Genomic DNA, 144179 nt, shown 5'->3' with positions numbered 1-144179 from the left:
CATTACCACGATTGGCATATATATCGTCTCAGACAGTCAGGCAGCCATGAAATCCCTAGAGAAGGTATTTCTGAGTACAACAACCGCCCTCGACTGTTGTAGATGTCTCAACGAGATGGCTGGGCCACAGAGATATTCCGGAGAATTGTAAAGTGGACGAGCTTGTGAGACTAGGAATTACCCGACACATTCCAGTGATACTACATTCTGTGGGTATGCCTCTAGCGACATGTAAGCTAAGTTTTCAGGACCAGGCCCGAAGGACAACGAATGATAGATGGTCACAAAGAGGGGGCTGTGAGCATTCCAAAACTATGTGACCTAATCTAGACTTGAAGAGGTCTACCGCATTGCTGTCATTGACTTGAACAGATGTCTCAGTCATTGTGTCCGTCATGACAGGTCACTGTCTAGTCGGAAATCATGCTGACAGACTAAAGGTTGCTTGCAACGACTTTTGCAGAAGCTGTGAGGACATCGATGAAAAAGAGACTATAGAACACCTTCTGTCTGTGTGTGTCCCGCACTAGCAGTCAGAAGGAGTTCCACCTAAGGTTCACATTTCTTTGAGAACCTGTCTGATTTAGAGGATATGAACATTCGCAAAATCGCTTTAAAAAGCCCAATTTTAAAGCGATCTGGATGGTGTAACGGTAGAAAGTAGAAGGCGTCTTCCTTCTTCGGTTCCTGTGGTATCATAATGAAGCTGCCATCTTGAATCTTGACTTCTTGTGCCACTAGGGGGCGCAATTCTTATCCGATTTGAATGAAATTTTCCACGAAGTATTCTGTTATGATTTCCAACAACTGTGCTATGTATGGTTCAAATCGGTCCACAATCTGACATAGCTGTCATATAAACCGATCTGGGGACTTGACTTCTTGAGCTCTTAGAGGGCGCAATTCTTATCCGATTTGGCTTAAATTTTGCATGACGTATTTTATTCTTCCTTTCAACAACTGTGCACAAGGTTCAAATCGGTTCATGACCTGATATGGCTGCAATATAAACCGATCTGGGATCTTGACTTCTTGAGACTCTAGAGGTCGCAATTATTAACCGATTTGCCTGAAATTTTGTACGACGGATCCTCTCATTACCATCAACATACGTGTTTATTATGGTCTGAATCGGTCTATAGCCTGATACAGCTCCCATATAAATCGTTCTCTCTATTTTATTGTACTTCTTGAGCCCCTAAAGGGCGCAATTCTTATTCGAATTGGGTAACATTTTACACCGGTCGCCAACATATAATTTAATTGTGGTACGAACCAGACCATATCTTAATATCGCTCTAAGAGCAGAACAAATCTTTCCTTTTATCCTTTTTTTTTGCCTAAGAAGAGATGCCTGGAAAAAGAACTCGACAAATGCGATCCAGGGTTTATAAGATTCAGCCCGGCCAAACTTAGCACGCTTTTACTTGTTTTTTTCAAATTTTTACGGTACAATGAATGAGCAATAAAATATTCTCTAAATTTATTGTTGATGTTTTTGTTTTGTTTCAGTTAAGTTTTTCCATACAAACTTAAAAACAGAATTTATGTTTTTTTTTTCAGATATCTCTTTCATCCACTAGTTTTCGTTATATTTCATGGTACTGATGACATATCATCCGTTGTGGTATTCGCCTGAGTATACCTATGCCAAAAACTGTAATAAAAAGTTCAAACAAGAAAGGATAACCATTATTCATTGTAGTCAAGTGTAGGATACCTTCTATAAATGAGTTTAACCTGTTCTTCAGCATATTCCAAACATTTGTCTTCAACACAAACAATTTAAAAATCAATGGAGCCTCAATGGACAAGAAAATATATTTCGATATCATATAGTAAGCCAGATTGCTCATATAGAGGAAAACAAAGAATATAATTCTGGGTATGCCCATCATGAAAAATATACTCAATATGGTTTTAGCACTGAAATTATAGAAACGATGATGAAGGTTATGTGGCATAGTTCTATCTATAATGCACTTACGTTCGAAAAATGTTATTTTGTTCCGATCTAACAGTGGAGACATTGTAACGAATAATGCATATTTGAAATGACATTATAATGAATATGAAAAAATTCAAGAATAATATGATGACAACAGGACCAAATGACCATATACTGCCTGTAATAAATAAATAAGCATACGAAAAACTTATAAATAAAATGAAATATTTTTCACCAAAGCAAACATTTCTAAAATAAATTTAATAAACAAATATTTTCTATACAGTTACTGCATGGTAAATTAACTTACTCAGCGTCAACATATACAGTATGTAGAAGATTATCGGCACACTCCAAACATAAATGGCATACATTTTATAACGTTTGTTATCGCACCTTAGAGAATTTTCCGGACCCAATTCTCTGAAAGTTATCCAGATTTCGAAACCAATCACACTCATGCACAAAAATGTGGCCATAAAAAAGTAGGAAGATATAAAACCTTATAGAGAAAGATGTGTTGTTGAATAAGATAGGAAAACTGAAAGGTATTTTTGGAATAATTATCGCTTAAGCATTTGAATACTCACCCACTGCAATGGATAGCAGTTTCAATCCATCGTAATATTCCCAAATAATATGAACGCATGTTATCATACAACTATGGGCCAGAACTAGAGAGGTCAGATACCAAATGAAAAGTTTCAATCGCATATTATCACGCAACTCCTTTATGACCAAATATATGCATATAGTTGACAAAAGGAGTAACACCGATAGCACTAAGCCTTAATGAGAGAAAATTAGAGATTTTCAATATTAATTGTAATAAAGAATTATAATAAATGTTTTTTTATAAAAGTATTCAAACACATAGTTCAAAACAAGTAAGAACGTGAGAAGTTCGGCCGGGCCGAATCCTATTTATACTCTCCACCATGGATCGTATTCGTCGAATTCTTTGCGCGGTATCTCTTTTTAGGTAAACAAGGAATAATGGATAACAATTGTTATGCTATTGGAGATATATCAAATTATAGTCCTATTCGGACCATAAGTGAATTGAATGTTAAGATCATAGTAGAAGTCATTGTGTAATATTTCAGTTCATTTGGATAAGAATTGCGCCTTGTAGGGGATCAAGAAGCAAAATCGGGAGATAGGTTTATATGGGAGCTATATCAGGCCATAGATCGATTAAGACTGTATGGAACATGTATGTTGAAGGTCATAGTCGAAGCCGTTGTACAAAATTTCAGCAAGAATTGCGGCCTTTAGAGGCTTAAGAAGTCAAGATCCAAGATCGGTTTATATGGCACCTATATCAGGTTATGGACCGACTTCATACTTAGCACAGTTATTGAAAGTCACGACAAAACGCTTTGTGCCAAATTTCAGCCAAATCGGATAAGAATTGCGTCCTCTAGTGGTTCAAGATGTCAAGTCCCAAGATTGGTTTATATGACAGTTATATCAGGCTATTTTAACCATACTAAGCACATTTGTTGGAAGTCACAACAAAACACTTCATGCATAATTTCAACCAAAATGGGATAAGAATTGCGCCCCCTAGTGGTTCAAGAAGTCCAGATCCATGACCGGTTTATATGGAAGCTATATCAGGTTATGAACCATATTTAGCACAGTCATTGGAAGTCATAACAAAACATTTCATGTAAAATTTCAGCCAAATAGGATAAGAATTGCGGCCTCTAGAGGCTTAAGAAGCCAAGACCGAAGATCGAGCGCCTAGCTTTACGCCTTTGAAAGTTAGCGTGCTTTCAGCAGACAGGCGAACGGACATGGCTAGATCAAATAAAAAAGGATTTAAATTCAGCCGGCCGAACTTTGGATACCCACCACCTCGGGTATATAGGTAAACCACCTTTGGTCAAAATCCGGTGAAAAATGCATACCTTATGTCATACCATAGATCAGTTGTGTATAGCAAAATATTGATCTAGTTACTAAAGCTATTACTAAAAATAAACCGAACTGAACCATATACGACACGGATGTCGATAAACCTAACATAAGCCACTGTGGCAAATTTCAGTGAAATCGGATTATAAATGCGCCTTTTATGGGGCCAAAACTTTAAATCGAGATATCGGCCTGTATGGCAGCTATATTCAAATCTGGGCCGATCCGTGCCAAATTAAAAAAGGACGTCGTAGGGCCTACCACTACTCAATGTCCCAAATTTAGGAGACATCGGACAATAAATGCGCCTTTTATGGGCTCAAAAGCTTAAATCGAGAGATCGGTCTATATGGCAGCTATATCCAAATCCGGACCGATCTGAACCAAAATGAAGAAGGATGTCGAAGGGCCTAACACAACTCAATGTCCCGAATTTTGGCAAAATCAGACAATAAATGCGTCTTTTATGGTCCCAAAACCTTAAATCGAGAGATCGGTCTATATGGCAGCTATATTCAAATCTGAACCGATCTGAGCCAAATTGAAGAATAATGTCGAAGGGCCTAACACAACTCATTGTCCCAAATTGCGGTGACATCGGACAATAAATGAGCCTTTTATGGGCCCAAAACCTTAAATCGAGAGATCGGTCTATATGCCACCCATATATTTAAATGTGGACCGATCTGGGCCAAATTGAAGAAGGATGTCGAAGGGCCTAACACAACTCACTGTCCCAAAGTTTGGCAAAACTGGATAATAAATGCGCCTTTTATGCGCCTAAAACCCTTCATCGGCGGATAGGTCAATATAGGGGCTATATCAATAAATAGTCCGATATAGTCCATCTTTGAACTTAACCTGGTTATAGGCAAAAAAAGAATCTGTGCAGAGTTCCAGCTCAATATCTCTATTTTTTAAGATTGTAGTGTGATTTCAACAGACAGACGGACGGACATGGCTAGATCGTCTTAGATTTTTACGCTGATCAAGAATATGACGTGTTGCAAACGGAATAACAAAGTGAATATACCCCAGTCCTTGGTTGGTGGCTATAATAGGGCAAATAGATCTGGCTCATTTGATCTATCTCTTTGAGCAAAAAGTGCTCATAATAATCGAATGAATGATTAGACTAGAAGAACAAGTATCATATGATTGAAACCTCAGCATACTTCCCTCCCGTTTGATCGGTCGGTATGTGAAATAAAAGCAATAATTCTCTTTTTCATCGCTGTTATTCCCCTTACTTATGCCGGCTACATTTGTGAGTTATTTAGCAGTGTAAAACTTTAGTATTTAGTTGCAATCTCTGCGGCACGCCATGCGGACTTGCCAATAAAAATGAAGTCTCATATCATTGTACCTTCCACCATAGGATGGGGGTATACTAATTTCGTCATTCTGCTTGTAAATCCTCGAAATATTCCTCTGAGACACCATAAAGTATATATATTCTTGATCGTCGTGATATTTTAAGTCGATCTAGCCATGTCCGTCCGTCTCTCTGTCGAAAGCACGCTTACTTTCGAACGAGTAAAAGCTAGCCGCTTGACTTGTTATTAGTGAAGGTCGGTTGGTATTGTAAATGGGCCATGTCGGTCCATGTTTTGATATAGCTGCCGGATCTTGGATCTTGACTTCTTGAGTCACTAGAGGGCGCAATTCTCACCCTATATGGCTGAAATTTTGCATGAGATGGTTTTTTATGACTTCCGACAACTGTGCTAAGTATGATTTAAATCGGTCCATGTCCTGATATAGCTGCCATATAAACCGATCTTGAATTTTGACATCTTGAGCCACTAGAGAGCACAATTCTTATCCGATTTGGCTGAAATTTTGCAAAAAGTGTTTTGTTATGACTTCCAACAGTTGTGCCAAATATGACTTTAAATGGTTCATAACCTGATATTGCTGCCATATAAACCGACCTGGGATCTTGACTTCTTGAGCCTCTAGAGGGAGCAATTATTATCCGATTTGGCTGAAATTTTGCAAGAAGAGTTTTGTTATGACTTCCAACAGTTGTGCCAAATATGGTTTTAATTGATCCATAACCTGATATAGCTGCCATTTAAACCGATCTGGGACCTTGACTCCTTGAGCCTCTAGAGGTCGCAATTATTATCCGATATGGCTGACTTCTCTCATAACCTTCAACATACGTGTCAATTATGATCTGAATTGGTCTAAAGCCTGATACAGCTCCCATATAAACCGATCTCCCGGGAAAAGGACTAGTTTTCTTTTATCATATGTTTGCCTAAAAAGAGATATCGGGAAAAAACTAGACAAATGTGATCCATGGTGGAGATTATATAATATTCGGCCCGGCCGAACTTAGCACGCTTTTACTTATTGAGATTAAAATCATTAATCAGCAATTATTTTAACGAGAGAAATATCCCCGCAGTTTGTCAAGGTTTCTTAATGCATCTTAGACCACATATTTAGCTCTACTCCTAGTTCTAGAAAAGTCCTGATAAAGACACATCGAAACTTACCATCTCTCTGTCACCTACAAAGTTTACCAAACTTACCAGAAATTATTACATATCTCGAATAGCTATACCAAGTGTATTCAGTAGCGCAATTTAGCGGCACCAAATCGTAATGATGAGTTTTATTATTATACTGTTCTGTAAAACAGTAATCGGGAATGTGTGATGGATCCTAAAAATAGAAAAAGGCATTAGAGAAATGATTTTTAGAACATCCTTTCAATAATGACAAGACTATTAACCTAGTCATTCCGTCTTTACCGTCATGAAATGCCATATCGATCTAGCCATGTCTGTACATCTATCGAAATCACCATAGCATTCCATTAATGAGAGAGTCAGTCCCCATATCTTTGCCAAATTCTTGTGGGTTGTTTATCCCTCTTCTGTTTTAAAAGAATTTTAAAGACAATATAGGAATTTTTGGAAGTATTCTTCTTCTTGTGTCAGTCTACTTCGCTTCTATTCTATTCTAAAAGAACTTGTGTTAGACCTCAAAATTCGCTTTCCTTTTCAAGACAATATAGGATTTTTTGGAAGTATTCTTCTTCTTGTGTCAGTCTACTTCGCTTGTCTTCTTTGTTAAGTTCTGTATTGCAAAAATTAAGCATAGTTTGTTGATTCCTTGTGTCTTTATCCAAATCCTCGTAGACTCTTACTTTGACTATGAGATCTATTGGATTTTTCCAGTTAAGATGAATACATCAATTTTTGCTCATTGGTTATCCACATGAAGCATGATTATTCTTCAAGTGAATCTGTAGGTTATCCATTTATTGTAATCTAAATATTGTTGTTGAGGTTCCTCTTCCCAATGTTAAGATATTTGAATGCACAATATGTGATCATAGCTTAAAGATGCAACTACTTGATTTAGAATTAAGCCATGAGCTTATTCGCAATTTAGACCTATGTTCCATTTTTTGTCTGGGTGTACCCACAGGAACTACAATGATTTCTCTAACAGAATCCAACTGTTTGACAGATAGCTTATTTACGTAGTGAGGACGCAACGTAGATTAAAGTATTTATTGCTTCTAATTATAATATTTCCCCATTTTAGAGCTACTTTGAACATATTCTAATTCTATGCAAATTGCAAATTTTGCCCATGAACATTCTACTAAGGAATAGGAGCAAACTTCTCACATATCAATGAGTGCAGTCCGATTCAAGTTTTAAGCTCAATGCCTCCTTTTTATAGCCGAGTCCGAACGGAGTGCCGCAGTGCGACACCTCTTTGGAGCATTAGGAGGGGAAAACCACCGTTGAAAATATTTATACCCTCCACCATAGGATGGGGGTATACTAATTTCGTTATTCTGTTTGTAACTCCTTCAAATATTCGTCTAAGACACCATAAAGTATATAAATTCTTGAACGTTTTGACATTTTAAGTCGATCTAGCCATGACCGTCCATCTATCCGTCCGTCTACCTGTCGAAAGCACGCTAACTTCCGAAGGAGTAAAGCTAGCCACTTAAAATTTTTGCACAAATACTTCTTATCAGTGTAGGTCGTTTGGGATTGTAAATGGGCCATATCGGGCCATGTTTTGATATAGCTGCCATATAAACCGATCTTGGATCTTGATCTCTTGAGTCATTAGAGGGCGCAATTCGCACCCGATTTGGCTGAAAATTTGCATGAGGTGTTTTGTTTTGTTTTCGAATAACTGTGGTAAGTGTTATTCAAATCGGTCCATAACCTGATATAGCTGTCTTATGAACTGATCTTGGATCTTGACTTCTTGAGCCACTAGAGGGCACACTTCTCATTCGATTTGGCTGAAATTTTGCATGAGCAATTTTACTATGACTTGCAACAACTGTGTGGAGTATGGTTAAAGTCGGTCCATAACCTGATATAGCTGTCGTATAAACCTATCTGGGGTCTTGATTTCTTGAGCGTCTGGAGTGCGCAATTCCTATCCGATTTGGCTGAAATTTTGCTCAACGTGTTGAGTTATGACTTCCAACAACTGTGCTAAATATGGTCCATAACCTGATATAGCTGTCATATAAACCGATCTTGAATTTTGACTTCTGGAGCCACTAGAGGGATTTTATCCGATTTGGCTAAAATTTTGCACGACGTGTTGAGTGATGACCTTCAACAACTGTGCTAAGTATGGTTTGAATTGGTCCATAACCTGATATAGCTGTCATATAAACCGATCTTGAATGTTGACTTTTTGAGCCACTAGAGGGCGCAATTCCTATCCGATTTGGCTAAAATTTCGCATGACGTGTTCTGTTATGACTTCTAACAACTATGCAAGATATGGTTCAAATCGATCCATAACCTGATATAGCTGCCATATATACCGATCTGGGATCTTGATTTCTGAATATGGCAGAAATTTTGTACAACGGTTTCTCTCATGGCCTTCAACATATGTACCAAATATGATCAGATTCGGCCTATAGTTTGATACAGCTCCCACATAAACCGATCTCGCTATTTTACTTCTTGAGCCCCTAAAGGGCGCAATTCTTACTCGTATTGTCTGAAATTTTACACAATGACTTTTACTATCTTCTCCAACATTCAATTTAATAATGGTCCATAACTTGATATAGCTCCAATATTATGGCAATTATTTTCTTATATCCTTTGTTTACCAGAAAAATGAGATATCGCAAAAAGAACTCGACAAATGCGATCTATTGTGGAGGGTATATAAGATTCGGCCCTGCCAGACTCAACACGCTTTTACTTGTTTCTGATGGTCTCGCCAGGATTCGAACCCAGGCCGTCAGCGTCATAGGTGGACTCTGTGCTACGGTGGCCTCCTAAGAATTCTATAAATTTCTACTTACTTCTGTGACATAACGTTGGCTGCTATGCCAGGAAAACTTCACATCCTGCGATTTCAAACATGGCACACTGACATCATGCCAAAATTTCACCAATAGATTCATATAGCGATGATTACCATTGAAGACATCCAATTTCGATTCCAGTGAAAGATTATAATATTTCCATGTTAGTTGACATTTTTCCGGATTTACACGATAGAAATCCGTGGAATTGCAACAAGCCTTAATGCATAACGTTTCGTCACCTTGGCAAATATCTCTCGAAGTTACTAAATTCACAAAGAACAAAGCTAATGCCAGCACTTTAAGAAACATCTTCAAACAACAGTTGGCAGATGGCGTTTTGAATTCACGGTATGGGTGCGCACACCATAACGATCGAACTCTTGTGAATCTCAATTAGGATTGAATCATTAAAGTGTGATAGATAACATGTAAATCTGTTTGGAGTGATTTCCTACAACCGCACTAACCACAAGAATACGACTTAAAAATATATCGTGATGTTAAAAACCCCCTTGGTATGTTTATATTTGTATGAGAAAAAGATACCCATATAAACAATGACGTGAAAGTTTTTAAATAACTAATAAACAATTAGCTGTCCAGAAGGAGCTGTCTTAAGCCCTTAAATATGTGTAAAATGTTTTGTCCCTCGCAAGATATCGCTGATGAATTGATATCACTTAGTTAGGTTATTTTAATGAGGGTTACATTTTTATACCCACCATCATAAGATGGGGGTATACTAACCTAATCATTCCGATTGTAACACTTCGAAATATTCATCAAAGATCCCATAAAATCTTCTTCTTATACATAAAAATCAATTTGTGTTTGTTTTTTGTCAAAAACGGCTGAACCGATTACCTTGAATTTTTCACAGATTGTGTAGGTTGGTCCGAAAGGAAACATAGCCTATATAATTTTTTGATATCGGGAGGGGGGCGGACCCTCCCCCTTACCCCAAAAGTACTACCCAAAATGTAGTACAAATGGAAGGCATTCAAGAGTAAAAACGAATTTCATAATAAAAGTTGGATCCAAGTACAAGGCGGGCCGCCCTAGCCCCAAGACCCCTTATAATAGGTTTATGTAACTATCATGACAGTATGGGACTCAAATGAAAGTATTCGGGAGTAGATTACCAATATGGTCAGGAAGTAGTAATAGGCTTTATAACTTATTGATAAAGGAAGGGGGCGGACCCTCCACCGTTACCCCAAAAACACCACCAAAAATCAAAAGTGGACCGATAAAGACAATATGGGTATCAACTGAAAAGTATTCGGGAGTATAAAACGAATCTGGCATACAAATTCATGTCAAATTATAGGGGGTCACCCATCCCCCACAAAAACGCCCAATCCTGGATTTGTGGGACTCGGTTTGTTTGTTCCGTATAGACTAAAAAACAGCAGAACCGATTTTCTCGAAATTTTCGCATATTGTGTAGGTTGGTCTGGAAGGAAACATAGGTTATATAATTTTTCGGTATCGGAAGGGGGGCGGACCCTCCCCCTTATGCCAAAAACACAACCCAAAACCAAAAGTGGACCGATCGGCACAAAATAGGTATGAAATGAAAGGTATTGGAGAGTAGAATACGAATATGGCATCAAAATTTGAGTCCAAGTACCCATCGGGTCGCCCAGCCCCAAAACTCCCTCAAACAGACATATTAGACGTTCATTTCAATATGGGGCTCAAATGAAAGATATTCGTGAGTAGATTTCGAATCTGGCATACAAAATCAGATCGAAATATAGGGAATCACGCCACCCCTCAAAAACCCGATTACACCCATTATGACTATATGATACTTGGCTGAAGCGGTTTTCTTAAAATTATCCCGAAAAACACCACCCATATCAGAAAGTGGTTCGATGCGCAAAAAAAGGGTATCAAATGAAGGGTATTAGAGACCATAAAACGAGTATGGTGTTAAAATTTGGGTCTAAGTACGCAGCGGGCCGCTCCAACCCCAGGGTGGCCACCCAACCTCCAAAGCCCGTCAAATGCAAATTTAAACCAATAATGACAATATTAGACTCAAATGAAAGGTATTTGAGACTAGAGCACGAGTTTGATACATGGGGCTCTACCTCACCCTCAAAAACATCCTCATACAGGACATATTTACCGACCATAGCAGCATAAGGCTCAAATGGAAGAAATTTGGAAGTAGAGCACCAATATCATATCCACATTGGGGCTAAATATCTGAAAGGCCGTACCATCACCCCAAAACGTAAAATAAGATAATGAAAGAAGGCGCAGCGGAGAGGGCCCTGTCCAGCTAGTATACAATATATTGTTGATCGGCAATGATTTAGCCTCCTACATTGGTCTATCTGTCCTCTTCGTTCCTTCTATACCCACCACCGAAGGATGGGGGTATATTTATTTTGTCACATCGTTTGCAACACATCGACATATCCATTTCGACCCTACAAAGTATATATGTTCTTGATCGTCGTAAAGTTCTGAGGTGATCTAACGATGACTGCGTGTCTGTCCGTCCGTCTGTTATAATCACGCTACCGCCTTCAAAAATTGTGATATTGAAATGAAATTTTGCACAGATCCGTTTTTCTTCAAAGTGCATGTGCGAGTTCTTGCATGAGCCAAATCGGACCATATTTGGATATAGCTGCCATATAAAGCGATCTGCCGATTTAGGCTCCGAACCCCATAAAAGCCGCATTTATTAATGGATTTCGCTGAGATTCAAAACAGTGAGTTGTTTAAGCTCATCCGTCCAGAATATGGTTCAGATCAGACCTTTATTATCTATAGTTGCCATATAGCCCGATCTGTCGACGTAGGGTCTTAAGACCATAATTGCTGCATTTATTTACCAATTTTGCTGGAATTGGGAGCAGTGAGTTGGCCTTTGTCTGAACCGGAAATGGATACAGATCAGGCTAAATTTAGATGTAGCTGTCATATAGACCCATCCGCTGATTTAGGGTCTTTAGACCATAAAGGTCGCATTTATTATCCGATTTCGCTGAACTTTTGAACAATAAGTTGTTTTAAACTTACCATCATTCGACCAGAATAAGGTCTAGATCGAACCATATTAAAATGTAGTTATTTGACCCGATTTCGGGTCTGAAGCTGGTAACTGCTGCATTTATAAATCAACTTCGCTGATATTGGAAACAGTGAGTTGTTTTAAGCCTTCCATCATCCTAACCAGAATGAGGTCTAGATTGGACCTTACTTAAGTATAGCTGCCACCTAGATCTATCATCCAATTTAGGGTCTTAAACCAACAAAAATTGAGTTGATTTCCGATTACGCTGAAACTGTGACTTTTATAAAATATGATTCAGATGAAACCATATTTGGATATAACTTGTTATTGTTATGTTGTATGCCAGCGGAAGGACACTAACTCTTCTGAGGTTGGCACAATTTGTATTGTTTCCTTTCTTTTGCACGGGACTTAGTGTTATTATGTTCTAATCATCTTGTATGCTATCCTCTAGCCAGCCACAGGTCTTAAATAGTTCAGCCGGCAACCCTTCGGCTGCAGCTGCACTGTTGCTCTCCAGCCGCCTTCTTGTTCTGATGCTCTAACCACATTCTGATATGGCGATTTTCCGCCTTCAAAGATTGAATCTTTGATATCCTCATCGTCGCTATCCGCCACCCCCCGATGCCACCAGCGGAGAAAGAATTCTTTCCAGGATGTACCTGTATCTTGTATCAATTTCGTGTTTAATTTTTTTACACAATTTTTGGACTTCATTCTGACTCCTGAATATCTTGATTCGTTGCTTTTTTCCTGCGGAACAGGCATTTTTCTTCTATCCTCTTCGGCCGATACCTTCGCCTTCCTTAGCCTGGGTCGATGCTACTGACAGCAGGGTTGCTATATATATCAAATTTTATATTTTAGTATAATTTTTTGCCGCCTCTTTGAAATGGACAGTGGTCTGCCATTGCGCCACTATATCATCTAGACAAACAGGGCTTGCTTCGAGCAATTGGCTCAGTTGAGTAGCCATGTCCATCCATCTGTCCGCCCGTCTGTCTGTCCGCCAAAAGCATGCGCTCGAAATTTTGCACAAAAACTCCCTATTAGTGTAAGTCGCACAGTGGGATAGAACTGACAAAAACTAGTAAAAAATATGCCGTCTGAGAACGGGTAGAGATATCGCTTTGAAATTTGGAGTGGTTAGAGCTAAGAAAACATTTTTGCCCTCAAGGGGTATTTTGGGATTTTTTTTTTAAATTCGGGCAGCATTAATTTTTTGTTTTTTAAGGACACTTAAATTCACAATTTGAATTTTCTTTTTCAGAAAATTTCAAGTTTTGGAAATCGGACCACAAACGAAGATTTGGCAGCCCCAACAATTTTCCGAAATACCAAGGTGACCAACTTTAGGCGCCAAATAACCTGGGGCCTTGAAATTTTCCACAGGATATCGCTAAGCTCTAACCATTCCAAATTTCCAAGAGATATCTCTATCGTTCTCACACGCTATATTTTTTACTAGTTTTTTATAATCACCACCATAGGATAGGGATATACTAACCTAGTCATTCCACTTGTAACATTCCGAAATATTGATCTGATCCGATTTAGCAAAAATTTGGAACAAAGACTTGTGTTATGACTTTCAAAATTCATGCCAAGTATGGTCCGAATCGGTCTATAAACAGATATAGCCCACATATAAACCGATCCCCGGATTTGACTTTTTGAGCTTCAGAAGCCTAAATTTTTTTCCCCGATTTGGCTGCATTTTTGCCCAGAAACCTATCTTATGACCTACAAGATCAGTGCCAAGTTTTATCGGTCAATACGGTCATATAGGAGAGGGCGTAATTCTTATCCGATTTGACATGTGGTGTTTTTTTTGCACGTGGTGTTTTGATATCACTTCCAACAACTATGCTAAGTATGGTCTAAATCAATTCATAACCTGATATAGCTGCCATATAAACCGATCTTGGGTCTTGACTTCTTAAGCTTTTAGAGGGCGCAATTTTCATCCGATTTGGCTGAAATTGTGCATGAGGTGTTTTGCTACGATTTTTAGCAACTGTGCTAAGTATGGCGCAAATCGGTACATAACCTGATATAGCTGCCATATAAACCGATCTGGGATCTTGACTTCTTGAGTCTCTAATGAGCGCTATTCTCATCCGTTTTGTCAGAAATTTTGTACAACGGCTTGTCCAAAGACCTTTAACATACGTTTCCAATATGGTTTGAATCGATCTATAGCTTAATACATCTCCCATAAATACCGATCTCCCTATTTTGCTTCTTGAGCCCCTACAAGGCGCAATTCTTATCCGAATGGACTGAAATATTTCACAATGACTTCTAGAACTTAGCACGCTCCTAATTGTTTTGCCTATGGAGAGATACCGGGCAAAGAACTTGACAAATGCGATCTATGCTGGAGGGGTTTTTAGATTCGGCCCAGTAGAACTAACTTTACTTTAATTGGCTATGGCAGAATACCGGGCAAAGAACTTGACAAATGCGATCCATGCTGAAGGGTTTATTAGATTCGGCCCGGTAGAACTAACTTCACTTTAATTGGCTATTACAGAACATATGTTCCATTAGCCAAACGTAGAACAGCACCTCGATCTTCAGCGTTTCTTCTAAAATCTTTGACACCAAGTTTCGAGGTGTCTCCCACCACCAGATCTTTCCATCGGGCTTTTGGTCGTCCCGGTTCGCGAGTACCATAGTGATCGCCTTCAAAAGACTTCTTAGCTGGAGCTTCTCTATGCATTCTGACAACATGACCTAGTCAACGGAACTTTTGGCCGAACTTAGCACGATTTTACTATTGTAGTTTATTTATACCCACCACCGTTTGCAAGACATCAAAATATCCGTTTGCAAGACATCAAAAATTTCGAATTTTCGAACACCCAAACATTTTTCAGATTTTGTACGGATGAAGAGCCATTACAAAGCCATGACAAGTAAACAGAAAGCATTGCAGTTTCTTCAAAAAATACCATAGACATCGAAAAAAATAAATTTTTTGAGTTCGAAAAATCTCACCTCATAACTGTTATAATTCCTACTTAAAACTGTCATAACTCCTCCAATAGCTCGAATTTTGTAGATTTCAAAGCAATTCTGTATTGGGCACGCACTTGGTAATCGATTCAAGTGCAAATCTTTTCGAAAATCAAACTTTAGAATTTTTGTCCATTTTTCGAAGAAAGCCATAGCCCATGAAAAATTTCGAATTTTCCATTTCCATATCTAAGACGATCTAGCCATGTCCGTCCGTCTGTCCGTCTGTTTGTTGAAATCACGTTACAGTCTTTAAACATAGAGATATTGAGCTGAAACTTTGCACTAATTCTTTTTTTGTCCATAAGCAGGTAAAGTTCGAAGATGGGCTATGTCGGACTATATCTGTATATAGCCCCCATTTCTTAATTTAGTGCGAATAATCAATGCCAATATTTTCAACTTTTTAATGTTAAAAATTTAAAAAAAATATATATTGTTGCTTTCGAACGTTGGCGGTTTTAAATTTGAATATCTGATGATTCAAGACTTTTAGTTTCAGATGGGGACTAAAAAGAGAGAGATTTAATTAAAAAAAAACACTACTTATTGTCTAATATTGTACATCGATCAATATACCTGCATAATTTGACTTTTTATCCATGACCAAGGTTTTTCCTTTAGCACAAACAATTTGAATATCAACGGTGCTTCCAGTGCAAGAAAAGTGTACAGAAATATGGCAAAGTAGATTTCTCTGCAGACGTATAGGGGTATGAATAATAAAATCCTTGGCATACCCATCATAATAAAAAGTCGGCATAACGTTTTGGTACTAAAATAATGAAAATACAAAACTTTGTGAGTTCGTGTGAGGGTGGTTGACATCGATGATCCCAATAAGATAATTGGCACCTATCGGAATGGCTCTGACAACCATTAAAGTACTTACGTTTCTACGATAACACTTTTAGCTGTTTCTGCATTCATTATCCTTATGCGAATTCGGATTATGTGACAAACCACACAAGTAAATGTTACAAAACTTGAGAATAACGCAAACATCACAACACAGAAACACAATGTTCTACCTGAAGAAAAAAGAAATATAAAATAAGGATTTCAATTGTCTTTTATTTATCCTTTTCTATTCTATTTACTTCGTTCCAATGAATTCACAATAAACAACATCATTGGTACACCCCAAACGTAAATAGCATACACCACATAGCGTATCTTTTCATTCTTCTGCCACAACTCCTTAAATGTTATCCAAACCTCAAAACATATAACATTCATGGAAAGAAATATGGTCACATTAAAGTATGAGCCAAACACTCCTGCAATGTGAAAAAGTCGAATACATTTCGTAAACCACTGTAACAGTCTTCATGTGTTGGAATACCTACCTATGACACGGGTTACAAGCTCCATACCATCATAGTTCCAGATAAAATTCACAAATATTATGAACCAACTATGACCCATCACCACGGAAGTCAAATACCACACGAAGAGTCGGAAACGCAGGTTGCCTTGAAACTCCTTAACGACACTGTACATATATATGGTCAGCAGATACAGCAACTTCGATAGAACTAAACCTATACGCAAAAAAATTTAAACGAAATTTTTACTATTATTACTCCCCAATAAAAACTAAAATTTATATACTTTCCAGACTTATAACAAGTAAAAAAGGCATTCAATTCGGCCGGGCTGAACTATGGATACCCCCCACCACGGGTATATACGTAAACCCCCTTTCGTCATAATCAGGTGAAAATCGCATAACTTAAGCACCCAAATTCGGCACGGACACTGAGTGGTCCGATCAGAACCATATTTGGCTCCTGTATTGGTAGGCCTAAAACTATTCACTGTTTTAAATTTCAGCGAAATCGGTTAAGAAATAAAGCTTTTATGGGCTTCAGACCCTTTATCGAGGAGATCGGTCTATATGACAGCTATATCTAAATATAGTCCGATCTGTACCATATTTGGGTCGGATGTTGGGAGGCTTAAAACTACGCACTGTTCGAAATTTCAGCAAAATTTTATAAAAAAATAACGCTTTTATGGGCTTCAGACCCTATATCGGGAGATCGGTCTACATGGCAGCTATATCTAAATATAGTCCGATCTGCACCATTTTTGGGTCAGATGTCGGGAGGTTTAAAATAACCCACTGTTTTTTGATTTCAGCGAAATCGGATAATAAAAAAAGCTTTTATGAGCTTCAGACCCTTTATCGGGAGATCGGTCTATATGGCAGCTATATCTAAATATAGTCTGATCTGAACGATATTGAGGTCGGACGTCACGAGGCTAAAAATAACTCACTGTTTCAAATTTCAGCGATTTCGGTTAAAAAATAAAGTTTTCATGGGCTACAGACCCTTTATCGGGAGATCGGTCCATATAGCAGCTATATCTAAATATGGAACGATCTAATCCATATTTAGGTCAGGTGTCGGGAGGCTTAAAATAACTCACTGTATTTAATTTCAGCGAAATCGGTTAATAAAAAAAGCTTTTATGGGCTTCAAACCCTTTATCTGGAGATCGGTCTATATGACAGCTATATCTAAATATAGTCCGATCTGAACCATATTTGGGTCCTATATTAAGAGGCTTAAAACTACTCACCGTTTTAAATTTTAGCAAAAATGGGAAATAAATAAGGTTTTTATTGGCTTCAGACCCTTCAACGGCAGATCGGTCTATATGGCAGCTATATCTAAATATAGTCCGATCTGAACCATATTTAGGTCAGATATCGGGAGGCTTAAAATAACCTGCTGGTTTTAATTTCAGCGAAATCGGATAATAAAAAAAGCTTTTATGGGCTTCAGACCCTTTATCGTGAGATCGGTCTATATGGCAGCTATATCTAAATATAGTCTGATCTGAACGATATTTAGATCGGACGTCACGAGGCTAAAAATAACTCACTGTTTCAAATTTCAGCGATTTCGGTTAAAAAATAAAGTTTTCATGGGCTTCAGACCCTTTATCGGGAGATCGGTCTATATAGCAGCTATATCTAAATATGGACCGATCTAATCCATATTTAGGTCAGATGTCGGGAGGCTTAAAATAACTCACTGTATTTAATTTCAGCGAAATCGGTTAATAAAAAAAGTTTTTATGGGCTTCAAACCCTTTATCTGGAGATCGGTCTATGTGACAGCTATATCTAAATATAGTCCGATCTGAACCATATTTGGGTCCTATACTAAGAGGCCTAAACCTACTCACCGTTTCAAATTTCAGCGAAATCGGGTAATAAATAAGGCTTTTATTGGCTTCAGACCCTTTAACGACAGATCGGTCTATATGACAGCTATATCTAAATATAGTCCGATCTGTACCATATTTGGGTCGAATGTCGGGAGGCTTAAAATAACCCACTGTTAATAAAAAAAGCTTTTATGGTCTTCAGACCCTTTATCGGGAGATCGCTCTATATGGTAGCTATATCTAAATATATATATATGCCTTAAGCAACTCTATGTTTAAAATTTCAGCAAAATCGGATGAAAAATAAAGTTTTTATGGTCCAATATAGCAGCTATATTCAAATATAGTCCGATTTGGCCCGTTCAAAAACTTAACCAGCGTGCATCAAAAAGTCGTATCTGTGCCAAATTTCAGCTCTATATATAAATTTTTTAAGGCTGTAGAGTGATTGCAACAGAGGAATGGACAGACAGACAAACGGATATCGTTAAATCGTCTTAGAATTTTACGAAGATCTGAAATATATGTACTTTGTAGGGTCGGAAATTGATATTTCGATGTGTTGCAAACGGAATGACAAAATGAATATACCCCTATCCTACGGTGGTGGGTATGAAAAGATAACAACCGAACTTTGAATACCCATCATCATGAATGTATAGATACCTAATACAACCTAGTTGGTAGGTAAAGGTCTAGTTGGTAGGATATGCTAATATTGTACTATCTAGACCATATTCGGCATATACAAACTTCGCCTTTTTTATACCCACCACCATTGGTCGGGGATATACTAATCTAGTAATTCCGTTTGTAACACCTCGAAATATTCGATAAAGTATACATATATTCTTGATCTTCTCGAAGTTCTGAGTCGATCTAGCCATGCCCGTCCGTCCGTCAGTCGAAATCACGATAGCGGGTTTCAACTGAACTGAACATAGTCCTAATCGGACCAAATTTGGATATTGCTGCTTTATAGACTGATTTTCAGATTTAGGGTCTTAAACCCATAAAAAGTCGCACTTGAAATTTCCTCAGAATTTAGAGCAGTAAGTTGGACTAGATTTTTCGTTGTCCAAATCAAAATTTGGTCCAGATCGGACCATTCATTGATATACATTTGGAACATGGAGATGCACTAGACCACCCGATATCCAAAACGGATATAGCTGCCATATGGACCGATCTGGAATTTTAAGCCTTTTATGCACTTCTCGGTACCTGAATCGAACGTTCGGCACTTGCGTTTTTACTAGTTGTTTAAAATCTTGTTAGGTATATGCTTAAGAAGTAAAGTCGGATGATCTGTTTATATAGGGCAAGGTGTGTATAAGAAGAAACTTTAACAAGTAAAAAGGCGTTAAGTAACACGTATGTCAAAAATCTCTGTGTCAAATTTCAGTGAAATCGGATTATAGATTCGACTTTCATGGGGCCAAGACTTTAAATCGAGATATCGGTCTATATGGCAGATATATCCAAATCTGGGCCATTCTGACCTAAATTGAAGAGGGATATCGAAGGGCCTAACGTAACTAACTGATCCAAATTTCAGCAAAATCGGATGATAAATGTGGCTTTTATGGGCCTAAGACCATAAATCGGCGGATCGGTCTATATGGGGGCTATTTGAAGATATAGTCCGATATAGCCCATCTTCGAACTTAACCTGCTTATGGCCAAAAAAAAAGAATCTGTTCAATGTTTCAGCTCAATAGCTCTATTTTTAAAGACTGTAGCGTAATTTCAACAGTCAGACGGGCAGGCGGACGGACATGGCTAGATTTTTACGCTGATCAAGAATATATATACTTTATAGGGTGGGAAATGGATATTTCGATGTGTTGCAAACAGAATGACAAAATGAATATACCTCCATCCTTTGGTGGTGGATATGAAAATAGTCAATTTAAAGGAAAAGGAGCAGAAGCGGGAGAAAAAAATTGCCAGTTCAGAGCGTGGAGCGGTGCCGAATTTGTTGGTTTTACCAGAGAGGGAGTGGAGCGGATCATAGGTACCCGCTCCGGATCCCTTATCCTAGTCAGTCACGTAGATTAAAAATGCCGAGGTCGGAATGGAGCCACAATGAAGATGGAATGGATACCCAGACATAAGGATAACCTCGAAGAAATTTTAAAGCGTCATGAAATTTTCATACTGACAAGCAAAACAACCCAGCACCGAGGGATGAGAGTATAGAGAGTATCATTCCGTTGAAAAATAGAGTTATGATACTTACCAATGAGGATAGCATATCGTGCATAACGATATCTGTTATGCTTTTCAGCACATTCCAACGGTTTAACAGCAATAAGCCCGTTTTCATCTTCAGTACGTTTAAAACAATATTGCGGTACGTGGTCGAGTTTCTGTAAAGTTAAACGAAAAAAAATTAAATATCATTTAAGATTTTAGAGAAATATCAGTAAGGAAAGACTGAATGAATGCCACTCTGGGCTTATTTTCTAATAGTGCGTATATTCACTGTGGATGAACTGATGTATGCACCCATCCTAAGACCCATGCAGAAACACGATTTCGACTATAACATTCAGCTGCCGGCATGATTTTGCTCTCGAAGTAGTAAAAAGAAGTAAAAGCGTGCAAAGTTTGGCCGGGCCGAATCTTGAGAATCCACCACAATGGATTCAGCTAAAAATGTATGTAAAATAAATTTAGTTGAAGGGCATAATTTTATTCTACATACCCAACTGCTGTCAAACCAGCAAAAATTAAATCTTCTAGTAACAGAACAGAGAGCTATACCGATTTGGACCGTACTTGGTATAGTTGTAATAACAATTCACTATATGCAAAATTTTAGCTAAATCGAACAAAAATTGCGCTTTCCAGGGGCTAAAGATATCAAATTCACAGATAATTTTGGAAAACAACAACTTTGGTCGAAAAAACAATTACGAAAATTGTTAATTTTCCTGCAACAATTTGTTTTGTATCTTAACAATCCAAAGTACAAATTTGTTGTTGAAAGGCACTCTTTGCAAGCCAACATATAACAACAACAACAATATATCCATAAGCAAGGCAAAAAACCATCTAACCAGCCAACGCATGTGCTTTGCTTCGGTTGGTGGTGTTTTTGTTTTCTTTGTTAGGGCTCGCGCTGCTTTGTCTCTTTAATTTAGTCCTGCTCTCGGGTTTTCCTCTGTCACTCTCTACTATTACTCTTAAAAACAAATTTTAACAATTTTGGTGCCGCAGAGTATTGAACTCATTATCTCATGTTTGGTAGTGTTGCACGCATCCTCTAAAGAATTTGTTGAAAATCAACAAAATTTCAATAATTTTGTCTGTCAAGTCTCTAGTAGAGACTTACTTACGTACTTCAACAAATAATGTCTTCGATGCAATGCTACAATTTTTTGAGAATTTAAAGTTTCACATACAAATATGGGTTTTTCTAAGAGATATTTTTTTCTGTGTTAGGAAATCGGTTTATATAAAAGCTAAATCAGGTTATATACCGACTTGGAGCGTACTTGGAATAATGATGGAAGTCGTAAAAAAACACTATGTGCAAAATTTTATCCAAATCGGATAAAAAATTGCTGCTTGTAAGGGCTCCAGTGGTCATATCGGGAGATCGGTTTATATGGGAGCTATAACAGGTTATTGACCGATTTGGACCGTACTTGTCGCAGTTGTTGGACGTTATAACATAACACTTTGTGCAAATTTTAAGCCACATCGGACATAAATTGCTCCCCTGGAAGCGCTCTAGAAGTCAAATCAGAAGATTGGTTTGTGCGAAAAGTTGTTTAGAACTACGTCGAAATTTCCACACTGACGCTGAATAACTTGGATGTACCGGTAACCGAGTACCTGTGACCGCCAGCGTCATTGCATTTCTTCAGCAATATTGCAGCAATTTCGTCGGAATCCTGCGCATTCCATGAATGGACGTTGCTTTTGAGGTTTGTTATTTCGACCGCAAATTTGTCATAGTAGGTCATCGGTTCGGAAACGATGAATGGCTCTCCTTATCGCACAAACAGCTTAATCCTTTTGAGATTCTGTAGTCTGAATCTAGGGTTTTTAGAGTTGAAATGACGAATTTCACTGGTAAAGACCTCACCAGAGGTATTCACATTTTCCTAGATATTCTCATGCGAAGGTTTGGTTTTTATACCCACCACCGTAGGATGGGGGTATATTAATTTTGTCATTCCGTTTGCAACACATCGAAATATCCATTTCCGGCCCTATTAAATATATATATTCTTGATCAGCGTAAAAATCTAATCCATGTCCGTCCGTCTGTCTGTTGAAATCACAATACAGTCCTTAAAAATAGAGATATTGAGCTGAAACTTTGCACAGATTCTTGTAATTTGCCATAAGCAGGTTACGTTCGAAGATGGGCTATATCAGACTATATATTGATATAGCCCCCATATAGATCGGTCCACCGATTTAGGGTCTTAGGCCCATAAAAGCCACATTTATTATCCGATTTGGCTGAAATTTGAGACAGTGAGTTGTGTTAGGGCCTTCGACATCTTTCGTCAATTTGGCTCGGATCGGTCCAGATTTGGATATAACAGCCATAAAGGCCGATCCTCAGATTTAGGGTTTTGGGCCCATAAAAGGCGCATTTATTGTCCAATATCGCCGAAATTTGGGATAGTGAGTTGTGTTAGGCTCTTCGACATTTTTCTACAACCTGGACCGATTTGGTCCAGATTTGGATAAACTGCCACATAGACCGATATTTCAATCCGATTTGAAATTTGAGACAGTGACTTATGTTAGGCTTTTCAACATCCGTGTCGTATATGGTGCAGATAGGTTTATTTTTAGATATAGCTGCTAAAAAGAGTAATATTAGTATTTGGTCCAAATCAGAACATATTTTTTCACCGGATTTTGACGAAAGGTAGTTTACACACATACGCGAGGTGGTGGGTATCCAAAGTTAACGCCTTTTTACTTGTTTGTCTTATCAATAACTAGTTACAAGCTTCAACGGCTTTAGCCATAAGTTCTGCTAATGTTCATTGAGTTGAACATTCAACTCTGTTTCAAATGTCGTCAAAATCGGCTGAAAAATTCTCGTTTTATGAGCTCAATACTCTATTTCGGGAGATCGGTCTATATGGCAGCTATATCCAAATATGATCCGATCTGGACGAAATTCAACAAAAAGGTTTAGAGGGGTGCCGGAATTCGTTGTGGGGGATGAAAAATCCCCCTTTTATAGGCTCATTATATAGGGTATATAGGGCAGCTACATCCAAATATGGTCTGGACAAAAATCCGATTTTATGAAATCAGGGTCAGGTCAGGTTTATATACAAAGAATAGGAAATCATTAAACATTTTTGGAATAATGTTTTTAAAACCAACATATCTGCAAAATTATAAATACCCAGCTTTTGGGTATAAATGGGTAAATACCCATTCGGGTAAATACCCATTAACCATTGTCCACCTCTACCCATTTGCAATCCCGAACGGCCTACATCAATGGTAGGTATCTGTGCAAAATTTCATGTGGCCAACTTTACGCGTTCGACCATTATCGTGATTTCGACAGACGGGGGGATGGACGGACGAGTCAGAATGTCGAGACGATCAAGAATATATATACTTTATGGGGTCTTAAATCACTATTTCGAGGTGTTACAAATGGAATGGCAGGATTAGTATACCCCCATCCCATGGTGGTGGGTATAAAAACAGACACAACCTTTACTTATTTCATTTTCATCACACAGTCTTAAACAAATAAATCAACCAACATCTTCTTTCAACTCACTTTGGGCGAGCGTTGATATCCAATATGCCACATTGAGTGCACATCTTTCGCTTTCAGACATGGCGTACTGATGTCATGCCAAAATTGTAATAAAAGATTCATAAATCTTTGGTCGCCTTTGAAGGCACTCAGTTTTGTTTCATAAGAGAAATTAAAATACTTTCTTATCAATTCACATCTTTTTATATTCACACGATAGAAATCCGTAGAATTACAGCATTGACCTATACAAAAGGCTTCATCGCTGCGACAAATGTCATGTGACGTTACCACAATTCCAAAAAACCAGACAAATGTAAGCAGCTGAAGTAAAGCCATTTCTATTATGATTTTGTATCGTGTTAAAGAACGCGATATCAGAGCCTGTAGTAGTCCAAATGAGTTCTTACGACTAAATGTGTCAATGAAAAAATTGTCATTTAACTAAAGTAAATCTGACGCGTTTCCGTAGCCACAAGAACCACAATTGTTGCCGTACAAACCACATAGAAAACAATGCTGAAACATGCAGATATGTATTTTTGGTTTTGAAGTAAAAGCGTTTTATTTTTAATTGATTTACTTTTAATACTCTTCGCCATAGAATAAGGGCATACTAACTTGATTGTTCCGTTTGAAATACCCAGACATTTCTAAAGAACATATACATGCAACATACATACGTACCGCATCCACATAAACCTATCACCGAAATTTACTTCTTCAACTTTAAAAACCTAAACACTCAAAACGGGCATTTAGACTGATCAAGAGAATATGGGTGTAAAGCAAAGGTGCACAAAATAAAAATGAGATGGCAACGTGTGTTACTCTCTACACATTTTTTTCAATTCTCTCCATGATTGAAAATTAAATAATTTGACAGAACCAATGAAGATATTAAAACGATAACATCTTATCTATTATATAACAAGTAAGAGCGTACTAAATTCGGCCGGGCCGAATCTTATATACCCTTCACCAAGGATCGCATTTGTTGAGTTCTATCTCTTTTTAGGCAAACAAAGAGTATTGAATAAAAACTGTTAAGCTATTGGAGCTATATCAAGTTATAGTCCGATTCGGACCATAAATGAATGCTCAACATTGTAGAAGTCATTCTGTAATATTTCAGTTCATTCGGATAAGAATTGCGCCTTGTAGGGGCTCAAGAAGCAATATCGGGAGATAGGTTTATATGGGAGCTGTATCAATTTATTGATCGATTCAGACCAGATTAGACACGTTTGTGGAGGGTCATGAGAGAAGCCGTTGTACAAAATTTCAGCCAATTCGGATGAGAATTGCGCCCTCTGGAGGCTCAAGACCCAAGATCGGTTTATATGGCAGCTATATCAAAACATGGACTGATTTGAACCATACTAAGTGTAGTTGTTGGAAGTGATACCAAAACACCAGGTGCAAAATTTCAGTCAAATCGGACAAAAATTGCGCCCTCTAGAGGCTCAATAAGTCAAGACCCAAGATCCGTTTATATGGCAGCTATATCAAAAAATGGACCGATTTGGCCTGTTTACAATCCCAACTGACCTACACTAATAAAAAGTATTTGTCCAAAATTTCAAGCGGCTAGCTTTACTCCTTCGAAAGTTAGCGTGCTTTCGACAGACAGACGGATGAACGGACGGACAGACGGATGGACGGACGGACGGACAGACAGACGGACGGACAGACAGGCATGGCTAGATCGACTTAAAATGACATGACGATCAAGAATATATATACTTTATGAGGTCTCAGTCGCATTTTTCGAGGTGTTACAAACAGAATGACGAAATTAGTATACCCCCATATTATAGTGGAGGGTATAAAAATGAAATTGTTGCGCATTGTTTTTTTGTGTGTTTATTTGTTTGTTTGTTCGTTTGTCTGTTCCGTATAGACTCAAAAACGGCTGAACCGATTTTTATAAAATTTACACAGATGTTAGAGTTTGAGCCCCCGGTGAAAATAGGGTATTACATTTTTTGATATCCGAAGGGGGGCGGACCCTCCCCCATACACCAATTTTCAAAAACGCCAGATCTCGGAGATGCGTGCACCGATTTAAGCGAAATTTTGTATGCTACTTTGTGGTACACCACGAAATTGGTATAAAATTTTTGGGTCAAATAACCTGTGCGGACGCCCCATCCCAAAACCCACACGGACTGACATGTTTAACAATTGCGACAATATGGGTATCAAATGAAAGGTATTTGAGAGTAGAGTACGAATTTGGTATAGAAATTTCGCACAAAGTGCTCAGGGGGTCCCCCGACCCCTAAATATCCCTAACAGGACTCTTTCACCGCTGTAGGCAATATGGGTATCAAATGAAAGGCATTTGAGAGTAGAGTAAGAACTTGGCATTAAAAAGTTAACCTAAGTGTCGGGGGGCCCCCACCCCCCAAAACACTACCCAACAGGGCACTTCAACCGCTTTGAGTAATATGGGTATCAAATAAAAGGTATTCAAAAGTAGATACAAATCTGAGACAAAAAATAATTTTTTGGTTTCTGAGGGCCCATCCCACCGACCAAAACCCCCCAGCAGGACAAATTTACCGATTGGGACAACATGGGTATCAAACGAAAGATATTTGGAAGCTGAGTACACATCCGTTATATGAATTTGGTCCAAGGTGTCTAGGGGGCCTCCCCAATCTGAAAAACCCCAAAACGGCCATAAATGTTCAACGTCACAAAATGGGTATCGAATGAAAAGTCTTTGGGACTTGACTACGAATCTGGCATGCACAATTAGGACAGAGTCTGGGACCGGCCCACCCACTAAATACCCTTTAATAGTTCGATCGGGATAATATGTCAATTAAAAGAAAGGTCTATGACAGTATATCTAATGTTGGTATAAGGATTCAAGTATCTGGGTCACGTCCTACCGTTCCGCAGGACAGTAGATCGCGACAATCAAAGATTCAAATAAATTGTCGTTTGGTTCTTAGCGTGGGGGGGGCGGTCAGTAGCCATGAAAATCTTGAAAGCCACCTTCAAAATGCTTGACATAATAGGGCCAAACAAAGTCCTGCTCTAGCACGATGCTGATATTATTTCAGGGTCCGCCCCCTAAACTGCTTTCAAACCGGTCATGATTGCCTACTATGGCGATAAATAATAGGTATTTGATAGTACAAAACGAATTTGAAATCCAATTTTATGACCAAGTGTTTGGGGGTCACCCCATAAACTTCCCTTAAACCAATGGCTATTGGGGCTCGAATAAAAGAAATGTGAGAGTAGAGCACGATGCTGAAATTTTTTCAGGGCTAAGTGTCTGGTTGGCCACCACACCCTAAATACCTCTTAAAGTGGACATATTTGCGGATTATGACAATAAGGGGCTCAAATCTGATAACTATTGTATGGCTAAGTGTTTCAAGGACGCCTCACCTAAACTCCCCCCAAAAACCACACATATATACCGACTATAGCAATATTCAGCTCAAATGTGATTTTGGGAAGTATAGTATGAATCTGATATCCACTTTTACTTTCAGAGCAAAGGGTTTGGCTACTCCAAGCCAACCCCAAAACCATGAGAATGAAGTAGATCTAACATCCAATCTATAATGGGCGGACTCCCCCCATAACTTATTTTCAAAAATTTCAGATCTCGAAGATAGGTGGGGCAATTTAAAATTTAGTTTGTTTATAATAACTCAAAAAGAAAAATTTGGTAACCTTATTTAGGGAGGGTAAATGGAAATACAAACCAAATGAAAGACATTTGGGAGTAGAGCTCCAATATGATATTAACATTGGGGCGAAATATCTGAACGGCCGTACCAGTACCCCCAAAGAGGACATTCCCGACAATGCCAGTATAGGGCACAGATAAAATAACAGAGGGAAAGAAGGCGCTACCGAACGGGCCCTGTCCAGCTAATATTATATATAAAATTCAACTTGTGTTTGTTTGTTTGTCGGTTTGTTTGTTTGTTCCGTATAGACTCAAAAACGTCTGAACCTATTACCTTGAAATTTTCACAGATTGTGTAGGTTTTTGATATGGGAAGGGGGGCGGACCCTCCCCCTTACCCCAAAGTACTACACAAAAATAAAAGTGGATCGATCGGGACAATATGGGATTCAAATAAAAGGTATTCAAGAGTAGAGTACGAATTTCATAATAAAAGTTGGGCCCTAGTACCTGGGGGCCGCCCCAGCCCCAAAACCCATTAAAATAGGTTTATTTGACGACCATGACAATATGGGACTCAAATGAAAGGCATTCAGGAGTAGATTACGAATTTGGCCAGAAAGTAGGAAAAGGCTTTACAATTTATTGGTAACAGAAGGGGGCAGACCCCCCATTGTTGCGCCAAGAACACCACCAAACAAATCAAAAGTGGATCAATAAGGACAATATGGGTATCAAATGAAAAGTATGCGGGAGTAGATAACGAATCTGGCATACAAATTCATGTCGAAGTATAGGGGGGTCACCCCCACCCGCACAAAAACGCCCAAAATGGGTACATTAGCCAATCACGGATATATGGGAAACGGTTTGTTTGTTCAGTATAGACAGAAAACGGCAGAACCGATTTTCCCGAAATGTTCGCACATTGTGTAGTTTGGTCTGGAAGTAAACATAGGCTATATAATTTTTCGATATCGGAAGGCGGACGGACCCTCCCCCTTATGCCAAAAAAAAACAATTCAACATCAAAATTGGACCGATTGAGTATCATATAGGTCATAGGTATCATAAAGGTATCAAATGAAAGGTATTGGAAAGTAGAATACGAATATGGTATTAAAATTTGATAAGTACCCAGTGGGCCGCCCCAACCCCAAAACTCCCCCAACCAGACATATTGGACGTTCACTTCAACATGGGGCTCAAATGAAAGGTATTCGGGAGTAGATATCGAATCTGGCATACAAAATTAGATCAAAGTATACGGGGTCACGTCACCCATTAAAAACGCCATTAGATCCATTATGACTGTATGATACATGACTGAACCGGTTTTCTTAAAATTTTCACAGATTGTGTACGTTTTTCTGGAAGGAAACATAGGCTATATAATTTTTAGATATCGGGTGGAGGCGGACCCTCCCCCTTATCCCAAAAACGCCACCCATATTCGATGGACACAATAAGGGTATCAAATGAAAGGTATTGGAGACCAGAAAACGAATATGGTATTAAAATTTGCCTCCAAGTACCCTTCCAGATTATCGCAAAGATATGACCATATTTGGATTTGGTTCCACATATATTGATCTCCTGATTTACGGCCTTGAACCCATATACTACAAATTGGTCCATGATCATTCCTGTAAGGAACTGCTGCAAACTTCTCACACTCGAGGTTTGATTAAAAAATAACCGTTATTTTAAATATTTTCAAGACATCTTTATTTATTCATCAATAACTACTTCGTCCCCTTTAAAGTAATATACACATCGTCCTTCCGTTATTAACTCATCGAAGTAATGATCTGATTCACCGCGGCCGAATTTAATGTCTTTTTTATACTCTCCACCATAGGATGGGGGTATACTAGTGCAGTCATTCTGTTTGTTTAACCTATCGATCTGGGACCCTATGAAGTATATGTATTCTTGATCGTCTCAACATTCTGGATTGATATATCAATGTCCGTCCGTTCGTCTGTAGAAATCAAGATAGCGGTCGAACGGGTGAAGTTAGCTTTTCGAAATTTTGCACACATACATCCTATTAAAGTAGATCGTTGGGGATTGCAAATGGGCCGTATCGGTTCCGATTTGGATATAGCCTCCCACATAAACCGATACATCGATTCTTCTTCTTGAGCCCCTAGAGGAAGCAATTCTTATCCAATTTGGCTGATATTTTGCACAATGACTTCCAAAACGACTATTACCTGATATAGCTCCCATATAAACCGACCTACCGAATGGACTTCTTGGGCCCCTAGAATTCCCAATTCTCTTATCCGATATGGCTGAAACCTTACTCAATTCTACTATAATATGCAACATTCGTGCTAAATATGGTCGAAATCGGTCCATAACCTGATATAGCTCCCATATAAACCGATCTTTCGATTTGACTTTTTGATCCTGTAGACGGCGCAATTTTAACCCAAATTGTTTGAAATGTTGAACATTGACGTCCACTATGACCTCCAAGTATTTGGATGCAAGTATAGTCAGAATAGGTTCGTATCCTTCCATTCCTTCCTAACCTATTACTCGGTTTGGCTTCTTTAGCAACAACGCAAACATTTCCTATCTATTTATTAGTCTATGGATCAATGGTGAAGGATATATCCATATGAAGAATGGGGGTATATTAATTTTGTCTTTCCGTTTGCTACACATCGAAATATCTAACCATGTCCGTCCGTCTGTCTGTTGAAATCACGCTACAGTCTTTAAATTTTGAAATATTGAGCTGAAACTTTGCACAAATTCTGTTTTTGTTCATAGGCGTGTTAAGTTCGAAGATGGGCTATATCGAACTATATCTTTATATAGCCCCCCATATCCGACCGATCCGCCGATTTAAGGTTATAGGCCCATAAAAGCCACATTTATTTTCCGATTTTGCTGAAATTTGGGACAGTGAGTTGTGCTAGGCCCGTCGATATCCCACTTCACTTTGGCCTAGATCGGTCTAGATTTAGATATAGCTGCCATATAGACCGATCTCTCGATTTAAGGTTTTGGGTCCATAAAAGGCACATTTATTATCCGATTTTGCCAAAATTTGGGACAGTGAGTTGTGTTAGGCCCTTCGACATCCCACTTCACTTTGGCCCAGATCGGTCCAGATTTAGATATAGCTGCCATATAGACCGATCTCTCGATTTAAGGTTTTGGGTCCATAAAAGGCACATTTATTATCCGATTTTGCCAAAATTTGGGAGCGGGTGAGTTGTGTTAGGCCCTTCGACATCCCACTTCACTTTGGCCCAGATCGGTCCAGATTTAGATATAGCTGCCATATAGACCGATCCCTCGATTTAAGGTTTTGGGTCCATAAAAGGCGCATTTATTATCCGATTTTGCCAAAATTTGGGGTTGGAGTTGTGTTAGGCCCGTCGACATCCTTCTTTAATTTAGACTAGACCGGTCCAGATTTGGATATAGCTGTCATATAGGCCGATCTCTCGATTTAAGGTCTTGCGCCCATGAAAGGCGCATTTCTTGTCCGATTTTGCCAAAATTTGGGACAGTGAGTTGTGTTAGGCCCTTCGACATCCCATTTCACTTTGGCCCAGATCGGTCCAGATTTAGATATAGCTGCCATATAGACCGATCTCTCGATTTAAAGTCTTGGCCCCATAAAACGTGTATTTATAATCCGATTTCGCTAAAATTTTACGCAGTGACTCATGTTAGTCTTTTCGTGTCATATTCGAACCATATATGGGTTTATATTTGAATATAGCTACCAAAAGGACCAATGTTATGTTCTACAAAATTGAACAATGACTTGTACTTACTAATGTCCGTAGAAGCCACCGTAGCGCAGAGGTTAGCATGTCCGCCTAAGACGCTGAACCCCTGGGTTCGAATCCTGGCGAGACCATCAGAAAAAATATTTTCAGCGGTGGTTTTCCCCTCCTAATGCTGGCAACATTTGTGAGGTACCATGCCGTGAAAAACTTCTCTTCAAAGAGGTGACGCACTGCGGCGCCCCGTTCGGACTCGGCTATATAAAGGAGGCCCCTTATCATGAGCTTAAACTTGAATCGGACTGCACTCATTGATATGTGAGAAGTTTGCCCCTTTTCCTTAGTGGAATGTTCATGGGCAAAATTTGCATTTGTAATGTCCATGCTGAATTTGGCCCATAAATTTGGGCGCATTAATTTTGCATTTTTCACCGGACTATGAGGAGAGGTGCTTTACATATATACCTAAGGTGGTGGGTATCCAAAGTTCTGCCCTGTCATACTTAACGCCTTTTAACTTGTTACTGTTATTTTCTTCAAAGAAAAACTGGCCATTTAAATTCTATTTCCGGTTTTAAAAAATTTTGCCAAAAAAATGTTGACTTATGTTTTAAAAAATTTTCAAGAAATTCTAAGGAAAGTGGAATTCCCTACTTGGAATACAAGTTTTAAAAACATCTTCAAGAAACATCTGAAATTTATAAAAAAAAAATTATACAGTGAAGTCAAAACCAAATTTCAAGTGGTTTTTTGGAAAGAATCAAATTTCTGCAGCATTTTTCAAAAATACCATTTCTATGTGTCAAAAATGTTAAGTGGATGTCCAGACATTACTTGCTAGACATTGTGTCGCCAAAGATTTGATTACTTCGTTCAAACAAAACGAAGTGACTAAACTGTCTGCCATGACATAGAACAAGGAACGCCATAAAATTCTTCTCTTTTCGATTTTATTTTGGGCATTGTCTCTGATTACCACCAAGACACCACAATTATGACGGACGTGCCTTTTGGGCAAACATATGAAACACTTGAATGACCTTTTAAAGCCTTAGGCAATGCCTCTGACAGTTTCTTTACGGATGCGCAAGCATTTAAACATTTATTTATGGTTATCCTAATGACAATTACGCCCTTATATCATGCCCAGACCCTTGCCCGTGCCCATGCCCATGCTCATGCCTTTCTACGCTCCTTTGGGTCTAATAATGATGGATTGATTTTGAATGTGTGCTGGAATTTTTTTTCAAACGTGAGCAATTTGAGGACATTACTTGCCTTTTCTTTTTGTTGTCATGATTTGTATGATCACTTGTCCTTTGGAGAGGCATCTCATTCTCTCTTGGGCATTGTGGATAAAGAGCCCATGAGGTGTGTGTTTTGGTTTGTAAAAAGTTTCATATTTCAATGACTGCGGGCGTCGCAGTGAAAGAACCCAATTTTTAAAAAATCGTCAAGTGTAATGTTACGGCACATGAGCAAATGTCTATCCAAATGTGTGTGACTTTAGGAATTCATTCTAGAGTTTCTATTTGAAATTTTAAGTGCTTCTTTGAATTTTAAACATTTTTCTTGTTATTCCGGTTTTATGGTAGTTTTCCAAATTCAGCTCAGAAACAGATTTTGACTTGACAAAAGTGTGGAGTTTCTTTGGTGGGCACATTGGCAAAATAAGCTAAACGAGGTCTTCTTAGCAGAAGCCCATCTCTGGCCTAGGATGGGGCTTTACCTAAGACTAACTAAAATTAGTTGGACCTTAAAATGTACGGGACTGTTGCACACAAAGAAAGAACCAAAGCAGGAGGAGCATAGATGATAAATTTCTTTTTTAACGATTTTCTTTGTAGAATTTAACCCCAAAAGACCCGGTATAATCGATAGGACGATAGGAAGGGAAGAGGTTTTCGATCGAATACCTGAGATGAACCTTGAAGTCGAGTGCGAGGCACTGCTGCCATCGGCACAGTCTTGGATTGACGGAACCCTAGTATTGCCATCTGGAAGAACATGTTACACGGATGGATCAAAGCTAGAGGACAGTGTGGGCCTGGGTGTTTACATTGAGAACCCAGGGACTGAGATCTGTTTTAGACTGCCTGACCATAATACGGTTGTGCAGGCGGAGATCCGGGCGATCACCGGAATGCGTGAAGCGGTGTGGGGCTAACGCGAGGACGTCGAGTGTGAACATCTTTACCGACAGTAAAATTGCCATAAGAGCAATAACAACCAGGACGGTAAGATCACAAACAATCTTGGAATGTAAGAAGGAGATCAAAGCCTTCTCTGAGGATGGCACAATCCGCATGGTTTGGGTGCGAGGCCTTAGCGGAGTAAGGGGGAATGAAAGGGTAGATGATTTGGTGGTGAAGGCCAGAGGACTGTCGTCAATAAACTTGGTTAACCCCAAGCCTTTTGGGTCGACGCAGTCCGAGTTAAGGGAGTGGGCGACAAATGCGCATGCGATAATCCTATTGGGGGATCCAGATCGTGTAAAGACGAGGCTATTACTGAAAGGAAGCAAGAAGGAGGTCAGTATAGCTTTTGGTATCATAACGGGACACAAAGGACTACGAGCTCGCTTATGTAAAATCGGTGCGGCAAGTGATAGCATGTGTAGGGCATGCGGGGAAGATGATGAGACGTTGGAGCATTTCCTTTGTCATTGCCCGGCTTTCGCGTTTAACAGATACCGGCACTTAGGTGGAGACACTATACCAGACATGAACCAACTTAGGGGAGTGGTATTGAAAACAATTAAGGATTTTGTAGCACCGAATTCCAAACTTAAAATTTTCTTTTTATACCCTCCACCATAGAATGGGGGTATACTAATTTCGTCATTCTGTGTGTAACACCTCGAAATATGCGTCTAAGACCCCATAAAGTACATATATTCTTGATCGTCATGATCGATCTAGCCATGTCCGTCCGTCCATCTGTCTGTCGAAAGCACGCTAACATTCGAAGAAGTAAAGCTAGCCGCTTGAAATTTTGCACAAAAACTTTTTATTAGTGTAGGTCGGTTGGTATTGTAAATGGGTCAAATCGGTCCATGTTTTGATATAGCTGCCATAAAAACCGATCTTGGGTCTTGACTTCTTGAGCCTCTAGAGGGCGCAATACTCATCCGATTTTACTAAAATTTTGCACGTAGTGTTCTGGTAGCACTTCGAACAACTGTGTTAAGTATGATTCAAATCGATTCATAATCTGGTATAGCTGTCATATAAACCGATCTTGGATCTTTACTTCGTGAGCCAATAAAGCGCGCAATTCTCATCCGATTTGGCTGAAATTTTGCATGAGGTGTTTTGTTATGACTTCCAATAACTGTGCTAAGTATGGCGTATAGAACCTGATATAGCTGACATATAAACCGATCTGGGATTTTGAGCCTCTAGAGGGCGGAATTCTCACCCGCGCATGGAACTCGACATAGTTTTTAGAGCGCACAACAAGCCGATTACTGGCTTAGGTGTATGTCCATAGTGGAATGGGGCGGATTAATATCTGCACCCTCTTTTCAACCTAACCTAACCTAACCTACACCCAAAAGTATTTTGAATCTAATTGAAAAATGCAAATGGCTGGCATTTCACATTACTTCAATATTAATTTTATTCTTTCCCTCAATAGATTTATAGCCATCTTGGTGTGGCCAATAGCATCGTTATTTGAAATTCACTTTGCCCTTAGCGACTCATTACAGTTTTACCTTTGGTTGCAATCATCATTTACATAAAATTACATTAAAGAATTAATTTTACGCATATAAATGAGTAAATTAACACAATTCGTTGCATTTTCGAATCTATTAACTCCATATTCCTACCCCTTCAATGTTGATAAAGATGAAGATGCTGGACCACAATTCTAAAGCAATCCATGATAGCTTGCTCAAGGCAAATGCTAACCGAGTCAAGGAGAAATCATGAAAATTTAAAAGTGCCAGCATACCACAAAAGAAACAATGTTTCCAAGTTTATCCCTAAAATAACAAAAAGCCTAAACCATAAAGAATTTAAAAAGGACATGGTATATTATAACCGTTTCACTCTTTCACCCTAAGCTAGAACCAAAACCCCAGAGCAGCCGCACACTAGCAGGAGCAAGGGAAATGTACACAGCCAGGTCGGTGGTCGATGCTGTAATTTATTCCAGCATTACATGGACTTTAAGTAGCATACCATAGCATATCGTCGTATGCCTGTCAAACTCTGACAATTGAAGCAAATCTCTAACAGTATCATATCTATGGTGGGCATAACACAAAGGCTGTATACATATAAAACCTTTGAATCCTGAATTTGTGTGAGAGCCTGCAATTTGCGTGATAACATTCATTGCTAAGGGTTTGCGAAAGCCCATCGTCATCTTCCTGTTTGTACTGCCTCTTGTGGTTATGGTTGACTTTCCATATGGTGGTTGGTTGTTGTTCTTCATGAACTCATCCGTTAGAGTATCCCCACCGCCTGAAAACTGGCAATACGCCGGCCATTGTAATGCTAAACATTTAAATTAATACGTTAAGAATACGTTTATCATATCCGAAACATAACCACTTTATGAACGATGTTTACGAAGTGAACAAGGTTGAGAATGTTAATGTAAAATATGTGGCATGTGGATTGCACGGGGATACAAGTAAGTAACCAATTACCCATTACATGTATTTGTATTAAAGTAAAACCATACTATGAAGTTGGAAATAAGGATGCAACGTTAATATACTGAATCTTATATATAAAATTCAATTTGCGTTTGTTTGATCCGTATAGACTCAAAAACGGCTGAACCGAATACCTAAAAATTTTCACAGATTGTGTAGGTTGGTCTGAAAGGAAACATAGGCTATATAATTTTTTTGTATCGGACCCTACTTTTATTATGAAATTCGTACTCTACTCTTGAATAATTTTCATTTGAGTCCCATATTGTCCCGATCGGTCCACTTTTTGGGATATACTTCTGGGGTAAGGGGGAGGGTCCACCCCAGAAGTACATCCCAAAAATAAAAGTGGACCGATCGGGACAATATGGGACTCAAATGAAAGGTATTCAAGAGTAGAGTACGAATTTCATAATAAAAGTAAGGTCCAAGTAGCTGGGGAGTACCCAGGTACTTGGATCTTACCCAGCCCCAAAACCCCTTAAAATAGGTTTATTTGACGATCATGACAATATGGGACTCAAATTAAAGGTATACGGGAGAAGATTACGAATATGGTCAGGAAGTATAAAAAAGCTTTATAATTTATTGATAACGGAAGGGGGCGGACCCTCCACCGTTATCCCAAAAACACCACCCAAAATCAAAAAATGGACCGATAAGGACAATATGGGTATCAAATGAAAAGTATTCGGGAGTAGATAACGAATCAGGCATACAAATTCATGTCGAAGTATGGGGGGTCACCCCACCTACACAAAAAAGTCCAAAATGGGCACATTAGCCAATCACGGATATATGGGACTCGGTTTGTTTGTTCCGTATAGACTGAAAAACAGCAGAACCGATTTTCTCGAAGTGTTCGCATATTGCGTAGGTTGGTCTGGAAGTAAACATAGGCTATATAATTTTTCGGTATCGAAGGGGGACGGACCCTCTCCCTAATGCCAAAAATATAACCCAAAATCAAAAGTGGACCGATCGGGACAATATAGTTTTCAAATGAAAGGTATTGGAAGTAGAATACGACTATGGTATTAAAATTTGAAAAACCAGCAAAAATTAAAGCTTCTAGAAACAGAACTAGGATAATCGAGAGACCGGTTTGTGTGGGAGCTATACTAGGTTATAAACCAATTAGGACCATACTTGACACAGTTCTTGGAAGTCATAACAGAACACTACGTGCGAAATTTAAACCAAACAACTAAAAGGGCGTTAAGTACGGCCGGGTCGAACTTTGGATACCCACTACCTCGGGTATACACATAAAGCACCTTTAGTCAAAATCCGATGAAAAATGCATACCTTATGCCCCATAGCAGCTACAATATATCGAAATATGTTACGGTTTGAATTAAATACTAATAAGTACAAGTCATCGTTCAATTGCGTATAACAACATATTGATCTTTTTAGTAGCTATATCAAAAAATAAACCGATCTGAAACATATACGACACAGATGTCAAAAAGCCTAACATAAGTCACTGTGTCAAATTTCAGCGAAATCGAATTATAAATGCGCCTTTTAAGGGCCCAAACCCCAAACCCAAACCAGAAAAATGTCGAAGAGCACAACACAACTCACTGTCCCAAATTTCGGATGGACCATTTTATTTGGATCAACATTTGCATAAAAAGATCTTCAAACATTAACCGTACTATCAATTCAAATAAAGATTTCATGAATTGTTCTGAATTTTATGTGTGCTTTTTTTTAATTTTGCTATAGCTCTTAAAAAATCACTCTTTGATAGACCTAAGATCTTAAATCGGCACATCAGTCTATATGGGGGCTCTATCGAGTTATAATCAGATATAGCCAATCTTTGATCTTAGCCTGCCTATGGACAACAAAATCTGTTCAAAGTTTCAACTCAATATCTGTATTTTTAAAGACTGTAGCGTGATTTCAATAGACAGACGCACGGACATGGGTAGATCGTCTTAGATTTTAACACGGATCAAGAAAATATATACTTTATTGGGTGGGAAATGGATATTTCGATGTGTTGCAAACGGAATGACAAAATGAATATGCCCCCATCCTTCGGTGGTGGGTAGAAAAAAGCGATTTTCGATGATTAATATTTGTTTTTGTTCTCTAATCCCGAAATATAAAATGCAACCCTCGTATTTAGATATAGCTGCTATGGGTCCACAAATTATGCATATTTCAATGAAAGGTGGTTAATATATATATGTATCCGAGTTGGTGGGTATCCAAAGTTCGGTCCGGCCGATTTTAATGCCTTTTAGTTACACAACTGTCACCAGACTTACACCTGATGACTTATTGAATATTCCCACAGAGCCTTTAGAATGTTGGCATATCCCTCCTTTCACCTCCAAATCGTTTCCCAGCAAAATATTTGCTAGCCAAGGTGCCAAAAGGCAGCAGGAATTGAATACCCTAAAAGATTACTTTTCCTCATCAAATCAAAATCCAATTGTTTCCCTTCGATAAAATAGGAAAAAGTGAACACTGCTCTATTAGGCTACCGGATGTCAATAACAAGCGGAAACAAAGCATTACATCATAAGGGTAAATAATCTCCCAGGGAAGTGTTTGGATTATTTTTTTTTTATATAAAAACTAAAACCCTTCATTTTTGATTAAGAAAAATATCATAGTTATGAGAATATTTCTCCTAAAATTCTTTAAATTGATCGTGTTGGTTTTCATACACAAGTGATTATCGAAAAAACAAACATGAGATTAATTCCCTCAGAAATCATGTGATGGATAAACCAATCTCAGGTGTTTCCATTACCTGTCTCCCTGCTGGATTCATTAGAGCTCGCCTTGGCTATGTACCTATAGACCTCATGGTTAATGAGTAAATTTTCCCAATATTCTTTATCTGGGCTTTTGGTAAGCACAGCGATTTGGGAAAATACACGCTTTAATCTCATCGATTATCATTATGGGTCACTTAACTCATTTCCCCTTCCATGTAAAATGCCATACAGCTGAATTTCACGCATTCATTCATGACTTCATTACACTCACTCACCGGCTCTGCCTCAGTAGTATTTGAGAATGGCATTTGGTGAGGCCAACGCGAAAGACGGACTGATTTGGATTTCTTTTTTGAGTGGCTGTAATGACCTGCAAGTCATTTAACAAGTTAAATGATTTTCATTTTTAATCTTTTCCAAATGAAAATATTGAGTTAAGAATGCACACACATCGATCATTAAACAGAGAACACCTACATGGGTGCTAGAAGACACACCCGGCACATTTTAATGCCACCTACGGTAGCCAATGTCACGTTAACCAAAAAGGTGACACCTTCATTTACCACTGCAAGAGATGCAATTAGGAAAGGTGTACCACTCACCCACTGACTTGTGTTGAGTATCGTAGACTGCATAAACATATCTAAGAGGTCGGGCAGGTAATGGGGGAAATTTTATTTACCATAATTGCCACCATTGAATTGTAAATTAATTTCGTCACAATGTTTGAATCAGTTTGTTGAAATTTTGACCCAAATTTGGCACGGACATGGAGTGGTCTAATAAATATAAGTCACTGTTGAATTTTGTATTTGAAATTTCAACAAAATCGGGTAATAATTAAAGCTTTTATGAGCTTCAGACCCTTAACCGGCATATCGGTCTATATGACAGCTATATCTAAATACAGTCCAATCTGAACCATATTTAAGGCGGATGTTGGGAGGCGTAAAACTACTCACTGTTTCAAATTTCAGCGAAATCGGATCAAAAATAAAGCCCATGCTTCATACTCTTTTTCAGGAGACCGGTTTGTATGGCAGCTATATCTAAATATAGTCCGATCCGAACCATATTTGAGACGAATATTGGGTGGCATAAAACTATCGACAGTTTAAAATTTCAGCGAAATCGGATAAAAAATAAGGTTTTTATGGGCTTCAGACCCTTTATCGGCAGATCGTTCTATATGGCAGCTATATCTAAATATAGTCCGACTTCAACCATATTAAGCTCGGATATCGGGAGGTTTATTCGATTTCAGCGAAATCGAATAAACCTTTATGGACTTCAGACCCTTTATCGGCAGATCGGTCTATATGGCAGCTATATCCAAACTTGGTCCGATTTGGCCCATTCAAGAACTTCAAGAACCAGTGTGCATCAAAAAGACGCAGCTATGCCAAATTTCAGCACAATATCTCAATTTTTGAAGGCTGTAGAGTGAATAACACACACGGACGGACAGACACACGGACATCGTTAAATCGTAGAATTTTACGACGGAAATTGATATTCGATGTGTTGCAAACGGAATGACTGAATATGAATATACCACCTATCCTACGGTGGTGAGTAAAAAAATGCCATTAAAATGTTGACTTTAGGGAAATTGCGTTGTACATTTTAAGGTTTATTTCATCAAAACTTTATTCTTTAGAGAAAATTTCATTCATCCTTTATCTTTGGTGATAATTTCATTGAAATATTGTCTCATGAAAAAATTTCTTTGACATTTTGTCTTTTGAACATTTTTATTAAAATTTCATCGAAATTTTACCCTAACCGATAATTTTATTAAAATATTGCTTATACAACAAAATTACATGTCTCTTTTGACATTCTTGCATTCCTAGTCACGCATTCCATCACCCTACAAACATTTTTTATAATTTTTGAAGAGCGTTCGTCCCCGCGATGAAAAACAACAGTCTTCTGGAAGATTTTTACGCAATTGTTCTTCCGTATGAATCGCGAAATACTCTTCTACGATGCAATTGGGCAATCTATGGCGTGTGCGGATGATTTAGCAACTTTTCGCCACGATTATCTTACAACCCTTGCGTTATTATAGTCCGTATGAGTTGTGAAACACTCTTCTGGCTTATCATTGGACAACCCATTGCGTGTGCGGAAGTTTTAGTAACTCTTGGCGACGATTCTCTTACAACCCATTGCTTTATAATCGTCCGTATGATTCGTGAAACACTCTTCTAGGTTATCATTGGACAATCTATTACGTGTACGATAGTTTTAGTAGCTTTTCGCGATGATTATTGCGTAACCCATTGCGTTATAATCGTCCAGAAGATTTGTATATAAATCGACTGAGTTAACTTTCCACTATAGGATGGGGGTATACAAATTTCGTCATTCTGTTTGTAACTCCTCGAAATATTTGTCTAAGACCCCATAAAGTATATATATTCTTGATCGACATGACATTTTAAGTCGACCTAGCCATGTCCGTTAGTCTGTCCGTCTTCTGTCGAAAGCACACTAATTTTTGGAAGGAGTAAAGCTAGCCGCTTCATATTTTGCACAAATTGGGATTGTAAAAGAGCCATATCGGTCAATGTTTTGATATAGCTGCCATATAAACCGATCTTGGATCTTGATTTCTTCAACCTCTAGATGGCGCAATTCTTATCCGATTTGGCTGAAATTTAGCATGTCGTGTTTTAGTATGACTTTCAACAACTGTGCTAAGTATGGTGGAAATCGGTTTAAAACCTGCTATAGCTGTCACATAAACCGATCTGGGGTCTAGAATTCTTAGGCCTCTAGAGGGCGCTATTCCTATCCGAAATTTGGCATGACGTGTTTTTTATAACTTCCAACAACTGTGCTAAGTATGCTTCAAATCGGTCCATAACCTGATATAGCAGCCATATAAACCGACCTGGGATCTTGACTTCTTTAGCCTCTAGAGGGCGTAATTATTATCCAATTTGACTGAATTTGTGACAACGGCTTTTTCCATAACCTTCAACATACAAGTCAAATATTGTTAGGTTCAGTCTGTAGCCTGATACAGCTCCTATATAAAGCGATCTTCCTATTTTACTTCTTGAGCCTCTATAGGGCGCAATTCTCATCCGATCTGACTAAAATTTGGCATGACGTTTTCGTTATGACTTCCAACAACTAGACAAAGTATGGTTCAAATCGGTCCATAACCTGATATAGCTTTCATATAAACCGATCTGGGATCTGGACTTCTTGAGCCTCTAAAGGGCGTTATTAATATCCGATTTGGCTGAAATTTTGTACAACGGTTTCTCCCATGACCTTCAATATACGTGTCAAATATGGACTATAACTTGATAGTTTCAATAGCATAGCAATTCTTTTCTTTTATGCTTTGTTTGCCTATAAAGAGATACCGGGAAAAGAACTCGACAAATGCGATCCATGGTGGAGGGTATATAAGATTCGGCCCGGCCGAACTTGGCACGTTTTTACATGTTTTTATTTTCATGACTTGTATTGAATTATGTTATTCGATGTTTTGTTTTGATGGGACATTTTCCACAACACAAAACAGAATTCTCACTTAGATTATATGACGATTGGTACTTAGTATGATAGCTAGTACAAACAAATTTAAGTTTTTTTCGTAGTTGTTACGTTTTTGATGAAAAACTAACCTTGATATGTATTTTTGGATCATCCAACCTAATAACGCGCAACTTTTTAAGAAACATATTTCAAAAATATTACAAAACACTTATTTGTTACTCGTCCAGGAGAGTAATGCCCAACTGTTCCAGAAAAGAATTTTAAAAATCTTGTTACTCGTCCACACGAATCTTATGCGATTCTAAAATCTTCCAAGACCCTTCTGACTCACTCTTTAGTAACTCATGTGGAAGATTCGCGAAACACTCTTGCAGAAGATTCGTCTTGAGGACACAACCCCTCACAACCAGGGAATCGTCTACAACTCTTAGACGAGCTCGCTCGCTAACGTAACCTAAATCTAGAAGATTCGCGGAAGATTGTTTGGCCATTAAAAATGTTTGCAGGGCATCGTTCCGTCGTAATTGTTTATGTACATGCGATTCTAAAATCTTCCTAGACTCTTCTGATTCACTCTTTTGTAACTCATGTGGAAGATTCGCGGAACTCTCTTGCAGAAGATTCATCTTGAGGACACAACTCCTCACAACTGGGGAATCGTCTACGACTCTTAGACGAGCTCGCTCGTGAACGTAACCTTTATCTAGAAGATTCGCGGAAGATTGTTTGGCCTTTAAAAATGTTTGCAGGGCATCGTTCCGTCGTAATTGTTCATGTACACAGGCACACATGCAAACAGGTACCCCAGATGATGAATGAGTTGGAATTGTTTACCTTTTCTTGGCTATTGACAAATAATTGTCACCTTACAGTTTATACCCTTGTCAATAGTACAGCTACCATATCAGTGCGTTTCGTACGCTGAACATCTTTAAGGTACACCCTCTATTGTCGGTGAAGTTGCGCATGCGTGTTTCGCTAATATTTATTTAAGACCATGGCTTAAGAAAATATTGACTTGAGTTTGGGTTTTGCTGTGTTTAGATCTTTGATGGTCATTTGAATCTCATTTGTAAAGTCATTTTGAATAAACAAATTGAAAGATTGTCCCACACACACACACGAGGGATAAAAAAATCCTTTTACCCGGATTCCCGAAGTAAGGATTTTTGTGCTACTGCCATTTTTTGTTTTGTTTATTGACTTCTTTCATATTTCAAGGGAATCTCTTAAAGTCGTGTCGTATGTTTTGACTTTATCTCAGTTGCCTATATCTCAGATCATCTTATTTATAAATAACAAGGGAAATTCCCTTTCATAGGAATTAACAAAAAGATTCCGCGGAGACTGCCTGGCTTTAGCAGCAATTGTCCGGGTGATTAAGCTTGAGATTGACTTGTAACTTTCCAACTTGTTGAGGATTAACATTATCAGAGAATATGTCGAGGTGTATTTTGGCTTTAAGATAAAGAATGATAATAAAAACAATTAAAAAAATTGCTCGAATCGAATGAATTGCTGAACTTTGTGCTTTAAAAAATCCATAAATTACTCAACCTTTTAAACCCCAATCAATATGTTCTTTCATTCCTTGTTGAAAATCATATTCCTCATTGATATGTTAATCTTCAGTCACTTAAGCCCTTAAGGCCGTCCAAGAAATTATTTTACTTCTCCTCGACCTTTTCAATGGCATGACCCCAATTCCATTGACAATCTTATGGGCAATCACTTGCTCCATGACAAATCCTTTACTCCTTTGCCACCCTTCGATGACTTGGTTCTGTAAACTTTGATTGTACAATTTTTCGCTCTGTCGCCAATTAAAAAAAACACATGTCAACCAAAAGTGTTAACGCATGTCAACCCAACAAATGCTCGTCAGTTTTCATAAACCAACATGCCCCAGATCTCATCGCAATCCCAGACGCACATGTGTCCAATATAAATAGCCCTAAGGTTGGAATATTTTAAATGTCTTGTGTCCCCATGGTGCAAGATATGGCGATATGATTAAATGATATGAAAGGATGAAACAACAGCATAATACGGGAGTGCATATAAATGAAATAATTGTTCCAATCTCAATCTCCCATTGGGGTTAAGGTCGTAGGATTGTATAAATCAAATTGGATAGATTATAATCGAACCATTTCAAAAAAAATTATTAGAACAAATTTCATTAGATTTTCTCTAAAGAGAAAATTTTATTAAAATTTCTCTTAACGAAAATTTCAATTATATTTTATCTAAGAGAAAATTTAGATTTTCTCTAACGAGAAAATTTCAATTAGATTTTCTCTAACTAGAGAAAATCTACTCTAACGTGAAAATTTCAATGACATTTATATGAAATTTTCTTTAAAGACAAAATTTCTATGAAATAAATGAAGCATTTTTCACAGGACTAAGACGAAAGGTGGTTTACATATATTCCCGTGGTGGTGGGTATCCAAAGTTTGTCTCGCGGAACTTACCACCTTTTTACTTGTTTTGGTATTTTTTGACGCTTACAAATTAATCCACCCTAGTGATTGTGATATCCAATGCGACAAGGCGAATTATTGGCATCTTCAAATACCCAATGGTCACCAAGTTCTTGCAACGATCGGTGCTATAGTCCTCACCTTAAAGAGTATCGCTACTTCCAAATGGACATAGATATGTGGTTGCAACAACCGTTTGCCATGTCAGACCTTAATTACTATATAGTATCCTGGACTGATGGACGGCGCCACAAAAATTCACCTACTGTTCTATACTCAGCCGCATACAAAGGATGACTTGTATGCGGCTGCACTGAGGACGACACCATTTCAACGCTATGCTCAATTCGCCGGGACATTAAGATTGTTGTCCTGTTCGAGATAGCTGCCCTCTTCGAGAAGGAAATCAGCCCAAGGAAAACCTTGCATGACCGAGGAGATTCGTAACATTGGGAAAGAGGTACGCAGACTTTTTAACAGAGCACGTCGTTAAAATGCAGAAGTATATTGGGATGTGTATTACACACGGCTCAATGAATACAATAAGATTATCAGAGAGGCTAAACGTGCCTCCTGGAAGCTTTCCTGCGAACAGGTCAGTAGTGTTCATGACGACGCCGAGATGCAAAAGTTTCTATCAAAAACCATGTCTATTCTGAAACGTTAGTAGACGCTGGCAAAACTTTGATGATATTGTCGATATTTTATTTTTTGTCGAAATATCGACTGATATTTTTCCTATCGATACTCTCGGCAGAGTTAAATTTTTTGAAAAATTTACCAAAAACAAATAAAAAGGCGTTAAGTTCGGCCGGGACGAACTTTGGATAGCCACCACCTCGGTTATATATGTAAACTACCTTTCGTCATAATCCGGTGAAAAATGCATAATTTATGCCCCCGTAGCAGCTATATAGAAATATGGTTCGATTAGAACCAAATTAGATTTGGTCTATAAGTACAAGTCATTGTTAAATTATGTAGAACAAAATATTGAGTTTGTGGTAGCTATATCCAAATATAAACCGATCTTAACCATATACGACACAGATGTCGACATAAGTCACTCTATCAAATTTCAGCGAAATCGGATTATAAATGGACCAAGACTTTTAAACGAGAGATCGATCTACATGGCAGCTATACTCAAATCTGGATCGATCAGGGCCACTCCCATGTTTGACCACCATATATAACCTATTACGGATACTGACTGAGGTGGAATTTGAACCCGTATACTACGCAGACTATGTTATAATACTTCTAAGGGGTAAGGATCCGAATCAACTATACAAGTGGACTAGACCTAGAAATCCCAATGTTAACCCAGAGAAGACTGAAATCTGCCGGTTCCTCAATAGAACGAATTCGTTATCTGCCAAGGTCAAATACTTAGGAGTGATTTTGGACAGGAAATTGAATTAGTAGTGTCACATTTAGGAGCGTACCGAGATGGTTCACAGATGTTGGGCATTATGTAGACGGGCCGTATGCTCGAATTCAATTTAGCACGGTGAGTTATGTTAAGTCCCTCGACATCCATATTGAGTCTATTGGACTACATTTGGATCGGACTATATTTGGATTAGACTATATTTGGACATAGCTGTCATACAACCGACTTCTCGATTTAATGTCTAGGGCCATAGTAGCCGCATTTTGCACAATGAAGTTGTGTTAAGAACCTCTTCTTTGGTAGGCATGAACCAAAATTTCCTTTCAAGACTGTAATCTAATTGTTGCGGAATATTCACATTAATTTGGGGATTTTCATCTATAGTACCTCGTGTCCCGGTTTATTTGCCTTCACCATAGTGGTTAAGTATTTTTATACCCACCATCGAAGGATGGGGGTATATTCATTTTGTCATTCCGTTTGCAACGCATCGAAATATCCATATCCGACCCTATAAATATATATATATATATATATATATATATATATATATATATATATATATATATATATATATATATATATATATATATATATATATATATATATATATATATATATATATATATATATATATATATTCTTGATCAGCGTAAAAAGCTAAGACTAAGCCATGTCCGTCCGTCAGTCTGTTGAAATCACGCTACAGTCTTTCAAAATAGAGACACTAAGCTGAAACTTTGCACAGATTCTTTTTCCGCCCATAAGCAGGTTATGTTCGCAGATGGGCTATATCGGACTATATCTTGATATAGCCCCCATATAGACCGATCCGCCGATTTAGGGTCTTGAGCCCATAAAAGCCACATTTATTATTCGATTTTGCTGAAATTTGGGACAGTGAGTTGTGTTAGGTCCTTTGACATCCCTCTTTAATTTGGCTCAGATTGCTCCAGATTTGGATATAGCTGTCATATGGGCCGATCCGCCAATTTAGGGTCTTGGGCCCATAAAAGCCAAATTTATCATCCAATTTAACTGAAATTTGAGACAGTGAGTTGTGTTAGGCCCTTCGACATCCCTGTTCAATTTGGCCCAGATCGGTCCAGATTTGGATATATCTGCCATATAGACCGATCTCTCGATTTAAGGCTTTGGGCCTATAAAAAGCGTATTTATTGTTCGATATCGCTGAAATTTGGGACAGTGAATTAAGTTAAGCCCCTCGACATACTTCTATAATATAGTACAGATCGGTTTAGATTTGAATATAGCTGCCATATAGACCGATCCGCCGATTAAGGGCCTTAGGCCCATAAAAGCCACATTTATATCCGATTTTGCTCAAATTTAGGACAGTGAGTTGTGTTAGGCCCTTCGACATCCCTCTTCAATTTGGCTCAGATCGGTCCAGACTTGGATATAGCTGGCATATAGACCGATCCGCCGATTTAGGGTCTTAGGCCCATAAAAGCCACATTTATTATTCGATTCTGCTGAAATTTGAGAGAGTGGGTTATGTTAGGCCCTTCGACATCCTTCTTTAATTTGGCTTAGATCAGTTCAGATTTGGATATAGCTGTCATATAGACCTATCTCTCGATTTAAGGCTTTGGGCCCATAAAATTCGCATTTATTGTCCGATATCGCCGAAATTTGGGACAAAAAGTTGTGTTAGGCCCCTCCATATCATTCTTCAATTTTATCCAGATCTCTTCAGATTTGGATATAGCTGCCATATAGACCGATCTCACGATTTAAGGTCTTGGCCCCATAAAAGCCGCATTTATTGTGCGATGTCGCCGAAACTTGGGACAGTGAGTTGTGTTGGGCCCTTCTAAATCCTTCTTTAATTTGGCGCAGAAAGGTTCAGATTTAAATATAGCTGCCATATAGACCTATCTCTCCATTTAAGGCTTTGGGCCCATAAAAGTCGCATTTATTGTCCGATATCGCCGAAATTTGGGACAGTGAGTTGTGTTAGGCTCTTTGACATTTTTCTGCTACTTAGCCCAAATCTGTTCAGATTCGGATATAGGTGACATATAGACCGATATCTCGTTTTAAAGCCTTGGCCCCATAAAAGGCGCATTTGGTTCAGATCGGTTTATTTTTAGATATAGCTACTAAAAAGATCAATATTATGTTATACACAATTGAACAATGACTTGTACTTATTAATAATTCGACCAAGTCGGAACATATTTCGATATAGCTGCTATGGGGCATAAGGTACGCATTTTTGAAGTGGTGGGTAACCAAAGTTTGGCTCGGCCGAACTTTACGCCTTTTTACTTGTTCGAAGTAAAATTGCAAGTTAAGGAGTTTCTCTCCGGATTTCTTTAAACAAATGGCAAAGATTAATACCAACATCCTATATACAATAGGCGCATCTCTGCCCTCACCATTCAAAAGACCTATAAAAAACACTTGACACGCTGTTATATTTCAGGAGGGAAATCATCACATCAACGAGTAAATTATACCACTTTTGATCTTTTGCCGATAAAAACTAAAAAGAAAAAACACTAAACGTTTTCCATGATACTAACCTATAAACATACATAAGTATATGCTTGAGGAAATAAGTGGAACGATGCTAGGGTAAGCAAGGGCCTCAAGAACAATTTTCAGTAACACCATATTTCGATACGCCATGACTACCAAAATTTTGATAAAAACAAATTTTGAAAAAAATTTTCAGGAAAATAAAAATTAAAAAAAAAAGCATGCCAAGTTCAGCCGCAACGAAGCTTAGGGACCCACCACCAAGGATTCTGCTAAAAATATCCACAAATGAACTTCGTTTAAGGGCATATGTAACTTACTAAATCAATCAAATATTGAGGCTTCTAGGGGCTCAGGAAGTCAAATCATAGAAGGACTTTATATGGAAGCTATATCCAAGTCTGAACCGATATGGCCTATTTGCAAATCCCCAACGACATACAAAAATGAGAAGTATCTGTGTAAAATTTCAAGCGGATATCATTAGACATTCGATCACTATCGTCTTTTTAGCAGACGGACGGCTGATGATGTCAAGACGATATGACGAGATGTTGCTAACGTAATGACTAGATTAGTATACCCCCATCACACGGGCTTTATTTACTCTTCAAATCACAGAAAGTGTTGCTATGAACTTTACTTCGAATACTATTTATTAAATAAACACTTTGAGATCCAATTTTAAAAAGCCTATACCTATCGATGCCTTCATAATTACAGGGCCCTGTTGCATTTTCCTCCCGTGAACTTCGAATTGTTAGCAAAATAAAAATCAAAAAAACCCATTGCAAATATCAACAAATTGCTATCAGGGCGTTAAGGTAATTGCAAAAGATCACAACCCATTGAGAGGCAGGCGATAGGATGAGAAAGACCACGATTTTTTTCTTCAAACAAATTCATTCATAAATAAAAGTGCGAAAAAAACACAAGGCATCGAAATCACCAAGGCAGCATATGTGAGCGCACAACTCAATTTGCCATGTGATTCTTTGATGAATTCCCTCCAAAACGTGCACTTATGGAAGCTGTGAACACGCGACGCCACTCTTTTGATTACTTCTGATTGAAATTGTGCGAAAATTTAAAATCATAAATTGTTGGGGTGGTTTTGATACCAACTAAACTTGTGGCTGGCTGCCTTTGTATACAATATCAGTGCATGGGAGTATAGGTGGATATTGAAGCAAATCACGTCCCTACCACCAGGAGATTTTAATGCTGTCTATTATGAAGCGGCGTTTCATTTTTTATCTTTAAATATATATTTATGATGTAGCGCCGCTGGAAGAACCAAATTCGAAACCACATCTCGGATAACAGAAATTATAAGAGAAGAGGATTTAGAAAGTCAGAGTTTATTGGCAAGGCCTCATTGTGGACACAGTACACGAGACTTCAACCTCATTATTATACCCACCACCATATAGGAAGAGGGTATAATCTAATCGCATTCGTCGCCCACTCCCTTAACTCGAACTGCTTCGACCCGGAAGGCTTGGGGTTAACCAAGTTTATTGACGGCAGTCCTCTGGCCTTCACCGTCAAATCGTCTGCCCTTTCATTTTGCGACATCTTCGCGTAAACACCACACCACTTCACGCATTTCGTGATCGCCCGGATCTCCGCCTGCATACCCGTATTATGGTCAGGCAGTCCAAAACAAATCTCAGTCCCTGGGTTCTCAATGTGAAAACCCAGGCCCACCTTGTTTTTTAGCTGTGATCCATCTGTGTAACATGATCTTCCAGATGACAATACTAGGGTTCTGTCAATCCAAGACTGTGCCGATGGCAGTAGAGCCTCGCACTCGACTTCAAGGGCAGATTTAATACCATTTCCCGTGGAAAATGGTAGTTTTTATACCGTCTTCGCTGGAAAATGGGAGCTTTAATACCCGTTTCCCTGGATAAGGGTAGTTTTAATGTACCTCATTTACCTGGTAGTTTTAATACATTTTCCCTGGAAAAGGGTAGTTTCAATACCCCATTCCCAGGAAAAGGGTAGTTTAATACCCTTCTCTCAGGAAAAGGGTAGTTTTAATAGCCTTTTTCCTGGAAAAAGTTAGTTCAAAACCCTTTCTCTTAGGAAAAGAGAAGTTTTAGTAGCCTTTTTCCTGGAAAAAGTTAGTTCAAGACCCTTCCCTGGATAAGGGTAGTTTTAATACCCCTTATCCTGGAAAAGGGAAGTTTTATAAGCCTTTACCCTGTAAATGTGTAGTTTTAATTCCCCTCTTCCTGAAAAAGGATAGTTTTAATACCCTCTTTTAATACTCTTCGTCGCCTCGATTATACCGCGATGGTATGAGCTGCTCCATTCTCAATACATTCTCCCATCGCCTTAAGTCTCATAGAGCAGTATCAATGAGTCGGATATCTAGAATAGTCTCCAGTGCCCTAGTGGACGTGGTCCTCATCGCTCCGCCTACGCGATGAGGACCACGTCCTTATGTTGCACTTTCTTTCCCTAGCAGTCCCCCAAACTACTGAGGCGTAAGTAAGTATTGCTCTGATCCTATAGAGCCAGTGAATTATCCTCGGATTCAGGCCCCATTTCGAGCCTACGGCTCGTCTACATAGTACCCAACATCTGTGAGCCTTCTTAGTACGCTCCTGAATGTGACACTTCCAATTCAGTTTCCTGTCCAAGATCACACCTAAGTATTTGACCTAGTCAGATATCGAAATCGTCTGGAGCCCTTACAAGACGCAATTTTTGTCCGATTTGACTGAAATTTTGCATGCGGTGTTCTGTTATGACTTCCAAAAACTGTGCTCAGTATGGTTCAAATCGGTCTATAACCTGAGATAGCTCCCATATAAACCGATTTTCCTACTTGACTTCTTGAGCCCTTACAAGCCGCAAAGTTTGTCGGATTTGGCTGAAATTTCGCATGAAGTGTTCTGTTATGACTTTCAATTGCTCTGCCTAGTACGGTTCAAATTGGTCTATAGCATGATATAGCTCTCATATAAACCGATCTCCCGATTTGACTTCTTGAGCCCTTACATGCCACAAATTTTGTCCGATTTGGCTGAAATTTCACATGAAGTATTCTGTTATGACTACGGACAACTGTGCCTAGTACGATCTAAAGGAAGTCATTCGGTGACAAGTCAGGACTATGCGGCGGATAACTAGAGATGGGCGATGCGTAAATACCCAAAAGGTATTTACCCGGTAAATTGGGTATTTACCCATTTATACACAAAAGCTGGGTATTTATAATTTTGCAGATATCTTGGGTATAAAAACATTTTTCAAAAATTTTGATGATTTCATATTCTTTGTATATAAACCTGATGTTCTGATCTCATAAAATCGGACTTTAGTTATATATAGCCGCTATATAGACCGATCTCCAGACTTAAAGTTTTGAGGCAATACATTGGTAATATTTCATCCGATTTCGATTAAATTTGGTACAGTGAGTTCTGGTAGATCCCTTTTCATTTCTGTGAAGTGCGGTTCGGATCGGACTATATTTGGATAGAGCTGCCCTTAGACCGACCACTCGATCTCCCGATACAGAGTATTGAGGCCATAAAAGATCCATTTATTACCTGAATTCGATGAAATTTGGCACAGTGTGTTCTGGTAGACCCTTACCCATTCCTGTCATATGTGGTCCAGATCGGACAGTATTTGGATATAGCTGCCATATGTACCGATCTCCCGATATTTCGCAATGAGCCTATAAAAGGAGCATTTTTATACCCACAACCGAAGGATGGCGGTACATTCATTTTGTCATTCCGTTTTCAACACATCGGAATATCCATTTCCGACCCTATAAACTATATATATAAATATAAGACGATCTAGCCATGTCCCGTCCGTCTGTCTGTTGAAATCACGCTACAGTCTTTAAAAATAGAGATATTGAGCTATCTTCATATAGCCCCCATACAGACCGATCCGCCGATTTATTGTCTTAGGTCCATAAAAGCCTCATTTATTATCCGATTGTGATGAAATTTGAGACAGTGAGTTGTGTTAGGCCACTCGACATCCTTCTTCAATTTGGCCCAGATCGGTTCAGATTTGGATATAGCTGCCATTTAGACCGATCTCCCGATATAAGGTTTTGGGCTCATAAAACTCGCATTTATTGGCCTATGTCGAAAAAACTTGGGACAGTGAGTTAAGTTAAGCCCCTCGACATATTTTTTCAATTTGGCCTAAATCGATCAAGATCGGTATATATGCATAGATTTGCATATAGACCGATCTCTCGATTTAAGGTCTTGGGCTCATAAAATGCGCATTTATTATCCGATTTTGCTGAAATTTGGTACAGTGAGTTGTGTTAGGCTCTTCGAAATTTATCTGAAACTCGACCCAAATCGGTCCAGATTTGGATATAGCTGCTATATAGAACGATATCTTGATTTAAAGTCTTGGCCCCATAAACGGCGCATTTATAATCCGATTTCACTGAAATTTGACACAGTGACTTATGTTAGACTTTTCGAAATCCGTGTCGTATATGGTAAAGATCGGTTTATTTTTAGATATGGCTACTAAAAACAGCAATAATTTGTTATACACATGGGCATAAGGTATGTATTTTTCACCGGATTAAGTTCGGCCGGGCCGAACTTGTTTACAACTTTCGCTGTGGATTAACTCAACAACAGTGGATAGATGAACTTAATTCAAATTTTGGCGATGGAGCTCCATCAAGGACCAATACTCATGAAGCCTAAAACTACGCACTGTGTAAAATTTCAGCGAAATCGGATCATAAATAAGGCCTATATGACAGCTTTATCTAAATATATTTCGACCTCAACCATATTGAACTCGGATATCGGCAGGCTCAAAACAACTCACAGTTTCAAATTTCAGCGAAATCGGGCAATAAATAAAGCTTTTATGGGCTTCAAACCCTTTATCTGGAGATCGGTCTATATGACAGCTATATCTTAATAAAGTCCTATCTAAGCCATATTTGCGTCCTATGTTAGGTGGCCTTAAACTACTCACTGTTTCAAATTTCGGCGAAATTAAGCTTTTATAGGTTTCAGACCCTTTATAGGCAGATCGGTCTATATAACAGCTATATCTAAATAAAGTCCGATCTAAACCCTATTTCTGTCGGATGTCGGGAGGCTTAAAGGTTTCAGACCCTTTATAGGCAGATCGGTCTATATAACAGCTATATCTAAATAAAGTCCGATCTAAACCCTATTTCTGTCGGATGTCGGGAGGCTTAAAATAACCTACTGTTTAAAATTCATCATCATTCAATCAGCGAAATCGGGTAATATCGGCAGATCGGTCTATAGGACAGCTCAGATGTCGGGAAGACTTAAACTACTTACTGTTTCAAATTTCAGCGAAATCGGATAAAAAATATGGCATTTATGTGCATTAGACCATTTATCGGCAGATCGGTCTATATAGCAGTTATATCCAAATATGGTCCGATTTGGTCCGTTCAAGACGTATCTGTGCCAAATTTCAGCTTAATATCTCAATTTTTGAAGCCTGTAGAGTGAATTCAACGGCCAGACACACGGACATCGTTAAATCGTCTTAGAATTTTACGACGATCCGAAATATATATACTTTGTAGGGTCGGAAATTGATATTTCTATGTGTTGCAAACGGAATGACTAAATGAATATACCCCCTATCCTACGGTGGTGGGTATAAAAATAAGTGCACATTTTCGTTCCATCCATTGCATTTTTGGGCGAGTTGAATCTTTTAAGTTACTGTAAACAACACAAATAGCGCTCGTATGTCAAGCGTTCCAAGTACTTATAAACTCAAAAATGTCAAGCTTTACCATAGAGCAGATTGCAACAAAAGGGTTGTCCAATCACGAAATATAAAAGGCAACCCTCATATTTACCACAAATTCTTGCAGGAATTAATCGAGAAAAAAATATGTACTTTTATCGTAAACAAAATCAACGTTTTTCAGAAAAGAAGTTTTCTTTTATGTGAAACAAAACTGTCTTTTCTGTGAAACGAATTATTTTTTGTGAGTAGAAGAATTAGTCAACCTGTCCTTGTTTTGATATAGGTCCTTTAAATTCCAATATTCCGATTTTACTTCCTTAGTCCTAAGAGGGTTCAATTCTAATCCCATTTTATTTTATTTAAATACAAAATTATATTTTTACACCTGCCAATAATTTTCTTTGCATGTAAAAATATTTACGCTTAACATAACTACAGGAGGTCTAGATTGTACTATGTAGGGTATTCAAGGCACCTTCCCTCACATGGTAGATGTAAACAGAAAATGGGGGAAAATTGAGCAATTAATAAATCAACACCAGTGAATACTTCACACGCCGCCATATAGTAAACACAAGAGGCGAATTCACTCAAGCATCTATGGCAAAATTCCCATTAAACACCCATATGCCGCCAATTTCTATGGCGGCAATGCTTAGTATTTATAACACTTTGTGCCATTTGCGATAATTTGCGAAAATATCAAAAGATGATACAATAATTTATAGTAATGAAACCCCTAAGAATAGGGAGCACCTTTAGCTATCTCGCGCAATACTCCAACCAATTGTCATGTCACCTTTTCTAAAGTGTAGACAAATATTCCAAGAAATAGTTCAATATCAACTATGGCAAAAAGAGACACTATTAGCTGCAGTGTTTTAGGCTGCTTCGATCTCTTTTTTTATATTAGCCCATGGTTTTTTTGCAACAAATCCCTAAATCTCCCCCTTACCCCCAGAAACCAGTACAAAAACGATCACCTTTTGTTAGAAAAACATAAAATGAACATCTCTGCCCAAAATGTTGGGCAAATCTCAAAACACAACATTGTATCTTGTCAATCAGAAGCCAGATTAAATGAAGATCACCCAGAATTGCAAACAGCATCAATCATCATCACCTTGCCCTCTAGCCACACAGAATTTGTCTCGGGCTATTGTTTGCTCAAAGCCACAGGCCAGGATTAGCGCAAAACAATTCAATTTGGCCCAAAAGTTGCTCGGTTCGCTTCAATTCAATTCAGTTCACATAGGGCCATGAAGGCAAACATTTTTATTGAATTTTGTAAACGTTACATTAGCAGAATTTTTTTTGTTTTTGTTTTTTGCTTTAGGCTAAAAAAGATTCCCTTTTCTTTGGCTCAAGGTGTCTCATTAATCTAGGGAGTTAATTTGGGGGACTTTAATGTTGTAATTGTTTTTAAATGTTTCAGTTTATTATCTCCTTTGGGGTTGAGTAAGGGCGCGTTCCTTATTTTCATGTGATGGAAGCAGCTAAAATAATAAAAACCTTCACCACCAGGTACCTTTCAGCGTTGGAATTTTCAGACATTTCTTTAAAAGACTGATTACATATCTATGTACATATACATATGTTTAACAGAAGAAGCATATTTAATAATAATGAAGTCAGTTTTAAAATTTTCATATTTTTATACCCACCACCATAGGATGGGTGTATACTAATCTAGTCATTCCGTTTGTAACACCTCTAAATATTAGTCCAAGACCCCACAATGTACGACATTCTGACTCAATCTAGCCATGTCCGTCCGTCTGTCGACATAACTATAGCGGGCAAACGCGTAAAGAAAGCCGTTTGAAATTTTGCACAGATATTTACTATTGATGTATTGTAGCCGTTTTTATTTCGGTCCTCAATGCGTCTTTTATGGGCCCAAAACCTTCAATCGAGAGATCGGTGTATATGGCAGCTATATTCAAATCTGTACCGATCTTGGCCAAATTGAAGAAAGACGTCGAAGAGCCAAACTAAACTCACTGTCTCAAATTTCAGCGACATCGGACAATAAATGCGCCTTTTATGGCCCCAAAACCTAAAACCGAGATATCGGTCTATATGGCAGCTATTTTCAAATCTGACCCGATCTTGGCCAAATTGAAGAAATACGTCGAAGAGCCAAACTAAACTCACTGTCTCAAATTTCAGCGACATCAGACAATAAATGCGCCTTTTATGGCCCCAAAACCTAAAACCGAGATATCGGTCTTTATGGCAGCTATATCCAAATCTGGACCGATCTGTGCCATATTGCAGAAGTATGTCAAGGGGCTTAACTTAACTCACTGTCCCAAATTTCGGCGACATCGGACAATAAATGCGCCTTTTATGGGCCCAAAACCTTCAATCGAGAGATCGGTCTATATGGCAGCTATATCCACATCTGATCTGATCAGGGCCAAATTGAAGAAAGATATTGAAGAGCCTAAGACAACTCACTGTCCCCAATTTCAGCAAAATCGGATAATAAATGTGGCTTTTATGGGCCTAAATCCCTAAATCGGAGGACCGGTCTATATGGCAGCTATATCCAAATCTGAACCGAGCTTGGCCAAATTGACAAAGAGTGTCGAAGGCCCCAACAGAACTCACTGTCCCAAAGAATCTGTGCAAAGTTTCAGCTCAATATCTCTATTTTTAAAGACTGTAGGGTGATTTCAACAGACAGACGGACGGACATGTCTAGATCGTCTTAGATTTTTACGCTAATTAAGAATATATATACCTTATAGGATCGGAAATGGATATTTCGATGTGTTGCAAACGGAATGACAAAATGAATATACCCCCATCCTTCGGGGGTTGGGAAAAAAAAAACAAAACAAATAAATGCGTGCTAAGTTCGGCCGGGCCGAATCTTATATACCCTCCACCATGGATCACATTGGTCGATCTCTTGCCACGGTATCTCTTTTTAGGCAAACAAAGGATAAAAGAAATAAATTGCTATGTTATTGGAACAATATCAAGTTATAGTTCATTACGGACCATAATTGTACTGAATATTGGAGACTATATTAGAAGTCATTGTGTAAAATTTCAGCCAAATCTAGTAAGAATTGCGGCTGAAGAAGTAAAATATTGAGATCGGTTTATAGGGGAGCTGTATTAGGCTATAAACCGATTCATGCCATATTCGACACGTATGTTAAAGGTCATGAGAGAAGCCGTTGTACAAAATTTCATCCAAATCGGATAATACTTGCGCCCTTTAGAGGCTCAAGAAGTCAAGATCCCATATCGGTTTATATGGCAGTTATATCAGGTTATGGACCGATTTGAACTATTCTTAGCACAGTTGTTGAAAGTCATAACAAAACACCTCATGCAAAATTTCAGCTAAATCGGATAATAATTGTGGCTAAAGAAGTCAAGACCCCAGATCGGTTTATATGGCAGCTATAGCAGGTTATGGACCGATTTGAACCATTCTTAATAAAAATGTTGGAAGTGATATCAAAACACCACGTGCAAAATTTCAGCCAAATGGGATTATAATTGCGCCTTCTAAAAGCTCAAGAAGTCAAGACCCAAAATCGGTTTTATATGGCAGCTATATCAAAACATGGACCGATTTGGCCCATTTACAATCCCAACCGACCTACACTAATAAGAAGTATTTGTGCAAAATTTCAAGCGACTAGCTATACTCCTTCAAAAGTGAGACGGCAGACGGACAGACAGAGGGACGGACATGGCTAGTTCGACTTAAAATGTCACGACGATCAAGAATATACATACTTATGGGGCCTTAGACGCATATTTCGAGGTTTACAAACAGAATGACGAAATTAGTATACCCCCATCCTATGGTGGAGGGTATAAAAATATACCCGTATCTCGGAATAGGTACTACCTAGTACGAAAAAATTTAAAGAAATGGACTCCATAGACTCAACATCTGCGGTGGTGGCGTCAGACCGTAGCGTGTTGTCCTCTCTTCTATACTTGTGGGTGCCTTGGCACCTGTAGTCGAGAGTAATGCTTCAAGCACCTAGTCATCAACTAGTCGTCAGACTAATTAATGAGGAAGAGATGCATAAACCAGAGGGATGCACAGTTCGTCCCCACACTTTAGGTAAAGGCGGTGTTTCTGACTCGAATTCAGACAGAGACGGTGTTAATGAAACAGTCATCGCAGCCTAATCGAGAGATGAGGGCAGATGTGAGCGATGGCTTTGGTAAGCTCACAAGCAGACCAAGAAAACGATCCGGTGCACGACAAAGGAGACAGAGGAGTATATACCAGCAGCGCAATCGGGCGAAAGTGAAGGATGCTGGAAGGGATAGAACTGACATTTCAAGCACTTCTATGGAAGCTGGAAAAAGAATCAGATCTCCCGAAGAGCATAACACCTGTGAAATGCCGAAGAAGAAAAAGAGCTCCCCGCTTTCAAGTATCCTGGGAAAAACAAGCCAGCCATCCTGCAATCGAGACTCCAGAGGGTGTCCTGCGGAGGTAGACAAAGTCGGAACAGGAACGAAGGAAGTGCGCACGGCCCCTGAGTCTTGATGAAGGACTGTGACTTCCAATAGGAGGCCACAGACATCACAGAAGCGGAAGATGGTCGCTGAGAATGGTAAGGAGCCGCCCTCTTACGCCAGAGTGGCAAGGAAGCACAACAGAGAGCTGACTTATGCAATCATTATTATCGGCAGTGCATCCGGTAGGATTCCACCAGATCATAGGTCCCAAGTGTAGGATCTGGTTAACGATCGGATTTTTTAACATGTGTGGAACTCTGTAAAGGGTCCACCCATACAGTTGATGAGCTGTGTGTATAGAGGGGGTACTTTACGCTGCGTTTTGCGTCGACGGAATGTATTGATACCGTCAAACAGCTCGTCAGAAGTATTCACGCTCCCTGGGAGGGCGCAAAGCTCAACCTGGTGAGAAAGATGGATATCCCACACCTCACAAAGACGACGGTCTTTATCAAGGGATGGGGCAGTAAATTTGCGTCAGAACGCATGTTGGGATTCTTGGGCAAGCAAAACCAAGGTCCACAGGGAGGTTTAGGAGGAAGGAATTCTCCTTGTGGTTAGCATTGATCAAGTCTCCGTGACGCACTATAAGACTATAAGCATGGCGCACTACGGGAGCAAAACCGCCTTTTTTCAGGATTGGGAAGACTAGGATAGACAGAAATTCTCATTTTGAGACATCAGGCAAGTGACTTAACACCACCCAACGAACAGGGGGCCGACAACGAGACAATCACGTAATCCCTCAATATTGGAAAGGCTGGGATAAACAATGATCCTAATACTAAAATATAAGCCAGTGCAGTGGCGAGAGACCCAACACAGCCTAGCGAACAGGAATCCAACGACGGACCCATCACCGACTTCAAGATTCGGAATACTGGGATGGGTAAAGATCCTAATATTGAAACATTAGGCAGCGCAGCAACAGGAGTCTAAATGCAACCCAACGAACAGGGAGCAGACGATGAGATCATCACCAACTATCATAAGATGTTGTTGAAAGTTGTAATAGATACCGCAAGGAAAATTTCAGCCGAATTGGACAAAAATTGCGACTTGCAGGGACTCAAGAATTCAAATCGGGGGATCGGTTTATATTGGAGCGATATCAGGTTATAGACCGATTTAGAGCGTTCTTGATACAGTTGTTGGAAGTAGTAACAAAACACTACCTGCTAAATTTCAATCAAATCGGATAAAAATTTAGGGCTCAAGAAGTTAAATCCGAAGCTCGGTTTATATGGGAGCTATATCAGGTTCTTAACCGATTTGGAGCGAAAATAGCGCAGTTGTTGGAAGTTATAACAGAACGCTTCATGCACAATTTCAGCCAAATCGGAAAAAAATTGTGGCCTCCTGGGATTCAAGAAGTCAAATTGGGAGATCGGTTTATATGGTAGCTATATCAGGTTATAGACCGATTTAGAGCGTACTTAGCACAGTTGTTGGAAGTCATAACAGAATCCTTGCGCAGACAAATCGGACAAAAATTTAAGCTCCCAGGCGCTCAAGAAGTCAGACCGGGAGGTAGGTTTATATAGGAGCTATATCAGGTTCTTGACCGATTTGGACCGTACTTTGCACAATTATTGGAAGTTATAACAGAACACCGCCACAAAAATTTCAGCCAGGTCGGACAAAAATTACAGCTTCCAGGGGCTCAAGAAGTCAAATATAAAGATCGGTTTATATGGGAGCTATATCAGGTTCTTGACCGATTTGAACCGGAGTTGACACATCTGTTGGAATTCATAACGGAACACTACTTGGAAAATTTCAGCTAAATTGCAGCTTCAATGGGCTCAAGAAGTCAAATCTGGGGGTCGGTTTTTTAGGGAGCTATATCCAAATCTGAACCGATATGCCCCATCTACAATCCCCAACGACCTACGTCAATACTAAGAATCTGTTCAAAATTTCAAGCAGCCAGCTTTACGCGTTGGACCGTTATCGTGATTTCGACAGACAAACGGACGGACATGGCTTAATCGACTCAGAATGTCGAGACGATCAAGAATATATATACTTTATGGGGTTCTAGATCAATATTTCGAGGTGTTATAAACGGAATGACTAGATTAGTATACCCCCACCCTGTGGTGGTGGGTATAAAAAATATTAATGTAGCGAAAGTTTAGAAGCAAACGCAGCGAAAGTATTATTTTTGGTAGAATCCATGGTGGTGGTTCACAATATTCAGCCAGGCTGAATTTAAGCCATATCTACTTAATTTTTTTATACATTCCACCATAGGATGGGGTTATACTAATTTCGTAATTCTGTTTCTAATACCTCGAAATATGCTTCTGAGAACCCATGATGTATATATATATTCTTGATCGTCATGTCATTTTAAGTCGATCTAGCCATGTCCGTCCGTCTGTTTGTCTTTCGAAAGCACGCTAACTTTCGAAGCTAGACGCTTAAAATTTTGCACAAATACTATTTATTAGTCTAGGTCGGTTGGGATTGTAAATGGGCCAAATCGGTCCATGTTTTGATATAGCTGTCATATAAACCGATCTTGGATATTGACTTCTTGAGACTCTAGAGGTCGCAATTCTCGTCCGATTGGACTTAAATTTTGCACTGTGCTAAGTATGATTCAAATCGGTTCATAATCTGGTATAGATGCCATATAAATCGATCTTGGATCTTTACTTCTTGAGCCAATAGAACGCACAATTCTCATCCGATTTGGCTGAAATTTTGCATGAGGTGTTTTGTTATGATTTCCAATAACTGTGCTAAGCATGGCACATATCGGTACATAATCTGATATAGCTGCCATAAAAACCAATCTGGGATCTTGACTTCTTTAGCCTCTAGAGGGCGCAATTCTCATCCGATTTGGCAAGAATCTCGTACAACGGCTTCTCTCATGACCTTCAACGTACGTGTTCAATATAATCTGAATCAATCAATAGCTTGATACAGCTCCCATATAAACCTATCTCCTGATTTTGCTTCTAAAGCCCCTAAAAGGCACAATTCTTATCCGAATGAACTGAAATATTACACAACGACTTCTAAATACAATGTTCAGCATTCAAGTTATAGTCCGAATCGGACATAGCATAACAGTTCTAATTCAATATTCTACGTTTGCCTAAAAAGAGATAACGCGGGTATATAAGATTCGGCCCGGCGGAACTTAGCACGCTCTGACTTGTTTAAGGCTATCAAATTTTTTATAGTTTATATCTTTTCCATATTCAGAAGCATAAAATCCACATATTTAACTTTCTTATCATTGTCATTAGGTCAGAAAATCATGTGCTTCCATCTTCCTCAAGCATCAGGAAAATGCATCAACCAACTTCAATATTTTTAATGAATGAATTTTAGAAACAAACAGAAATATTGTCAAATCATTGGCATCATTATAACCCAGATCAATGTTACTGATTTCAAGTGTATCAACCAAGGAAAACACAAACCCAACCAAAAATATCAAAATGCATCATCGTTACTAAAATGTCTGTAAAAAGAAAAAGAAGAAGAAGGATTTGTTTATATAACGAGTTTACTTTGGCGTATTCATATATGACTACATTTGAAGAAGTGTATCTCTTTTTTTTCCTCCAACAAACATACGATGATAATAAGTAACACTTTAACAGCTTAACGCCCAGACGCTGAGCACAAACCAATCACAATGGCAGTGGAAGAAGGCCTGAACTCAGGAAGAGAATTTCAAAGCTGTGAAATTTAAAATCCTATCCACTTGGTGAAGAATACTTTGGTGGCACTTAAAATTCCAGCGCGTGTGTGGTGTTGAATGAAGTAACGCAGTTAAGTTCTTCAGCTTCAAGCATCATCGCCATCACCATAACCATCATCGTCTTCATTGTTGATGTCATTGTCATTGAGGACACATCATGATTGGACATTTTTTGGAAGTAAAATTTTGTATATGACAGTGTTGAAATAAGCAAACATGTCGTCATCCAGCGTACCTCACATAAAATCATCTATGGGTGGATGTTTGTTCTCCAGCTCTTAGGTTGCTAACGTCAAAAGGATGTTCAAGTTTTTCATAAATTGTTTGCCTAATTTGGTTAAAAATAACTTCGTGTTTTAATTTTTTGAACCCGTCTGGGACCAATTGTCATGTTTCTTAAGCTGAATAGACTCTTAAGAACATTAATATACTCAAGTCCATCAAGTAGAGCATAAGATATTTTAGGGTCCTAAAAGTAAGTTTATGGTCCTAAAATGTCTGAGAACCAGCCAAATTCATTCACCCGCCAAGGTTTTTTATAACCGTGCAGAAACCTCCCTTAGTTTAGACACGTTCAGGTTTTTTAGAACGATCAATGTTCTTTAAAACGATCCAGGTCCTTTAGAAATGTCCAGGTTCTTTAGGACGTCCAGGTTCTTTCATTCTGCCCAGGTTTTTTGAAACATACAGGTTCTCTCGGAGGCCACCGTAGCGCAGAGGTTAGCATGTCCGCCTATGACGCTGAACGCCTGGCTTCGAATCCTGGCGAGAACATCAGAAAAAAATTTCAGCGGTAGTTTTCCCCTCCTAATGCTGGTGACGTTTGTGTGATACTATGCCATGTAAAACTTCTCTATAAAAAGGAGGCCCCTTTTCATTGAGCTTAAACTTGAATTGGACTGCACTCATTTATATGTGAGAAGTTTGCCCCAGTTCCTTAGTGGAATGTTCATGGGAAAAATTTGCAATATTTACAGGTTCTCTCGAGAACTTTCCAGCTTCTTTGCCTCACGCCTTTATGGCAAAGTAGCAAATTGAAATACGAGCAGTCAGCAGGCAGTGTTTGCTATCAAAAGCAGACTTTATTCTATGAGTGGTCTTATTGGGAATTGCAGATGGGCCATATCGGTTCAGAATTGGATATAGCTATCACATACAGCGATCGTCCGATTTGACATCGTGAACCTTCCAAACTTCCAGTTTTTATACCCACCACCGAAAGATGGGGGTATATTCATTTTGTAAACACATCGACATATCCATTTCCGACCCTCTAAGTATATATATTCTTGATCAGCGTAAAAATCTAAGACGATCTAACCATGTCCGTCTGTCAGTTGAAATCACGCTACAGTCTTTAAAAAATAGAGATATTGAGTTGAAACTTTCCACAGATTCTTTTTATGTCCATAGGCATAGGCATGAAGATGGGCTATTTCAGACTATATCTTGATATAGCCCCCATATAGACCGATCCGTCGATATAGGGTCTTAGGTTTATGGGCCTAAGACCCTATATCGGCGGATCAGTCAGCCACATTTATTATCCCATTTTGCTGAAATTGGGACAGTGAGTTGTGTTAGGCCCTTCGACATCTTTTTGCAATTTGGCTCAGATTGGTCCAGATTTGGATGTAGCTCTCATATAGACCGATCCGTCGATATAGGGTCTTAGGCCCATAAAAGCCACATTTATTATCCGATTTTGCTGAAATTTGGGACAGTGAGTTTTGTTAGGCCCTTCGACATCCTTCATCAATTTGTGCTAGATCGGTCTAAATTTGGATATAGCTGCCATATAAACCGATCTCTCGATTTAAGATTTTGCGCCCATGAAAGGCGCATTTATTGTCCGATGTCACGGATATTTGGAACAATGAGTTAAGTTAAGCCCCTCGATATATTTTTGCAATATAGCACAGATCGGTCCAGATTTGGATATAGCTGCCATATAGACCGATCTATCGATCTAAGGTTTTGGGGCCATAAAAGTCGCATTTATTGTCCGATTTCGCCGAAATTTGGGACAGTGAGTTAAGTTAAGCCCCTCGACATACTTTTGCAATATGGTTCAGATCAGTCCAGATTTGGATATAGCTGCCATATAGACCGATCTCTCGATTTAAGCTTTTGGGCCCATAAAAGGCGCATTTATTGTCCGATGTCGCCGAAATTTGGGACAGTGAGTTAAGTTTAACCCCTCGACATACTTTTGCAGTATGTCACATATCAGTCCAGATTTGGATATAGCTGCCATATAGACCGATCTCTCGATTTAAGATTTTGAGCCCATGAAAGGCGCATTTAAAATCCGATTTCACTGAAATTTGATATGGGACGACAAAGGTAATGCTAGGTCGGGTAAGAGTGACAGTCTTTTGCAGACTCATTTACACAAATGTGAGTCCATTGTGATACCACCGCAGTGACTCCCGTACTGGCAATCCGAGCACGCTACCAACTCAGCTACCAGGGTGCCCATTGGACACCATAACACAAACAAAGTCATACAACACACACAATAAAAGAAACTACATTGAAGCAGAGTTGTTTGTGACCTAGTTTGTGAGCAACTAATGACATTTGTATTTAATTGAAACGATCTTTCCTAAATACTTGTGAATTTCCGCTGCTATTTTGCTTATAAAACTCCGTACCACTTCTAAGGGTTATGTTCACATTTTCTTCGCAACCAATTTTATATCCTCCACCATAAGGTATATAATTTTAGGTATATAATTTCTGCGACCCCGTAAAGTATATATATACTGATCGTGCTGACATTCTGATTCAATTCAGACATGTCCGTCCGCTGCCTGTCTGTCCGTTTGTCTGTCCGTCTGTCTGTCTGTCTGTCTGTCCGTTTGTGTGTCTGTTTATCTGTCCGTCTATCTGACCGTCTGTCTGTCCGTCTGTCTGTCCGTCTGTCTGTCTGTCTGTCCGTGTGTCTGTCTGTCCGTCGGTCTGTCTGTCCGTCTGTGTGTCTGTCGAAGTCTTAAAATTTTGCACAAATACTTCCTATTTGTGTAGGTTGGGATTGTAAATGGGCAAAATCGTCCCATATAAACCGATCTCGGATCTTGACTTCTTGGGCCTCTAGAGGGCGCAATCCTAATCCGATTTGGCTGAAATTTTGTATGAGGTGTTTTGTTTCCAACAATTATGCTAGGTATGGTCCAAATTGGTTCATAACCTGATATAGCTCCCATATAAACCGATCGTCCGATTATACTTTTTGAGCCTTTAAAGGGCTCAATTCTGATCCGATTTGGCTGAAATATTGTACAACGACTTCTTCCACGACCTTCATGCCAAATATGGTATGAATCGGCTTATAATTTATTTCTTAAGTCTCTGTGGGGCGCAATTCTTATCCGATTTGGCTGGAAATTTCCACAATGACTTCTACTATGGGCTCCAACATCCAAAGCAGGTATGGTCCGAATCAGTCCAAAAACTGATATAGCCCCAATAGCATAGCAATTCTTATTCGTCATGCTTTGTTTGCCCATAGAGAGATACCGGGCAAAGAACTTGATTAATGCGATCCATGGTGGAGGGTATATAAGATTCGGCCCGGCCGAACTTAGCACGCTTAAAGTGAAAATGAACCGAAATAATCATTTCGTTTTATTATTTGTCATAAACTATAAGCAAAGGTAGAAAAGTGAGCTGGAGGCAGAACCACCGCCCTATTCTAATTCCAAGCCCATTATCACCATATTCCATAGAGATTTCATAATTTCATTGACATTATTTAATTGATGTTAACGTTTTTGATTTGACAAGGGTTCCCCCTGTGGCCATCAACGAGAGGCCTCCTACCAAGCTCACACTCGCCGCTGGTCATACAATAGCTCGTAATAACATCTCCTTTATGGAAATCAGTTAGCGGAGGAGGTGCATCAAGTATTTAGGCAAGATCACGTTTTATTTGTTGATGCTAAATCTGTGGCCATGACCAGGCGTAAAAAATTCAACGATAATGATCTCTTCATTGTGATTATGATAATGATGCCAAAAAGGGTTTAAAGAACAACCTTCTTGTTCCTTATCATGGCTTGGCATACAAATCCGGGAGACATAAGTATAATGCCTACCAATTTCAACAAATTTCAAAATACATACTTCTATACACATGGGTATGTCCATCCTACGAGTTGGATATGAATTGGCAAGTCATCGTATCAAGATGGTGGGGGAGAGGTGATCATGATCATGGTGTAAATGAGCCAGCCTGTTGATGACAAGGCGTCAAAATATTATACACGTCTCTCCAACACTGCCAGAAATAATTATGCTGCTGATGATGAATCATTTGTGTGGTGATCATATATTGTAAATCGTAGTGTGAACGGGGGATGTATGATCAGTTGGGTGAGAAAATATTAGATGAGGATGTATTAAAAACTAATATTAAGTAAAAAGGCGTAAAGTTCGTCAGGACACATTCTTATGCATCATCCTTCAGAACTCAGCATGAAAAATTTCTGACAAAGCGGATAAGATATTCGCTCTTCTGCTGCTCAAGAAGTCAGATTGAACAAGTAAGAGCGTTCTAAGTTTGGCCGAGCCGAATCTTATACACACGCCACCATGGATCGCATTTGTCAAATTCTTTACACGTTATCTCTTTACAGGCAAACAATGAATAAAATGAATAAAAATTGCCATGCTATTGGATCGCATTTGTCAAATTCTTTACACGTTATCTCTTTACAGGCAAACAATGAATAAAATGAATAAAAATTGCCATGCTATTGGAGCTATATCAGGTTATGGAGCAATTCGAGGCATACTTGGCTTGGATGTTGGAGACAATGATAGATATCATTCTGCAATATTTCAACCAAATCGAATAAGAATTGCGCCCTATAGGAGCTCAAGCAGTAAAATCGGGAGATCGGTTTATAAGGTAACTATATCGTGTTATAGACCGATTCAGGCCATATTTAGTAGCATGTTGAAAGTCATAGAAGAAGTCGTTGTATTTCAGCCAAATCGGATAAGAATTGCGTCCTTTATAGGCTAAAGAAGAATAATCGAGAGATTGGTGTATATGACAGTTTTATCAAGTTATGAACCGATTTGGACCACACTTAGCACAGTTGTTGGAAGTCATAAGAAAACATCTCATAACAAATTTCATTTCCCATATAAAGCGATCTACGGTTTTGACTTTTTAAGTCATAACAAGTAACAGCGTATTAAGTTCGGCCGGGCCGAACCTTGGGTACCCACCGCCATGGATTCTTAAAACAACTCACTGATTCAAATTTCAGCGAAATTGGGTAATAAATGCAGCTTTTATGCGTTCTAGACCCTTAAATGACAGATCGGTCTATATGGCAACTATATCTAAATATAGTCCGATCTGAACCCTATTGCGGACCTATGTTAGGAGCCCCAAAATTAGTCACTGTTTCAAATTTCAGCGAAGTCGGATAAAAAATAAAGCTTTTATGGGCTTCAGACCCTTTATTGGCACATCCGTCTAATGGCAGCTAGATCTAAATATAGTCCGATCTGAACCATATTTGGGTCAAATTGCTTCAAATAATCCACTGTTAAATTTCAGCGAAATCGGATAAAAAATAAAGCGTTTATGGGCATTAGACCCTTTATCGGCAGATCGGTCTATATAGCAGCAATATCCAAATATAGTCCGATTTGTCCCGTTCAAGAACTCAACCAACGTACATGTGTGCCAAATTTAAGCTCAATATCTCAATTTTGGAAGGCTGTAGAGTAATTGCAACAGACAGACGGACAGACACACGGACATGGTTAAATCGTCTTAGAATTTTACGACGATCCGAAATATATATACCTTTTAGGGTCGGAAATTGATATTTCGATGTGTTGCAAACGGAATGGCTTAATGAATATACTCCCTATCCTACGGTGGTGTATATAATAGTCATTATCGCTCAAGAGAAAACATACTCAAGACGTTTGACAGACGGACAAACAGGCGGACCACGCCTGATCGATTTAGAATATAGAGACAAAAATATTTTTTCTTAGATCAATAATTCGAAATGTAACGAATGTCGTATACACACCATCCTAAGGTGGAAATCCCACAAAAAGTATTTTAAAATTTTCATAAATTATATTTCTCTAGCCGATCATACCACACCCCATTCAGTAACATGGTCTCATTTCATTGCACCCCAAGCACGTTTTCCATAAGAAAGCAGTTTTGCGTTTATTTGTCAAGACTAAAGTGTGATCTGATCTGTTGAATGGCATGCCTTTGGAAATGCACTTGTCACAATTGAAGTGGATATCATTCATGCTCCCCACTGCTCCGGCTACAGCTCAACATTTCACTTTTGGGATATTTCATGCACAAGACCCTTAAGTTTAGCTTACCAAAGTAGAAGTCGAACGTTCCCAATTCAAAAGGAAATCAAACACCGGAGATGATTTTCATTTTGTGTCGAGTCATTTTTGCTTGGTGTTCCCCAACGAACAAAGAATTCAAATAGACGAATAAAATCTTCGATTGGGATTGGTTCTTAGCCTCGAATGAGGTCTTATTATAATTTACCTGATATATGGCCAAACCAAGGTGATCGTTGTTTTTGTTGTTTTCTTTCTTTTTATTGTTTATTTAATTTATTTATTTTGACATTAAATGTTGTTGATAATTTTAAATGCTAATTACTTTGAATTGTCTCGGTAGATGATGAAGTGCTCGTCCAATACGTGTGTGGCTAAATGTTCATCATTTCGTGCTCTATAGCCATAGTCAAACAGGAAGACATCTTGTCTGGTTATACCAAAAAGGTATCAGGTTTTTAAGTTTCTTCAACTTTGAATAATCTTGGAGAGATAACACCATGACTTGATCTCGTACTTAATTCGTGACCGCTTAAAATTCAAATTTTTGATCAAAACCGACCGAAAATAGGAATTTTCAATTGCAACTTAAAATTGTCATATCTCCTTAACTACGGCTCAAGTAGCAAAACTAAGCTTTATTCGTAGTCAAAATTTTGTTCAGAATTGACTGAACCTAAAATTTTAGTTCAAAATATGCCATAACTTCTACCCAGAGTGAAGTTCTCTCAACGAGCCTGTTCAACCTTTGCCTATCTATACTCCCTACACCTGCTGCTGTTACGGGGTTAACGCAGATGAGGGGGGCAATAAAATCGATGAGCTATGTAGACAGATAAATATTTACCTCGACGACCTGGCTAAATTTTCCAAGAGTCACAATCGAAAAACTTCTGCTGTTCGTTATCTGAATTTCGTGAATGTGGACTTGTCAACCTAACAACACCCAGAGTAGAATAAGATCTAAACCTGGCGGAATGCTGCTCTGCAAGCAGCCACATTGCAAATTTGCAAATTTCGCCCATGAACATTCGATTAAGGAACAGGGGCAAACTTCTCACATACAATGAGTGCAGTCCGATTCGAGTTTAAGCTCAATGATATGGGGCCTTCTTTTTATAGCCGAGTCAGAACCCCTTGCCGCACTGCGACACCTCTTTAGAAAGAAGTTTTAACATGGCATAGTACCTCACAAATGTTGCCAGCATTAGGGGGGAAAAACCACCGCTGAATTTTCTCTGATGGTCTTGCCAGGATTCGAGGCCAGGCGTTCAGCGTCATAGGCGGACTTCCTAACCTCTGCGATACGGTGGCCTCCACATTAGGGTGGGTCAAAAAATACACACCGAGCGTTTTTCCAAATTGTAATGTAGGTCTAAAATCAAAATCGATCTATAATTTCTTGGGCAAAACTTAGAAATTTGTAGTAGATTACGATTTTCACAAACCGATTAAAACTGACTCAACTGAAGCCACTCCCGGCTGACACGGGATAACTATGAGCACCACACAGACTGGAACTTTGAGCTCCGACTTGCGTGGTGTCCATCGTTACGACGTGAAGCTGAAAGCTACCGATCGCGTCCACAGGTTGCGGATGGTGAAAAGCTTCGTTTTTTATGCGGAGTAGCTGCAAATGCGGCCGCGGGCAGTTAGCGATTTTCGAGAGGCGAGTCTCAGTGAAAACGGAATTGAAAAGCTGCAAAATACAACAGATACCAACGGCATACTCCACTCGACTGACGCAACTGCTTGATGAAAGCACTCCTTGTTCCAATGATATAATGGAGCAGTGGCAAACTTTTGCCCACTCCATGGAAAATACCTCGAAATCCGTACTTGGGTACCGGAATTCTCCTCCCAGAAACCCATGGTACAACCAAGAGTGTCGAGATGTTACTGAAGCCAAGAATGTGGCATATAGAGCAACCCTGCAACCAGTAGCAACGCGCCAGATGAAGCAGAGGTATCGGGAGAAAAGGAGAGAGGAGGAACGTCTATTGCTCAGAAAGAAAAAGGAAATGGAAAGACGTAAGTGTGAGCGAATTGAGATGTACAGGAGTCAGAATGAAATCCGGTAAAAACAACCAAAGAATTAAACATCAAACCGATGGCTTTGGTGCAATCACATCCTCCTGCAGAGACAAAGAAGGAAATCTGGTAACTGATGTTCTTTCCATATCCTCAGCATTTCCATGCTGGGAACCACAACCGTGTTTCCCGGTGGACAAAAATCAAACATGAAAATTATTGTGAAATTTTTTACTAATCTTTTAAAAACACTTCAAACAAGAAGAATTATAAAATAATATTTATATTTGAGGTCCCCCTCTAATACTCGGTGTTTTCGGTATGAAGGTTTTTTAACAAATTAATGTTCCATTTTTTCCCCAAAAATTTAAGTTTTTGTTTATGTAAGCAAAATGGAAAGTGTTTTTTTTTTTTTTGACTGGGGTACCAAAATAGAATATCTTAAAGAGGACATAATTAAAAACAGCGAAAGGTGTCAGATATGAACATTTTAAAACTATTGTTAATCCTTCTTTTTGGCCATCAAAAGCCAATATACACGAATATATATAAAGGGATGTTCCCAGATCTGATATAGTTTATCTACCTTATATTCAATCAAAAAACTAATTTCTATACCTTCCGTTGATACTGCAATTTTTGTCATATTTGACTGAAATTTTGCAAGTAGTGTACTGTTAAGACTTCCAACATCTGTGCCAAGCAGGGTCAAAATCGCTCTATAACCTGATATAACTCTCATATAAACCGATCTGCCGATTTGACTTCTTGAGCCCTTACCAGCCGCAATTTTTATATGATTTGGCTGAAATTTTGCACGCGGTGTTCTATTACGACTTCCAACAACTGTACCAAATACGGTCCAAATTAGTCTATAACCTGTAAACCGGTCTCTCGATCATCCATGTTCGGTTCCTAGAAGCTTTAATGTTTGCTGGTTTGACAGAAATTTGGCATGTATAATAAAATTATGCCCTTCAACTAAATTAATTTTGTATAATTTTTTAGCAGAATCCTTTGTAGTGGCTGTATATTTCTTTTGTGCGTTGTATCTTAGAATACGGTTCTGTAGTGTGGGACCCAGTTGACCTTATTCATTCAAATACAATTGAATTTGTTCAGAAACAATTTTTATTATTTTGGCTCAGTAGTCGTGGCTGGAACCAGCAGGATTTGTGATTAAATTACCAACTCTGAAAAGTCGTCGCGTAATGCTGAGTATAACTTTTCTAATGAGCATTGTTCATGGAAAACTATTATCACATTTTATGTTAGACAGACTTTCGAATATTGTTATTATAAAGGGAGTTTATTTGACGCAGGGAAGATTTTGGACTGTTTGCAAATAAAAATAGACCATAGTCAATTTTGCTCAGTACTAGCATTTTTACAAGATAAGTCAAGGTGTATGTATGAGTATGGCTTTTGGGTGCCAAAAACCTATAAGATTTTTTTTCAGTTTTACCTATTGCTCCTTCCATAGATTTTTTCGAATATAAAGCCTAGAATTTTAAGTTTGTTTACGATGGAAAAGTTAATGTTGTGGATTGACAGATCACCAGGCCTGCAGATGTGTTTCCTGCAAATGTGCAGTAATGAGGACTTATTGGACGAAACTTGGCAATGTTGTCTTTGGTAGGGCTTAAAATATAGAGACAGTGATATAAGTTATTAACCCTGGAGATTATCGTTCTTATTTGATTTAAGGCAATTTGAACAAGTAAAAGCGGGCTAAGTTCGGCCGGGCCGAATCTTATATACCCTCCACCATGGATCGCATTTGTCGAGTTCTTTTCCCGGCATCTCTTCTTAGGCAAAAAAGGATATAAGAAAAGATTTGCTCTGCTATTAGAGCGATATCAAGATATGGTCCGATTTGGACCACAATTAAATTATACATTGGAGACCTGTGTAAAATGTCAGCCAATTCGGATAAGAATTGCGCCTTTTAGGGGCTCAAGAAGTAAAATAGAGAGATTGGTTTATATGGGAGCTGTATCAGGCAATAGACCGATTCAGACCATAATAAACACGTAAGTTGGTGGTCACGAGAGGATCCGTCGTACAAAATTTCATGGAAATTGGATAATAATTGCGACCCCTAGAGGCTCAAGCAGTCAAGACCCAAGATCGGTTTATATAGCAGCTATATCAGATTACGGACCGATTTCAACCATACTTGGCACAGTTGTCGGATATCATAACAAAACACGTTGTGCAAAATTGCATTCCAATTGGATTAGAATTGCGCCCTCTAGAGGCTCAAGAAGTCAAGATCCCAGATCGGTTTATATGGCAGCTAAATAAAGGGTGATTTTTTTGAGGTTAGGATTTTCATGCATTAGTATTTGACAGATCACGTGGGATTTCAGACATGGTGTCAAAGAGAAAGATGCTCAGTATGCTTTGACATTTCATCATGAATAGACTTACTAACGAGCAACGCTTGCAAATCATTGAATTTTATTACCAAAATCAGTGTTCGGTTCGAAATGTGTTCAAATTTTGACAAATTTTGTTCAGCGATGAGGCTCATTTCTGGTTGAATGGCTACGTAAATAAGCAAAATTGCCGCATTTGGAGTTAAGAGCAACCAGAAGCCGTTCAAGAACTGCCCATGCATCCCGAAAAATGCACTGTTTGGTGTGGTTTGTATGCTGGTGGAATCATTGGACCGTATTTTTTCAAAGATGCTGTTGGACGCAACGTTACGGTGAATGAACACATTTCGAACCGAACACTGATTTTGGTAATAAAATTCAATGATTTGCAAGCGTTGCTCGTTAGTAAGTCTATTCATGATGAAATGTCAAAGCATACTGAGCATCTTTCTCTTTGACACCATGTCTGAAATCCCACGTGATCTGTCAAATACTAATGCATGAAAATCCTAACCTCAAAAAAATCACCCTTTATATCAGGCTATGAACCGAGTTGAACCTTCTTTGGCACAGTTGTTGGATATCATAACAAAACACGTTGTGCAAAATTTCATTCCAATCGGTAAGAATTGCGCTCTCTAAAGGCTCAAGAAATCAAAACCCAAGATCGCTCTATATGGCAGCTATATCTAAACATGGACCGATATGGCTTATTTACAATCCCAGCCGACCTACACTAATAAGAAGTATTTGTGCAAAATTTCAAGCGGCTAGCTTTACTCCTTCGAAAGTTAGCGTGTTTTCGACAGACAGACGGACGGACGGACATGGCTAGATCGACATAAAATGTCACGACGATCAAGAATATATATACTTTATGGGGTCTCAGACGAATATCTCGAGTAGTTACAAACAGAATGACGAAATTAGTATACCCCCATCCCATGGTGGAGGGTATAAAAATAAAACAAATGTTTTTTTTCTATAAATAAGTTTATTATCGCACTCGGTTATCTCTTTGTTATTTTAGTTTAGTTTTCAATTTTTTTATCAATTTAATAATTTTTCTGTTTTGGGTTGTTTTTTTTTTTAAGTGATTTAAATTGGTAATTCTTATGATTTTATCATACATTGCTGTAATCGTCGCTACCGCTGCTGTTGAAATGGGATTCGCATCGATTTTATCTAGAAATGTTTATTTTTTTTTTAAGCTTAGATTTTTTAGTCAAATGGTATGTTGTTGTGATGATTTTTGTTTTTTTTTATTATTTTTGTTTGTTTTTTGGGTTTTATACATCGTTTTTAGATTTTATATACTTAAATAATATTGTTAATATCTGAATACACATACATACATACACTTGCTATATAGATGTATATATATATAAAAAAATAATTGTGAAATATAAATTAAATTACAAAACATTATACATAAAAGAAATACTCAGGGAAAAAATATTTAACAAAAAAAAATATTTTCCACTTGAAAGAACATAGCAAAAATCTTAAACAAGAGAGAAGGCAAAATAACAACACATCGTCTTATTGTGTACGAACTATTGATTTGAAATCTTTTAAAGGTGCAGGAGTTATTTTTGAAAGTTTTAGTAATACAACTAAGCAATGGGGGATTGGATTCCTTAGAAAAGCCCTAAAGCTAAAACTTTAATGAAATTTTCCCTACACACAAAATTTAACTGAAATTTTCCCTAAAGACAAATTTTAAAAATTTTCCCTACTGACAAAATCTCTAAATTTTCTCTACAGACAGAATTTCGTTAAAAATTCCCAAAACATTTTCTTCAAAGACGATATTTCAATAAAATTTTGCAAAAAGAAAAAATTTTAATAGAATTGTCTAAAAAGGCAAAATTTCTATGAAATCCTCGCTAAAGACAAACGCTATTGAAATATTTACCAATGAAAAATTTTTAAGAACAAATTTACTTATAACAGAATTTCTACGGAATTTTCTCAAGAGTCAACATTTCAATGAAATTTTCTCCAGAGGCAAATTTTTTTTGAAAAACTTCCTTTAGGACAACATTTCAATTTAAATTTTTCAAGTTCAGAATTTAAATTAAACTTTGATAAAACAAATTTTTCGACAAAATTTTCGAAAAAATTTACTCTAAAAAGAAATTTTTCAAAAAAAATTTACTCTAAAAAGAAATTTTTCAAAAAAAAATTTACTCTAAAAAGAAATTTTTCGAAAAAACTTATTCTAAAAAAATTTTTTCTAAGACCGTAATTTTAATGAAATTCAATTTCAATGAATTTTTCTCCAAAGATCAATGACATATTTCCAAAAGCGAAAATTTTAAAGAATTTTTCTATAAAGGCAAAATTTCAATAAAATTGTCTATAAAGGCAAAATTTCAATTAAATTGTTTATAAAGGCAAAATTTCAATAAAATTATCTATAAAGGCAAACGCTATTTCCCCATGAAAAATTTTTAAGAAAAATTTGCTCATAGACAGAATTTCAAAGAAAATTTTCTCAAAAGACAAAAATTTTAAGGAAATTTTATCAAAAGAATTTTTCGCCAAGGACAAAATTTCAATGAAAATTTCTCAAGTTTAGAATTTAAATGAAAATTTGATAACAAATTTTTGGAAAAATTTAAACAAAATGTTTTCTAGAAGGTAAATTTCAATGAAATTCTCTCAAAGGCAAAATTCTCTTTAAAGACAAAATTTCCATGAACTTTTTATAAGATCAATGAGATTTTTCCAAAAAAAAAAATAATTTTAAAGAAATTTTTCCATAAAGGCAAAATTTCAATGAAATTGCCTATAAAGGCAAAATTTCAATGAAATTGCCTATAAAGGCAAAATTTCAATGACATTTCCTCTAAAGACACACGCTATACGAAATAGTTACCAATGAAAAATTGTTAAGAAAAATTTACTAATAAACAGAATTTCAACGAAATTTTCTCAAAAGTCAAAATTTCAATGAAATTATCTCCAAGCCCAATTTTTTTAAAGAAATTTTCTCTAAAGACAAAGTTTTAATGAAAATTTCTCAAGTTTCTCAAACGCTATACGAAATAGTTACAAATGAAAAATTGTTAAGAAACATTTACTAATAAAACAGAATTTCAACGAAAAGTTAAAATTTCAACAAAAATTTCCCCAAGACAAATTTTTTTTTATGAAATTTTCTCAAGACAAAATTTTAATTAAAATTTCCCAAGCTTCTCAAAGGCTATACGAAATAGTTACCAATGAAAAATTGTTAAGAAAAATTTACAAAAACAAAACAAAAATTCTATAAAAACAAAATTTTAACAAAGATTTTCTAAGAGTGAAATTTCAATAAAATTCTTTCAAAGGCAAAATTTTCTCTTAAAACACAATTTCAATTAAATGTTCTCCAAACGTCAACGACATTTTCCCAAAAAAATTTGAAGTGTCTATAAAGGCAAACGCTATATAAAATATTTACCAATGAAAAATTTTTAAGAAAAATTTACTAATAAATAGAATTTCAAAGAAAATTTTCTCAAAAGACAAAATTTTAAAGAAATTTTCTCAAGAAAATTTTTCGCCAAGAAAAAATTTCTCAGAAAATTTCTCAAGTTTGGATTTTAAATGAAATTTTGATGACAACAACATTTACGAAAAACTTACTCCAAAAACAAAATATCAATAAAATGTTTCCTAAGAGCGAAATTTCAATGAAATTCTCTCCAAGACAAAATTTTAATAAAATTTTCATTGAAATTTCGCTGAAAACAAAATATCAAGCTTCAAAGCGAAACTGATATATTTTTTCACTTACAAAAAAAAACCAATAAGTTTACACAATAAGGCCGTTTAAGAAAAATCAATAAACAAAATATGGATTTGGAATTTTTTAAGTTTGGTTTTTTGGTTTAGTTGGAATTTATGGATGTATGCATCTCATTTTTGAAATTTGTTCACAGTTTGTTTGGCGCTAAATTAATTTAAAAAATTTCAAATATTTTTTTCTTTATAATAATACAAAAAAACTAGATAGTTTCTTTTTATAATGGATTAGGACGTTTTCTGAAATATTTGTTGCAGTTTTATCCCCTTCACCAATATTAACAAAAAGCTTTACACAAACTGAAAGGCCTCAAGAAGACCACAACAAAAGTCTGCACTTAGCCATCGGCGGTTCATAGGACTTTTTAATCATCATATCTATTATGAGTTTTTTTTGAAAGTGTATGTTTTTTTAATAATTTTTTTTTCTTTTGTTTTCTTTTGAGATTTCGAAACAAGGCCCATAAAATTACATTTCAATTTAACACCAGACAACTGCCAAATGGTAACTTGTTTTTGGTTCTTCTATGGTCTAAGTCTTGATGTCTTTCTTTTTCCACGCCTCTGTACACATTATTGAAAGCACTATGCAATGAATAGTTTTAAAAATACAACATTTAAAATGGCAATACATTCAATGTTTAAATTCCAAAACGATAATAATAATAACAATTAACAGGATAACTGCAACTATTCCCAATAATATCAATTTCTTTTTGCGTAATTTATTCTGTAAAAACAAAAACACAAGAAAAAATTACAAAATAAACAAAGGAAACAAGTAAAAAGGCGTTAAGTTCGGCCGGGCCGAACATTGGATACCCACCACCTCGGGTATATATGTAAATCACCATTCATCAAAATCCGGTGAAAAATGCATACCAATAGCAGCTATATCGAAATATGTTTCGATTTGGACCAAATACTAATAAGCATCAGCCATTGTTCAATTGTGTATAACAATTATACCTAAAAATAGACCGACTGAACCATATACGAAACAGATGTCGAAAAGTGTCAAATTTCAGTGAAATCGGATTATAAATGCGACTTTTATGGGGCCAAGACTTTAAATTGATATATCGTTCTTTATGGCAGCTATATTCAAATCTGGACCGATCCGGGCCAAGTTGCAGAAAAATGTCGAAGAGTCTAACACAACTCAGTCTCAAATTTCGGCGACATCGGACAATAAATGCGTCTTTTATGGGGCCAAGACATTAAATTGAGACATCGGTCTATGTGGCAGCTATATCCAAATCTGAACCGACCTGGGCCAAATCGAAGAAGGATGTTGAAGGTCCTAACACAACTCACTGTCCCAAATTTCAGCAATATCGGACAATAAATGCGCCTTTTATGGGCCCAAAACCTTAAATCTGGAGATCGGTCTATATGGGAGCTAAATCCAAATCTGGAGCGATCTGGGCCAAATTGATGAAAGATGTTGAAAGGTCTAACACAACTCACTGTCCCAAATTTCAGCAACATCGGACAATAAAAGCGCCTTTTATGAGCCCAAAGTCTTAAATCGAAAAATCAGGCAATATGTCAGCTATATCCAAATCTGAACCGATCTGGGCCAAATTGAAGACGGATGTTGAAGGTCCTAACACAACTCACTGTCCCAAATTTCAGCAACATCGGACAATAAATGCGCCTTTTATGGGCCCAAAACCTTAAATCTGGAGATCATTCTATGACAGTTATATTCAAATCTGGACCGATCTGGGCCAAATTGAAGAAGCATGTCGAAGGTCCCTACACAACTCACTGTCCCAAATTTCGTCCACATTGAATAATAAGTTCGGCATTTATGAGCCCAAAACCTTAAATCGAGAGATCGGTCTATATGGCAGCTATATCCAAATCTGGACCGGTCTGGAGCAAATTGAAGAAGAATGTCAAAGAGTCTAACACAACTCACTGTCCCAAATTTCGGCGACATCGAACAATAAATGCGCTTTTATGGGCCCAAAACCTTAAATTCAGATATCGGTCTATTTGGCAGCTATTATAAAATCTGGACCGATCTGGGCCAAATTAAAGAAGGATTTCGTAGGTCTTAACACAACTCAATGTCCCACATTTCAGCAAAGTCGGATAAAAAATGTGGCTTTTATGGGCCTAAGACCCTAAATCGGCGGATCGGTTTATATGACAGTTATATCCAAATCTAGACCGATCTAGACCAAATTAAAGAAGGATGTTGAAGGGCTTAACACAACTCACTGTCCCACATTTTGGCGACATCGGAAAATAAATGCGCCCAAAACCTTAAATAGAGATCGGTCTATATGGCAACTATATCCAAATCTGGACCGAGTGGGCCAAATTGAAGAAGAATGTCGAAGAGTCTAACACAACTCACTGTCTCAAATTTCGGCGACATCGGACGATAAATGCGCCTTTTATGGGCGCATGACCTTAAATCGAGAGATCGGTCTATATGGCAGCTATATCCAAATCTGGAAAGATCTGGGCCAAATTGAAGAAGAATGTCGAAGGGCCTAACACAACTCACTATTCCAAATTTCATCAAAATCGGTTAAAAATGTGGCTTTTATGGGCCTAAGACCCTAAATCGGCGAATCGGTTTATATGAAAGTTATATCCAAATCTGGACCGATCTGGGGCAATTTGAAGAATTTCAAAAGGCCTAACACAACTCACTGTCCCAAATTTCAGCAAAATCGAATAACATATGTGGCTTTTATGGCCCTAAGAACCTTAATTGGCGGATCGGTCTATATGGGGGCTATATGAAGATAAAGTCCGATATAACCCATCTTCGAACTTAACCAAAAAAATAATCTGTGCAAAGTTTTATTTCTATTTTTAAAGACTGTAGCGTGGTTCAGACAGACAGTCGGACGGACATTGCTAAATCGTCTTAGATTTTTACGCTGATCAAGAATATATATACTTTATAGGACCGGAAATGGATATTTCGATGTGTTGCAAATGGAATGACAAAATGTATATATCTCCATCCTTCGGTGGTGGGTATAAAAACGCCTTTAACAAGACTTACCTTATAGGATCCTGCCATACGCAGATTTTCAGTTCCCTGAGATACATAGACACTGGTTTGTTCCACCGATGATTCTATTGAGTCCACCACCAACCCTTGTTCGTAGACCATAGAACCAAGTTTCTTATAGATTTCGTTAACTCCAACTATATTTTCCTGTTTAGAACAAAAAAGAAGGGTTTCTAGAGGTTTACAGAGAATTTTTCTTTCTTAGCTTACCTCTAATTCTCTTATGGCCCTTTCTTGCTCCTCCAATGCTTGCAAATCAATGTCTTCTTGCATTTGTGTCTGCTGTTGTTGTTGCGATTTGCGCCCAAATAGATTGTCTTCCAAGAATGAGTTATTACCGCCATTGGATGAATTATTCGTGCTCCCAGGTGGTTTGGAAATACTATATTGATTTGCACGCGCCTGGCGTACTTGATCCTTTTCAATATTCACCGTTTTGCGTTGAAGAGCCTGTCGAATGTCGAAGAGAAAATGTACAAGAACTAATAGTTAACTAGATGCGGAATGTAAAAGAGTAGGTTTTCAGAAAAACTTCAACAAGTCAAAACGAATTAAAATCGGCCTGTAGAGCTTCGAAACACTTTAACACATGGACTAAGTTGAGAAAATTAACAAGCCTTGAAAATCAATCGAAATGTCGGTTTATGTGACAGCAATATCCAAATAATCCTCCTTATTCCGGCTGATGATGGCGTAGTTGAATGTCGAAATATTTAGAAAATGGTTGTTGTTGTTGTACCAGTGTGTTGTGTTCCATCTTTCGTCTGCTTGATTCTGTTGAGTGTCAAGACCCAGGAACTCTGCGACTAAAATGGGGTGCGTCCACAAGGATCTGGGTCTGAGTCGAGTGGTTCTGGCTGGGCAGTTAAACAGGTGACGTGTACCGTGCGATCCCTGGTTGCAATCGGGACATACTTCTTGCACGTCGGCATCAATCCTTGCTCTGTAGGAGTTGAGGAGGCTGCAACTGCCGGAACGTAATTGAGCCAGAACTACTCTGGTTTGCCGGGGGAGGTCGATTCCTTCAGGTGCAATGGCAGGCGGTCGTTTTCCAAGGACTACATTCACCCGGTAGCCATTTATCGCATCTGCTACCGTGTCTGCATGAATGTTGTCTAGACCTGCTCGATATGCCGCTTGATCTAGAGGTTCTCTCTTGTTGCGCTGAACCTCACGCTCTAGATCATGTAGATCTATCTTAAGGCTTCTGGACGGTGGATATCTATCCACAAGATGTGATTTGGATGGTCTCTGCGACCATGTAGTTATGTCTTCGCACTGGTAGGATCTTTGTCTCCTGATGGAGGTGGTCCACATGAGAACTGAAGAGACAGCCCGTCGCAGTTCGGAGGGCGGCATTCTGACAGATCTGAATATTATTCCACTGCGTCTCACAAAGTTGACGAGACCACACTGGCACTACATAACTTACTAAAGAACGGCCAAGTGCTGCCAGCAAGTGACTTGAGGACTTTGTTTCTACTTTTGACTTTATCGCAAATTGCTGTGGCATGTGGGGAGAGTGTGTAAGAGCTGTCAAATGAGACGCCAAGTATTTTCGGACACTTGATGGTCGGAATTATTTCTCCATCGACCATCACAGTCTGCTCAGTATTCACCTTACGCGTATTTTTAGTGATCAATGTGGCTGAAGATTTAGTGGGAGATATCTTCAGATTTCTTGCAGCGAAATATGAGGCAAGTTTGTTGAGCTAGACGTTCAACCTATCGCAGATGTCAACAATGGGTGGGGGGCCTGATGCCATGATCGTACAATCGTCCGCATATGATACGATCTCTATGCCGTCTGGAGGGGATGGAATGGAAGATAGGTTGAGGTTAAACAGTGCCGGAGATATTACCCCACCTTGGGAAACTCCCTGTTTCACTCTGCGGTGCTTCGACTTCTTATCCCTAAACTTCACAAATGACTGGCGACCACACAGATAATTCGCGACCCAGCGTTTCAAGCCTGACTGGAGGGACGTGTTGGTGATGTCCTCAAATAATTTGGCATGGCTGACACTGTCGAATGCCTTCGATAGGTCCAGTGCCACGTGGACCCTCCTTTCACAAGCCTTGGGCTGATTGAAACCACGGCAAATGTGTGCGGTGATTGCATGCAAAGTTGTTGTTGTAACATTTTGTATGTGGAGGTAGCGATTCTCGTCAAGTTCCTGTAGGTGAGCAAGCTCGTTCTGGTCTATACCACCGATTGCCGCGGGAACTTAATGGCCATTGGTCATTTAAAGGCGCGAGTTATTGGCGTCATATTGAACATCGTAGGCACTCAGTATTTGTGCAAGAGCCGGTGCCACCCGACCTCTCACTGAGACTCTCCGCTCGATAACGCTGATTGTCCGCGACTGCAGTTACAGCTACTCCAGATGGAGCATTCCACTATCCGCAACCAGTGGACGCACCCGGAAGCTCTCAGCTAAGCTTCTCGTGATAGCAATAAACACCACACAGATCGGACCTCAATGTTCTCGCTTTCGTGGTACAGCTATCCCGTGCCGAGTAAGCTGTTTTTGTGCTTTGTAGTCTTCGAAATCCATGTTGATGCACGGCGAATAGAAATTCTCCTATGAGGCTCGGGAACAGTAATGCCTCAAGCGTCTTTGCTAATGGTGAGAGAAGGCAGATCGATCGATTTCACGCTTCAGTAGCGGTATCACTCTGTCCATTTTCCAGATATCGGTGTCTATAAGATTGTTCAAAGATAGGTTGAGGACAGTAGTAAGGTACTCAACTCCAGATGATTCCAGATTCTTCAACATCAATGTAGAAATTCCGTCGGGGCCTAACGCCTTGGATGATTTGGCGCCACGGATGACATTCGTAACTTCGCCCACGGTAAATTGTGATGGCTGTTTATCGGCTCGGAGACCACGAATACGGCGAATGGCTCTCCTCCTTGCTGTCACTCTCGGGATGCCCAATAAATTGACGGTTGAACAACCTGGCGCATCTCTTCGGATCAGTCATGGTTACGTTGCCAAAAGTGACTGTGGTCCTGTCATCCCGTCTACCGGGGTTCGAGAGTGACTTAACAGTAGACCACTACTTGCCTACACCGGTACCTAAGTTACATTGCTCCAAGTGTTCCAGCCACAAATTACGCTTATGTTCTTTGGCTACCCTGTTTATTTCCAGATTCAGCTCGTCTATTCTGGGGTTAGTTGGGTCCATACAACGAATCCCATCAGGCTCGTCTGCAAGTACCACTGCCTACGCAGGGAAATTGGGCCGCACTTGGGGTATTCGACCGGCTGGTGGCGAGGCCACCGTAGCGCAGAGGTTAGCATGTCCGCCTATGACGCTGAACGCCTGGGTTCGAGTCCTGGCGAGACCATCAGAAAAAATTTTCAGCGGTGGCTTTCCCCTCCTAATGCTGGCAGTATTTGTGAGGTAATATGCCATGTAAAACTTCTCTCCAAGGAGGTGTCGCACTGGGGCACGCGGTTCGGATTCTGTTATAAAAAGGAGGCCCCATATCATTGAGCTTAAACTTGAATCGAACTGCACTCATTGCTAGGTGAGAAGTTTACCCCTGTTCCTTAGTGGAATGTTCATGGGCAAAATTTGCAATTTTTTGGTATAAAGCCAGCGGCTGCTGCGTTAATGATGTCTCGGAATTTCCTCTCGGCCACTGGCACATCCGAGGGGTCGGCAGTTCACTGATCACTGAAGCGGCGATTGGTATACTCTCTGAAGCCAGCCCTATCGGCCTTCTACTGATTGATAAACGCCTGGCGCTCAGAGGTTATGAAGTCGGGTGGTTGGCCGATGGTTGTTGTTGTAGCAGTGTGTTATATACTGAGGCGGCAGCCCTTGCCGATGAAGAACTCCATCGGATTGCTTTCGTCCAGGCGTTTTGCATAACATGTGAGATACATCGGCCCCAGTTTTGAAGCTTTGAAAAATTGCAGATTTTTAGCAAGCCAATTGTCTCCAAAACATTGCATTATATGACGCGAAATATTTTATTTAACCGAAACCCGCATCGGAATGCCTTTTTCCTAAATCCAGTTAGAATTATTCTAAGACAGCTCTTTTCTTCTTGGTTATTTTTTTAAACCATTCGGCGTTAATGGGTTACCTATTATATTTCCCCTGCTGTCATGTCCAAATGAGAACCCAATGATTTCACATGATATCAGAAAATATCGATCATTAATTTTAAGACTTTCGAAACCGGTTTTAGCGTTATCATAAAAATTGCGGTACGCGTAAAAAATGACATATGGCAGCTAGATTAGGCTATGTGTGATGACTAATTTCAGAAATTTAAATGATAACATAGTAAACAAGTACCAACAAGAAAATAAAGAAAGTAAACACAAAAATCCATCAACACACACACACCCCTAGCTAGATAGCAATCCTGGGTCAAGCGAATTTAAATAAAAAAAAAATTTCTTAAGTTTGTTAGAATAGGTGAAAAACCAACCTGGAATTTAGTTAAAGCAGCCGTAAATTCATCCAGCAGACGTTCTCTTTGGATTTTCAAATGACGTTCTTTACATTTCTCTGACTCTTTCAGTTGATTGCTAGTGTCTGAGACCAATTGATGGGTGTACGTCATAATTTGATGTCTGTTTAAGAATAAAAAAAAAACATGGTATTAGATGACATGCCATTAGGCTGTTGCATCAACAAGTAGAGACTTACAGTTGTTTCTTCAAATCGGGCGAATCCTGAGGTGTATTACATTGATTGACCATACGCTGCATGGCGACAACTGCAAGCAGGCAGGCATTGGAAGTGTCAATAAATTCCCTTTTCTATTACTTTAAACGTTTTCTTACCATTTTGTTGTATCTTCTGTATGCTGCTGGCTATGGTCTGGGCCAATTTTTGAAAATCAATCTCACTCAAGGTCTGTGAGTTGCTGTTGGAACCAACACCACTCCCACCGCCGCCACCACCTATGCCATTTTCCATATGCTGCAAATCCATGCTTTCGTATGCGTTCAGTTTGAAGGAGACTCTAGCGAAATTCCTTAACACCAACAATCAATTGGAGGGCGGCTGGCAATTCACTGAGGCGTAAAAAAAACAATTAATTAAACCGATTTTTCTTTTTTCAAACTAAAGAAGACCTTGTAATTCGATTATGTGCCGTGGTAGCTGTCTTGTAAAATTAAATGGGCCCTCGTATGTGTTTCAACCTATGTTCTCTATTCAATGGTTATTGGATTTTTTTTGTCATTAACACACAAACGCAAACACATCATACCCCATCACTCTTGTGTATTTTAAACACGAAATTGTTTTTTAACCATTTTAAAAACTTTTCCCCTCGGTGCAAGCCCTATTAAAAACCATGACAAATAACTACGTTATCAAGTCTGCTGAGTGTCTGTGTGATTGTGTATGAGAGAGCGAGGAAGTGTTTTGAATTGTTTTGGGGATATTTTTGAGTTGCCCCTTTGTTATTGACCCTTACATTTTGGTAGAGCTACTTTTACTTTTTGTGTGGCGTTATTCTCCTTCCTGGTGTAAAAGTGACGTAGTACTTTTCCCAAAGGAGAATTTTCAATTTATATTTTCTTAGTGCAACAACACTTAGCTTTTCACTTCTTTTAGTGCACCACTGTTGCAAGAGACTTCTTTGTTGTGTGCTTACATTAATTATTTTGCGAAATGCTTGATTAATAAATTAACAATTAATCTTCAACTTGCGATAACTTTTTCGCTTTGTTTTGCAACTTCGGGATCTAAAAGTCGATTTTCATCGATTATTGGACTGCTTTTTGTGCGGAAAATTTGAAGGTCGACTTCTAGTGAATAAAAATGGCAAACCTAATAACTAAATAAATTCAGTATAAGTACAACCATGACATAATTACCAGGTAGGGTACCGTAAACAGCTGAGTACAATTTTTCTCGCAAAGTGCACTATCTGTCAACGAGTTTTGGTTGTGTGTGTGTGTATTATAGTTAAGAACCACAACACACCAAAAGAAAGAAAAATGGTACTATCTGTCAACCAGTTTTGGTTGTGTGTGTATTATAGTTACGCACAAACAACGAAAAATGGCGCGAACTAGTAACATAAGCAAAATCAGGGTTGCACCAATCACTGATTTTGACAGATATTGCACTTAATATTTTGTTGTTGGGCAACTGCCACTACCTGTAAATGAATATATCTTGAGTACAACCAAGATATATTCCAGGATGCACTTATAAGGTGATGTCATGCGAACAGCTGAGTACAATTTTCTATTTTGTTTTGCAGTAAATCGAAATGTCAAAGGCTCAATATCAGCGTACCGTCATTAGCACAACAACAAAAAACTACTCTTAACGAAACTACCCTGCGTCGTAAATGCCGTAACGTATGTTTTACAACTTATCTTTTACAAATGTGTTATTTATTTGTATTAACATCATTATAACACTGTTTTGTTGCTAATATGTGGAATATCGGATCAAATAGAACATCATTTTAAGATTTTAGAAAAATATCACAGCTGTGGTATCAAGCCTTTGACATTTAGATTTTCTGTAAAATCAAAACTAAAATAAAACAAGTTATATACCCCCCACCATGGATCGCATTTGTCTAGTTCCATTTAGGCAAACGAAGTAAAGGAAAGGATAAAAGAAAATAATTGCTGTACTATTGGGGCTATATCAAGTTATGGTCCCATTCGGAACATAATGGAATGAACGTTGGAGACCATAGTAGAAGTCATTGTGTAAAATTTAAGCCAAACCGTTAAAAAAAGGAAAATAGGGAGATCGTTTTATAGTGGAGCTGTGTTAGGCTATAGACCGATTCAGACCATATTTGACACGTATGTTGAAGGTCATGGGAGAAGTCGTTGTACAAAATTTCACCCAATTCAGATAATAATTGCGCCCTATAGAGGCTCAAGAAGTCAAGATCCCAGAACAGTTTATATGGCAGCTATATCTGGTTATTGACGAATTTGAAGAATACTTTGCACAGTTGTTGGAAGTCATAACAAAACAGCTCATACACAATTTCAGCAAAATCAGGTGAGAAATGCGCAATATAGTGACTCAAGAAGTCAAGATCGGTGTATATGGCAGCTATATCAAAATATGGACCGATATGGCCCATTTACAATCCTAATTGTGCACCTATAAGAAGTATTTCTGCAAAATTTCAAGCGGTTAGCTTTATTCCTTCGAAAGCTAGCGTACATTCGACAGACAGACGGACGGACGGACAGACGGATGGACATGGCTATAGCGACATAAAATGTCATGACGATCAAGAATGTAAATACTTTATAAGGTCTGAGACGAATAGTTCGAGGAGTTTCAAATAGAATGACGAAATTAGTATACCCCCATCCTATGGTGGAGGGTATTGTTACGAGGCCCCTATTTGCGGCCAAAAATGATTTGGGCACCGGCTAGATTTCGTCGCCTTATCAGGGGAGGTCCCATCCCATCATCTTTCGCCCCGGGGTCGTATCAATAAATAAAAATGTTCTAACAAACTAGACAACACTAACACACAAGCACAGATTTCTTCCTAAGTGGGAGGTAGATGGAAACCTCCAGTCGCCCTGCCCTACCATGGTCATGTGGACATCCCCTTCTTCAAACATGATCCCTGTATCCCGCTCAAGCCACCACACCTACCTCACGTTGACACCCCCCTTATATCCACAATTTAGCACAACATATTTCTTTTTTTTTAAACAAGTCACAACATCATAAATTTTATTTAAAATATAAAGGCCTAAAACTAACGCAATTCGTATTAAGATTCCTGTCTTTCTTTTATCAAAATCATCAACAATAAACTGACAGTACTGAGTTTTAACTAAATTATAGCATTAAATCAATTAACTTAATCTTCTAATTTTTAACTTTCTTGTTACATGAAACGAACACTGAACACTAGAACTTGCAGAGAAGGATAATCAAATTAATATAAATAAAAACGGTTAAGCCTGGCCTACCTAAGGGAGCTCTCTTAGAAGGGACACACTGTTGGGAATAGACACCCTACAAACGCGTACTCATGAACGTTTTGCAAATTCTATCACATAAAAACAAGTAAAAAAAAACGTAAGCTAAAACTTAGGATATGTGAAAAAAATATAAAAAAAAATGGTCAATAAATAATAATGTAAGAAATAAATATGATGGTAAAAATAAAGTAGAAGGTAGTTAAAAAATCAAAATATAATAATCATGTCAATATCCACATACATAAAAAAAAGGTAATGAAAAGTTTGATTACTATTGCATTATAACCCCAAGGTTTTAATCTTTCGGTATCATCTATTTCGGGAGGAGAATAAAACGTTTCGTCATCAGTCGAATTCGCCTTTTCAAAGTAAAGGTTAGTATGTGTGCGTGACTTCATATAATTTCAAATTCAAAGTCGTTGGAGGTGTTCAACTGGTGGTACCTTTTGCCATCACCAAAACAAAAGTGTACGGCCGAATACAAGCAAAGATTCCGCTTTCCAGAGATAACTGGGATAGTTCCCCTAATTTGGATAGCCTGATGGCAACAATTGTGCACCTCTGGATTAACGTTGACCAACGATTTTTCATCCAACCAAACCTCTCGGTCTGGACAACAACGGACGGAATTTCCTCTCTCGCCCTCTTTTGGGCACAATAAACTAAAAAGCGGCCTACCTTTATAACCACCAGATGAAACGGTGGCGTTTGCGGTAATCACCGTTCAATGTGTGTTTCTGAATCGGGGGGAATTCACTTTAGCCTTAACCCAGCCACTTGCACCAACAAAAATTTCGCCTCCTCTCGTCCAGGAGGCTTTATCTGCAAATAACAGGGTTTAAAACACCTTTCGGTCATAGAAATATAACCTAAAAACTCACTTTATCTTATTTGGTATCTTTATTTATTTCTCACAGTCTCGATTAAAACAGCAAAACGACTTATGTCGACACACAAAACACCCACTGGAATTTTCTAAACAAAAAAAACGTCTCCTTAATGACCGCTGCCCAAGATTTTGTTAACTTAACAAAACACTAACCTCTTCCTTATTATTACTTTGCAATTCAAATTTAAATACACATCTCTCAGATATAATGTCATGCACTTTTCTTTTCAACTGACGCCAAAATGCCTAATTAACCCTCTTTTATTACTTTGTTCTCACTCAATCATAAAAATTAGCCATCTTGAGTTAATAGCCATATTGATTTTATGCATTAACTCCGGTTTTAGAACATTTGTAACCCAATAGCTAACATTTAAATTCTCTTAAATCTTTTCGTTTGGAGCGGCTACTTTATATGAATGAAAACCGCTTTATCGTCGTATAGCCGCCCAACAACAATCTCACCCAGTGTAGTAATTCGCCATATGCAATGGCAAATAACATACGCAATGGCAACTCTACGCGTCAGCTGGGCGAAACCCATCTGTTTACTTCGTGGCTCTTGGTAGAAGGCCATAAGGTAATATCGTTCCATCATTTCTCCGCAATTATTTATTAATATTCCCTTCTTCCTCTATTTTCAGGTACCGGGAAACATGCTACGGTGGCCTGCCTGATGCCGTGAGTGCAGGTTTATGAAACCCATCCTCTTGGGTATGGATGTATTTCATAAATCCTGACAATCACTTGCATCAGGTCTGCAATCTCTCGGCAGGTTCCCCCTCGCAGAGCTGGGGTTAGCCATCGGGCCACATATAAAAAAGGCAGCCCCAGTTCTCCAACGTTTGCCCGGGGAAGCCGCCGTGAAATAAACACCGCTTCCCCCAGCCTGTAAGAATGGGATCCAGTAATTGACCATTCCAACGAGGGACAATAAGAACAACTGAAAACAAAAAAAAACTTGCGCATGGCAGACCACACGTTCACATTGCTGTCGCTGGTCTGCCGAACGGTGTGCCCAAGTTAATCCCAACTCCTCCTGTCGCAGGAAGGCACTAGGAGTGGGGAGTGTGACGTGGAAGTCGGCCGCCACGCAGACGTAAAGGCCTCTTTATAGGGGACATCCACGCCAATTTTTTTTTTCCTCTGGCACGTGGTATACTAGGGTGTCCCGCAACAGTATAAAAACTGTACTCAGCTGTTCGCATGACCTCACCTTATTAGTGCATCCAGCAGCTGGGCAAGTGACCTTACCTTCTTTAGTGAGCCCTGAGTGCAGGCAGATTTTTGTGCCAATGACGCTACCTCGTAATTGTATAATGGCTCCCAGCTATACCCTGCCGGGATACCACTTAATTGTACCTGGTTTACACTCCACTACTCTATTTCATGATGTTATACGTTGCACTTCACGCCGTTATCGCTGATGTCTTTATTAAAATCAACGCCAGTTAACTTGTTCAAATGCACCTCTGCCATATGATTGACATCTCAATTCGCCGTAATATAGTAGAAGGGCGAATTAAATTTCTTCGTTTTCGTGACACATCTATCGGTCGGTGAGGTGTGGTTGTAACTTCTTTTTTTTTGTTAAATTCTCATTAAACATTTAACAAAACACCAAAATATTTATACCAATTCATTGCATACATTTAGATTATTAAGAATATAAACTCCATATAACCATGGCGAACAGATTACCGGCATGTGTGATCGATGTGGGCACCGGGTAAGTTAGGGAAAAGTGCGTGTACAACATACATTTGTCAAGAGCAGGACAAGAAAACATGAAAAAAATATGTGTGTAATATGACGTCCATATACAACAAAATTCGCTGCGACCAGAGAAAATCTGGGACACAGTGCAACGACTCCAGAACAAGTGGTGTTATTGCTAAGTGTCTTTTTCTACTTCCATTTGTAGCTATACAAAATTGGGTTTCGCTGGCAATAAGGAACCCCAATTCATTATACCCTCAGCCATTGCCATCAAAGAGTCAGCGCGTGTGGGTGACACCAATACTCGTCGCATAACCAAAGGTGTGGAAGACTTGGATTTCTTTATTGGCGATGAGGCATTCGATGCCACTGGCTATTCCGTCAAGGTAAGTTTCTCATATCAAATAATGCTCTCGGATGATTAGTAATTTATCAATAATAAAGTTGAAGGGGGTGGTAGTGGTGGTGGTGGGGATTGTGGTATAACATGAGCGATTGCGATAAAGTGTTTGTGTGTGAATGTTTCAAACCTACTAGAGGGAGAGCATATATGACTAATCAAATGTTATCTTTAACAGTTGTTGTTTCTTTATATCTGTTGGTGTTTTGTTATATTTAAAAAAAAATTGTTTTTCGTTCGGAAATTTTAGTATCCTGTGCGCCATGGATTGGTGGAGGATTGGGATTTGATGGAACGTTTCCTGGAACAGTGTGTCTTTAAATATCTGAGAGCTGAGCCTGAAGATCATCATTTTTTGCTAACAGAACCTCCACTAAATACTCCCGAAAATCGCGAGTATACTGCCGAAATAATGTTTGAAACGTTTAATGTTCCTGGTCTATATATTGCAGTGCAGGTTGGTTTTCTCATTACTATAAAAATGCTCCATATTATTTGTTTTTTTTTTTTTTTATTATTTAGGCCGTTTTGGCTTTGGCCGCCAGTTGGGCTTCCAGACCAGTCGAGGAACGTACCCTCACTGGAATTGTAGTTGATAGTGGTGATGGTGTTACTCATGTCATTCCAGTGGTAAGTTAAATGAAGAAAATAATTTTCAAAAATTTGTTTTTTCCCAACACTTATTTTTTTTCTATTTTATCTTCTTACCGTTTAGGCCGAAGGTTATGTTATTGGCTCATGCATTAAACACATACCAATTGCTGGACGCAATATCACCTCATTCATTCAAAGCCTTTTACGTGAGCGAGAAGTTGGTATACCACCCGAACAAAGTTTAGAAACTGCCAAAGCTATCAAAGAGAAACATTGCTACATATGCCCCGATATTGCCAAAGAATTCGCCAAATATGACACAGAACCGGGCAAATGGATACGCAATTATACGGGCATCAATGGCGTCACAAAACAACCCTTTACCGTCGATGTGGGCTATGAGCGATTTTTGGGTCCAGAAATCTTTTTCCATCCGGAATTTTCAAATCCTGATTTTACCATACCCATATCGGAGATTGTGGATAATGTCATACAAAATTGTCCCATTGATGTGCGGAGGCCATTGTATAGTAATGTCGTTTTAAGTGGTGGCTCTACAATGTTCAAAGATTTTGGTCGCCGTTTACAGCGTGACATCAAACGATCGGTGGATACACGTTTGCGTATAAGTGAAAATTTATCAGAGGGAAGAATTAAGGTAAGTGAAATAAGGTGTAGCGTCATTTCGCCCAAAACGATAAATGTCACAAACAAAATTTTTTCGGCTTTTATGACATATTCCTAAATATAAAGTTTGTTACAAAATTCAGAAAATGTCATAACATCCAAAATATATCCACTGAATTCCCTATTTAGAATGCGAAAGGCATTTTTAGGTAGAACATTTTTGACTTTAGTTTACTGTTGGATCTATGAGAGAGTAAAAAATCCTAGCCCGGCCGGATAATTTCCCCCTTTTTTTAAATGAAATACTACTAACCTGTCCCATGGCAGCCGGTTGTACGTACCGGATTGTATAACACACTGCTACAACAACTATCCTAATTCCCATGAACATTCCATTAGGGGACAGGGAATACTTCTCTCATATCAATGAGTGCAGTCCGATTAAAGTTTAAGCTCAAAAATTTGAGCAAATATGTCTTTGTGGACTTTGAGGCAAAGCAAGATTTCTGTACTTTTCATTTCATCGGCCTTCAGCCATTTTTTTCTATTTCTAAGAGTGGATTCCGGACAAATGGATTCATGGTTATACCAAAAAGTTGACCCCTTGATCCACTGACCATTACTTGAAAAATTCAACATGGCTTTCATTAGCGTTGCTTCGTCTGTTACAATGAGTTTTGTCGAAATTTAGAATTTTGGAAATACTTTAAGCTATAGAAAATTTGTGATTTCGATTCTTGGAACCAATCCAATTTATTGTAGTAGTCGAATCACTCCAACATATAAGACGTCAAACTTCCATAGTATGTTCTGCCATGATGATATGCAACAATCATGTCCTCAGCACGGCCGCCTGAAACCCAAATCTGGGTATCGCCACAGCTTTCAATGGGGCATATTTGGAGTTAGCGCTAGCAAATGGCAAATTAATGGATCCTCCAGTACAAGAAGGAAGCAAGAAATATTTCACCTCTTCTGATCTTCTCAATATCTATACTACCTACATCAGGCCGAGGATGAAATATAACTCTCATATATGGGCAGGAGTTCCAAAATCATCCTTGGAACTACTTGACCGGGTTCAACGGAGAGCGATGGTGTTGATTGGGGTCAGTAGCGTATCCAACTCTATTGCTTCTCTTGAACATCGTCGGAATGTGGGTAGCGTTGTATTGGATCTATTGTTATTTTCATGGCTTGCGTTCCAGGGATATTCGTCTTCTTATCCCTGACGTTAGGATGTTCACCAGAAATACAAGACTTGCTAGCAACTCACACCCGTTTGAAATTGATTGGCCAGTCGACCGAAAATTCAGAAAATTTATTTTTCGCCCTGACCATTCGTATGTGAAATCGACTTCCGGCTAATGTCTTTCCCACCGACTCTCTTTCTCTCTCCAACCCCTAACTTTCCTAATTGTAAACGCAGTGCACTGAATATATAGGGGACATCCCCTGCATGTTAGTTACGTGAAAAAAAGCTATTTTACCCAAAAAGTTGCATAAAAACAAAGGGCGTAATATTGACATCAAGACGTTCAGTAGCTTCCGTTTCCTCGGGCTATTTGTCCCTCTCATTACATCAGACTTAACATGTAACATTTTATGCGACACCCGGCTACTTTTCCGTTTGCCTTTCCTCTGTTCTTGTTGTAGGCACATGTCTTTATGTGAAGGTTGCGATCCTCTTTTAGCACCTATAGGTGAGCAAGTTCGTTCCAGTCCAAACGACCGATCGCCGCGCGAACATGGTCGCCATTGGGTATTTTTAGGCGCCAATAACTCGCCTTGTCATATCGAGCATTATAGACACTCAGTATTTATGAAAGAGCCGGTCCCGGCCGGCCTCTCACTGAGACTCTCCACTCGATACAGTTGATTGTTCGCGACTGCAATTGCAGCTACTCAGTATAGAGCATTCCACTATCTGCAACCTGTGGACGTGCCCGGTTGCTCACAGCTAAGCTTCTCGTGATAACAATGAACACCACACAGATCGGACCTTAAAAATCCAGCCTGTGTGGTGCTATAGTTATCCTGTGCCGGGTGAAGTTCCTCTTGCCCATTACTGTTGTTGTGGTTCTAGCAGTGTGTTGTACTCTGAGGCGGCAGGCCTTACCAATGAAAGACTCCATCGGGCCAATCCGGTGCGTACAACCGACTGCCATGGGATTGCCCATTACTGAAACTAACATGCTTACCAAATTAACCGTCGAAAGCTGAAACAACTTCTTTGAATACAAAGAAATTCAAAGCCAGCCCATATGTTGCACTTGCAAAAGCAAATGCAAATATTGCGCTAAGGAACAGGAGCAAACTTTTCACATATCAATAAGTGCAGTCCGATTCAAGTTTAAGCTCAATGATGAGGGGCCTCCTTATTATAGCCGAGTCCGAATGGCGTGCGACACCTCTTGGGAGAGAAGTTTTGCGTGGCATAGTACCTCACAAATGTTGCCAGCATTACCCATTTCTATAGCCTTCGTGGGCTATAAAAAACTATTAACAAAGTCTTCTACATAAGATGGTCCAAAATAGATTTTACGAATTGAGGATACTTCTCACGATATTAGAACGCGTTATTTTCCTTAACTTGGGGTGTCATACACGGAGAAAACGCAAATGTCACGACTATCATTGGGAAGACCACAAAAAACAGATAAAAAGGCTTTAAGTTCGGTCGGACCGAACTTTGGGTACCCCTCAACTACCTTTCGTCATAATCCGGTGAAAAATGCATACCTTATGCCCCATAGCAGCTATATCGAAATATGTTCCGATTTGTACCAAATTCGACACGGATATTGAGAGGCCTAATAAGTACAAGTCATTGTTCAATATTGAAGAACAAAATATTGGTGTTTTTTGTAGCCATAAATATAGACCGATCTGAACCATATTCGACACGGATGTCGAAAAGCCTAACATAAGTCAGCTATATCCAAATCAAGACCGATCAGAGGCAAATTGCAGAAAGTTGTCGAAGAGCCTAACGCAACTCACTGTCCCAAATTTTGGCAAAATCGGACAATAAATACGCCTTTTATGGGTCCAAGACCTTAAATCGAGGGATCGGTCTATATGGCAGCTATATCCAAATCTGGACCGATATTGACCAAATTGAAGAGGGATGTCGAAGGGCCTAACACAACTCACTGTCCCAAATTTCAGCAAAATCGGATAATAAATGTGTCTTTTCGTGGCCTAAGACCCTGAATCGGCGGATCGGTCTATATCAAGATATAGTCCGATATAACCCATCTTCGAACATAACCTGCTTATGGACAAAAGAAAAAATCTGCAAAGTTTCAGCTCAATATCTCCCATGGCAGCCGGTTGTACGTACCAGATTGACCCGATGGAGTCCTTCATCGGCAAGGGCTGCCGCCTCAGTGTAGAACACACTGCTACAACAACAAAAAATCTGCAAAGTTTCAGCTCAATATCTCTATTTTTAAAGACTGTAGCGTGATTTCTACAGACAGACAGACGGACATGGCTAGATCGTATTAAATTTTTACGCTGATCAAGAATATATATATTTTATAGGGATATTCCGATATGTTGTAAACGGAATACCCTCATCCTTCGGTGGTGGGTATAAAAAATGGTTGGTGTTTTACTAAATTGGTCCTATTTTGTTGACTTTGATAAACATTTTAAATAGTTTAAGTGTGGATGAAATATATTAAAATGTAACAATGATTTTTCGTAGCATACAATATAAGAGGTTTAACTCTGTTCCTTAATGGGTCGTTCATAAATACATAAAATATTTTTTTTTTCACTTATGCTTTTAAAATCTCTTTTTTCAGCCTAAACCAATTGATGTTCAAGTTATTACCCATCATATGCAACGTTATGCTGTTTGGTTTGGCGGCAGCATGTTGGCCTCAACGGTAAGTAGTTTGAAATAGATTCTCCGAAGATTTTAATCTATTTTGTGTGCGTGTTTTTGTTTTTCAGCCTGAATTTTATCAGGTTTGCCACACGAAAGCTGCCTACGAGGAGTATGGACCTGGCATTTGTCGCCACAATCCTGTGTTTGGTACCATGACATAATCGCATTTTTTGTTTTTATGCTAAAGTTTTTACAAAACCTTTTACTGTGAATTGTGTTTTTTTAATTATTGGTTCTTCCTTGTCATGTTGAAACAATTGGTTTTATTTGCTGCAAAACATTAGTTTTTATTTTAATACTTTAAAATAACAATATGCTCATCGCTAGTTTTTTTCCTTTTCCAATTTATTCGCCGATTTAAAGAAGGATTTTCCGTTTGGTTTTTTCTTAACGTAAACAGGGAAGCCAGTCAGTCTAGACTTAGTTTTTGTATTTTCTTTTGCCTGAGTATTAACTATTATTACCATATTACATATATACAATTATAATTTTAAAAATACATACATATACATATTTTGTAAACAAATTACGTCTAACTATAAATTTGGCCAAATGAAAATTAAAAACAAATGAAATTTAACTAAAAATACACATTCTTCCTATTTGTTCTCCTCTTAATCCACTTTCACCTATAACACATCATCATTTCGAAAGAATGACCACAAAGCTTTTCCTTAAGTCCTAAATACTATAAAAAAAAGATACAACAAAAACAAATGAAATTGTACAGATTTAATCTGTCCCTAGACGAAACCATAAAAAAAACATTTGAAACTCTATAAATATTTGTTTCAAAATGCAGATGATGTATAATTTTAACACACTCATACAGAATTTAATATAACTAACAATTGAAAAAAGCAAAAATTAGCAAATCTTAGAAAGAGATTTCTTCTTTTGACGAGAGACATTGCCTTTTTTCATATGCAGTTATCAAACCACACACACATAGAAATGAAAAGAAAATGTCTTTTTTTAAAACGAACAAAAAAAAATGAGAACCAGAAAAACAATTATCCGTTTGTTACTTATATTGCAACAATAAATTGATGATAGTAATAAAAATAAATAATAACAAGTCAATATATTGATAATATTAAAGGATTCGTGGTGTGTTTTTCCAAAACGTTTTGTCATTTCAGTGCTAAAACTGCAATCAGCTTTTGAACTCAATAAATGCGGAAATTAATATCCATAACACTCAAATGTTGGTAAATATTGCTGTCTTGGAGTTCTATGAAAAAAATTTTTTTTCAGTAAAAAATTAATTTTTCTATGAAAAATTAATTTTTCTACGAAAAATTCATTTTTCTATGAAAAATTCATTTTTCTATAAAAAAATTCATTTTTCTATGAAAAATTAATTTTTCTATGAAAAATTCATTTTTTATGAAAAATTCATTTTACTATGAAAAATTCATTTTTCTATGAAAAATTCATTTTTCTATGAAAAATTCATTTTTCTATGAAAAATTCATTTTTCTATGAAAAATTCATTTTTCTATGAAAAATTCATTTTTCTATGAAAAATTCATTTTTCTATGAAAAATTCATTTTTCTATGAAAAATTCATTTTTCTATGAAAATTTCATTTTTCTATGAAAAACAGCACTTGCTGCCCACTGTGCATTGAGTGGGCATAAGCCTAACTTCAACGACGTGCAGATTCTCACACAAGAAACCAAGAAACCCCGGCACGGATTAGCTGTAAGCACCACATAGTCTGGAGCATTGAGGTCCAATCTGTGTGGGGTTCATTGCTGTCACTAGAAGCTTAAATGCGAGCTACCGGGCGCGTCCATAGGTTGCGAAAAGTGGAATTCTCCATACGGAGTAGTAGCAACGGCAGTCACGGAAAATCAGCGGTATCGAGTGGAGAGTCTCAGTGTGAGACCGGACGGCACCTGCTCCTGCACAAATACTGAGTGCCCATTATGCTCTTCTTCTTATATATAAAAATCGATTTTTTTTATCAGTTTGTTTGTGTGTTCCTTATAGACTCAAAAACGGCTGAACCGATTTTCTTGAAATTTTCACAGATGGTGCATAATGATCCCGTGCTGAAAATAGGGTACTACATTTTTTATATCTGAAAGGGGGGCGTACCCTCCCCCTTATCCTAATTTTCAGAAACGCCAGATCTCGGAGATGGGTGCTGCGATTTAAGCGAATTTTTTATGGTCTCTTATGGTAATTTAAAAACAAAAATTTAGTATCCAAATTTTGGATGGGGTACCTGGGGGGCCGCCCCACTCCCAAAACCTACAATATATATATATAGACGAATCACGACAATATGGGACTAAAATGAAAGGTATTTAAGATTAAAAAACGTATCTGGTATCCAATTGTCCGATTAAGTGTTTGGCGGACCATGCCAACCCCCAAAATATCCCTAAATCGGACATATTTACCCACCATGTCAATATGGGACTCAAATGAAAGGTATTTTCGAGTAGAATACGAATTTGATATCCAAATTGGGGACCAAGATTCTGGGGGTCCACCCCTACCTCAAAAAACATCCCCAAACATGACTTATTTACTGACCATGGCAATATGGGGCTTAAATAAAAGGTATTTGAGTGTAGAATTAGAATCTAATATCCATATATGAGACCAAGTGTTTGGGGGGCCGCCTCTCCCCAAAAACTTCCCCCAAAGGGGACACATTTACAACCATAGCCACATGGGGCTCAAATAAAAGGTCTTTGGGAGTATAGCACAAATCTGATATCAATATTCGGGAAAAGTGCCTATGGGGCCACCCCACCCCAACAACACCACCCAACCCCCAAAATCGGACATATTTACCTCAAATGAAAGGTATTTGCGAGTAGACTACGAATCTGATATCCAAATGTGGGACCACGTTTCTGGGGGGTGGACCCCTTCCCCAAAACACCCCAAACAGGACAAATTTACGACCATAGCAATATGGGGCTCAAATGAAAGGTCTTTGGAAGTAAAGCACAAATCTGATATAAATATTCAGGAAAAGTGTCTTTGGGGCCACCCCACCCCCATAACACCACCTAAATAGGTAGTATTTGCTGGTCATCGCAATATGAGGCTCAAATAAGAGTTTTTTAGAGTAGAACACGAAACTGAGTTTTTTAGAGTAGAACACGAAACTATGGAAATATGGGGCTCAAATGAAAAGTATTTGGGAGTAGACCATGAAAATGGTATTAACATTCGGGACCAACTGTCTAGGGGATTTCCCACCACCATAGTAACCCCCAATTGGACGTATTTGCTCACCAAGACAATTTGGGTCTTCAAGACAGTGGGGCTAGATATTCATAGTTTTTAGGGTCCATACCCCAAACCGGACATATTTGCTGACTTTTGCAATACGGGGTTTAAATGAAAGGTATTTGAGATTAGAAAACGAATTTGATATCTAATTTCGAGGACAATGCCAAAATATGGGATTCAAATAAATGAAATATAGATACATGAGAATAGAGCACGATGCTGATATATTTTCAAGGCTTAGTGTATGGGGGACCACCCCTAAATCGGGCATATTTACCGACAATGTCAATGTGAGGCTCATATGGAAGGTATTGGGGAGTAGAGCACGAAATTGATATCCACTTTCGGGAGCAATTTTCTGGGAGTCTACCCCTTTCCCAAAAGAGACCACAAACAGCAATTATTTATTGACCATCGCAATATGGGGCTCAAATAAAGGTATGTGGGAATAGAATACAAATATCCAAATGTGGGACCATGTATTTGGGGCACCGCTCTTTCTCCAAAAACCCCCCAAAGGGAAGAAATTTGCCGACCATGGCAATATGTGGCTCAATTGAAAGGTATTTGAGATTAGAAACACAATTTTGGGGCCAAGTGTTTGGGGGACACCTTATCCTATAAGCTCTACTTAAACCTATGACAATATGGGGTTTAAATAAATGGTATTTGAGAGAAGAGCACGATGCTAATATTTTTTTCAGGGCCTAGTGTCTAGGGGACCTCCTGGCCCCCAAAAACACTTCTAAATCGGACATCATGAGAATACCGGGCGGAAATAAAGTCTTTAGAATGGCATTGACCGTCCGAGCGAATTCGTGCTCCAATAAAGATCATATGGGATTCAGATAAAGGCACTTATATTGTTAACTGTTAGTCTAGCGATATGAATATATTATTTTCGTAGCATGGTATTTCACTAAAAGCTCTGCAATTGTCGAAAATAAATATTCAAAGCATAATTTTGTTCCATATAAAGTAAAAGAAGAAGAAATAAAACCATCAAAAATGCTTGTGTTTTTCCTGACTTAAATTTTTCATAGAAAAATTAATTTTTCATAGAAAAATGAATTTTTCATAGAAAAATGAATTTTTCATAGAAAAATGAATTTTTCATAGAAACATGAATTTTTCATAGAAAAATGAATTTTTCATAGAAAAATGAATTTTTCATAGAAAAATGAATTTTTCATAGAAAAATGAATTTTTCATAGAAAAATGAATTTTTCATAGAAAAATGAGTTTTTTATAGAAAAATGAATTTTTCATAGAAAAATGAGTTTTTTATAGAAAAATGAATTTTTCATAGAAAAATTAATTTTTCATAGGAAAATTAATTTTTCATAGAAAAATTAAATTTTCATAGAAAAATTAATCATAGAAAAATGAATTTTTCATAGAAAAATGAATTTTTCATAGAAAAATGAATTTTTCATAGAAAAATGAGTTTTTCATAGAAAAATGAATTTTTCATAGAAAAATGAATTTTTCATAGAAAAATGAATTTTTCCAAGAAAAATGAATTTTTCATAGAAGAATGAATTTTTCATACAAAAATGAATTTTTCATAGAAAAATGAATTTTTCATAGAAAAATTAATTTTTCATAGAAAAATGAATTTTTCATAGAAAAATTAATTTTTCATAGAAAAATGAATTTTTCATAGAAAAATGAATTTTTCATAGAAAAATGAATTTTTCATAGAAAAATGAATTTTTCATAGAAAAATGAATTTTTCATAGAAAAATGAATTTTTCATAGAAAAATGAATTTTACATAGAAAAATGAATTTTTCATAGAAAAATTAAATTTTCATAAAAAAATTAAATTTTCATAGAAAAATTAAAAATTAATTTTTCTATGAAAAATTAAAAATTAATTTTTCTATGAAAAATTCATTTTACTATTAAAATTTAATTTAACCAAGCAGCCTTCAACGATTAACAAGTCTTACTCTACCACTCTTGTTTTCTTTAATAAAAAAACCCAATTTCTTTAAGCGTACATATGAGTTCTTTTATTTAAATTGTCTTTAGATACACCAAATACATGTGGTTTATGATTATAACATGTTAAGTATTTTCATTTCTAAAGTACCAAAAAAGGGGAAAAATAAGGAGCAAAATTTACAAATGAACTTCTTGAATTTCATTATGGTTTTTGTATGTGTGTGTTTTTTTTTGTGGAGACAAGCGTATGTAATCTTAAAAAATATTCCATAAATTTATCTCTTTTTTTTTTTTTTTATTAAAAGTTAACAAAGATTTCAATTTTAAGTAATAATATGTATATATAAAGATCTCTACTTGTTGTTTTTGTTGTTTTTTAATTAACTATTTAAAATAGAAAATTTTCTCCAAACTTGTTCAATATGTTGATGCTTGATTGCAATTAGTAAAAATTTTTTGTTTTAAGTTTGTTCTACACTTAAGTTGTTTGCATTTGAGGATAATTTGTGTTCGTTTTTTTTTTTTGTTTTTGTTTGGTTTTGACTAAATTGGTTCTTCTTTTGTTCTTTTCGTATATAGAAATTTGTTGGATGAAAAAGAAGTAACAAGGAGGGGAAAGGTTGGTAGTACTAGATATATGTATATATAAATTCATTATATCTAAAAAAAGTAAGTCTTTTAAAGACCTTGATTTCCGTTGATTCTGATAATAGACATAAAAGCCGTAAACGTGGTATGTTTCAAATGTTCACGTTTACTATATTTGAAGGAGGGCAGAGTGATATAAAGTTTACTGCCGCCAATGGCATTGCTCTTAATCATAATAATCAGTGGTATCTTCCTCGGTAGTATCGTTCTCATCATTTTCACCTGGTTGAAGATTTTCGGTTGCACTACGCACACTTTGAATGAATTCACGCATGGCATGGACAATATCGGTAAATGATTGTCTCAAAACAGCTCCTGTATTAAAACAAAAATAAAAGATGACACATAAATTTGTTTCACCAATGTCTAAAATAGAGCCTTGCACATACCACCTTCCCCCGCGGCATTGTCCAAATTCATATTTAAGGCCTGCAAATGACGATCAACTTCTGCTACTTCATCATTGGCTCCGGCGGGCACTTGAGCGGCTAATCTTGCGGCAGCTTGCTCAACATTAGCAACAACTTGTTGCTGCTGCTGCTGTTGTTGTTGCTGTTGATCGCCTGCATTTGCAGCATTGGCGGCGGTGGCATTTTGTAGATTAAATGACGGCAATAGTGATTGGAAAAACATGGACACTGAGCGGTTATTGGCGGTGGTGGGGCTACTGGATGATGATTTTCTAAAATTAAAAAAAAAAAAAACTAGTAGTGAGTTTATCTTCTATAAGAAAGTTCTAAACATACCTCTCATAGAAATTAACAGAATCAAGTGGGGGCAATGGATCATACATCATTATGGCTTCTTTCTCCTTTGCCACAAATGGTGCCAAGGGTACCTTCTCCTTGTAATCGGAGAGTATAACATGCCTTAGTATTGGCCTTGGTGGTTGCACATACCGTGCAGCTCTCTTTTGGCTGTATTCTTGTATGACCTCATCCTTGCTTTCGATGCGATCCAATGCTACATTGACATTGCGTTCCAACCAAGGCAGAATGTTATTTTGACGCCAAATGACCTTGGCGCGACAAATATACAATGAAACCAATTGATGAAGAGCAGGTGATTGACTAAAGTGAAAGAAAAAAAACAGGAAAAATTAGAAACAAAACAAGTAAGACCATGCTAAGTTCGGCCGGGCCGAATCTTACCATGGATCGCATTTGTCGAGTTCTATGCGCGGTATCTTTTTTAGGCAAACAAAGAATATTGAATAAGAATTGTTATGCTATTGGAGCTATATCAAGTTATAGTCCGATTCGGACCATAACTGAATGCTGAACATTGTAGAAGTCATTGTGTAATATTTCAGTTTATTCGGTTAGGAATTGCGCCTTGTAGGGAATCAAGAAGCAAAATCGGGAAATCGGTTTATATGGGAGCTGTATCAAGCTATTGGTCGATTCAGACCATATTGAACACGTATGTTGAAGGTCATGAGAGAAGCCGTTGTACAAAATTTCAGTCAAATCGGATGAGAATTGCGCTCTCTAGAGCCTCAAGGAGTCAAGATCCCAGATCGGTTTATATGGTAGCTATATCAGGTTATAGACCGATTGCGCCATACTTAGCTTAGTATGTGGAAGTCATAACAAAACACCTCATGCAAAATTTCAGTCAAATCGGATGAGAATTGCGCGCTCAAGACTCAAGAAGTCAAGATCCAAGATCGGTTTATATGGCAGCTATATCAAAACATGGACCGATTTGAACCATACTCAAAGCAGTTGTTGGAAGTGATACCAAAACACCACGTGCAAAATTTCAGTCAAATCGGACGAGAATTGTGCCCTCTAGAAGCTCAAGAAGTCAGGACCCAAGATCGGTTTATATGGCAGCTATATCAAAACATAGACCGATTTGGCCCATTTACAATCCCAACCGAACTACACTAATAGAAATTATTTGTGCAAAATTTCAAGCGCCTAGCTTTACTCCTTCGAATGTTAGCGTGCTTTCGACAGACAGACGGACGGACGTGGCTAGATCGACTTCAAATGATATGACGATCAAGAATATATTGGGTTGCCCAATATATACTTTATGGGGTCTCAATCGCATATTTCGAGGTGTAACAAACAGAATGATAAAATTAGTATACCCCCATCCTATGGTGGAGGGTATAAAAATCCAACGTTTTATATTTTAAATTGCCTAAAACCCAGCTATTTTGTGGGTGAAATTCAAACATTTACACACAGTTCGGAGCTCAAAGTTCCAGCCTGTGTGGTGCTCATAGTTATCCCGTGAAGGGACTTTTAGTTGTTATAAGCTATACGAAGTTTAACACTGTAGACCTGTGACGGGCAAAACACCAACACTAATGCACATTATTTTAAACGTGAACATAATCAAATTCAAGCACTTGGGCTTGAAAATGATAGTGTTAGCGTGCCTACCACTGCTGTAGACAAATAGAAGTAGATCCCATTGTGTTTGTTAATGTTTCTACAGCATGTTGTATATTATGGACTAGGATGGCACACAAGGAAATTCCTCTTTCAACATCCCCATTTGACGAGGATTAAATTAAGGTTTCTTGAATTGAAAGTGATTCGGAATATACAACCTATTGAAGTTTAAATTGGGAACCGTTGTGAGTATCGGCATGTCCATATTTTTAAAAATTTTTTAAGGCTCCTTTATATTTCTCCACAATTGTTGCTTGTTGTATTTACCTTCCTGAAACTTCTGAATTAAAGTAAGAATTGCCCATAACTCTTTTGTCCGTTTGAACCGATAATTCATCCAGCAACGGCTTCAGCACACCCGGGAACATAAGCAATGCATACTGCAAGGCTTTATCGGCATTTTCGTTTTCTGAAAATCAAACATACAAAGCACAAACTTACAACATCACTCATCATGTATTAGTAATGGTCGTCATTGCTTACCACCCTGCATCAAGAACAAAGCCAATGCATACGAATATGCCATATTGGGCAATTGTGATAGATTACGCACAGTATTATATTCATCATAGAATTTCACTAGCCAAGTTTGTTGTTTGCTACGTATGGCATAATAGTCTATAATCAAGACCATAGCCAATGGATCCACATCAGGATTGAGGCTTAATATCAATTTAGAAATCTCGAATGCGGTACGGCAACAGGCACGAGCCTCTAAATACTGGGCATGTTTGAAAAGCACCACAAAGAGCGAGCGATTCTCTTGGCGCCTGTAGTCAAGGCGACAATTGCCATTGGTCAAACTAAAACTGGGATGCAGTGATGATTCTAAAACCAAAACGGCCCTTTCGATGAGTTCAGCGGCCAATGAAAAATCCTCAGTCATTTTGCCTGCAAAGAAACAAATCAATATTTCATATCTGACTATAATTTTGTTTATTATAGCAAACATACATAATTCACTCAATTGTATTAAAGAGTCCACATGATAGGGGCATCGCCTGATAAGATTTATTAAGAAATCCGAATCGGTTCTCTCCAATGCGGTCAAAAATAAGTTTTGCACACTTTGATAGTATTGGCTGTGCTCAAAAGCAAACCATTGTATTTTAGCTCCTCCATGTGATAACTGACTACTGGAGGTGGTAACGTTATCTGGCACTTGGGCTGGACGCATTGAAATGATATTCTTGGTCACAGGAGGCCAGGATTCTTTGGCTGTCACCATATAGGTGGATTTCAAAGTCAACTTTTGACGGCCACGTTTGTTTCTAGAAAATTATCAGTTGAAAAATAAAACGCTTAAAAAGAGGATAAGTCATTATAAACACTTACTCTATTTTCACCACCCGTTTGCCAAACGTACGCCTCATTTCATTTTGGGGATTAAGATTTTTCAATTCAACTGCCAATAGGGATTTGTCTATTTCGATCCTTGGCGTTTCCAATTTGGGATTTTGTGTTGTAGCAACAGACACTTTATTTAGCAAAGGATCAATATCACTGATGTATTTGTCGGTGAGCTGGAGAGAAACGAAATTTTAAAGTTATTTTGATTTTAGGCTTTCAAAGTGGTGCAAATCTTAATTTGCCGTGGGGGTTAACAGATGCTATGGTGGCGAAAGGTCTCTAAGAACGGCATTCACTCGGTAGCTGCTTACCGCTTCTGATAGCATATTCTCATGAATGCTTTTTATACCTGCCTCAAACGCTTATTGATCTCGAGGCTCTCTTTTGTGTGGCTAAACCTGTAGCTCTAGATCATAAAGTTACGAGCAGTCGATGTGGGGGCGAGCTCTACTGGTTCCCGGCCCAGCTAGGGATGGCGGGGAACCCGGCTGCCGACGAACTGTGGGATTGCATTCACGTGAATGCCCGTCAACGAGTATTACGCGCAACATGGCATTCCATATCCAGTGGCTAACATTGCACTTCTGATAGGAGTCCTTACAGATCTTTGAAACGTCAAGTCTTTGACGTCTCGAAGGAAGTACACAGAGAAAGACGGAATTCTGGGTGCGATAACGAACTGCTCTTCGTCACGTTGTGTTGCTATTCCACAATTGCGAGAAGACTCAAAATAATGGCATTACAGCCTTTTCCGTGAATGGATATCCCGATAACCTTGTCAATCGGGATTTCTGTAGAGGCCGGGCCAGTAAGGATTTCTCCACGGTCTGCTGCTTTCCATCATTTCTGCTCTCTTACATCTTATTTATTATTCTTCCTTCGAGCAAAAGTAATCTAAAGTCTTCGAGTGAAGTGTCTACCAGCCTGGGTCCTGATGTCAACCATTTCACTAGGGACAAAACTACCAACCGACAGTATACACAAGTTGTATAGCTCTTTTCCAGGAGGCCATCGTAGCGCAGAGGTTAGCATGTCTGCCTATGACGCTTAACACCTGGGTTCGAATCCTGGCGAGAACATCATATAAAAAAAATTCAGTGCTGGTTATCCCCTCCAAATACTGACGAAATTTATGGGGTATTATGCCATATAAAAACTTCCTCCCAAAGAGGTGTCGCACAGCGGCACGCCGTTCGGACTCGGCTATAAAAAGAAGGTCACTTATCATTGAGCTTAAATTTGAATCGGACAGCACTCATTGATATGTAAGAAGTTTTCCTTAATGGACTTTCATAGGCAGCTGGCAAAATATCGATGGCACTATCGATGAATATTTTTGCTATCGATACTATCGGCAAAAATAAGCGATCCGACACTGTTTGTATCCTACAAGATACATTGTACCTATAGAGGGTGCAATTTTCATTGGATTGGGCTAAAATTTTGTGCAATGATTTCTCTCATGACTTCCAGCTGACTTTTCATACCCCACACCACTACTGTGGTACAGGGTATTATAACTTAGTGCATTTGTTTGTAACACCCAGAAGGAAGAGAGATAGACCCATTGATAGGTATAACGATTGACTCGGAATCAATTAATATGTTCGTCCGATTTGCAGTGATATTGCAATAAAATGGTCATTTGTAAACCGATTCTCCCAAAATTTGGCAGGAAGGATTTTCTCTTGACTCTCGACATAAATGAGTTTTATGAACATCGGTTCGAATTTAGATATAGCTCTCATATATTTACATATCGCCCGATTTTCACTCCTAAAGCCGATGCAAACGCATCATTTGACCAATCTTCCCAAAACTTTGCACAACTCTTCCTCCGACGACTACCACATTATTTTAGAAGTTTGTTCAAAATCGGTTCAGATTTAGATATAGCTCCCATATATATGTTCGTCCGATTTCGAGAAATATTGCAATAAACTGATCATTTGTTAACCGATTCTCTCGAAATTTGGCAGTAGGGATTTCCTTATGACTCTCGACATTATTGGTGAATTTCATACAAATCGGCTTAGATTTAAATATAGCTGTCATATATGTATATCGGCCGATTTCCACTCCAAAAGCCACTGCAAACGCATTTTTTTAACCAATCTTGCTAAAATTTTGCACAACGCTTTCCTCGACCACTACCACATTACCTGAGAGTTTGCTCGAAATCGGTCCAGAATTAGATATCGCTCCCATATATATGTTCGTCAGATTTTTAATTGGAAATAATGTTGTTATTTGTGAACCGTAGTTATTTGTGTTTGAACATATTTGATACGGATTGTATAATAATCCATCAGGAAACATACGCCGAAGTCCATCAAAATTGGTTCAGAATTGGATATAGCTCCAACATTGTAATTCTAGGGTAGGTGTAGGGTATTATAGAGTCGGTACCGCCCGACTTTTGCCCTTTCTTGCTGGTTTAAGTTTGGTTTTATTCGGTCCGTGCATTGGTATTGCTTCTATATAAATCGATGACCTGATTTTTACTTCTCGTTTTCTTTTTAAATATAGGTGATGGGAAATTATCGAAAGTTTCGATATTAACGAAGTATTCGATATAAAAGAAATATCTAAAATAAAATATGTTGCGATCATTGATAGTTTGCCAATTCTACTGGACATCCACATTTGTATGGGGTGGTAAAGATCTTAGTCAAGCTCCATAGATGAACAAGCTTGTTCTGATCCATAGAATCGATAGCCGTTGCCGGGGGCGAGGATCGCAGTATACAACTGGGGACTGACACACCAATACGCAGAATGAAACTATCTCTTCTTGCATATAGATTGTCAGAATAGAGATAGCAAATTGGTCGACTAATTCAAATACGAACTTGGCCTTCAGTTGTATGTTTCTCACTGCGCGAACCGCAGAATTCAACTGAAGACTGAATGACCAATTTATAGTAAACAACTGGGGACTGACAGACCAATACGCAGAACGAAACTATCTCTGCTTACATATAAGTTGACCACAATTTGTCAGAATGGATAGCAAATTTGTCGACTTATTCAAACACGAACTTGGCCTTCAGTTGTATGTTTCTCACTGCGCGGACCGCAGTATACAACAGGAGAATGGGTGACCATTTTTTTCACGTAGAGGTTGACCACCTTTTATAAAAATGCTAATGCAAATTTTGCCCATGAACATTCCACCAAGGAACAGGGCAAACTTTTCACATATCAATGAGTGCAGTCCGATTCATGTTTAAGCTCAATGATAAGGGGCCTCCTTTTTATAGCGGAGTCCGAAAGGTGTGCCGCAGTGTGACACCTCTTTTGGAGAGAAGTTTTACATGGCATAGTACCTCACAAATGTTGCCAGCATTAGGAGGGGAAAACCACCGCTGAAAATTTTTTCTGATAGTCTTGCCGGGATTTGAACTCAGACATTCAGCGTCCAAGGCAGACATACAAACCCCTGCGCTTCGGTGGCCTCCGACCACCTTTTATCAGAAAAATAAATTTGGCGACAAATTCAAACGCGCACTTCTTATTCCTTCTATTCTTCTATGGCTATTTGTTATTCTTTTATTAGTCATTTACTTGCCCTTACCTCATTGTCCTCGCTGCTTATATGATTTCCCGTATATTTGGACTTCTTCTTGCGCTTCTTCTTTTTCTTTTTGGAAGCGGCCGGTCCGGCTTCCAGATTAGTGGCCGCCGAAGCATGTTCGGTCTCATTGTCGTCTTCTTTCACTTCACTTTCCGATAGACTTTGTTGATTCAGCTGTGCATTGTGATGGATGATGATGATGACGATGGAAAGTTTAAATAAAAATAGAACAAAATAAAAAAAAACGTCAATAGATTATTGAAGAAACAAGATTGTGTGCACGGATGACATTGGTATGGGTATAAAAAATGGAGGTAGCTTCAAAATAAATATATACCTATGTAAGTATGAAGATAAACATCATGCACATACCAACCTATGTATTTTGTTATGGTTAACTAACCTACATTTATAACAACTTTTGTGTATAATATAAAAGAGAATCCAATAGTTTTCCTTTAGTAGGCCCATAGCCACCCACTCACTCACCTACCACAACATCATCAGGACACATGCATACATACATAACACATAGAGCCTTTACTCCTCTCCATCTCCCACAACTAAAGCAGATGGAGAGGAACGATTCTTTGGCAGCATACAACTTACCAAATCGAAAAAATTGGTTTTTCCTTTGCCTGTTTGCAAATCTGGATCATCTTCGCCGCCACTACTCAATAGATTATCAACATCTTCTTCGTCAGCATTAGGTTTTAGCTCATCGCCACCTTGCAATTTCTTTAGAACACGGGACGACATTGCTTTGCTTTTACCGTATTGCTACTAGTCTTCTTCCTTGCCTGCTGTCTTGGAGATCGGTAAGAAATAGTTCAAACTTTAATTTTCCACATCAATTGCTATTATTGACCAATAAGTAAGTAAATTAATAAATAATAATTTCACAAATGAAACATACTTCGTTCGTGTTGCAGAAAAAAATAAATACATGAGAGAATATGAGGGATATAATAATCGATTTTTCGATTTTTTATGTTATAATCGGAAATCGTCGAATCGAGGCCAAGAGAAGTGTTTTGTCCAAGGCGTATTTAATAAGGTGGCCGCATCGGTGAATTGCTACAACAAAGCATCTTTTTTTGGAACTTGATATGTCAAAATTTATAAGCAAGGCGAATAAAATTCTATTCGCCGTGACATTTAAAATTTTCGGCAAATTTGCTTCGACCAATCAGAGCAAGAACTTTATTTTTGTGTGTCAAGCTAGAAATAACAAATTCTAAAATTTACAAAATTCCTATTACCTGAAAAGGCTTAACCCAAAAAACCACCAAGATGGTAGTCTTAATTAGCTTTCTACTAGCAAAGAGCTCAAAATGGAAGATTGTGACTAGGTCAACACAAGAAGTATGACTTTTGCATGACTTTTTGAAGCTCTTGGATATCCGTGGGTGTTCAGGTCATTAGAAGAGGACAGTTAAAGTTTGTTAACTAAAGGGTGATTTTTTTGAGGTTAGGATTTTCATGCATTAGTATTTGACAGATCACGTGGGATTTCAGACATGGTGTCAAAGAGAAAGATGCTCAGTATGCTTTGACATTTCATCATGAATAGACTTACTAACGAGCAACGCTTGCAAATCATTGAATTTTATTACCAAAATCAGTGTTCGGTTCGAAATGTGTTCATTCACCGTAACGTTGCGTCCAACAGCATCTTTGAAAAAATACGGTCCAATGATTCCACCAGCGTACAAACCACACCAAACAGTGCATTTTTCGGGATGCATGGGCAGTTCTTGAACGGCTTCTGGTTGCTCTTCACTCCAAATGCGGCAATTTTGCTTATTTACGTAGCCATTCAACCAGAAATGAGCCTCATCGCTGAACAAAATTTGTCAAAATTTGAACACATTTCGAACCGAACACTGATTTTGGTAATAAAATTCAATGATTTGCAAGCGTTGCTCGTTAGTAAGTCTATTCATGATGAAATGTCAAAGCATACTGAGCATCTTTCTCTTTGACACCATGTCTGAAATCCCACGTGATCTGTCAAATACTAATGCATGAAAATCCTAACCTCAAAAAAATCACCCTTTACTAAGATGACGTTGTCATTATGATGTGTGGTCGTGTGCCAAGATTGGCCAATGGGCTTGATGTATCTCCCGAAAGATAAAGTTTGTGCAATTCACCAATACAAGGCAACTTGGTGCGTTCAAGGTATCTCACCTAGATAGGGTAGAGCTACCGCTTTCATTGCAATGTTAAGACTTTGATGTCGCCCAGGACACATGACGGACTTACGTGTGATATGTGGGGATTAGGATGAGTTATAGATGGTTGGGCACCTATTGCGGGGTAAGGTACAGGACTATGGCTACCTTCAGGCGCATAGACCTTTCACAATTCCTGACTAATATAGCTTTAAATGGCAGATTGTTAGACGCGTACTACCATTATATAACTTACGTTTAAAAACCATAACAGCAGCATACAAAAATCAATTAAAAAAATATTTCTTTTTTGAAGTTTATATTTTTGTAAGGCGAATTCAAAAATTAATTGACGTATCAAATTCCATCAGCTGGGTTGATGCGGCCACCTGATTAATACGCCTTGGCTTTGTCTTACCAAAGTTATCATGATATAATTACCAGGTAGTGTACCGTAAACAGCTAAGAACCATTTTTTCTTGCGAAGTGCACTATCTGTCAACGAGTTTTGATTGTGTGTGTGTGTATTATAGTTACGAACCAGAACACATAAACAACGAAAAATAGCTCGAAATAGTAACATAGTCAGAGTTGCCCCAATCATTGATTTTGACAGATAGTGTACTCAATATTTTGTTGTTGGCCAACTGCCAGTACTTGTAAATGAATATATCTTGAAAGTTATCATCTGCTGTTTTATTTTGTACTTGCTGTGCTTTATTTTAGTACTACACATCACATAATTACCAGGTATTGTACAGTAAAATTTTTTCTCGCGAAGTGCACTATCTTTCAACGAGTTTTGGTTATGTGTGTGTATAATATTGGGTTGCCCAAAAAGTAGTTGCGGATTTTTCATATAGTGGCGTTGACAAATTTTTTCACAGCTTGTGACTCTGTAATTGCATATTTCTTCTGTCAGTTATCAGCTGTTACTTTTAGCTTTTGTGCAAATTTGCACAAATTTTTGAGTTCCCGAAGACAGCTATTTTGTGTAATGTGTTTCGTAAATTTCTTCGTGTTTAGGTTCTTGTATAATCAGTAAAGAATAGCGTAACTCGGCTAATCAATTCCAGTGAATGTTTTCTTGTCTCTCTCTCTCTTTTTCTCTCGTCTGCTCTTTGTTGTGTTTCGTTGATTTTGTTTTGGCGGGTTTTTTCGTTCGTTGAGATCAAAAGAGGAATTGCTAGTATGCAAAAAAAAAATATGCCGCATGCCGCCATATTGTTGCCGGTGTTGCTAAAGTTACCTAAATTCGTTTCAGTTGACCAGTTGGGTTCGTTGCCATTTATTACGCCAAACTGTTTAAAAAAATAATCTAAAGATTTAAAAAAAAAACTAAAATAGCAAGAAATTATTATAGCCAAACGTACGAAATTGTTTAGTTATTAATAAAGTCTAGTTAATTCTTGATTTACACAAAGCTTTGCCATATAAATACTATTTTTTGCAACTTTGCAAAGCACGCTTGGCTTGTCAATTAATTGTGTGTCATTTGTCTTTCAGTGTGTGTTGCTCTCTTTGTGTGCATTGGCGTTGAATTTTTCAAGAAGTATTTTGTCTGCAAAAATTTTACAAGTGCGCCAAACAATTAGAAGAATTTGCAAGAAATTGTCAATTCTTGGCTTTTGAGCCTCTAACAATTGCAATAAGCAAGAAAGCTGGTATTTTCTTGCTGTTTTTGTATAATCCAGCTCGTCTGCGGTAGAGAAGTGAATTTTTCATTGGCTGCCTTTGATTAGGTCGCAAAAAACTATTTTTCTTGGCGGTCGGTGAGGCGAGGAAGATTGAAGCAGCATCAACATGTCGAACATTGTGCTGGATAAGGATACATTTCTAAGACGAATAAAGCGTCTCTATGATGAATGGAAGGTGAGTATGGTGACCACATCTTGTCCATAGCTGCAGCTGAACAATTAATCATTGAAACTCGGGAAAAAGGTGGTGAAATTCATAAAAGGTATTGGGAACCCAATATTTTGGGAAGTTGTTGGCAATTGTATAGAAAGAATTATTCAATAGTTTTAATATTTTTCGAGAATAATTGTTAGTTTTAACTTGCGTTCATTGTTTTTCAAATGCTTAGTGTGATGTGATTAACATTTGTTTAACAAATAATGTGGTGTAGGTGAAAATCAAACTGAGCCAGTAACTCTGTCAATGATCTTTGCATATACACGAATTTTTATACAAGAAAAATGTGCCAAATAGTTTGCGCTCGCAAAACCATCTAGTTTTCTTGCGTATTGAGAACTTTTGGGCTTGGAATTTCTGCAAATTGTGTTAGTAACCCAGTGTGTTTACAATCTTATCGAATGCTAGCCGTTGTGTCAAAACTTTTAGCCATCCCCTTATCCACTCTGGACTAGATCATATTTTTGCATGCATTTTTGTCCTTAATGTCAAGGGGTAATACTGTGAATGCAGGTTTATATGCTTTACTCTGGAAAAACTTTTATTAAATAACAAGTAAAAGCGTGCTAAGTTCAGCCGGGTCGAATCTTATATACCCTCCACCATGGATCGCATCTCTCTAGTTCTTTTCCCGGCATCTCTTATTAGGCACATATATGATAAAAGAAAAAAATTGCTATGATATTGGCGCTATATCAACTTATGGTCTAATGGTCCGGACCATAATTAAACTGAATGTTGAAGACCATAGTAGAAGTCGTTGCGTAAAATTTCAGCCAATTCGAATAAAAATTGCGCCCTTTAGGGGCTCAAAAGTAAAATATGCAGATCGGTTTATATGGGAGCTGTATCAGGCTATAGACCGATTCAGACCATAATTGACACGTATGTTGAAGGTCATGAGAGAAGTCGTTGTACAAAATTTCAAAACGCCAAATCGGATAATAATTCCGCCCTCTAGAGGCTCAAGAAGTCAATACCCCAGATCGGTTTATATGACAGCTATATCAGGTTATGGACCAATTTGAATCATACTTATCACAGTTATTGGAAGTCATAACAAAACACCTCATACAAAATTTCAGCCAAATCGGTGGAAAATTGCGCCCTCTAGTGACTCAAGAAGTCAAGATCCCAGATCGGTTTATATGGCAGCTATATAAGGTGATAGACCGATTTGAACCATACTTGTCACAGTTATTGGTAGTCATAACAAAGCACCTCACGCAAATTTTCATCCAAATCGGATAGGAATAGCGCCCTCTAGAGGCTCAAGAAGTCAATACCCCAGATCGGTTTATATGACAGCTATAGCAGGTTATGGACCGATTTGAACCATACTTGTTGTTGTTGTTGTTGTTGTTGTTGTAGCAGTTTATTGTGTACTATCTTTCGTCTGCTTGATTCTGTTGAGTGTCAAGACCCAGGAACTCCGCGACTAAGATGGGGTGCGTCCACAGGGATGTGGGTCTGAGTCGAGTGGGTCTGGCCGGGCAGTTAAACAGGTGACGTGTATCGTGCGGTCCCTGGTTACAGTCGGGACATACATCTTGCACGTCGGCATCAATCCTAGCTCTGTGGGAATTGAGGCGGCTGCATCTGCCGGAACGTAATTGAGCCAGAATCACTCTGGTTTGCCGGGGGAGGTCGATTTCTTCGGGTGCAATGGGTGGCGGTCGTACTCCAAGGACTACATTCACCCGGTAGCCAGTTAACGCGTCTGCTACCGTGTCTGCATGAATGTTGTTCAGACCCGCTTGATATGCCGCTTGATCTAGAGGTTCTCTCTTGTAGCGCTGGACCTCACGCTCTAGATCATGTAGATCTACCTTAAGGCTTCTGGGCGGTGGGTATCTATCCACAAGATGATGATTTGGATGATTTCTGCGATAACAGCCCAAAAGGTATTGCTTAGACAGCATATAGTTATGTCTTCGCACTGGTAGGATCTTTGTCTCCTGGTGGAGGTGGTCCACATGAGAACTAAGGAGGCAGCCCGTCGCAGTTCGGAGGGCGGCATTCTGACAGATCTGAATATTATTCCACTGCGTGTCACAAAGCTGACGTGACCACACTGGCGCTGCATAACTTACCACAGACCGGCCAATTGCTTTGTACGTGGTCAACAAGGTTTCTTTGTCTGCACCCCAAGTGCTGCCAGCGAGTGACTTGAGGACCTTGTTTCTACTTTTGACTTTATTGCAGATTGCTGTGGCATGTGGGGAGAAAGTGTAGGAGCTGTCAAATGTGACGCCAAGTATTTTGGGACACTTGATGGTCGGAATCAATTCTCCATCGACCATCACAGTCAGCTCAGAATTCACCTCACGCGTATTTGTAGTGAACAGTGTGGCTGAAGATTTGGTGGCGGATATCTTCAGATTTCTTGCAGCGAAATATGAGGCAAGCTCGTTGAGGTAGACGTTCAACCTATCGCAGATGTCATCAATGGGTGGGGGGCCTGATGCCAAGATCGTACAGTCGTCCGCATATGATACGATCTCTATGCCGTCTGGAGGAGGTGGGATGGAGGAAAGGTAGAGGTTAAACAGAGCCGGAGATATCACCCCGCCTTGGGGAACTCCCTGTTTCACTCTACGGTGTTTTGACTTCTTATCCCTAAATTCCACAAATGACTGGCGGCCACACAGATAATTCGCGACCCAACGTTTAAGGCCTGGCTGGAGGGACGTGTTGGCGATGTCCTCAAATAATTTGGCATGGCTGACCGTGTCGAATGCCTTCGATAGGTCCAATGCCACGAGGACCGTCCTATCACATGGCCTGGGTTGATTGAAGCCACGGCAAATGTGTGTGGTGATGGCATGCAAAGCTGTTGTTGTGCTGTGCAGTCTCCGAAATCCGTGTTGATGCTCGGCGAATGGAAATTCTCCTACGAGGCTCGGGAGGAGTAATGCCTCAAGCGTCTTAGCCACTGGTGAGAGAAGGGAGATCGGTCTGTACGACTCCCCCAAACTCGGGTCTTTACCAGGCTTCAGTAGCGGGATCACTCTGCCCATTTTCCAGACATCGGGAACTATAAGAGTGTTCAATGACAGGTTAAGGACAGTGGTAAGGTACTCAACTCCAGGTAAATCCAGATTCTTCAGCATCAATGTAGAGATTCCGTCGGGGCCCAACGCCTTGGAAGATTTGGCGCCACGGATGACATTCGTAACTTCGCCCACGGTAAATTGTGATGGCTGTTCATCGGCTCGGAGACCACGAATACGGCGAATGGCTCTCCTCCTTGCCCTGTCTCTCTCGGGATGCACGATAAATTGACGGTTGAACAACCTGGCGCATCTCTTCGGATCAGTCACGGTTAACTCGCCAAAAGTGACTGAGGTCCTGTCGTCCCGTCTACCGGGGTTCGAGAGAGACTTAACAGTGGCCCACAATTTGCCTGCACCGGTGCCTAAGTTACATTGCTCCAAGTGTTCCAGCCACAAATTCCGCTTATGTTCGTTGACTACCCTGTTTATTTCCAGATTCAGCTCGCTGATTCTGGGGTTAGCGGGGTCCATAGCACGAATCCCATCACGCTCGTCTGCGAGTACCACTGCTTGCGCCGGGAAATTGGGTCGCACTTGCGGTATTCGACCGGCTGGTATAAAGCGAGCGGCTGCTGCGTTGATGATGTCTCGGAATTTCCTCTCGGCCACAAGCACATCAGAGGGGGGTGGCAGTTCATTGAAGCGGCGATTGGTATACTCTCTGAAGCCAGTCCAATTGGCCTTCTTATAGTTGATGAACGATCGGCGCTCAGAGGTTATGAAGTCGGGTGGTCGGTCGATGGTGAGGATTATGGGGAGGTGGTCTGACCCCAAAGAGATGACGGCTTGCCAGGATACGTCACTCAGGAGATCAGGGGATGCGATTGAGATGTCTGGCGAGCTGCTGCACCTCCTCGTAATCCTAGTGGGGGCATCCTCATTCACCGTGCAAAACGTGGAGCTATCTATCTGCTCTGCCAAAGCTATGCCACGCTGGTCGTTGCCTAGGGGAGAATGCCATGACGAGTGATGTGCATTGAAATCCCCCAGAACCAGACGACTATGGCCAGATAGCAACCCACTTATGTCGGGGCTGTAGGCCTGGCCATTAATCGGGACACAGCTGCCAACCGGCGGTATATACACGTTGTATATCTCTATCTCGGCAGTACCAGACTTGACTGCTACCCCCATACATTCCATGTATGGGTCACTAGCGTCAAGCGCAGGCGAGATAGGTCTATACTGCACGGAATGGTGTATAACGAAGGCCAATCCCCCACCTCCATTCCTTGAGCGATCCTTACGTAGCACATTGTAGCCGTGACAACTGTGCAAGCTGCAGGTGTTAGTCAGCTTTGTCTCCTGGATCGCTGCGACCGGTATGCTCTTCCGACTCATAAAATCCACAATCTCGTCAATCTTGCCTCGCAGTCCATTGCAGTTTAACTGCAGGAACGATACATTTCCCGACACTGGCCTGGCAATAGTAGGGCTAGGGTGCTGTCTTTGCATAAATTGCCGTACGGGAGAGGTCGGGGGGGTCACATAGTCCGACGACGAGGACGCCGAAGGCGACGACGGCGACGCTTGTGACCCACTGCTGGCTGTGTTCGCACAGCACCTAGCGACATAGCCAGTATGACTATACTCCCGTAGCGAAGTTAGGCCAGAGCAAGAACGGAAATGTACCCACTCCAAGCACCTGTTACACCTCACCGACACTGACCGATGATGAAGGCGGTTCTGGCAAACGGAACAGAACCAGGGTCCGGGGTTCTTTTCAATCCCGGCACGGACCAAAAGCATACGGAGAAGGCACTCCGGGATGTGCCTCTCCCATGACGAAAAAAGACGAACACGTACACTGAGGCGGCAGCCCTTGCCGATGAAGATTCCATCGGGTCAATCCGGTACGTACAACCGGCTGCCATGGGACAGTTATTGGTTGTCATAACAAAACACTTCTTGCAAAATTTCAGCCAATTCGAATAAGAATTGCGCTCTCTTGTAGCTCAAGAAATCAGGTTTCAAGATCGGTTTATATGGCAGCTATATCAGGTAAAGGACCGATTTGAACCATACTTGTCACAGTTATTGGAAGTCATAACAAAACACCTGATGCAAAATTTCATCCAAATCGGATAGGAATAGCGCCCTCTAGAGGCTCAAGAAGTCAATACCCCAGATCGGTTTATATGACAGCTATATCAGGTTATGGACCGATTTGAATCATACTTATCACAGTTATTGGAAGTCATAACAAAACACCTCATGCAAAATTTCATCCAAATCGGATAGGAAAAGCGCCCTCTAGTGACTCAAGAAGTCAAGATCCAAGATCGGTTTATATGGCAGCTATATCAAAACATGGACCTATTTGGCCCATTTACACTTCCAACCGACCTACAATAATAAAAAGTATTCGTGCAAAATTTCAAGTGGCTAGCTTTACTCCTTCGAAAGTTAGCGTGCTATCGACAGACAGACGGACGGACGGACATGGCTAGATCCACTTAAAATGTCATGACGATCAAGAATATACATATACTTTATGCGGTCCCGGAGGAATATTTCAAGGAGTTACAAACAGAATGTCGAAATTAGTATACCCCCATCCTATGGTGGAGGGTATAAAAACTACGCACAGTGCAAGTTCCAAAATAAGCTCCAGATATATGACTGGAGTTATGCAGTGCCTGCGCTCCATTATATGGTAGAACTTGATTTATAAGCTTGCTTTAGAAAAAAAGTGTAAAAAAAGTATATTTGATTAAAGTACATTCTAAGTTTTATTAAAAATGCATTTACTTTCTTTTAAAAAATCCGCAATTACTTTTTGGGCAACCCAATAGAATTCCATCCTTAAAAGCTTTTGCACGAAATCTTAGCTTGTAGTAGCTGGCCATTGTGTTTGACATTCCTCGTTGTCATTATTTGCAGCCCATTCACCCATTTCATATTTTGGACCCAACTATGCATTTCAAATTTGCCTGGTAACATTTCCTTAAACTACAGCTGGACTATTTCTCTTATATCATTAGGTAAAGTCAATTATTTATGTAATTTTGCTAGTTAGACGCCCGCAAGCTTCCTGGTCCATTAACTTTTCTCGTGGCAGCCGTATACATTTTTTCGTTGTTATTGTTGTAGCCACATTTTCATGTGGCTACAACAACAACGAGGTGGCGATCCTCGTCAAGCTTTTGTAGGTGAGCAATCCCGTTCCGGTCTATACCATCGATCGCCGCGGGAACTTGATGGCCATTGGTCATTTAAAGGCGCCAAGAACTCACCTTGTCATATCGAGCATCATAGGCACTCAATATTTGTGCAAGAGCTGGTGTCGTCCGGCCTCTCACTGAGACTCTCCGCTCGATACCGCTGATTGTCCACGTTGGTCGTTGCAGCCACTCCGTATGAAGCATTCCACTATGCGCAACCTGTGCTCTCAGCTAAGCTTCTCGTGGCAGCAATGAACATCACACAGATTGGTCCTCAATGTTCCAGCCAGCATGGTGCTCACAGCTATTCCGTGCCGGGAAATTTTTTTAGTGATTTCGTAAGGTTTCGTAAATAGCTTTTTACACAAATGGCTATAAGGGTAGGAATTTTTCCTATAGATTTTCAAGAGAACCAATTGATAGATCAGATATTTGTGCAACAGTACTCATTTCGCAAAAATTTTGACTAAGAATTGTCCCATACTTGAGGGAAGTCAGGTGGCAAATGTCAACAATATCGCATTAGTATTGAGTAGCCTAGAGCTTTTCGAACAGTTAACTCGGAACTTTATATTGGAGTTTTATTAGCCGACGCATTGCTCAAGTTGGTAGCGTAGCGGAGTTACGGGGGATTTTTGGCACATTTACAAACTTTCTAAGCAAAAACGAATAAATTCTAAAGCAAGTGGTTTATAGACGGACGGATATTGCCAGATCGAGATAAAAACATAGTAGTAAACATATTTTACAACCCACACTTTAATAAGCGTTTCATACTCTCCACCATAGGGGAGGGGGTATACTAATTTCATCATTCCGTTTATTGCACATCGGAATATAGATATGGGACCCAACAAAGTATTTACCTTCTTGATCATCTTGACATTTAAAGTCGACTTAGCCCTGTCCGCCCGCCTGTCTGTCCAAAGGACGCTAACTTTTGAAGAAATAAAGCTGGCCGCCTGAAATTTTGCACAAATATATTCCTATTAAAGTAAGTGGATCTTATCGGTATTCATTTTGATATAGCTACTATATAAACAGGTCACGGATCTTGACTTCTTGAGCCTCTAGAAGGCGCGAATATTTGATATTGATGAATTTTGCACAATGCCTATAAAGAGATACCAGACAAAGAACTTGACTAATGCGATTCATGGTGGTGGGTATATAGGATTCGGCCCGGCCGAACTTAGCAAGCTTTTACTTGTTGTTGTTGTAGCAGTGTGTTGTACACTGAGGCGGCAGCCCTTGCCGATGAAAGACTCCATCGGGCCAATCCGATATGTACAACCGGCTGCCATGGGATTGCTTTACCATATTGCCTATCTTGGATGACTCAATGAACTCTAACACATACTTAGACTTCATATTTGTCTTTGTGACTTCGAAAAAACGCAATCTTATCACAATTTAGCAATTTTTTTTTATACCCTTCTAACTTAGTGCATTTGTTTGTAAGGAAGAGAGATAGGCCCATTGATAAGTTTACCGATCGACTCAAAATCACTTTCTGATTCGATTTAGCCATGTCCGTCTGTCCATGTTAATTTGTGTACAAAGTACAGGTCGCAGGTTTCATCCGATCGTCTTCAAATTTGGTACGGGCCTATTTTTAGGCCTAGAGACGATGCCTATTGAAATTGAAAGAAATCGGTTCAGATTTGGATATAGCTCTCATATAAATGTTCGTCCGATTTGCAGTAATACTGCTATAAAATAGTCAGTTGTTAATCGATTCTCTCAAAATTGGCAGGAAGGATTTTCTTACATTACTGGTGAATTTCAGGGAAATTGGTTCAGATTAAGATATAGCTCTCATATATATATCGCCCGATTTTCACTCCTAAAGCCACTGCAAGCGCATTTATTGACCAATCTTCCCAAAACTTCGTACAGCGCTTTCTTCGACGACTGTCACAGTATCTGAGAAGTTTGCTCGAAATCGGTTCAGATTTAGATATAGCTCCCAGATATATGTTCTTCCGATTTGCTGTAATATCGCAATAAAATGGTCTTTTGTTAACCGATTCTCTCGAATTTTGGCTGGAAGGATTTTCTCTTGACTCTCGAAATTACTGGTGAATTTCATGGAAATCGGTTCAGATTTAGCTAGAGCTCTCATATATATTATATATCGCTCGATTTTTACTCCTAAGGCCAATGCAAGCGCATTGTTTGACCAATCTTGCCAAAATTTTGCACCACGCTTTCCTCGACGACTACCACATTATCTGAGAAGTTTGCTTGAAATCGGTTCAGAATTAGATATAGCTCCCATATCGGTTGTCATTTGTCAACCGTAGTTGCTACAGTTTGAACATATTTGATCGCCGAGGTCCATCAATATGGTTCAGAATTGGATACAGCTCCCACATTGTACTTATAGGGTAGTTGTAGGGTATTATGCAGTCGCCACCGCCCGACCTTTGCCCTTCCTTACTGGTTTTTATTTGGGAATGTTTGTAACTAGAGGTGTGCACGTTAGTTTTCGTGTTGCTCATGAATCGCATGAGTCACCTGATTCGTGATGTGATCCAAATCCAATCACGTGATCGTGCATGACCGTGATTGAAATTTTTCGTGCGTGAAAGTGAGTGAGTGAAATCCGGTTCACGACACTAATCACGATTCATGAGAGACTCACAACTCACGAGAAAAATCACGACTCACGAAAAAATCACACCCAGACACCCAGGACTAGGGATGTGCGCGTGAGAGACGAAAACTTACAAAACACACGTTCACGCACAACTCATGGGGCACTCATGACGGACGAAACACTCACGTTTTTACAACCTTCGGTGTGGATTAACACGAAAAGAGTATATAAAATATTATTGTACAATAAAATATGGCCAATAGTAAACTGTTCAGTGTGAACATAGGGCATCAACAAGCTCTCTCCATCGAGATCTATCGTTGGCCAAAGCCTTGGCTTGATTCCACCATATATGGGTTGATTCCAACACTCTTTTCGTACAGCGGATCCATGTGTTTTTCGGACGTCCCCTCCCTCACTGTCCTTGTGGGTTCTGGTCTACGGCCTTTTTTTGCTATACCTTCGCGCGGTCGGCGTAGGATATGACCCATCCAAGTCCATTTTCTCTTCCGGATTTCGACATCGCCAGGGGAAGTGTTTTGTCTTATTTGCAATTCTACATTTGAAATACAGTTTGGCCAGAAAATTCGAAGTATTTGTCCTAAGCAGTGATTTATGAAAACCTGGACTTTACGGGTAGTCGCTTGTGTCAAGCTCCAGGTTGTATAACCATATAATGAAAAAGATTTCACACTACTGTTGAAGATCCTGACTTGTGTATTATGTGAGATGACACTGCATCTCCCAACTTTGTTGAGTTTAAGAAAGGCGCTTCTAGCCTTGTATGTCTGCTTCCCACGAAAAGAGTGCATTGATAAATTCAAATCTTGGTATGGTGATGAAACACTATATTTTTGTTGTAGCCACATTGGTATGTGGAGGTAGCGATCCTCGTCAAGCTCTATAGGTGAGTACGTTTGTTCTGCACCATGGGACAGATCGCCGCGGGAACATTATGGCCATTGGTTATTTAAAGGTGCCAATAACTCTCCTTGTGATATAGAGTATCACAAGCAATCACTCAGGCTCCTTTCACTCAGGCTCTTAAACAATTCTCTTGCCAGAGAGCTCTCCATTAGGTTGAACCTAAGTTCAAAAGGCTTAATAAAAAGTGATATTCAGTGATTTCTATTATCCTACACCACCATAGGTACAGGGTATTATAAGTACAGGGTATTATAAGTACAGGGTATTATAGTACAGGGTATTATAAGTTTGTGCATTTGTTTCCAACGCCAAGAAGGAGAAGAGCTAGACTCATTGATAAGTATACCGATCGATTCAGAATCATTTTCTGATTCGATTAGCCATGCCCGTCTGTGAGTCCATTTATTCTTGTAATCAAGTTACAGGCCGTAGTTGTTGTTCAATCGTCACGAAATTTTGCCCATGTCACTTTTTTGACTCAAGGACGAACGCTATTGATTTTTGTAAAAATCGGTTCAGATGTAGATATAGCTCCGATATAAATGTATCGCCCGATTTCCACTGAAATGGCCGTAGTTACCACAATCGATCTGCAAAAATTTTGGCAGGGATTGTTTTATTACTGATCTTAAAATATCTGCAAGATTTCGTCAATATCGATTCAGATTTATATATAGCTTCGATATATATGTATTGCCCGATTTGCACTGAAATGACCGTAGTAAACACAATTTTCAACCAATATCCACAAAATTTTCCATGGATTGTTCTGTTACTGATCCTAACATATCTGCAAGATTTCTTCAAAATCGGTTCAGATTTAGATATAGCTCCCATATATATGTATCGCCCGATTTTTACTTTAATTGCTATAGTAACTACAATTTTCAACCGATTTGTCATGGATTGTTTTGTTACCGATCTTAACACATCTGCAAGATTTCATCAATATCGGTCCAGATTTAGATATAACTCCCACAAATAACTATCGTTCGATTTCCACTTTAATGGCTGTAGTAACTACAATTTGCAACCGATATGCACAAAATTTTGTTCTACTACCGATCTTTACATATCTGCAAGATTTCATCGATATCGGTTCAGATTTGGATATAGCTCCCAAATATTATAAAGTATATATATTCCTGATCAGCGTAAAAATCTAAGACGATCTAACAATGTCCGTCTGTTTGTTGAAATCACGCTACAGCCTTAAAAATAGAGATATTGAGCTGAAACCTTGCACAGATTCTTTTTTTTTTTTTTGCCATAAGCAGGTTAAGTTCGAAGATGGGCTATATCAAAATATAGTCCGATAGTCCACCGATTTAGGGTCTTAAGCCCATAAAAGCCACATTTATCATCCGATTTTGCTGAAATTTGGGACAGTGAGTTGTATTAGGCCCTTCGACATGAAACTTAAATTTGGCCCAGATCGGTTCAGATTTGAATGTAGCTGTCATATAGACCGATCTCTCGATTTAGGGTTTTGGGCCCATAAAGGGCGCATTTAATGTCCGATGTCGCCGAAATTTGGAACGGTGAGTTGTGTTGGGCCCTTTGACATTCTTCTTCAATTTGGCTCAGATCGGTCCAGATTTGAATATAGCTGCCATATAGACCGATCACTCGATTTAAGATTTTGGGCTCATAAAAGACGCATTTATTGTCCGATTTCGCTGAAATTTTGGGCAGTGAGTAAAGCTAAGCCGCTCGACATATTTCTGCAATTTGGCCGAGATCGATTGAGATTTGCATAGACCTGCCATATAGACCGATCTCTCGATTTAAGGTTTTGGGCCCATAAAATGCGCATTTATTGTCCGATGTCGCCGAAATTTGGGACAGTGAGTTGTGTTAGGCCCTTCGACATTTTTCTTCAATTTGGCTCAGATCGGTGCAGATTTGTATATAGCTGCCATATAGACCGATCTATCGATTTAACGTTTTAGGGCGATAAAGGGCGCATTTATAGTCCGATTTCACGGAAATTTGGGATAGTGAGTTGTGTTAGGCCCTTCGACATCGATATCTAGATTTAAGGTTTTTGGGCCATAAAAAGCGCCTATATTGTTCGATGACGCCGAAATTTGGGACAGTGAGTTGTGTTGGGACCTTCGACATTCCTGTTCCATTAGGCTCAGATCGGGCCAGATTTGGATATAGCTGCCATATAAATCGATCTCTTGATTTAAGGTTTTGGGGCCATAAAAGGCGCATTTATTGTCCGTGACTTATGATAGGCTTTTCGACATCCATGTCGTATATGATTCAGATCGGTTTATTATTAGATATAGCTACCAAAAAATACCAATATTTTGTTATAGACAATTGAACAATGACTTGCACTTATTAGTATTTGGTCCAATTCGGAACATATTTCGATATAGCTGGGGGCATAAGGTATGCATTTTTCATCGAATTTTGATGAAAGGTGGTTTAACGTATATACCTAAGGTGGTGGGCATCCAAAGTTTGGCCCGGCCGAACTTAACGCCTTTTTACTTGTTTTTTCATTTATTTGCTCATTAATCAATCAAGTCGTTAGACCATATATGCCTACAGTTCTACACAAATTTCAAACAATCAATATAAAATTTCTTAAGAATAAAATAATGAATTAGAATATTGTATGCTACTCAAACGAGATAAATAAATAAAGTTGTGGTCTTCCCCTTTTGCGTTTTCTATTATGGTCGCCTTCAAAAGAATTCTTTGCTGGAGCTTCTTCATCATCCATTCTGACAACATGACCTAGCCCCTGCAGCCGTTTTATTTTGATGCGTCCTACTATGCTATCGTCGTACTATAGCCCAGACAGCTGGTGCTTCAGACGATGCCTACATTCTCCATTAACGAGTACTGGTGCATACAATTTACAAATGATTTTTCTCTCAAACACTCTTAAGTCATTTTCACTCATCCACATAAAATTATTTAAAAATCCTAATTTCTTAAAATGATCCATGAAAGTAATGTGTGTATATATGTTTCAGGAACCCAGCATAGCCCACGATGATGCTCTCAAAAAAGTCGATTGTATCATGTCAGTCGTGGGTGTGGATGAGGACATTGTCTATTCCAAATCAACAGCATTACAAACCTGGTTACTGGGTTATGAACTTACCGATACCATATCAATATTTGCCGCTGATGGCGTCTACTTTTTAACGAGTAAAAAGAAAATTGAATTCCTGAAACAAATAGAGAACTGCAAGGCAGATGGAGTGCCGGAAATTAAACTTTTGGTGCGAGACAGGGTGAGTAAAAGAGAAAAAATTTTATAAAAGATTTAAGATATTTAACAACAAAATAATGCGCTATACCCTTTTTTTGTTTTGCAGAATGACAAAGACAAAGCCAATTTTGATAAGCTAAAGGGAATCATTAAATCATCCAAAGAAGGCAAGAAATTGGGCGTGTTCATCAAGGATGGCTTCCCGGGAGAATTTTGTGAATCTTGGAAATCAGCACTGAAATCGGCAGCATTTGAAAATGTTGACATTAGTGGAGCCATTGCCTATATTATGTGTCCAAAGGATGAACCCGAAATCAATAACATACGCAAAGCCTCATTGGTTTCGGTGGACTTGTTCAATAAATATCTCAAAGATCAAATAATGGACATTATCGATTCGGATAAGGTTTGTTTAGATTGCGCAAGGACTTTTAACAATCAGCTATACCTACAGACATTATTTTTGCATCATTCCAGAAAGTAAAACATGCCAAATTATCCGAAGGCGTAGAAGCAGCCTTAACTGATAAGAAATATGTCACCGGCGTCGACAGCTCCCTATTGGAAATGTGCTACCCGCCCATTGTACAATCCGGTGGAACGTACAGTTTAAAGTTTTCCGCTTTAAGCGATAAAAATCACCTACATTTCGGAGCCATTGTATGTTCGCTGGGTGCCCGCTACAAATCCTATTGTTCAAATATTTCGCGCACATTCCTGGTTAATCCCTCGCAGGAAATTCAGGATAACTACAATTTCCTTGTCAATGTGCAAGAGGAAATTCTTAAGCTACTTAAACCTGGAGCAAAACTCAATGATATCTATGACCATGCCGTAGAATATGTTAAGAAGGAGAAACCTAAACTGTTGGATAACTTTACTAAAAATTTTGGTTTTGCCATGGGCATAGAATTTCGGGAAAATTCTATCATTATTGGACCCAAATGCACTGCCGAGGTAAAGAAGAACATGGTATTCAATATTAATGTTGGCATCTCGGGTCTTACCAATTCGGATGCCTCGGAGAAGGAAGGCAAAACCTATGCCCTTTTCATTGGTGACACAGTTTTGGTGGGCGACCAATCACCTGCCAGCATAATGACGCCTTCCAAGAAAAAAATAAAAAATATTGGCATTTTCATCAAAGATGACAGTGAAGAAGAGGATGGCGATGAAAAGGAGGAGGTGAAGGAGGACAAAAGCTCCCAAATGTTGGGTCGAAGTAAACGCAACACTGTATTGGACACTAAATTGCGTACGGAGACGAATACCGAGGAGAAACGCAAACAACATCAAAAGGAATTGGCGCAAATACTCAATGAAAAGGCCAAAGAGCGCCTTTCCAAACAGAATGATTCCAAGGAGGTGGAAAAGGTGCGCAAAAATACTGCCTCCTACAAGTCGATGAGTCAAATGCCGCGAGAGCCCGAGGTTCGTGAACTCAAATTATATGTGGATAAAAAATACGAAACTGTTATCATGCCGGTGTTTGGCATACCAGTACCGTTTCATATTTCCACCATTAAGAATATTTCACAATCGGTTGAGGGTGAATACACGTATCTGCGTATAAACTTTTTCCATCCCGGCGCAACCATGGGTAGGAATGAGGGTTATCAATTTCCCAATCCGGAAGCCACATTTGTAAAAGAGCTGTAAGTAGAAGGTTTCTTCTCGTTGGCTAAAGCTCCATTTATAATTGTTTTTTTTTTTTTTGTATCTTCATTTTAGCACCTATCGTAGTTCAAATATTAAAGAGCACGGCGAGGTAGTTGCTCCCTCCTCCAATTTAAACAATGCTTTCCGTCTAATTAAGGAAGTGCAAAAACGCTTCAAAACTCGTGAAGCCGAAGAGAGGGAAAAGGAGGATCTTGTCAAACAAGACACACTGATACTGTCACAAAACAAGGGTAATCCCAAACTTAAGGATCTGTATATACGACCGAATATTGTTACCAAACGCATGACTGGCAGTTTGGAGGCCCACACCAATGGCTTCCGCTACATCTCGGTGAGAGGTGATAAAGTCGACATTCTCTACAATAACATCAAAAGCGCCTTTTTCCAACCATGCGATGGTGAAATGATAATTCTGTTACATTTCCACTTGAAGCATGCCATTATGTTTGGCAAAAAGAAACATGTCGATGTACAATTCTACACAGAGGTGGGTGAAATCACCACAGATTTGGGTAAACATCAGCATATGCACGATCGTGATGATTTGGCAGCCGAGCAGGCGGAGAGGGAATTGCGGCACAAGTTGAAGACGGCATTTAAGAGTTTCTGCGAGAAAGTAGAATCGATGACAAAACACCAAGTCGAGTTTGATACACCATTCCGTGAGCTGGGTTTCCCTGGTTGTCCCTACCGCAGTACCGTCACCCTCCAACCCACCTCCGGCAGTTTGGTCAATCTCACCGAATGGCCACCATTTGTTATTACACTGGATGATGTGGAATGTTTGCATTTTGAGCGTGTCCAGTTTCATTTACGGAATTTCGATATGGTTTTCATCTTTAAGGACTATCACAAAAAGGTGGCTATGGTCAATGCGGTACCCATGAATCTATTGGATCATGTCAAGGAATGGTTAAAGTAAGTTGTATCGTTGGTGGTCTAATAAACCATAGGTGTGGTGTTTTAATTTCATGTTTTTTTATGTATTTGAATTTCAGTTCCTGCGACATTCGCTATACCGAAGGCATTCAATCTTTGAATTGGGCCAAGATTATGAAGACTATTACCGATGATCCTGAAGGTTTCTTCGAGCAAGGCGGCTGGTCATTTTTGGACCCTGAATCAGGCAGTGAAGATGAAAAGGAAGAAGCTGAATCTGAAGAAGATGAAGCATATGAGCCTACAGATTTGGATTCGGATGTAGAATCTGACGATGATTCTGAGTATTCAGAAGCTTCTGAGGATGACAGTGACGACGATAGTGAAGGTAAGACAATATTCACGTCTATAGTACTAAATATATTTGGGAAGAAACTAACTCACAAAAAACTGAAAAGGATATCAAAGTAGTCTTCACAAAGTTCCAAAATGGGATGCTTGTGGAACGGATATAGAAAAGGAGGGATACTACTTAGTATCGAAAGAAGAACAATTTCTGACTTCTACAATAGTTTCTAATCTTTGAAGGATACATGTAGGGGCGTTTCCGTAGTCATATTTGTTGTTGTAGCAGTGTGTTGTACACTGAGGCGGCAGCCCTTGCCGATGAAGGCTTTCATCGGGTCATTCCGGTACATACAACCGGCTGCCATTGTCCATATTTGTATGTGGAGGTAGTGATCTTCGCCAACCTTCGTAGTTGAGAAAGCTTGATCCAATCCATGGGACTGATCTCCACGGAAAAGTTATGGCGATTAGTTTCTAAAAGGCGCTAATAAATCGCCAATTAATATTGAGTATAACAGGCACTGAGGCTAGCAAGAGATATTGCTGCCCGGCCTCTCCGTGAGACTATCCATTCGATACTGCTTATTGTCCGCGACTTTTGATGTCGCAACTCCGTAGACGGAGCATTCCACAATCCTCATCTATGGACCCTCCCGGTAGTTCTCAGCTGAGCTTCTCGTGATGACGATGAACACCACACAAATCGGAACTCAGAGTTTTAACACATGTGATGCTCACGTCATCTTGTGCTGGGCATGGGTGGTAGGGTATATGACTTCTCTAGCACGAAAGAAGATAGGTGTAGATTAGGTTTAGGCTAGGTGAATTGGGTTAGGATTAGTTTATGTTCAAGTTAAGTTTTATGTAAGGTTTTGGTTGAAATAAAGGTAGGTAAGGTTTACGTTGGGTTAAGGTTAGGTCGGGTTTACGTTTGAGTTAAGTTGGGTTTAGGTTAGGTTAAGGTTCGGTTTAGGTTAGCTTTATGTTGGGCTTAGGTTAGGTTTATGTTGGGTTTAGGTTAAGTTAAGGTTAGATATAGGTTACGTTAAGTTTAGATTTGGTTAATTATGGGTTGGGTTTAGTTCGGATTAGGAACGTTTTAGATTAAGGTTATGGTAAAGCAAAGTTAGGTTTATGATAGTAAGTAGATAAGGTATAAGTTTATGATTAGGTTTGGGGTTACGTTTGCTGTTTGATTAGAGCAAAGTCAGGTTTAGGTACCATTAATGAACTTTTACGTTAGGTATGTTTTTGGGTAGCTTTAGGCAATGTTATGTTTTGGGAAAGGATTAAGAGTAAGGTTAACGTTAGAACAAGGGATGGGTTTGTTTTGGGTTAGGAAAGGGGATGGTAAGGGCAAGGGTTAGGATTGGGTTCATTAAGGACAAAGGTTAGGTAAGGACAAAGGTTAGGTAAGGACAAAGGTTAGGTAAGGACAAGGGTTAGGTAAGGACAAATGTTAGGTAAGGACAAAGGTTTGGTAAGGACAAATGTTAGGTAAGGACAAAGGTTAGGTAAGGAAAAAGGTTAGGTAAGGAGAAAGGTTAGGTAAGGACAACTGTTAGGTAAGGACAAATGTTAAGTAAGGACAAATGTTAGGTAAGGACAAAGGTTAGGTAAGGACAAAGGTTAGGTAAGGAAAAACGTTTGGTAGGGACAAAGGATAGGTAAGGACAAAGGTAAGGTAATGACAAAGGTTAGATAAATGTATGCCTAAGTTAAGAAAAAGGTAAGGCTAAAGAGAGGTATAGGCAAAGGTAAGAGAAAGGTATAGGCAAAGGTAAGAGAAAGGTATAGGCAAAGGTAAGAGAAAGGTATAGGCAAAGGTAAGAGAAAGGTATAGGCAAAGGTAAGAGAAAGGTATAGGCAAAGGTAAGAGAAAGGTATAGGCAAAGGTAAGAGAAAGGTATAGGCAAAGGTAAGAGAAAGGTATAGGCAAAGGTAAGAGAAAGGTATAGGCAAAGGTAAGAGAAAGGTATAGGCAAAGGTAAGAGAAAGGTATAGGCAAAGGTAAGAGAAAGGTATAGGCAAAGGTAAGAGAAAGGTATAGGCAAAGGTAAGAGAAAGGTATAGGCAAAGGTAAGAGAAAGGTATAGGCAAAGGTAAGAGAAAGGTATAGGCAAAGGTAAGAGAAAGGTATAGGCAAAGGTAAGAGAAAGGTATAGGCAAAGGTAAGAGAAAGGTATAGGCAAAGGTAAGAGAAAGGTATAGGCAAAGGTAAGAGAAAGGGTAAGGGTAATGGTAAGGATAAGGATAAGGATAAGGATAAGGATAAGGATAAGGAAAAGGACAACGATGACGATAAGGATAACGATAAGGAAAACGATAAGGATAAGGATAGGGATAGGGATGAGGATAAGGATAAGGATAAGGATAAGGATAAGGATAAGGATAAGGATAAGGATAAGGATAAGGATACGGATAAGGATACGGATACGGATAAGGATAAGGATAAGGATAAGGATAAGGATAAGGATAAGGATAAGGATAAGGATAAGGATAAGGATAAGGATAAGGATAAGGATAAGGATAAGGATAAGGATAAGGATAAGGATAAGGATAAGGATAAAGATAAGGATAAGGATAAGGATAAGGATAGAGATAAAGATAAGGATGAGGATAAGGATAAGGATAAGGATAAGGATAAGGATAGGGATAAGGATAGGGATAGGGATAGGGATAAGGATAAGGATGAGAAATAGTTGGAGTAGGAGTAGGATAAGGATAGGATAAGGATAAGGATAAGGATAAGGATAAGGATAAGGATAAGGATAGAGATAAAGATAAAGATAAGGATGAGGATAAGGATAAGGATGAGGATAAGGATAAGGATAAGGATAAGGATAAGGATAAGGATAGGGATAAGGATAAGGGTTAGGGTTAGGGTTAGGGTTAGGGTTAGGGTTAGGGTTAGGGTTAGGGTTAGGGTTAGGGTTAGGGTTAGGGTTAGGGTTAGGGTTAGGGTTAGGGTTAGGGTTAGGGTTAGGGTTAGGGTTAGGGTTAGGGTTAGGGTTAGGGTTAGGGTTAGGGTTAGGGTTAGGGTTAGGGTTAGGGTTAGGGTTAGGGTTAGGGTTAGGGTTAGGGTTAGGGTTAGGGTTAGGGTTAGGGTTAGGGTTAGGGTTAGGGTTAGGGTTAGGGTTAGGGTTAGGGTTAGGGTTAGGGTTTGGGTTTGGGTTTGGGTTTGGGTTTGGGTTTGGGTTTGGGTTTGGGTTTGGGTTTGGGTTTGGGTTAGTGTTAGTGTTAGGGTTAGAGTAACATAAGGATAAGGGTTAGGGTAACGTAGGGGTAAGAGTAAAGGGTAAGAGTAAGCCTAAGGCTAAACGTTTGCATAAGGGTTTGTGTTTGTGTTCGGGTTTGTGTTTGTTTGTGTTAAGGTTAAGGTTAGGGTTGAGTTAGGTTCGGATTATTTAAGTGTTAGATTAGTTTTTCGTGGTAAGGTTAGAAGTAATTGACTCTTATTTTGTGTCCCAATTTTTGTCGTATGACTATTTGCCTGCCCTTCTTTTTGTCTACACATCCATACTCTCATTCTTCCCACTTACCCTTATTTTTAAAATTGCTTCTATCGGAGATGGTTGGAACGAATTTTGGATTGTAGCCTTATTAAAAGTCCGGTATCCAAATTTTGGTACAAGTAACTGGGGGAACGCACCAGCACTAATTCGGACTATTGTATTTTTATAAATGGGCAGTGTGGCTGAAAATTACGAAATTGGGCAAATAAATAAATCAAATAAATAAAGACCGATTCTAATCCGTATGTTTTTTTTTTGATATTTTTTTTTTTTCTATATAGAACTAGGCTCTGACGAAGAATCCGGTAAGGATTGGTCTGATTTGGAGCGTGAAGCTGCCGAAGAAGATCGTAATCGTGACTACGAAGATGTTGATACCGGCAAACATAATGGCAAACATCATTCTAAACATTCGAAGAGTTCAAAACACAGGTAAGTGGAGATAGGATAAGATTTCTATTATAACAAATTGTTTTTTCGCGTTTATTGGCTGTTTATTTTTGATTTCATATTATCTATTAATTATGTTCACTCCGATTCCTCTGCCTCTTTAAATTTGTTCCTTTCAAAATTATGCGTTGATATTATTTTGTTAAAATTTTTTTGTTGGAGTATAAAAATCTCATATATGTTAACGCTAAGCCTGTATATAACATGTTATCCTTGTGTTTTTATTACAATGTGCAGTCGGCGAGATCGTGCTGTGGCCGAACAAAACCACAAGAAACGCAAATCACATTCTTCATCGTCTGCGAATCCTTCATCAAAATCTTCTAAATCCACAAATAGGTTTGTGATGTTGTTTCTAGCCTTCTCTACTGCAACCAAACCCCCTTAGTATTTTAAACTTCCTTTTATGTTTTCACACAAAACACATATACACACTGGGTACGGAGGTATCCTCTTAAAGCGAGTTTGCATCTATTTGGTATTGGCTTCATTTGAAAACAAACAAAAAGAAGAGCTTACAAATCATTAAACACTCTATATTTAGCTTGACTGGCATTGTATTTTAAGACTTTTTCTAATATTGTTTCGTTTTTGTTTTTCTTTGCCTTTGAACAGCCCTGTGAAATCATCGCACAAGGATAAACATCACGATCGTAGTCGTGACAAACATCATTCCTCGTCTTCGTCGCACAAGGACAAAGATCGCGACAAGAGCCGTCATCATCACAGCAGTAGCAGTAGTAGTCATAAACGTTCACGCGATGATAGTCGAGACGGTGGCCACCATAAGTCCAAAAAATCACGTCACTGAAATCCCTCCAGTTTCCTTTATTTCTATTGTAACAGCAATCTTCCCTTTCCAGTCAATTCTATTCTATTCTTTCTATTGCAGTTTCATATCCCACTTTTGTACTCATTTTTAAGTTGTTGTCTAAGCCTTTCCTTTCTCTCATTCTTTTCTACATAGCATTTAAATGCTACCGAAAATTCGTTCTTGTAAAAAGCCTATAAAAAATTAAAAAAAAAAAATCATTTTGTTTCTCGTTATTCTTCTTGGTTTGATGATATTTTTACTTTTACCTTCATTTTCATTGTTATGTAATTCTGTATTACAAAATTCTATCATATTCTCTCAGCAAGACTCTTCATTCTACTGTTGTCACCATGTGAATGGAAAAAATCCATCGTTTTTTTCTAAGAAACATTTTAAGTTTATACAAAAAGAAAACAACATTTATGAATAAAAAAATGTCAACAAAAATTTTATTTATTGTTCTTCCCATTTCATTGACTAATAGGATGGGAAGAGTTCAGAATAGGTTGTTCAGTTTGGTTTTTTGAAATCCGGGTTTTCGGTTTAGCTCACTTATTACAACCATATCAGCCGGTTGAACCCACCGGATTGACCCGATGGAACCCTCATCGGCAATGGCTGCCGCCTCAGTGTATGTGTTCGTCTTTTTTCGTCATGGGAGAGACACATCCCGGAGTGCCTTTTCCGCACGTTTCCGGTCCGTGCCGGGATTGAAAAGAACCCCGGACCCTGGTTCTGTTCGGTTTGCCAGAACCGCCTCCATCATTGGTCGGTGACGGTGAAGTGTAACCGGTGCATGGAGTGGGTACATTTCCGATCTTGCTCTGGCCTCACTTCACTACAGGAGTATAGTTACACTCGATATGTCGCAAGGTGTTGTGCGTCGTTGTCGCCTTCTGCGTCCTCTTCGTCGGACTATGTGACCCCCCCGACCTCTCCCGTATGGCGATATACGCAACAGCAGCATCTCAGCCCAAATATTGCCAAGCCAGTGCCGGGAAATGTATTATATTTGCAACTAAACTGCAACGGTCTCCGTGGCAAGATCGATGAGATTGTGGATTTAATGAGTGGAAAAGATAAATTTGTCACACCGATCCAGGAGACAAGGCTGACCAACACCTGCAGCTTCCACAATTGTCACGGATACAATGTGCCACGTAGGGATCGCTCAAGGAATGGAGGTGGGGGATTGGCCTTCGTGATACACCATTCCGTGCTATATAGACCCATCTAGCCTGCGCCTGGCGCTAATGACCCCTACATGGAGTGCATGGGGATAGCAGTTAGGTTCGGTACTGCCGAGATAGATAGAGCTATACAACGTGTACATACCACCGATTGGTAGCTGTGTCCCAATTAATGGCAAAGCTTACAACCCCGACATAAGTGGGTTACTGTCTGGTCATAATCGTTTGTTTCTAGGGGACTTTAATGCGCATCACACTTCATGACATTTTCCCCTAGGTTACGATCAGCGTGGCATAGCTTTGGCAGAGCAGATTGAAAGCTCCACGTTTTGCACGGTGAATGAGGACGCCCCCACTAGGATTACGAGGAGGTGCAGCAGCTCGCCAGACATCTCCATTGCATCCCCTGATCTCCTGACGGCTTGCCAGCATACGTCACTGCTGGCAAGCCGTCATCTCTTTGGGGTCAGACCACCTCCCCACAATTCTCACCATCGACCGACCACCCGTTTATCAATCAGAAGAAGTATACCAATCGCCGCTTCAGTGAACTGCCACCCCCCTCGGATGTGCCAGTGGCCGAGAGGAAATTCCGAGATATCATTAACGCAGCAGCCGCTCGCTTTATACCAGCCGGTCGAATACCCAAGTGCGGCTCAATTTCCCGGGCCAGGCAGACGAGCGTGATGGGTATGGCTGAATCTGGGTAGTCAACGAACATAAGCCGAATTTGTGGCTGGAACACTTGGAGCAAGTAACTTAAGCACCGGTTTAGGCAAGCTGTGGCCTACTGTTAAGTCACTCTCGAACCCCGGTTAACGGGATGACTTGACCTCAGTCACTTTTGGCGAAGTAACAGTGACTGATCCGAAGAGATGCGCTAGGTTGTTTAACCGTTAATTTATTGTGCATCCCGAGAGTGACAGGGCAAGGAGGAGAGTCATTCGCCGTATTCGTTGTGTCTGAGCCGATGGACAACCATCACAATTTACCGTGGGTAAAGTTACGAATGTCATCCGCGTTGCCAAATCATCCAAGGCGTTGGGCCCCGACAGAATCTACTACATTGATGCTGAAGAATCTGGATTTACCTGGAGTTGAGTACCTTGCCACTGTTCTCAACCTGTCTTTGAACACTCTTATAGTTCCCGATGTCTGGAAAATGGGTAGAGTGATCCCGCTACTTAAGCCTGGAAAGGTCACGAGTTTGGGGGAGTCGTACTGACCTGTCTCCCTTCTCTCACCAGTGGCTAAGACGATTGAGGCATTACTCCTCCCGAGACTCGTTGGAGAATTCGCCGACATTCGCCGAGCATCAACAGGGATTTCGAAGACTGCATAGCACAACAACTGCTTTGCATGCCATCACCGCACACATTTGCCGTGGCCTCAATCAGCCCAGGCCATGTGATAGGAGGGTCCTCGTGGCACTGGACCTATCGAAGGCATTCGACACGGTCAGCCATGCCAAATTATTTGAGGACATCGCCAACACGTCCCTCCAGCCAGGCCTTAAACGTTGGGTCGCGAATTATCTGTGTGGCCGCCAGTCATTTGTGGAATTTAGGGATAAGAAGTCAAAACACCGTAGAGTGAAACAGGGAGTTCCCCAAGGCGGGGTGATATCTCCGGCTCTGTTTAACCTCTACCTATCCTCCATCCCACCTCCTCCAGACGGCATAGAGATCGTATCATATGCGGACGACTGTACGATCTTGGCATCAGGCCCCCCACCCATTGATGACATCTGCGATAGGTTGAACGTCTACCTCAACGAGCTTGCCTCATATTTCGCTGCAAGAAATCTGAAGATATCCGCCACCAAATCTTCAGCCACACTGTTCACTACAAATACGCGTGAGGTGAATTCTGAGCTGACTGTGATGGTCGATGGAGAATTGATTCCGACCATCAAGTGTCCCAAAATACTTGGCGTCACATTTGACAGCTCCTACACTTTCTCCCCACATGCCACAGCAATCTGCAATAAAGTCAAAAGTAGAAACAAGGTCCTCAAGTCACTCGCTGGCAGCACTTGAGGTGCAGACAAAGAAACCTTGTTGACCACGTACAAAGCAATTGGCCGGTCTGTGGTAAGTTATGCAGCGCCAGTGTGGTCACGTCAGCTTTGTGACACGCAGTGGAATAATATTCAGATCTGTCAGAATGCCGCCCTCCGAACTGCGACGGGCTGCCTCCTTAGTTCTCATGTGGACCACCTCCACCAGGAGACAAAGATCCTACCAGTGCGAAGACATAACTACATGCTGTCTAAGCAATACCTTTTGGGCTGTTATCGCAGAAATCATCCAAATCATCATCTTGTGGATAGATACCCACCGCCCAGAAGCCTTAAGGTAGATCTACATGATCTAGAGCGTGAGGTCCAGCGCTACAAGAGAGAACCTCTAGATCAAGCGGCATATCAAGCGGGTCTGAACAGCATTCATGCAGACACGGTAGCAGACGCGTTAACTGGCTACCGGGTGAATGTAGTCCTTGGAGAACGACCGCCACCCATTGCACCCGAAGAAATCGACCTCCCCCGGCAAACCAGAGTGATTCTGGCTCAATTACGTTCCGGCAGATGCTGCCGCCTCAATTCCCACAGAGCTAGGATTGATGCCGATGTGCAAGATGTATGTCCCGACTGTAACCAGGGACCGCACGATACACGTCACCTGTTTAACTGCCCGGCCAGACCCACTCGACTCAGACCCAGATCCCTGTGGACGCACCCCATCTTAGTCGCGGAGTTCCTGGGTCTTGACACTCAACAGAATCAAGCAGACGAAAGATAGTACACAATAAACTGCTACAACAACAACAACAACAACAACAACAACAACGATTGAGGCATTACTCCTCCCGAGATTCGTTGGAGAATTTCCATTCGCCGAGCATCAACAGGGATTTCGAAGACTGCATAGCACTACAACAGCTTTGCATTCCATCACCGCACACATTTGCCGTGGCCTCAATCAGCCCAGGCCATGTGATAGGACGGTCTTCGTGGCACTGGACCAATCGAAGGCATTCGACACGGTCAGCCATGCCAAATTATTTGAGGACATCGCCAATACGTTCCTCCAGCCAAGCCTGAAGCGCTGGGTCGCGAATTACCTGTGTGGTCGCCAGTCACTTGTGGAATTTAGGGATAAGAAATCTAGGGATAAGAAGGGACAGAGCAAGGATTGGTGTCGACGCGCAAGATGTATGTCCCGATTGTAACCAGGGACCGCACGATACACGTCACCTGTTTAACTGCCCAGCCAGACCCGCTCGCCTCAGACCCAGATCCCTGTGGACGCACCCCATCTTAGTCGCAGAGTTCCTGGTTCTTGATACTCAACAGAATCAAGTAGACGAAAGATAGAATACAATAAACTGCTATAGCAACAACAACAACGACAACAAAGAAAAATCAGGCAGCAGATGCTGTTGGGTTGTTGATAAGGCATAAGCAACAGCTTGTTTGTACAATCTAGCCAGGCATACCCCATGATAGAAACTTCAACGAATACTGCCTAGGACATAAGACATGAGACAAAAACCATATTTTGTTATACCACTAGAAAAAAAAGAAATTTTAAAAATATGTCCTATAGTTGCAAAATGGCAGGAAATCACATCACAACAAAATTTAACCACTTAAAAATTTAAATCCTTATTTTGATCCAAGCAATTTTTTATGATTAATTTAGTAAAATGTGGTCAATACTTCCATCTACAGCCAATGATTGGATTTGTAATTAGTCAATGCCTGCGACGTTTTCTGGCTGTTAATCTTCTCCGCCGTCTTTGTGGCCCCTGCAATCTTCGCCTTTCTCGGGCTAATATCCGGTATGACTCCTTTTCATTGTCCCCCATTGATTTCCACATTTTGCCAGCGGTTTTACTAATCCTTGTTAAGTCCCGGCCTTTGAGGGGACATTCTTTCATTGCCCTTGCCCGAACTTCAGCAAGAAAATTCAGGAAGGGATTGTTGGTTGGGCATCGTTTTGCTTCACGTTCAATTTCCCGTTGTAAAGTGCTGGGACTAAACGAAACCCGAGTCTTACGTGTAGATAGGCGGACCAAACTGTATAGGGTATCACAGAATCCTGTCCAAATTCCAGTCATTATTAATTTATGTTATTAATAAAAATTGTCTCAGCAAAAAATATTTTTTGTGTAATAAATGTATTTTTAAAATTCGATGGTATTTGATTAAAATAGATTGCCTCACTTTGTTGACTAATATGCCTTATTCAACAAATTGAGCGGATTGAAGTGTTACCACTTTCAATAAACGACACATTGTGGGCTTTGTAAATTTGCGATAGCAGAAAATCCTCCATTTTTGGCCAACTCCAAACGATATTCCATTGAGCCACACTTTTTTTGTAGGGAATATGGTTGAATGCCTCATAAATCTCGCATTACACAGAAACAAATAGAAACACACCAGTCATAGAAAAATACCACCTCCAAAATTTCAGGCATATCGAGTAATAATTGCTCCCTCCAGAGGATCAAAAAGTCAAACTGGGAGCTATATCGGGTTATTTACCGATTTAGATCATACTTGGAACAGTTGTTGGAAGTCATACCAAAACGACATATGCAAAATTTCAACCATATCAGATAAGAATTGCGCCTTCTAGAAGCCCAAGAAGTCTAATCGGTAGATCGGTACATATGGCGGCTATATCAGTATATGGACTGATTTAGACCATACTTGACACAGTTGTTGGAAGTCAAAATAAAACACTTCATCTAAAATTTCGGCCAAATCGGATAAGAATTGCGACCTCTAGAAGCTCAAGAATTCAAGACCCAAGATCGGTTTATAAAGCAACTATATCAGCTTATGGACCGATTTTAACCATACTTAGCACAGTTGTTGGAAGTCATAACGAAACACGTAATGCAAAATTTCAGCCAAATCGGATAGGAATTGCGCCCTCTAGAGGGCTCGGTTTATATGGCGGCTATATCAGTTTATGAACTGATTTAGACTATACTTGGCACAGTTTGTGGGAGTCGCACCAGAACCCTTCAAGAAAAATTTCAGCCAAATCGGATAAGAATTACGCTTTCTAGAAGTCAAGACCAAAGGTCGGTCAATATGGCAGCTATATCAGGTCATTCATCGATTTAGACCATACTTGGCACAGATGTTATAAGTAACACCAAAACACCACGTGCAAAATTTCAGTCAAGTCGGATAAGAATTGCGTCCTCTAGAAGCCCAAGAAGTCTAATCGGGAGATCGGTATATTTGGCGGCTATATCAGGATATGGACGGATTTAGACCATACTTGACACAGTTGTTGGAAGTAAAAATAAATAGTCACTTCATGCAAACTTTCGGCCAAATCGGATAGGAATTGCGCCCTCTAGAAGCTCAAGAAGTCAAGACTCAAGATCGGTTTATAAAGCAGTTATTCCGGAACGATTTTAACCATTCGAAACACGTAATGCAAAATTTCAGCCAAATCGAATAAGAATTGCGCCCTCTGGGAGCTCTTAGCACAGTAGTTGAAAGTCATAATGAAACACGTAATGCAAAATTTCAGCCAAATCGGATAGAAATTGCAAATACCCGAGGTGGTGAGTATCGAAATTTCGGCCCGACTGAACTTAATGCCTTTTTACTTGTTTGTAATTAACAAAAATAATCGAAATAAAATTAGATTAAAATTATTTTCAATGGTTTGGCTCATTAGGAGGCGGAATAATCAATAACGGTTTGGTACTAAAACCAATAACGGTTTGTTGTTAAAACCAATAACTAAATAATTAGGAGGTGGAATAATCAATAACGGGTTGGTACTAAAACCAATAACGATCTGTTGTTTAAACCAATAACGGTATGTTGCTAAAACCAATGACAGATTGGTATTAAAACTAAAACCATTTCGTTAATAAGGCTAGTACCAAATGGTATTAATCATTTTGTTTCATCCATACCATCTGGTATTGTTTTTGTACCATACGGTGTTGCTTTTTTGTCGATACCGTATGGTACTGACGATACCGTGATGGCACGTTTGGTATCAATTTTTCTCTGGGTGTATATATTTGAAAAAGTCATTAAAAAAGAACTTGACCAATGTGAACTATGGTGGAGGGTATATAAGATTCGACCCAGCCGAACTTAGCACGCTTAATTGTTTTCATAGAAAGAGAATTGAGCCCTAGATATAAACTCTAAGCCAAATCATGAAAAAAACCCCAAAATCAACTCGTACTCTAACTACGGGTGTATACCACGACTTAGACTTTGACTCTGCACCTTTGTTCCGAGGTCAGACTCCAGGGGCTAAAATTTTGAAATTTGGACTACTGTTACGACTTTAGAAACTCACAATTCGTTCTAGACACTATGTTACGGCCCTGTTTGTTCGGCACTAAAGTGGCCGCCCGCAGCTCTCGGTTCACTCTCGGGGAGGATTCCAACCCGCCAACTCTAGTCCAAGGGACGAACAATAATGTTTTCTGATCTCGACATATAAAACAAAAAAAAAACGATCATAAACACACTTCACACACTCTTCTACGGCAGGAGCTTGGTGTTCCGCTCCCACACTTCGCCCTCCCTACCATGGTCCTTAAATTCCTGTGACAGTAATGTTATAAGGACCCCAAAATCCACATAATCACTTCACATACCTATCGCATTCAGTTTCCCCACTCACGAAAAAGTATTAGCACATCATTTTTGGTTTTTTAAAAACAATTATATAAACATATTCACATTTATTATAATAGAAGAAAAGATAAAAATAAACGAGTTACATATATAATCCTTAACCTACAAATTTTCGTCTAATTTTCTCTAAAAATATCTGGACAAGACGCAAAAACTAAGTCACTAACACCAGATGAGGGGTAATAATTAGATGTGAGCCACTGACTCAGATTTGCTGCTTTTCTGCACACAATAACCTAGATCGATTATCCAGCCCTTTAATGGCTCGCAAATGGTTTCTAATAGACTACCTAAAAGAGCTCTCTTAACAGTCGTGGGAATCGTACGTTTTCCGATCCAAACAGAACCAAAAATTTTACTTCTGAATCTAGGATATTTAGCAAAACTACACCCAAATCCTACACTCACAAAAAAAAATTAATAAAAGACCTGGTATTAATAACCCTTACAATATATATATATTAACACAAAAAAGAAACCTCGTATACAAGACACGTTGATGGCACAAAACAACATACACAAAAAAAAAACTTAACCTAGTTATTTTTATGAACTTCTGTTTTATCAATTATAATTAAAATTATTTTTCTTTTTCTTATAGTGTTGGCGCGATAACGTACCCAGTGGAGCCTGAGGGTAATTCTGGCAACCCGATCCTAGGCGGTTATGCTCCAGCAAAGAGCTTATGATCACCAGCCTGGACAGTAAGTTACACTTATATCTTATTACCTCACAGGCAGCCTCATTAATTTGGATTCTCTCACAAATAGGTTACTTCTTAAGGTGGACTTATCCAGATTTGACCAAGAATCGGATCCGGGGAGAAACAAAAAAAAACACCCTGGCCTCCGCTCGTCTGAGCCTGTTGGAGACCAGGAATAACCAGTATAGGTTTTGTTGGGACACTACACACAAGCAGAATGGAGAGACAAAAAAAAGAAACATCAGTACCGATAAAACAATCACTCACATATTTACACTTATAACTCACATTAAAGGGTAATTCCCCAAAATAATAAATATAGACCGAACACTGATTTATTTCTCCTTACTTCAATGGGGTCTTTATTCTCGTTAAAAAAAATGTCTTTGTCCGTAACACGTTTAACACGGTAACGCTTTTCTTTAAAAAAAAAATATAACTTCAACTGTCTGCCTTCCTGGATCTGATTCGCGCACACTCAACACTTCAGCAAAAATGTTGGTCACTGCTGCGGTCGCAGCCTTTATAACCCATTGCGAGTGACGCTCTCACTCTTCCCCATCCTTTGCAATCTCTCCCTCCATCCATAAATTCCCATTTCTCCCATTTATTCGCAAATCATTACAGCAACAACTATCGCCGCCATTCTGTCCAAAAACGCAGCGGTGGAAAATCTAGTAGGTCATGGTAACCCTAACTAGGTGGCATCTCCGCTGTACTAAAAACATCTGTCTCGAATTGGGTGGCAAGCCACACGCACAGCTGTCACAGACCACACTTCATTTCCGCCAATTGCCATCGAAAAAGAATACACACAATTGCCCAGCCGAGAAACTACATATCAAAAATTAATATCAAAATGTTCCTCTGGCACTAATATGGCAATTGTGTGTACAAAAACAAGAAACACAGCAATCAATCTGTCATTGGGTATAATCCCAGGCACAGATCTTAATACCCCATCAAAACTGGGTCAGGCCCCCTTCCTC

The 144179-nt window shown here is 39.0% G+C and overlaps 7 protein-coding genes and 2 long non-coding RNA genes across 13 annotated transcripts; 3 read left to right on the top strand and 6 right to left on the bottom strand.

The window, feature by feature from the left end:
• Positions 1-1459: 1459 nt before the first annotated feature.
• Positions 1460-9588, bottom strand: LOC106092007 (G-protein coupled receptor Mth-like). Its single transcript, XM_059360162.1, has 7 exons — positions 9198-9588; positions 6415-6547; positions 2539-2736; positions 2259-2450; positions 1988-2126; positions 1741-1926; positions 1460-1657 (listed from the first exon to the last, which is right to left on the bottom strand). The coding sequence occupies exons 1-7, from the start codon at positions 9510-9512 to the stop codon at positions 1597-1599; spliced, it is 1224 nt and encodes a 407-aa protein (XP_059216145.1). The 5' UTR covers positions 9513-9588; the 3' UTR covers positions 1460-1596.
• Positions 9589-15654: 6066 nt separating this feature from the next.
• Positions 15655-16798, bottom strand: LOC106092009 (uncharacterized). The gene is made up of 5 exons (XM_013258738.2): positions 16611-16798; positions 16362-16541; positions 16154-16292; positions 15841-16036; positions 15655-15770 (listed from the first exon to the last, which is right to left on the bottom strand). Exons 1-5 carry the CDS (start codon positions 16762-16764, stop codon positions 15723-15725), a joined length of 717 nt encoding a protein of 238 aa, XP_013114192.2. The 5' UTR covers positions 16765-16798; the 3' UTR covers positions 15655-15722.
• Positions 16799-20599: 3801 nt separating this feature from the next.
• Positions 20600-24597, bottom strand: LOC131997706 (uncharacterized). The gene is made up of 3 exons (XM_059369048.1): positions 24227-24597; positions 20687-20816; positions 20600-20604 (listed from the first exon to the last, which is right to left on the bottom strand). Exons 1-3 carry the CDS (start codon positions 24542-24544, stop codon positions 20600-20602), a joined length of 453 nt encoding a protein of 150 aa, XP_059225031.1. The 5' UTR covers positions 24545-24597.
• A 53244-nt stretch (positions 24598-77841) lies between these two features.
• LOC106092014 (syntaxin-7) lies at positions 77842-86284 on the bottom strand. 3 transcript variants are annotated; one of them, XM_013258747.2, is made up of 7 exons: positions 86179-86284; positions 85358-85591; positions 85221-85290; positions 85000-85144; positions 80757-80996; positions 80538-80693; positions 77842-78233 (listed from the first exon to the last, which is right to left on the bottom strand). In XM_013258747.2, exons 2-7 carry the CDS (start codon positions 85506-85508, stop codon positions 78138-78140), a joined length of 858 nt encoding a protein of 285 aa, XP_013114201.2. In that variant the 5' UTR covers positions 85509-85591; positions 86179-86284; the 3' UTR covers positions 77842-78137. The 3 variants fall into 3 exon arrangements, with proteins under 3 accessions (XP_013114201.2, XP_013114199.2, XP_013114200.2); XM_013258745.2 differs by having other exon boundaries at positions 85999-86274; XM_013258746.2 differs by lacking the exon at positions 86179-86284 and adding an exon at positions 85652-85940.
• A 2350-nt stretch (positions 86285-88634) lies between these two features.
• Positions 88635-90014, bottom strand: LOC131994238 (uncharacterized). Its single transcript, XR_009396559.1, has 3 exons — positions 89553-90014; positions 89392-89485; positions 88635-89332 (listed from the first exon to the last, which is right to left on the bottom strand). It is a non-coding gene; the product is annotated as an uncharacterized LOC131994238 (long non-coding RNA).
• Positions 90015-90926: 912 nt separating this feature from the next.
• Positions 90927-97744, top strand: LOC106092004 (actin-related protein 3). The gene is made up of 7 exons (XM_059360413.1): positions 90927-91128; positions 91324-91504; positions 91769-91975; positions 92041-92148; positions 92234-92770; positions 96555-96638; positions 96706-97744. Exons 1-7 carry the CDS (start codon positions 91085-91087, stop codon positions 96799-96801), a joined length of 1257 nt encoding a protein of 418 aa, XP_059216396.1. The 5' UTR covers positions 90927-91084; the 3' UTR covers positions 96802-97744.
• A 4147-nt stretch (positions 97745-101891) lies between these two features.
• On the bottom strand, positions 101892-110844 carry LOC106092012 (ribosome quality control complex subunit TCF25). Of its 2 annotated transcripts, none has more exons than XM_013258743.2 (10): positions 110753-110844; positions 110446-110693; positions 109837-110010; positions 106245-106432; positions 105864-106180; positions 105393-105800; positions 105177-105318; positions 103245-103568; positions 102888-103180; positions 101892-102813 (listed from the first exon to the last, which is right to left on the bottom strand). In XM_013258743.2, the coding sequence occupies exons 2-10, from the start codon at positions 110593-110595 to the stop codon at positions 102665-102667; spliced, it is 2145 nt and encodes a 714-aa protein (XP_013114197.1). In that variant the 5' UTR covers positions 110596-110693; positions 110753-110844; the 3' UTR covers positions 101892-102664. The 2 variants fall into 2 exon arrangements, with proteins under 2 accessions (XP_013114197.1, XP_013114198.1); XM_013258744.2 differs by having other exon boundaries at positions 110446-110643; positions 110753-110837.
• A 2675-nt stretch (positions 110845-113519) lies between these two features.
• LOC106092010 (FACT complex subunit spt16) lies at positions 113520-135052 on the top strand. Of its 2 annotated transcripts, XM_013258739.2 has the most exons (9): positions 113520-113885; positions 126673-126936; positions 127021-127320; positions 127392-128569; positions 128646-129512; positions 129593-129861; positions 133618-133768; positions 134024-134125; positions 134402-135052. In XM_013258739.2, the coding sequence occupies exons 1-9, from the start codon at positions 113817-113819 to the stop codon at positions 134595-134597; spliced, it is 3396 nt and encodes a 1131-aa protein (XP_013114193.1). In that variant the 5' UTR covers positions 113520-113816; the 3' UTR covers positions 134598-135052. The 2 variants fall into 2 exon arrangements, with proteins under 2 accessions (XP_013114193.1, XP_013114194.1); XM_013258740.2 differs by lacking the exon at positions 134024-134125.
• A 7782-nt stretch (positions 135053-142834) lies between these two features.
• LOC131994089 (uncharacterized) lies at positions 142835-143524 on the top strand. The gene is made up of 2 exons (XR_009396424.1): positions 142835-143191; positions 143258-143524. It is a non-coding gene; the product is annotated as an uncharacterized LOC131994089 (long non-coding RNA).
• Positions 143525-144179: the final 655 nt, after the last annotated feature.

This window comes from Stomoxys calcitrans, chromosome 1, assembly GCF_963082655.1.
Source record: "Stomoxys calcitrans chromosome 1, idStoCalc2.1, whole genome shotgun sequence".
Lineage (NCBI taxonomy): Eukaryota > Metazoa > Arthropoda > Insecta > Diptera > Muscidae > Stomoxys > Stomoxys calcitrans.
This window is presented reverse-complemented; position numbering and strand designations above follow the sequence as displayed.

Excerpts from the sequence above, each read along its gene's own strand:
- LOC106092007 (XM_059360162.1), bottom strand. The coding sequence starts at position 9,512 with ATGTTTCTTAAAGTGCTGGCATTAGCTTTGTTCTTTGTGAATTTAGTA. Across the intron at positions 6,548-9,197 it reads GCCAACGTTATGTCACAGAA|GATCCATCACACATTCCCGA; the intron begins GTAAGTAGAAAT and ends TTCTATTTTTAG. Across the intron at positions 2,737-6,414 it reads GAGATATGTAATAATTTCTG|GCTTAGTGCTATCGGTGTTA; the intron begins GTAAGTTTGGTA and ends TCTCTCATTAAG.
- LOC106092009 (XM_013258738.2), bottom strand. The coding sequence starts at position 16,764 with ATGTACAGTGTCGTTAAGGAGTTTCAAGGCAACCTGCGTTTCCGACTC. Across the intron at positions 16,037-16,153 it reads AAAAGTGTTATCGTAGAAAC|TACCAAAACGTTATGCCGAC; the intron begins GTAAGTACTTTA and ends TCATTATTTTAG. Across the intron at positions 15,771-15,840 it reads TAAAAAGTCAAATTATGCAG|TCCCCATCTGAAACTAAAAG; the intron begins GTATATTGATCG and ends CTCTCTTTTTAG.
- LOC131997706 (XM_059369048.1), bottom strand. The coding sequence starts at position 24,544 with ATGGCTTTACTTCAGCTGCTTACATTTGTCTGGTTTTTTGGAATTGTG. Across the intron at positions 20,817-24,226 it reads GATATCAACGCTCGCCCAAA|AAACTCGACCACGTACCGCA; the intron begins GTGAGTTGAAAG and ends TTAACTTTACAG.
- LOC106092014 (XM_013258747.2), bottom strand. The coding sequence starts at position 85,508 with ATGGATTTGCAGCATATGGAAAATGGCATAGGTGGTGGCGGCGGTGGG. Across the intron at positions 85,291-85,357 it reads ACAGAAGATACAACAAAATG|TTGTCGCCATGCAGCGTATG; the intron begins GTAAGAAAACGT and ends GCCTGCTTGCAG. Across the intron at positions 85,145-85,220 it reads CCCGATTTGAAGAAACAACT|ACATCAAATTATGACGTACA; the intron begins GTAAGTCTCTAC and ends ATTCTTAAACAG.
- LOC106092004 (XM_059360413.1), top strand. The coding sequence starts at position 91,085 with ATGGCGAACAGATTACCGGCATGTGTGATCGATGTGGGCACCGG. Across the intron at positions 91,129-91,323 it reads GTGATCGATGTGGGCACCGG|CTATACAAAATTGGGTTTCG; the intron begins GTAAGTTAGGGA and ends TTCCATTTGTAG. Across the intron at positions 91,505-91,768 it reads CCACTGGCTATTCCGTCAAG|TATCCTGTGCGCCATGGATT; the intron begins GTAAGTTTCTCA and ends CGGAAATTTTAG.
- LOC106092012 (XM_013258743.2), bottom strand. The coding sequence starts at position 110,595 with ATGTCGTCCCGTGTTCTAAAGAAATTGCAAGGTGGCGATGAGCTAAAA. Across the intron at positions 105,319-105,392 it reads TTTGTTCTTGATGCAGGGTG|AAAACGAAAATGCCGATAAA; the intron begins GTAAGCAATGAC and ends TTTGATTTTCAG. Across the intron at positions 103,181-103,244 it reads TCTGTTAATTTCTATGAGAG|AAAATCATCATCCAGTAGCC; the intron begins GTATGTTTAGAA and ends TTTTAATTTTAG.
- LOC106092010 (XM_013258739.2), top strand. The coding sequence starts at position 113,817 with ATGTCGAACATTGTGCTGGATAAGGATACATTTCTAAGACGAATAAAG. Across the intron at positions 127,321-127,391 it reads ACATTATCGATTCGGATAAG|AAAGTAAAACATGCCAAATT; the intron begins GTTTGTTTAGAT and ends GCATCATTCCAG. Across the intron at positions 128,570-128,645 it reads GCCACATTTGTAAAAGAGCT|CACCTATCGTAGTTCAAATA; the intron begins GTAAGTAGAAGG and ends TCTTCATTTTAG.